This window comes from Aythya fuligula, chromosome 6, assembly GCF_009819795.1.
Source record: "Aythya fuligula isolate bAytFul2 chromosome 6, bAytFul2.pri, whole genome shotgun sequence".
In the NCBI taxonomy this organism is placed as follows: domain Eukaryota; kingdom Metazoa; phylum Chordata; class Aves; order Anseriformes; family Anatidae; genus Aythya; species Aythya fuligula.
In genome coordinates this window covers 37,254,998-37,398,860 of record NC_045564.1, presented here as the reverse complement: position 1 = coordinate 37,398,860, position 143,863 = coordinate 37,254,998, and the positions used below count along the sequence as shown (strand labels likewise).

General features: G+C 45.0%; 3 protein-coding genes across 5 annotated transcripts; 1 reads left to right on the top strand and 2 right to left on the bottom strand.

Annotated features, from left to right (window-relative positions):
• The first annotated feature begins 43,404 nt into the window (after positions 1-43,404).
• Positions 43,405-55,611, top strand: MMADHC (metabolism of cobalamin associated D). Its single transcript, XM_032190238.1, has 7 exons — positions 43,405-43,613; positions 45,788-45,932; positions 46,168-46,385; positions 48,653-48,758; positions 49,841-49,971; positions 51,847-51,933; positions 53,291-55,611. Exons 1-7 carry the CDS (start codon positions 43,605-43,607, stop codon positions 53,483-53,485), a joined length of 891 nt encoding a protein of 296 aa, XP_032046129.1. The 5' UTR covers positions 43,405-43,604; the 3' UTR covers positions 53,486-55,611.
• An 8,248-nt stretch (positions 55,612-63,859) lies between these two features.
• Positions 63,860-89,626, bottom strand: LYPD6 (LY6/PLAUR domain containing 6). Of its 2 annotated transcripts, none has more exons than XM_032190241.1 (6): positions 89,343-89,626; positions 88,682-88,902; positions 69,128-69,307; positions 67,739-67,837; positions 65,229-65,359; positions 63,860-64,184 (listed from the first exon to the last, which is right to left on the bottom strand). In XM_032190241.1, exons 3-6 carry the CDS (start codon positions 69,243-69,245, stop codon positions 64,023-64,025), a joined length of 510 nt encoding a protein of 169 aa, XP_032046132.1. In that variant the 5' UTR covers positions 69,246-69,307; positions 88,682-88,902; positions 89,343-89,626; the 3' UTR covers positions 63,860-64,022. The 2 variants fall into 2 exon arrangements, with proteins under 2 accessions (XP_032046132.1, XP_032046131.1); XM_032190240.1 differs by having other exon boundaries at positions 88,682-88,906; positions 89,343-89,361.
• Positions 89,627-117,639: 28,013 nt separating this feature from the next.
• LYPD6B (LY6/PLAUR domain containing 6B) lies at positions 117,640-123,151 on the bottom strand. Of its 2 annotated transcripts, none has more exons than XM_032190326.1 (5): positions 123,131-123,151; positions 121,664-121,817; positions 120,415-120,513; positions 119,487-119,617; positions 117,640-118,014 (listed from the first exon to the last, which is right to left on the bottom strand). In XM_032190326.1, exons 2-5 carry the CDS (start codon positions 121,776-121,778, stop codon positions 117,850-117,852), a joined length of 510 nt encoding a protein of 169 aa, XP_032046217.1. In that variant the 5' UTR covers positions 121,779-121,817; positions 123,131-123,151; the 3' UTR covers positions 117,640-117,849. The 2 variants fall into 2 exon arrangements, with proteins under 2 accessions (XP_032046217.1, XP_032046216.1); XM_032190325.1 differs by lacking the exon at positions 123,131-123,151 and adding an exon at positions 121,895-121,927.
• Between the last annotated feature and the right edge of the window lie 20,712 nt (positions 123,152-143,863).

Sequence of the window (143,863 nt, the reverse complement as noted above, 5' to 3'; positions counted from 1 at the left end):
TATTTCAGAATGAAGCCATCGTGTGAGAATCCCTTTAATGATTGTGTATTTTGCTGGTTTTATAAAAAAAAAAAGAGGACAAAATCAGGAAAAGTGGAAATGCATTGCTTGCAAAATGAAATACATATGGGAAACATAAAAGAACAAGCCTGAATAACAAGCTGTGTACTTTAGGATTAGCCCTAATTGCACAGAGACACCAGCCATATGTGGCCAGAAATGAAGACCATATTTGATCAGAGCTCTTTGGTCTGTTCTGACTTTATGGGCTACTTCAACCATCACGAGCCACATAATTAACCGAGAAAATACAACCTACATTTTCAATTGTTTCATTGTCAGTTCATTTATGAGGTGAAACGGTGAATTTGCTAGAATTTACAAAATCCACTACCAATATTTACAAAAAGAAGACGAAAGACGTTCAGTCACTAAGCACAGAAGCCAACATTTTTTTTAGATGACTTAATTGCAAACACTTTCCTTTTGGGATCCACTTCAGAAGACACCTTAAAGGGGATTTGTTTCCTGAATGTGTTGAGCGTTTAATTTCTAAAATAACATTTCTCACCCTTGGCACTCAAAATGATGAGTCACTTGTCAAATCCTGGCCCACACTGCAAAACGCCGTAGGAAAAGTAACCTTCTAAGAGTGTTTGCAAAAGGGAAAAAAAAAAAGAAAAAAAAAAAAAAGGCAGAGGAAGCCAAGATTTAAAAGAATTCCTTTCTTGTGCAATGCAAGACATGGAGCTCCAATTCCCAGAGCACATTTCCGATAGAAAACAACCCAAATTTAACCCCAGATTTGCAATAACTCACAACGCCCCAGCACCAATTCAAGACAAGTGCATGTTGGCAGACTTTCTCCTTGCAGTGCTCGCTATTTCTAACTCCAGAGTCCAACTTCGGGTAGCAGTGACACGGCCCACAACATCCCACACCAACCCTGCCCTTTCACAGGTTGCAGTTTGAGATGTTTTGGAAGGTGTCTCCATGAGGCTTTTCCCACTGAGAGAAGCGTAGGTGATCCTTTTGACCTGCATCAAGAGAATTTTTCTTGAATTTGTAGCGATGGCTTTAATGAATAACACATGACTCCACCTTCAATGAACTTGAAACCATCACTGTAACTGATCAGTGCTTGGCTTGCTCTTCTGGAAGAAGCAGGGTGAACCCACTATTTGGCCTGGTTTTTATTTCTTTTTTAATAGGAAAATGCCAGCCGTGATTTTAGGAATAGGATTGCAATATTGCGTGGGAAAAGTTGAAAGTAATGTTTGCCTCAATTTCAGACACTGCCTCCCAGCCTTCAGTTTAAGCAACTTCAAGTGGAAATATCAGTCAGAACAATGACTTCCTGATATGTTTCAGGGGAGTTTTAAACTCTAAGAAATGGCGAGTCAAGGCAAACAGGCAGTTCAAAAGCATTTGGAAGCATTGCTTCAAAAAGCAGTGAAACAACACAGTAATGTTTGAAACTCATTATGCAAAATCGGACTTTTGGTAAGATGAAGAGAATGGAGGCTTGTTTCTCTTCGTTTTTTTTGAGGTGCTCCACTTGGTTTTGCTGGGGAACGATGGGCTTATATCCAGGTGCCAGCCACTTTTCCTAAGTGACATCAGGGAATTCATTTAGAGACTGATTTATTTAATAATAATAAATAAATAAATAAATAAATAAAATAATTAAAAAAAAAAAAAAAAAGAAATGAGCAAACACTCTAAGTACCTAATTCCCATTGCCTATTGGTTTTGGGGAATGGCAGAAGGTCCCTCTGTGATCATATTTACCCGTGTCCTCCGGAAATCTCTGCTGTGCTCTGTTTCCCCACTGAAAATGGCAATAACCAGCTATTTCCACCATTTGTGCTGGGGCGTTGACTGCCTGCAGAGGTGTCCAGAGGGAGAGGTTGGTCTGCAGGGTTGGGGTTTGTGCCCATGCAGCCCCATCCGAGCCCACCGCAGTCATTTGCTGCTGGTCCTGGGATATCAACAGCAGCACTGCAGCTCCGGGCTGGCTCTTATTGCACTCCTGTATTTATATCAAGTAATTCTGAATAGCAAGGCCTTCCCAGCTGGCCAGCGTTTCCTGGGGGTCTTTTTTATAAAAGGAGCGAGGCAGAAATGATTTCAGCAAGCATCTTGCAGTAAGAGTGGCTTTGCTCCAGGTTTTGTACTTTACGAGTTCTGCTTATAGCAGCAAGCGGTGCGGGAACGACCCAGCCCTTCGTGCAGAAATCCAAGCAGATAATCCCAATCAGGAGGCACTCATTAAACCCTGTTTAGCATCATAGGTTCTACGGGTAATTAATAATGCAATCAGCTGAAAGAACCCATACAAGGTATAAATGGTATAATATAAAAACTCTTCCACATGACTGGCTGAGAAAGGGTTTCAGTGAAAGCCATAAATGCCTCTTATGTATGCAGAAAGCAGACAGGCTGACAGCAATAAACAAGAAGCTCGAGTGGCTCATTAGGGGCCATAATATTCTGTAATCTGCACCCAGGAGAACCCCCCAAAAGGCACTGATACCGTGGGTGCCTGTGCACGTCTCTGCTAAGGACATCCCATCTCCGGTGTCCTGCAGCGGACACCTCCACGAGCCACGCAGCAGCATCCAGCAATTCATTAGCCTAAACCCAGGGAGGATAATGAAATGCACTGAAATATGGGACTAAAGGCCAAGGTTCAGTTTCCGTGGAAACCAAAGCATTGTGTTTGCTAACTTTTGTTAGGTGGAAGCGTTGCCTGAGCTGTTTCAGCCATGCCGGTGTGCCAAGGGACACCGGGTGGCCCGAGTGCTGCCCCAAAGCCTGGGCCAACATCTCCTGGGTCAGGATTTCTGCAGCTCCAGCACTAAAAAGATAATATATTTTTTTTTCTCTTTTCCCCGAAGCTTCCTTTTTATCTTAATAAAAACATGGTTATATATCCTCATAAAGACCTTGGCCCGTATATTATCTCCTTGGCTCTTGCTGAATGCTGGGAGAAAATAAGTGACCTCAGTGGAACTGTGCTGATAATGTTGGTATTTGTCAGGAGAAACTCCTCCGAGTCTTATTTTCATTTTTGCTGTGGTCTAGCCGGGGTATAAATCAAATCTGTATCGGGAGCGCTCATCCATCGTGGTGGCTGATGCTGCTGCTGTCAGGGGGGGAAGGAGAGCAGGTCCCCGTGTGTCTGTCTGCTCTGCCTTTGTGATCACAAAGGTTGTGTCATCGTGGATGGAAATGTTGGCAGTCAGTGGGGAGAGCTGGAAAAAAGGTTCTGCTCAAGGTAATGAATGACTGAGCCAGGCCATTCATACCGCCTGGTCGTGGTTTTCAGTCTTTTATCTCCATGTCTGAAATGGCTAGGGATTTTCAGGGCTTTTTACACACTCTTCTTTAAATAAGACAAACTATTTTTAGCGACCCAGCTTTACGAGGGGGAGCAGAGTGAAAACAAGCTGGGCTTCCCAGCACAGCACCCGCAGCGCTTTTAATGGACTCCTTGCTCCCACCGGCGGGTGCGCGGCACAGCCACGGGATGCCAGCCAGGGAAGGAGCCGCAGCAGCAGCCTCTGCTCGTCTTGGCTAGGCAGAAAAGAAAGGTGATTGTCACTGTATTGTGCAGATAAAGAACTGCCCGGGGCCCAGGGATGTGCTCAGGAGCTGCTCACGGGCACTAATGGGTCCCTGCTCCTCCCCAGCTGGATGCTGCTCCCGCCACGCGCGCGGTGCGAGACGCGGCTGTCTGCCAGGGAATGAAAAATGGAGATAAAGCTATGTCAACATTAAGCGACAGATTAAAATACTGCCATGTATTTAATCAGCCTTTTACGAGAATGCACATAAGCATCTCCCGAGCATTTCCCGAGTGGTTTGATTTTACGAGCTTTGTCTGCTGGCCGTGCCCCCGAGCACAAGGCGCTCAGCTGGCCGCAGCTGTAGGGCGGCCGCAGACGTGCTCGCTGCAGGGTGACCAGCTCCGTGGCCAGCCCTCAGCAGTGTGAGGAGTATTTAGCATTCCCCATCGACGCCTGTTGGCTCTCCATGTGAATTCCCCGCTCCTTCTTACGCTGCACGCCGTGGTGAGGGCACAGTAGGGAACGCACCACTCCCTTAAGAGCCAGCTGCAGCGTGTGGAAGCGCAGCAAACCGGAGGGGATGTGCCCAAATAGTACAAGCTGCCCTGAAATGTGAGGTCTGGGGCCTGTGCAGCTCTTATTGCCATTGTTGTTAATGGCAAGGAGCTATGAATGTGACCCCCTGTTGCTCTCAGCATCCTCGGTAGGAGCAGCGGGTGCTGCTGGAGGGACGGGGGCTGAGTGCTGCCTAAGTGCACATCGATCGCTGCCGGCACCGACGGAGGAGGGGGTCCTGTGAGACAGCATCCGCGGTTAATTGGCACTTTCCCTTTCTCTTGTCCCAGCCCATTTTTGCTTTCATGCTTCCCCTGCTTCTCGGTGCGCACCGTCCACCTTTCTCCTCGCTCCTCACATCTCCCCAGGCTCGCATCCCCTCTTCCTTTCATTGCCATTTCAAATGCTCCAGATTGTTTCATTTCCCGGTGCCTCCTGCTTCCCGCATGTCTTCCCCTGGGAATAAAGCCAGGGTCTCCTCTTTCATCCACATTGTCTCCTGAGCTTAGTTAAAAGGAGTCGGACGTTAAACCCGCACAAAGCCACCAGCACGTGCGTTTCATTTTGATCCCAACATCCACAAGCCGTAATGGAAGCAGAATCAAAACAGTCAAGAAATTTGGCACAGGGAGGGCTTGGAAGGAGCAGTTCAAAGGAAGATTTCCAGGATTTTTTTTTTTATTTTTCAAATCGAGGTTTTAGAGGAATGGTGCTCTGAAGCAAGGTCTTGTGTACAAATCACTTCCTGCCAAATGATTTCCAGTTTCTCGTGGTGAGAAAGCTGCGTACAGGGGAAAAAAAGTTAAGAAAATGCCCACAGCTATTCTCCTGGTGACCCCAGCAGCTCCCCAGATGCTGCTTGCACACACACACAGCTGGCAGGAGGACACAGAGGACTTTGGGGGGCCGCATCCTGCTGCAGCATCCTCCCCGTTGCTGCTCAGGCCCCTCAATGCCATCAGCTGGCGCTGTTCTTTCCAGCCCTGCTCCCCCTCCTTATCCACATTAAATTCCTTGCAGAAGAGGCTGCCTCTGCAGCCGTCTGCATAATGCGCCGATCTCGTTTAAAACAGTAATTACTGGGTGTTTCCTCAGCGCAATGAAGTATTTATTGGCAGTTGGTACCGAAAATTAGATATTAAAGGGCATTCAGTTACACAAATCAGCACACATTAAGTAACTTTTACTTCAAGCCTAAAAATGTGCTGCAACCCTACCTCCAGGACATGTATATTTAAGCGCGCACACCGCTCTAATTAGATCGCTGGTGTTATCAGTGGAGGGAAGGAGGCTATCTGGCGGAGTCCCTGGCAACCATTAACTTTTCATTTGCATTTACAGCTCTGCGAGGAGAGGATGAGAAGATGAGATAATGACCCAAAGCCCAGATCCAAGCCCAAGCCTGGCATACCGAGCGGAGCGGCTGCCTGCATCCCCACACCTCCTGCCCCTGCTCCCCTCACAGTGTGCCCTAACCCGGGTGTGCAGCGGGAAGGGGATGATCCCATAAGGAAATATCCTGGGAGATATTGAGGATTTCACTTGCATCACCCCAGGGCTGGCAGTGGAGGAGCTGACACGGGGCTGGGGCACAGCGGGGGCTGGGTGATGCTGGCACTGGCACGCTGCAGAGGCAGCAAAGCAGGACCTAAACGTTGACTGTGGTACAGCAATAAATACAGATATTTGTGGTTTTATACAAAAACAGATGTGTCACTTGTAGCTATTAGGCACACACCAGGCTGGAGGACTAATTTGTGTACAAACAGCTCCGCCACTCCTCTTTCACCCTTTGCCCTTGTGCTAACACTCGTTTGGGTCCGAGCAGCAGCTCTGCTCTCCACTGCCGTTTACAGATGAATAATTTCTTGTTCTTCATTCACATAAGGCAAAGCCTTGGCAGGAGGAACAGTGCAAAAAACAGTCCATGTGCCCAACATGAGCCCTGTGCCAGTCCTGCAGGCAGAGCCTGCCCATGCCAGTGGCCTTTTCCTTCCACAAAATCAAGCATTTCAAGCTTGTTCCCTACTTACCTATTTTAGCAAAGCTGCAATTCAGTTTTTTGAAGCTCGAGATATTTTTAATGCAGCAGCGGGAGCGGAGGGGTGCTGGGAAGAGTTTGCATGCCCTCCCTGCGGTGCCCTCGTTAGCCGTGCAATGGAAATGAAGCCCACAGACACACCAGGATGATGCCAGCGCCTTGGCTGCTGGCCACAAAGCAGCAAAGCCAACAAATGAGGCAGGCAGCCCCACTCCTGGGTGGGCAAGAGCTGTAGTGACGTGCTTTCCCCCCTTGCTGGACACAAGGCACGCTGCTGCTCCGGCCGCTTTGCTCTCAGACTGCATCATGCCCATCTCACAGCCCCAGGAGCTCACACAGGGTTTGTGTGCCCGGCTGTCCCGGCATATCCTGGCATTATCCCACCACTTTGGCAGCTGCTTTTCTTACAGCAGGTTAGCTCACTTGCGTGGCCATGGCTGATTTATTCATCAGGGGGCTGCTGCATCCAGGGAGAGCAAGAAGGAGCAGGCAGACGCTGACTAGTTGTATCTCATTAGACCGCTCGTAACTAATTTGATGCTTTTCCAGCTGTAACAACGGCCTCCAAATTATTGTCTGGTTGCAATGCGACTTCCAAAGCTTTCATCTCGTGTGCAGCTCCCTGCACTGCCAGAGAGATCTTGGACAGCTTTGGTGCTCGTGGGCAGATTTCGACCCTCAGGAAGGATTAAATAGAGGAAAACAACAGCAAGTCCATCCCTGAACATATATTTCTATGTGAATGACACATAAATACAGGAGAGACTGACAAATTAAAATAGTAGCAATAATAATTATATGTTAATTGCAATCTGCAGCTACAGCAGAGAGGGAGAACCACCCTCTGGCCTCCCTGCAGCCCCTGTCATGTTCCCCTGGGGGTCTCCAAATTGTTCCCCTGACACATGGCTGGCACAGTCCAAGTTTCTAGGAAAGCCTAAGCCCCATGGTCCTGGGACCCTTATACCCTAAGCCTGGGACCCTTGTCCTCTCTGACCACCTCACATGGCCAGGACAAAGCCATTCTCACGAGGTGTTTCATGGCTGGAACAAGCACGAGCCACTTGCCATTGACTCCTCCAGCTGTACATGTCCAGGCACCTTGGGGGAAAGCCGTGGTCTCAGCCACCAGACAACACATCTCGTCCCGTTCACTGTGTTTTCACAATGGAAGACCAAAGTGTGATTAACCAAAGACCAAAGGGTGATTAACTTCTCGCCGTCCCTGCCACAGCCATGCAGACTGATTGCAAGTGGCCTCTGCCGGGGAGCAGCTCTGCCAATTCCCATTATCGATCCCGCACCATGGGCCGGTTTAGTTTTCAGAGTGTCTCTTCATGTTTTCCCCCTCGCTGGGCTGGCAGGCACACATGGAAGTAACTCCGTGTCTGATCGCATTACGCTCTCAGACCACACTGCTCGTTAGCGAGCTGGGGTTGCAAATCTTATCCGTGGTGCGCGGGCCTGGAAGCCCCGTCCTGTAAAATGCAACTCAGCGGGCCCAGGCCTCAGCCCAATTCACTCCCCTGTCATCGCCAGGCACTGTCTCAGGAGATAGGTGATTCACAAGGGTGATTCTGCCACACAAAAAACTCCTTCAGAGCACCCTTGTGATCCTTTCGGGCTCCCCATGAGGACCTCCTGGGCTCACAGCTCCCCTGGGCCATGGAGGTGCCACAGGGTAGAGAAGGGACTTCAGAAGGCAGAGGGTTCACGGTGGCACGGTGAAAAAGGGACTGATATGGACAGGCAGTGCTTGTGAGCCTGTTAGCAGGGCTGTCTTGAAATCATCTGTGTATTGGTCTGCTGAGAGGCAATAAAAGGGATCGCCTTCGTGAACCGAGGCTGTTGTGCACTAGGCGGAAGAAGTGGTGGCTCTTTAGTTGTTTTGCTTGTACTGCTCTAGTTAAACGAGACAAAACCTTAGTAATAATAAAACCAGCAAAGACAATAAGCAGTAGCAGTGTTTTCTGGCATGAGAACTTCTCAGCGAGGGAAAAACGCTTCTGCAATGTGGACTGAGCGGGCCCCATCAGGAGGGCCCCTCATCAAGAAATCTTTCCTGGAGGACGTGGAGATGGGACCAGCTCTTTCCCTGGTGCCTTATAATCGAGTTTGGTAGCGAAATGAGTTCCTGCTCCTGCAGGCTGAATGTGTGTGTTCACAGCCATGAGGCAGCCCTCCTCACCTGCCGGCTCAGGGCCTGTCCCAGCACAGCCAGCTCACAGCTTGTCAGAGATACGATCTTCGCTAGGCACCAGAGGAAAAGCTGAGAATTTCTAGGCTCCTGGCGCAGATCCCCTGTGCTTTTCCCAAAACCACACGTCAGTTTGTTTAGTGAAAGGACGCTGTAATTGTGAGCGGGGAGGCGGCGGGGCCCCTCGCTCTCGATTAGACCCAGATGGCCTGCAGAGATGGGGAATAGCCTTTGCCGTCTTCATGATGAATGCACAAATCCGTTCTGCAGCGATCCGAGCTGTCGTGTCGGGAAATGTATGGTGATTGATTAGGAGAGTATTAACCTTGTCATTTGTAATAGGTCATCTGGTGATTTTATCACGTTTTAATCCATATTTTTTTCATACCGGGCTACTTTCTAAGGAAAACGTGTAGATGGGAGAGCTGGGGACGCATGGGGGTCATTGTTCAGAGAGTTTGATGATAATTTTTTTAATGCTTGCCTTTTCTGAGTCAATTTTTTTTGTGTGTCTCTTACGGTGGGGTGAGATGGCCGTTCTCCAAGATTTACGTGATCAAATCGGTAACGTATATTTACTGATGACCCTGTATTCTCTACGTCCTTGAGGTGCTGTTTAGACAGATTGGACAGGTTTAAGAGAACAGACCATAGGCAATAAGTTTTTAGGACCTTGCTCTACCCAAAGACATGAATGTCTCCGTGAAGTCACGGGGAGGTTGCTGTGCCTGTCTGAGGGTAAAATCTGGTGTAGATTTATTCCGTGTTCTCTGAGTATTTCTGTTTTATGCACTTTATTTTAACTGAGTGATGAGCTGTGAGCACCTAAGGTAGACAATTAATTAAGTAAAAAAAACCTTTCTTTTCTTTAGGACAGATATGTGAGCCAAAGCTTGCAGGCACCTTGTGAGACTTCTGAAAGCACCAAACACCAAACTTCCCAATCAGGGTACCCTCAAGGAAATCTGCCCTTCTCCCCTACGTCTTCACCTTGGGTCACCTTTGTCCTGCAGCTGCTGGGTTTCGGTGTCTTGTCAGACCTGAGGCTGAGCAGTTTTTGCCTGCTGAGCTTTCCTGGTCCTGGCTATCCTCCCTGACGTGGTGCTTGGGTGGAAGGAGGGATGGTTGGGAACTGATGCTGTGGATGCAGACCTGGCTGTGGATGAGACTTGCTCTGCTTAGCTGGAATGATTTAGGGGTGTTGTAAGAAGAGAGTGAACTAGGACAACATCCTGACCAAGTCCAGACTGCATTTCTGTGTCCCTTTAGTGATGAAATTAAGTCCAGGTCAGTGGCTTTCATGGCTGGAACTGCCACCCCAGTTGAGTATTTAGAAAGGGCTCGAGCATAATGATTGGGTTAAAAAACACAAAGAAATCCATTTTTGAGATAGAAGACCAACAAAAGAGGCAGTTTCCTAACCTAGCTGTGAGAAGAGAGGACCACCAAGCCCTGGGGCAAGGTGCCAGCTCCTGCCACACGGTCACATTTCTGTTCTACTGGATCAGGCTCTGCATGACGAGACCTGGACGGTCCTGCCCTTGGGTGGTGCTTTCTGGGTGCAGATCTCAAAACACAGTGCGATTGCTTTATGCTTTCAGAAAGGAAAGCAGGGCACATCCATCCCATGCCTCCACCCCTGGGAAGTCAGGACGTTTTGAGACCAACCGAATTTCTCAAGCCCAGTGATTAAGTGTGTTGGTGTGATGATGCACCTCCGTGCACTCGTGTGCTTCTAGCCTCAGGAGCCATCCCCCTGGGATTTAGAGCATCCCATCCCTGCAGCAGGGCACCGTGCACTGAACTGCAGGCTGCACAACGACTGCAGCTTCCTTCCATCCTGGAGAGAAAAGAGGATTTCACCCTTCTAGCAGAGAGACTGGGAGCTGAACTTACCTTCGGGGCTGAAGACAATACCAGCCTCTTCTCCCAGATGGGATTATCCTGGGTGCCACATTCAACCCAGGCTTTCACTTTGTTTCAATTCAAACAACACTGAGAAAAATATGTGTGTATGCATGAGAGGGATTTGCACATTGATTGTTTTAAATTAAAGCTTAATAAAGAAAAGGGAACAAACAAACAAAAGGGGAAAGTGTGGAAACGTATTTCTGAGATATGCCTGAAACTGCTGCACATCTTAATGCGATTTATAGAGATCAATATTCCAATACAATGTTCTCTGGCCTTGCCTGGAACAAATGTTCAGAGAAGAAAGTGGGGCAGGGGTGGCTGCAGGCTTTCCTTGTGCTGCAGAAAGAGCAAGAACCCACATTCCAAAAAATAATCACGCTTCGGCTTTCAGTGGATGAAAATTGGGCACACTGAGGAATTTCACATCCTTGATGGGATAATAAGCGTGTGATTCCCTCTCTGTTCACTCTTCCTATGGGATTATTCTCATTTTTATGGGTTTGAAGTGAGTGGGATCAGGAACAGGCTCGAACCTGTGCAAAGCTCTGACCAGCGCAAAGCTGTTCTGCCACTGCTGCAGCGACTGAAACGCCAGCTCAGCTCAGCAAGCCTACAATGGTCTTTGCCAAGCATATATACTTGGAAAATATTTCAAAAATATTTGCCTTCAAATCTGTTTAACTGTGCTATAGTATTTTGCAAAACAGATCAAGTTTACCCGTTTGTGGTTGTTTTGCAGTACAGACTGGCTCAGAGTTCGCCAGTGCAGTCTAAGTCTACGCTGTGGCAGGGCTGCATTTAAAGCAGACCTTGTGCTCCTTGTTAAGGTTGAAACGTTATTAGCTGTTTCTGATTATTTTTTTTAGCAAAAGCATTTCATTTCAATCAATCCATATACAGTAAAGAAGGTAACTTACATGAAATTCAAGTAAGAAACCATCACTATTAGAGTCTGGTAGAAGACAGAACTGAAGGAAGGGGTTTCTGCTCTTGCATATTTGTTTTTATTTTTGTTCCTTATGGAATGAATACTGAAAAACACGTTTTTAACTGGGAAAATAGACCTCACCCAGCTCAGCCCCTGTAATTCATGAGAGCCTACAGCTTCACCATCCCCAACCCCCTCTCTTTTTTCTTCTGACCTAGCTGAAATAGTTTCCCTTGCATGAGAATGTAGCAGCTCAGAAAGCATGCTGTAAAGTTTAGGACTGGAAAAGCTGGGGGAAAAAAATACATAATTTACTCTAATGTTGCTAGCTTTAATGCGGAGATGCGATAATTTGACCGATCACATCCATTTTGACAACGAATGCGTTTTGTCAAGCTAAAAGAAACAGTCATAAAAATACACCTGTCATTTTGCTGTCAGCCAAATATAGCCTGAAGAGTAGAGTTAAAAAAAATAAGAAAAAAAAAAAATAAGAGCAGCAGGAACGAGGTCCGAGGCACGAATTCTCTGCCAGCAGCAGGATGAAGCAGCACAGCGTGGATGCCTTGCCCTTGGGAAGCTGGGGCTGGTGGCTCACAGGGGGTGGTACCTGCCCATGCTCTGGGCCAAATGGACGTCTTAACGAAGACCTCACGTTGTACCAAAAGTGTGGTTCTTGCAGGTCAGGCTATCAAGATTTTCCCGTAAAAGCCTGGGAAAAATAGAACGAAAAGCCACTGATCCGCTATGATGAGCTATTTAAGTGTGGCTTCAGATATCGCATTTTTGCACAGTTTGGGACACCATCTGTGTGGGAATTAGTGGTAAAAACGGGCCATTTGTCACACAGAAGGTCTCTCTTCTTGCAACATATTCCTGCACGTGCTCGGTGCCTCTCTCCCTGGTGTGCAGCCTCCCGAATGCTGGCAGGACTGGCCCCCCCGTTCCCATGGGAGACCTGGGGTTTTAGGGACTGCCAAGAGAGACGTGCCCAAAATGGGGGCATAGGATGGTTCACAGCATCACAGGATGGTTTGGGTTGGAAGGGACCTTAAAGGTCATCTAATTCCAACGCCCTGCCACAGGACATGGCATCACCATGTCTCCTTCAGGGCCAAGAACGGAGGAGGTGACCTCACAAAGATCCTTCCTGGCCTTGTGCTTCTGTTTTTGCTGAGGAATTGGTGGGTGGAGTTGGTTTGGGACAGGCAGTGCACTTGTTGCAGCATTACTGGCACCTCTCTGGCAACACCATCACACTGGGCAAGGCCACAACCTGCACCAGCTCAGCCTCCTAGAAGAAAATTAGTGAAACCTCTCTTTTTCCCTTTTTTCTTTCTTTTTTCTTTTTTCCTTTTCTTTTTTCCTTTCTTTCTTTCTTTTTTTTCTTTTATTTTTCTTTTTTCTTTTTTCCTTTTTCCTTTTTTTTTTTGTTTTTGTTTTTGTTTTTGTTTTTGTTTTTTGGAACTAGAGCCCTAGCCTGCAAGTGATCAAAAGAGAACAGATATGCCCAGGCCGGGCATCCTGCCTAAAATGGAGATCTGAATCTCAACCTGTCTGAAGTCTGTGCCTTCGATCCTGCCATGTTTGCTGTAACAAAAAAAAAAAAAAAAAAAAATGTTTGAAATAAATAAATAAATGAACAAATGAACTCGTTAAGAGAGATGTCTGGGGTCGCTGCACGAGGCAGGGACAAGGGGCTTTGTGAGGAGTGGTGGATCCTTCATGATGGAGGGTGGAGGACAGCAGAGCAGAAACACAGCATTTCTCTAGTGCTCTCAAGTACCTTTTATGCAACTTTATGATGCTATTACTTTTTTTTTCCTTGATTTTCTCGTCTTGGTGAGCCCATGCCTCACCGCTGTTGCTGCCTCCAGCTGCCATCTGCGAGCAATCTACGTTCTCAGCCCCATCGTTAATTTGTGTCATTTCTTGAAGACAGCACAATCGTATACCCTTGGTAAGCATTTCATTCTGATTCAGGACTACTTCAAATGCCTCCCTGTGTGTGTGTCTGTGCTCGTGCACACATCCGAGCCCCACCAGACTGCAGCCCTGGCTTCGTGTAAGAGCCTCTGCCTCATCTGCTCGCTGTCTCCCACAGCAGCTTCACGCCACACAAGCCATGAGCCCCTTGCAAACTCCCAAGCTATGCCCAAATTATTATTTTTTTCTTTTTTCCACGCGTGGCAATTTTTTTTCATGAAAAAAATGGCAGACTTTTTGTACAGAAAAAAAAAAAAAATTGCTTTGGGAAGTTCCCTTTCTGGAAAGAAAACAATGCTTTTGAAACTTTTTTTTTTTTTTTTTAAACTTTCATTCCTCATGTAAGCTTGGAAATATTTGGCTTTATTTCAAATGCAATTAAAGCAGTTTTCAAAACATCCAGATCTGCAGCAAAACAGACATCCCAGCTTTCAAAGAGCTCTGGACCCAGAAGGTCCCTGGGAGTGCTTAGGACAGCCCAGCCTGGAGGCACTCAGCCACCGTTTTGCCATTTCGGTGGCAAACCAGGGACATTTCTTGCACACAGGGTTTTCTGTGCCCACGCAAACAACTGATGCATGGACCACAAAGCCCTCTGTGTGGCAGGATATTGGAAAAAGGCAACACAACCTGATGCACAGGGATGGTGTTGAAGGAGAAAACCCTCACTAGCAGGTACCGCTGGCTTACGTGCCTCCAGCTTAGAAAGTCACGTAAAGCAGAGACAAAGGGGTGTGACGCTGTCTTTGACACACATCCATCTGTGCCACATACCGCCTGTGCCGGCATAATTACCTTAATTTGACAAACTGCATCAAGCAACAGGCGCGGTTGTCTGGGAGCCCCGCGCTCGGCGCGGTGAGCGCTCCCCGAACCACCAGCGCCGCGTCTAATTAACGCTTCCTCGTACCTCAACAAATAACAGACCTGCTGGTGGGAAAAATGGCTTCACACTTCCTTATCAAATTAGGGCAAAATCGCTCCTAATGAGCGAAAATCAATTAGAGCGACACCGAAATGAGCGTGTTTGTGCTGTCAGCCAGAGCTATTTGCGTGGCGGTTCGCGAGGGCAGGGGAGGTGCGACAGCTTTTTAGTGCTGCTAATGAGGAGCTGCTGCGGAAAGGTGCTGCCGGAGGGAAAACTGAGGGATGCACACCGGTGGCAACCCCGTACTGCATCGGGGGTGAGGATTTTCCAAAAAAATCAGCCCATAAAAGCAGGAGGGCCCAGACAGCCAGGGTGAGACGAGCGCACAGTAAGGCAAAAAAGCTTGTACAAAAACCTCTTCATTTTTTTGCTGCTGTTAAAACCTTTAATTGAATTACAAGACTGGTTCATGGGTAGACTGAACCGAGAGAAACCGCTCTTGATTTTAATTATATTTGCGTCTTTCAGCATCCCGTCGCACTTCAGGTGTGTATGGATGTGTTCTTGACCTTGGGGCTCATCTCTCCAAAGCTGTGCTGGTGACTAACGCGTACGTGCCCACGTCGCCGAGCCTCTCAGTGCGTCCCAGAGCCATTATTGTCACACACGCATAAATAAGGATGTAAGAGGAGGAATGACACAACCTGGACTGAAACAACTGCGTGCAAGCTGGCGCAGCTGGAATCTGCACAGATAAAGCAAGGACTGCAAGGCACTTGGAGCAAATTATGTCATCTTTTTTTTTTTTTTTTTTTTTTTTTTTTTTTTCTGAATTTAGGGTTTTGTAAAGACAATAGTTACTTGGGTAAATAGCTTAGAATGTATTTATTTATTTATTTATTTATTTATCTATTTTTCACAAACAAAGCAGAAAAAGGCCTTAGCTGTGCCTTATTCCCTTCATAACAGGGAATGAAGGCAGGGTGGGCTTGCAAATCAGCCTCGTAGTCAGAGATCGAGCTAGCCAAACTCAGTCTGAGCAGAGGGCTGAAGAGCAAAGCAGGCAGGAAAGGCTAGGTCAACCCCACCAATAGGGAGAGAAATAAATAAATAAAAAGGACGGGAAGCCCTTTGTCCTCTTTGTTACGAATGACAACAGTGATAGGACATGAAAGGAGGGACAAGGACGGGAAGCCAGCGCTGGGGGACAAAAGGGACACCCGGGAGGCAGGGAGGCATCTCGGATGCACTGGAAGAGGAGAGGGAGAAAAGGGTGGGTAGAGGTGGCCAGCACCCTGCCACCAGCAGCAGGGGTGCAGGAGGGGAGCACGGGCAAAAATAAAGGCAAAGAGGGACAAACAAAGAGCCCCAGACCTTGGAGGTCCTTCAGCTCCAGCTGCAGGGCCTTGGGGAAGGATGCGGTGAGAGAGGGCGGTGAGGGAGGTCTGATGTGATGTGCCTTGAGGAGGAAGAACCAGGTTCATGGTGAGTTCTTAGTATGTGTGTGCAAACACTAACAGCAATGAGATTTAGGTATTTTTCCATGTATTTTCTTCATTAATATATATAAAATCTGGTCAATCCAAGAGAGGATGTTTTCCCTGTAAAATAAAAGCAAGTTTTCAAACATCATGAAGCTCTGTGACAATCCTGAGCTTTTCATATTTTGAGTACGTTTTCCTCGGACAGAAGTATCGGTGTTTATACAAACCCGCTGGGCACTGCATTTCTCACACTTGCCTAGAGTCGCTCTGCATTGCCAGCTTGCTTTTGTTTAGCCTATTAAAAGGTGTGTGTGTGCTGGGGCACATTTTAATTTCAAATTTCATTTAAACTCCTGATGTCAGGAAATTTTCCACAAAGCCTGAAATTTGGGTCCCTATGGAGCTGAGAGGCTGCTGGGAGGCTACACCTGTGCGGGTTGGCATTTCCAGATGGAAAATCCACAGTGGGCACGAGGAGCTTCCTCGAGAGCATGCCATCATTCCCATCCTTAAAGCTTTGTGCAAAGCTACCCCCACAGCACGCCAGCATCACCCGGCTGATTAACTGCTGATTAATTGGCATGGGGCTCAGTGACGTTAGTAACATCGGCAGCATCACCCCCCAAAGCACGCTGGAGGTTGAAACTGAGAAATTTCTCCAGGAATTTCTTCAGGAATCACTTATATCTTTGGGGAATGTGCTTTCTAGTCAATAGTTTCACAAATTTCCCAACAAGAACACCAAAGGGGCCGTGCCACCAGGGTGGCAAACCCTACAGCCCTTGCTTGGGGAGCACACGGGTAACGGGATGCACCATGGGGCCTGGGGCTCTCATCCATCAAACCCCACAGCAAAACTTTAATTCTTGAACTTTCCGTTCTCGGTACACCCTGCTGGTTTCTCAGCACTGGGTCTGCTTCTTATCTCTGCTTTTTATCTGGCTATCATGGGGAAGGCGCTCGCTAATGCAGCCGAGGCACTCGGGAAGAATTTAAGCAGCCTTTTGGGGAAAGCCGCGGCTCTGCCACGTGTCTCATCGGGGTCTGCGAGCATGTGTAGGGCTGTGGACGGGTATGTTTGGGTCGGCCAGGAAGCTATGGGCTGACATAAAAACCTTCAGAAATGATAGATTGCCAAGGGTAGCTATCATTAGAAATTTTGGGACAGAGAGGCCCATGTCTGGGGCTGGGATTTCTTAGCCAGAGCCGCAGGCACCAGAAAGCCCCGGCGGGGGAAGGCAGACACCCCTGCCCATGGCGTGTCTGGAGGCGCCTGCACAAGCGTAGGAGATTCCCCAAATCTTCACAGACAAAATTTCCAGATGAGAAAGTATACATTTTTTTTTCCCTTCTAAGAACACAGAAGTCTATGGTAGTCTATCTGGGAGTTTTTTACAAAATCAGGAAAATTTGATGGAAACAGATCTTTGCTCTCACGTCACGCCGTGGTTTGTGGAAAGCTATTTTCTACCATAAAAAATGTTCTTATATTGTATCTGGGCCTAACGTATAATTTTTACATTATGGCTGGGATCTTCGAGAGATCATGGGGAATAAGGTTGCAATGTAATCTCCTGGAAACGATGGGAGCCTGCAAGGTCGGTGAGTAAATGAGCTGGGAGCACATGAGCAGCTAATGAAGCAATCAGAGGGTAGTGAGAGATGGAAGAAAATAAATCCCGGAGTGAAGGAAAGCAGAGAGTGGTGCAGCTGTGGGGCTGAGAGCATGGGGGGCTCCATCTCTTGGGGCAGGCCAGGAAATCCCATCAGCTACTTCCCAGCTGGTTTTTAGACATTTTTGAGGTGATTTCGCTCTATAGACTGAAGAATCAGCACGAGGCAGCTCCTCAGCTCGTGTCAATTAGCGTGGGCCTACCTGGGGCAGGACCCTGTGATGGGGTGGCACCAAGCAGCTCTGTGGCAGAGGCATTGCTGGCCGTAACAATTAATGCAGGGCATTAATGGGAGAAGGAAAAACAAACAGTGCCACAACTCTACACCCAACGCTCTGTTGTAGGGGAAGAACGCCACATCCTGAAGTGGGAGGGTGTGGAGGGCCCAAACCAGGCCCCAAGCCATAATACCTCATGGATACTTATATTTAACACCACCCAGTGCCATCTACTTGCTGTCACTGTAGCCTCAGAGGTGTTTCATTCTTTATATTGACCCACGTTCAACAACAGGGTGAAACAAAATGTTATTTTGAGGCACTTTCTGCTCTCCTGAGCCCTCGGGAAAGGCGGCAACAAAGCTCCTTTAAGAAGCCACAACCTCGCATCGCGTCAAAACGCCCGTGGACGGCCACAAGACAAATATATCTTTTGTGCAATTTAAATGGCAATCAGGGAGCTATTTTTTCTGATTAATATAGGGGAAGTTGGCGGTCCCAGCAGGGGACTGATGAGGCTAATCCGTCAACGTCCCTGCCAGGGGCAGGCCTGATTGCTGCGAGCGCGCGCCCAGGAGGAAAGGCAGCGATCAGAAGCAGGGCACGCAGCCCCCGGCCTGCAAGTCATTTGGATGTTTGCACCTCATCGACCGCCATGTGGGGTGTTTGGATGGGCTCTCAAGAGGGCATTGCTAACAGAATCAGCAGGGAAGGAAGGGTATTTACGTTGGTGGGAATCCAGAAAAACGACGGAGGAAAATTAGGAGATAATGCGTAGCGAGTGATAACTATAGCGCAGCTGACGGCTATGTGGCTCAATCTCCTATTTCTTCAAAAATAAAGTAAAATAAAATAAAATAAAATGTTCCGGGATTCAGACATCAGTCCTGCTCTGGTGAGCACGTGGAGGGGTGTGAGGGTGCCCCAGTGTGTGACAGCGAGCCTGACGCCTGATACACGGCCTGGGTGTCATTTCCTGCTCATTTTCCAGTTCTGCAATGAAATCAGGCGATTTGACTCAGGTTTCCAGCACCCAGGTTGCCACAATTTTATGGTGCCCAGCACCTAGGGGGCACGCACCCCACACCAGGCTGGTCCAGGCTGCACAAGACCATTTGTCACCCACTCGCTTGGTCACTTAGACAAATTCAAAGGGAGCCACCAATTTGTAGCGCCCTGAATATTTCGATGCTGGCACATATCTAGTTAGAATGGGATGATTTGCTTTCAGATTTTTTTTTCCCTGTCCTGTAAACTCAGGCTGCTTTGCAAGACAAATCTACATTTTTCTGAAACACGTTTCTTCCCTTTGGACTGCAAACCAAGCAGCCTGCAGCAGGCTGCAACCCTGCCACCTTAAGATAGCTTCAGAAAACTGCAGGCTTCTGCTGGCAAGACCTCAAAAGCCTGCATGCACTCTGCATCCTCCATCCTCCCTCCACCCTTCTGGCTTTCCCAGAGCCCAGCACAGGAGCAAATCCACACAGACTGCTATTGCACATCCCAAAGACACCCTCCAGTACTTCCAGTGGGGCTCAGGTGTTGGGGATTCCTCCTGATGGGACCTGGTCCTTTTGGTGCCAGCCTGGTCCCAGCCGTGGATGACAACAGTGGTCCCACAGGAAAATGCGTGCCCTTTCCCACCCACTAACACCTCAATCCTACCCAGCCCCTCCTGCACAGACCACTTCGCCACTTTTTTTTGCTGTTTCTTCCCCATTTCCCTCTCTGTGGCTCTCAGCAGAGGCGCACATCGGCCGGTGAGCACGAGCCACCACAAAGCCAAGCCTCCATGGACGGCAGCATCCGCAGGGCTTACAGCTGTAACACAAGAAACAGCCATAAGAGCTCTGCAGACTATAAATACGATCCTACAGAGCCATAATTAAGCATCTGACTGATCAGAAAGTATTTAATGCTTGCAGCAGGTTTTCCTCCTCGGCCCCATTTGACGAAGCGATACTGGTGGGAAAGCCCAGGGAGGCCCTCACCAGAGGTCAGCAGGAGGGCTAGCGAGTCGGCAAACAATGTTCCTTTTAGGCCCCGGGCTCCGGGAGTCCCAAATTCCCAACATTAGAGCTAACACTTTTTAAATTACTTCCCAAGTCCCGGCGCTGAACTAGGGTTACATTTTGGAGAGCAGCCAAGAGGCAGCTCAAGGCGGGGAAGGGACCCAGGCTGCAGTGCCGCGCCGCCCCGCCAGCACTGCTCCATGGGCTCTCCTTGCACATGGGGAACACTCTCGGACCTGCCAGAGCCTGGATCCAACCCGTTTTTCTTCCCCGAGAGGGAAAAAAAGCAATGAGAGCCAAGCAGCCCACGCCCAGACGCGATGAAGCACTGGGACAGATGCTCCAGGAGGCCCTTTGGATCATGGTGTGCTGGGGGCAAGCAGGGGTAGAGAGGAGAAGAAAGTCTGCTCAGGAGAAACCCAAACCAACAAACAAAAGCAAGGAGAAAAGGGCTCCACACGTAGAGCTTAATAAGTGGGGTTCCTTCCGTTTTCTGCACCTTCCTGAAATTTTACTCCTTTTTACTGGCGTTTTGTCAGAATATGGATTTGGGTCTTTTGAATACTTACAGAAATGGCTTGTTTATTAAAACCATTTTTTTGTTGTTGTCGTGTTTTTTTTTTTTTGTTTGTTTGTTTGTTTGTTTGTTTGTTTTTTCCTGAAGGCTGAGTAACTGATAACTACATAACCAGGTAACTGATAACTAGATAAGCAGGTAACTGGGTAACTGATAACTAGATAACCAGATAGATGATAACTACAATCCTTCTCATCAAAATCCCAGCTCGGATAAGGACAAATACGCAGCAAAGGACACTTTCAATGACCGTTCAACCAAGGTAACACCATGTACAAAACAATCCAGCGACACATGGAGCCTAGCAGCCATCCAGGATTTTTTCTGTTTGTAGCCACGGGGCTGCTGTGGGACATCAGGGACTCACCTCCTTGGGATGCGTTGCAGCAAGGAGACTTCTTTAGCACAGAAAGTGGCAGCTCTGTGGGCACAACCAGGTTGTGGATGAGCCCTGGGACCCTTCCCATTAAGCACCTTCCTCCTGCTTGCCTAACGAAGGGGCAGCCCCGTCCTGGCTCGTTAGGTGGCTGGCAGCAGTGCTGCCATTCCCTGCAGGGTGGCGCTGGCTCCGACGGCTCGTGCTGGGGATGTGCTAAATATTTATTTATTCGCCTTTGTCAGGTGCTCTTGCCTCACTCGTTTTTCATCCATGTACACCAGCAGTAAATCCACTGAGCTGAGGCTGCTCTGAGTGTTTTAAGCTGTTTATAAATGAGGGGACTAAAAGGCTGATACATTTGTTGCTCAGGGTGCTTGTCGGAGATGTCAGGGTGCCTCCGCAGATGTATTTAGAAAAGATTCAGCATTTAGGAGGAACACAGGTGCATTTCCAGAGCCTCACAAGGGGCTTGGATGGGAAAACCTACCTGTGGGCAGCCAGACGGTGTGCTGAGGCTGGGCGGCTGGCAGAGAAGGGCTAGGGGAGGTTTGTACAAAATGAGTGCCCCAGGGCACGGAGGGGACGCAGCAGTCTGCAGCCCCCTACTTCAGAGAACCAGGTCCCCTAACCCACCCCTGCTGTCAGGGCAAAATCACTCCCTGTATATATCGAGAAGAAAGAGTGACCCTTCCTCACTTTTATTAATAGGAGACCAATTTCTGACCAGCAGAAGGAGAGCTGTCCCCCGTCCCCCCAGCTCACCATCAATGCACACGGACACCTCCCAGTTTACAGCTCCTAAATGAATTAATGCCACGGCTCATTTCAGATTCAAGGCTTCTTTCAGGACCAGATCCCGCAAGCAAGTAAAAGCTCCCTGTTGTGAGCCTTCCTGCCTGCATCGCTTTACAACCATCCTCCATGTCTGGGTGACCTCCAGTCTCTCTGCACTTTTCCCTGGGGTGCGAGATGAAGAGGCATTTGCATGCCCGACCCTTTTTTTCCTGACATTTGCTGGCGTGTATATAGAGCTTCGTTAGCTTGCCTGTGTTCATTTGATCTTACGATTTTTATCCCGGGCTTTGATTACCCAATAACACTGGAAATTATTTTGAAGGATACAAGGGGGCTCTTCACAAGTGAGAAGTCTGCCAGCCGACACTCATTATTCCCCGGCTCCTTCTGTGGGGCTCCTTTCTACACATGCAGAACACGAGTGTGAACATGAAGGGGAAAAAAACATGAGAGGCAGCGTCGTGCAGGCAAACACGCCTGCCTGGGCTTTCATGTGCAGGAGCCGTGTGGCTCTCAGATGTCTGCGGTGGCTCTGCCACCTCTGCGAGTCCTCCACAGGCTGGTTTCTCCTACAAATTCAGGGTGTGAAGATGAAGGCCCACTTGGGGATACAGCTGATAGCGTTGGGGAATGGCCAGGCAGGTCCCACTGGGTTTGGTTTGGGACAGGCACCCCTCAGCGAGTTCCCTGGGCTGGACCTGCACCGCTCAAACATTATTTCTGGGAAATAAAATAATTTGCAATGTGTTTAGATATTAAGCCGGTGAAATGGCTGTGGCCCACCGCCGTGGTGCTCCCCTAAAATGCCAGCAGTTTTTGCTCCAGAAATAAAGCACGGGCAGCAGATTAATGGGGTGCTGCAGGGACACCCCCTGCAGCCCCGGGTCGGTGCCAGGAGCGCAGCCCTGCCTGCAAATGCCAAGAGGAAAATCAAAGCAGGACACATCTTATCAGCACGGGCACAAATGAGAGATTATCACGGTCCCGCTGCAGTAACCTAAAGATAAAGGCAAAAATTAAAATCAGGCTCATGTTCTGCGCTGCTGCAGGAGAACCGGTGCTGAACAAATTCGTCTCCCATGACCTCCAGGCTATCCGAGTGCTCACAGCAACACAAGGACACTGATGAATTTGAAGCAGACATCACTTTGACATATGAGAAAATCCAAGGGATTCTGATTACAATATCCCGTGAAGCCGTAATTAAGGCCTTTATGGCAACAAAGAAAATTGGATTACATTATTTCCCTGCTAAACGGCCAGAAGATTGCAGGAAAGCCAAGCGCGTCGAGCGTAACCAGCCATAGACGTCTCCGACAGCAAACAAAGACTTTGGCAATTGCAGGATATTTTTAAGCAGTCGTCTGCGTTTTGAAACGATACAGGACAAACCTCCGAGCTGCAGCAGGGGAAAGCGTAGCTGAATTTTCTCATGGTCTCCTCACACCGCGTTTTTTGTTTGTGTAAATCAGAGCAGCCCTAAATGCGATCCATGTGGTGCTCCAGCCTCCTTCAGTGCCTCTGCATGGGAGCAAAGTTTTCCGTCGCTCCTTTATTTTAACAAAGATATCACCCGTATCCCAGCGCAGATGGGGAATGCTGAAAATCCCCAAACCACGCGAGCTCCCCATCCCTTAAAGCCCTAGAAGAAGCAGAATTGCCTGAATTAAAATAGCAGGAGGATCTGAGAGCCTGCCCACGTCTCCTCTCCGCCACATTTCTCCACCACCAAGCTGCAGCCGCTCCCTCCCCTGTTTTGAGGAAGATCTCGGTCAGCAGTGCTCACCTGGGGTTTGTGGTGGCCCCAAAGAGCAGTTATTTGGCTCCCATTTGTGAGCCCTTGCTCCGAACGCAAATCCTAAACTTGGAGCGAAGCTCAGCCAAAACCACTGGTTTTCGTTGTTTTTTTCACAGCCTTGTCAAACCTCACCAACGTTTTGTCAAAAACCCATCCCAAACCCTGTCAAAATGTTGGCTGATTTTAGCACAAAACATTAAATCACAAAACGATCTCAAAGTACGCAAAATGTGTAAAAACTGTTCCTGAGCACACATTTTCCCAACAAACCCACAGAGTAATAGCTCAAGCAGAGAAGCCTTTGCAGGGAATATTTTTAAGCTCTGCCAAATTTGGGTCTTTGCGAATTTAGGTTTTGAAGAAATGAGCGTTTTCCAGCTCGGAGCTGCTTGATAAGGCCCCAGGGTGCAGAAATCACTCCCTGTTCCCATGGGGGGACGGTGCCCACCCCGGGCACAGCAGGGACACCACGTCCCCCACCAGGCTCCAGCCACCTCCGCGCCAAAGCTGAGATACAAATACAGCTCCGCGTGCTCGAGCCCGAGAATAAAAATCACCCGACTGCTTGGCTATGGGATAGATTTGCCACGCACTTCATAAAACATGAATGTCATTTGTTTTAATAAAAGGCAACCCGCTGGAGAGCTGGCTTCGTCTCGGCTCTCGATTCATCGTTCGTGGTTCCCATTTTTCTGGGTTGCTCGGCTGATGGGGCATCAGTCACATCCCATCAGACCACAAACAAATGTGTCGGCGCTCCTCAATATTGTTCTTCCACTACTTGCCGTCTCTCACACTCCTTCCTAAGAAATATGAAGGTGTCAAAGGCTTCCCAGATTTATATTGATTTGTGACAGATCATAAACATTTCACATCCTTCACTTTACTGAGCAAGGGAAGCTGTGAAAAATTTCATTCCTGCCATGTTGTTTGTGTTTTTTTTTCAACAGAATTACTGAATACCCAGGTACCCAGCAAATATCCAGGCTGGAAATAACATCTGAAACACCTCATTAAAAAAATGCATGAATTTTATCAGATTATTTCACTGGATGGCCCCATCACCACCCGTCACTGCTGTGTTTTCCTTGCTTGCTTTTCTAAACAGGGCTCCGATGGAGCGAGAGCTTGTGCCAGGGTGGGTTTGGGAGTGTGCAGAGCACCCAGAGCAGCCAAAACAAAACCAGTGAAATATTTGGGATGGGGCAGGCCAGCGGGTGAGTCCCCAGGGGATGGATGCTTGTGGCGCTGTGACTCCTCTCATACTTTTGGCAGAGCTTTGTCGCTGCTCCACAGCAAGTCCTGGGGCTCCTGGGGCTCAGTAGGGATGGATGGATGGATACAAGTCCCTATTTTCTTCTCTGCTCCTTCTGTGCAGCACAAACTCGGCGATTAGTTAAACACTCGCAGAAGAACACTGTTCCGGGCGGAATTAAATGATGTACAAAGTCTGGCTGAATTTAGCAAATGTCAAAATCTTTCAGAAATGCCAGAATGTTTCCTTCTGACTCTTTTTAAAAATAGCAAAATTCACTCACTTCAAGAAGAAAAGAGGTTAAACAGCAAGATTGACTAATCCCAAAATATCCCCCTACACACATACACACGTGTTTCATCTGGGATATAACGAGATGGTTTGGGTTGACCCTAAAGAAATAAATATGTATTTGACTTCACTTGAGCCTACATTCTTTCAGTTTGGCTATTTTATTGAAATCAAATCCAGTATCCATCCCACTTTAATTACACCCTCTGCTTTCTGAGTTACCTGGAAATCTAATCTCTGTAAGCATTCACAAGCCATGAATTTTCATGGAAGAGCAAAACTTTGGGGGTGTAAACTCCCCCGAAACCCACCAGTGATAGGAAAACAAAGCATATCCAGCAGCGCTGATTTGGAAGTCAAATGGCTTTTAGAAAATTGCATAGGAAATTAAATCAGAAGTAATGTCAGGATATCAGATGCGTACCCCGAGCTATACTGGAGTCAATTATAAAAGAACTGCTCCGGGTTCATCGCATCCTTGAAAACTGCCACAGCGGAAGGTGCTGGATCCGTGCACGGCGCGTGTTAGAGCACGTTGAATAAAACAGCCTTGTGCGATATGGGGTATAAAAGTATCTCCTTTAATGCCTATCAAACAAAGGAAGGGCTGTTTTTCTCTTTCCCTGCTCCGCGTGCAGCTGGGAAAGCCCTGGCCCTGCTGACCCATAGCCCCTTGGGGTCACCCCGTGGCACGGTGCTGCACACCCGGACCCGATGGCTCCCCTCACGTTACCCAGCCCAGGTGTGCGCCAGCCCCGATCAGCTGTTCCCAGGGAGCAGGGAGGTAATTGCCAGTGCTTTATGAGTCATTTAATTACCTCGCGTTACGAGGATGATTATATTTGATTCATACAAAAGTGACTCAGATTGCACACAAAATGATTAAGTGATAAAAAGAGGAGATATCTGCCGTAATTAAACCTGTATTGCAAGGTTTTTTTTTCTGATATTTTTTTATTTTTTGTTTTGTTTTGTTTATTTTTTGGATGTTTATCAATATTCTGCTCTCAGGAGCTGGAGGTGACATTTCCTCCCACCCACCCTCCTCCTCCTGCCCTTTGTGCCCTCCTCACCCCCTGGCAGGGCTGGGGTTAGGGTTGGGGTTGGGGTTAGGGTTAGGGCTGCGGGGTGCATCTCGTGTAGCAGCTGCTGGAGCGGTGAATGCGGGACGTGTGCAGGCAGCAGGCTGCTGCTGGGTTTTCTGCTGTGTACACATTTATCAGAGGCGTACGTACACACTTCAAGAAGAAGAAACGATCAAGCGCGGCTCTGCTGGAGATGCTAAGCGTGTGCTACAGCCTGCAGCATCTGAGTCACTCGGAATAATGAGTAAATATTATTTCATTGCATCGCCTCAATTCCAAAATTGAAGAGGGCTTACGGACCGGGAGCCCATGTCAGTGGCATTCCTCGTGGGCTGTCAGCGGGACCGAGCTTATGCACGAGCACAAAGGAACGGCGCTGCCGGGGTTGGCAGCAGCTGTGCAAGGTGCCGGCTTTAATTTCATCAGGTCCGGACAATAGCCAGGGTTTTCTCATCCGCAGTTTAGCTCAAATTACTGCTGCCTGCCGCGGGAGTCAGTGCACAGAGCTGCTCCACGCAGTCCCCAGGCAGCGAGAGCTGGGGGTTTGCAGCTACGGGGAAAAGCTTGGCCGGCCCCGAGGAGAGCTCTCAGACCTGCTCCCCACCATGAATGACACGCGAGGGAATACAAAGGAGGGTATATTGCATGCTGAGAAGGCAGGAGATGATGTAAGCCGAGGCATTTTAGCCTTTTTATACCCCATCCCCAGTCCCACTGGCAGTGGCAGCAGCTGCTTCCATGGGCGAGCAGTGTTAGGAGAGCACCGATGCACATCAGCTGCTTGCACAACTTAGGCCCCAGGGAGAGATGTCGACAAGAGGAGAGCAGGAGCGATGCATCCACGTCCCACAGACCCTGGAAATCCCCTCTCATTAAGGGCAGGGGATTGCTGCAGATGTTCAGCCTTTAATTCCCACCTCAGCGCCAGCAACACATCCACGAGGATGGACCCAAAACGAGCGAGATGTGCCTCAGAGGTCACTGCGTGAACGAGGAAGTCCCACCAAGTCTTTTAAAATCCCACCAAGTCTTTAGTGGGATTTTCAAAGAGGTCACATACCTGTGGCAATGGAGGAAAACGAAGCAAAAAATTACCCTGTAGGTTTATGAAACCTCCCGGTGATTCAGAACCACAAAGCGAGCTGGGTTTGATTGAAGGAGAAAGCTGATAGCACTAACCAGCGGTACAAAGAACAGGATGGAGTTATCCTGCTTTACTCCCACCAAACATCTACCCCAAAACCTCACATTTGTCTTTCTTTCCCCAGTCCAAGCAGCGATTTCTGGGTCAAGCCGTATCGAGAGAGAGGCTGTAACGACAGCACAATCTCCATGCTTACTGAAAACACAATTAATTCCCCTGCCCAAAACCCCTGGGCAGGACCCCAGGGTCAGAGGGCTGCGGGTTTTCCCCAGCGAGCACCTACAAAGCCAAGGCAGCCGAGCGGGCTGTCTGCGGGGCTCCCGGCCCCGTACAAATTGAGGATCACTAATGGAATACCGTGCAGTTTGTTCATATTAGGAGCAGTCAAAAATCATACATAATGTAACAATGTACATGCAACAGCAGGCTCGCACGAGATAATTTAACCATGAGGAAATGGTCTTTGAAGTGGTCCCTGATGAGATTTTGCTTGTTCCTAAGAGAATCCAGATGTATTCCAGAACTGCGCTTTAAAACCACTTTCTAAAATTACACCCCCTCCCAGTCATTACGGTGCATTATCGTGACACTCCGCAGTTGGAATTTTACGGGGAAAATTACTTCCGAGTTGTGTTTCTGCATTAAATCTTCCCCTCCAGCATCCCAGCCCCGGCTCGGGCAAGGCGGGCGCCCCGCTGCCCGGCGCGCCCCTTCCACCTCCCGGTGTTTCGTGGGTGATTCGTGTGGGGCTCTGCCCCCCGCATTCGTTCCCTGTGAAACTCATTAAGGACCATTAATCTCAGCTCCTCTGGGGTTACGGTACGGTAACTGTGGGTAGGAGTTGGCACGAAGAGGCGTAATTCCAGCCCAAAATGTCAGCTCGTGGTTTGTGCAGCCGCAGAGCGCGCCGAGGGGAGCGCTCCGCTCTCGGCTGCTGCGGGAGCAGGGAAATGGAAAGGAAATGAAGTGTGGGATTAAAAGGGCTCCCCGCTTCTGCTCTTTGCTGGGTATTTGCCCGTGAAGCCACCGAGCAGACGGCTCAGGAGGCTGGAAGCAAGGCCCTTTGGAAGGGAAGTCACGGGCAGCAATAGCAGTGGGTTGCTTCCCATCGCTGGTGCGGGCGGGGGAAGCTATGAGCTAGAAAATTGATTCCTTCTCAGAGGCACAAACAGACCCGGAGAGGGGTTTTATTTCCCCGTAAAATTACCATCTTCGATGTTAACATTATTTAAGCCCCTCTGAATGGAGCTGCACTCTGCAACATCTCATTATGGAGCAAAAGCATCTTAACGGCCGTGCTCTGCCCAAACCCACCGCTTGTGAGGGATGTGTGCCTGTCACAGCAGCCTCGCGAGCAGGGGAGAGGAAAGGAGAACATCACAGCGGGATAATTGTCAGCACTCCTGCCTGCAAAACCCCCCGAGTTGTGAGGGTTCAGCCCCAGCGCGTGGGATTTTGCATTTTCATGCCGTGCTGTTTAGCACCGGAGGTCTTCAGAGCGTTTCATACATTAAACATAGGTGCCGTGTTTAATCTCTTTGCGGTGGTGTTCCCTTCCCTTACGGTACCTGTCAGGGCTGGAAAATAATCTGCACTGTGGTCATTTCCCTCCTCAGCACCTTGCGAAGTGCTTATCACCTGCTCACACACCTGCAGGACCGGCACCTCCGCGCCTGGGGAGCTCAGCACGCTTTGCACAAGTGAAGAACTAACACGGGCTCCTGCAGCTTCTCTCATGCTTGGCCAGGAAAGCGGTTCCCTTTTTTTATTTTATTTTTTTTCCCTTTATTCCCTGAAATGGTCTTCCAAGAAAATTAAATAACTTTGGGGTTTGCGGAAATACTGCCTGCGAATGTTTGCGTTTCCAGCAAGAACTCCAAAGGCGCTGCCCAAACAATGCAAACCACTGATATTTAAGGGACTGGAAAGAAATGCTTTGACGCAATGCTTTTATGCGAAAAGCACACACTTTGCAAAGCAGCGTTGGACCAAAAGTCTTTTTTTTTTTCTTGTTAAAAATGATCCCAGTGGGAAATACTTGGCAGCAGAGGCAGGGGCTCTGGCAGAGGGGCAGGGACCTCGGGGGCTCTGCAAGGGCAAGAGGTCTCTGCACAGAGGGAGGGCTGGGCACGCGTTGCTGCCTTGCTTCAGCACAGAATATTTTGCTGGGTTCCTCCTTCCCCCCGAGCTCAGTGCTCGGCAGGCCAGAGGCCAGATCCACGCAACCCCTGGTGTAACCCCTGGACGTGTGCTGAGGATCCTTGCCAGGCCTGCAGATGAGAAGAGCAGCAGGGGGCTGATGGAGAGCAGGAAGGTGTGAAGGGGCATTAGTTTTACTCCTGCGCTTCGTAAAATTGTTAGAGGAAAAACTGCAGCCTGCTTCTGGAGGGAGGAACAGGAGGTGCTGGCACACTGAAAAGGCTCATTGTGCGCTCCAGGAACAATGCAAATTACGTTTTTATAGCAAAAGACTGAAGCTCAGTAGATTAATCTTCTCATCACGGAAAATGTTAGCAGGTGTCTTGGCCATAATCCCCGAGTACTTACACGGCGCTCTGAAATCTTGCAGAGAGCAGGCAAAGTTACCAGCAGTTACCATAGGGGGACGTCCACATTTAGCCTGCTACAGCTTAAATTAAACCGATTCCTTTCCAACCTCAAGTGCTCTTAATAAAGTGAGGAATTTACCCTTCCCCATCACTGCAAAACACCTCAATCCAGATTTTCTCGCCCAAGTATGCATGCCTTTTGTGGCAAACCCCAGGCAGGGGCATGTCCCAGGAAGGCCCTGGGAGAGCATCCCTCTGCCCTAGGGGTCCTGGCTTCGTCCCAGTAACCGAATCCTGGGGAATGTAACACGCCTGTATTTACAAGGAACAGGGGAAATATTTAAGGTATTAGAGGCGATGGTATTTTCTGCAAGCAGCTCTGCGTCGTGTTGCACTCATCGCTCCAAAGCAGCCCTAGCAGAGAGGTTTTGGAGCCCCCCAGGGGATGCCCCATCCCCTGCCCCATCCCCACAGCCCTCAGTATCCCCCCCTGCCTCGCATCCCAGCCGCAGGTGAGGGTGGAAGGAAGCAGCTCCGCTCCCAGCACGGCCTCGCAGGCGAATTTTAAAATGCTTTTTTTTTGCCCCAGCCTGCAATTAGTGTGATTAATGGGAGGAGGGGGGAGCTGGGCAGGGAGAGGAGAGGAGCCCTGCTCCCCCAAAAGGTGGCTGCCCTGCCAGCAGCAGATTGATGAGGCTGCGGCGTGCCTGCGAGAGGAGCCAGGCTGAAATCCCATCCCAACCCCACGCTTAATATTTGTAGCTGGGCTGCAGCACCAGGAGGCTCGATCACACACGGGTTTTGAATTACTTGAGAGTTTTCCCCACCCTGTCCTCTTCACCTCAATCAGCAGCAGCAGTGCCTCCATATGGAAACATCCCAGCCCGTCACCCAGCCGGAGCTGCAGACAGAAAGCAATTTGCCAGTCAACATATGCATTAACGAGAAAATCCCCCCGGGCAAAATTCCTACATGAGACTCAATGAGCTGCAGATACCATAACAGAGTCCCCAAGCTCTCCAACGACTGCGTTTTAATAACTTTAATAACCCCAATGCTATGAGCTAAGGTTAAAGATTAGTTTTGCAGTTTTTATTGTACTTATTTGGGTGCCAGAGCGTTTTGCATAGCTCGCGAGCAGCTTTAGTGCTTTTCATTGTCGGGATGCCAGCCCTGGGCTCACAGGTCAAGGCTCATCTCAGTTGCTTCAGCTTAACGATTTTTCATTTTCTTAACTGCTTCAGTTTTTGAAATAGCCTTAAATTGCAAACTGGAAAAGAAAGAAACATTTTTTTTAGTGGGTATTTAAAGTCCTCCAGGAGGGAGGACTCCCCGACAAGGACGGTCCAGGCAAGAGCAGACGGACCGAGGACTTTCCAGCCACCTCAGTCCCTTTGTGGCTTCCACCAGTCTAGTGGATTTCTCCAAAAGCTGTACAAAGGATGAAAACAAGAAGGCAGGTGGTCTCCCATCCCCTGGCAGACTCCAAACAGATCGCCTGGGATTCCCTGATCCCCTGTCTGCAGGGTGAAGGTTGTAGCATGCGGTCCCTTGGGGCAGGAAGGGGCAAAGCAGGAGTGAAGCCGTAAATTCTCTCTTTTCTAACAGCAGCATGTTGAGTCACAAGTTAATTAATGTTAATCTACATGAGAAAACTCCACAATGAGTCTCTGAAGCCATCCATCAGTCACCCACAGGGTGGAGGAGGGATGCACAGGGAGGGCAGCCTGGAGGGGGAAGCCCTGAGGAGCAGGGCCTGGGGCGAGCGGCCACCCACTTGTGAGAAAGAGCTACATGGAGCACGATCAGAGACGTCAGTGCTTATGAATACATAGAAAAATAAAAACCCCAGAACTCTACAACCAACAGTTTGCCAGATAAGGCAGAACAGCTGAGAGCGAGTAGTCTGATCCACGTTCTTTCTCACTTTCTTCATTAATTTTAAATACCAAGACTTATATGAAGACAAGCTCTAAAAGAAAAAAAAAAAAAATAATAAAGAAGGAAAGGAAGAAAAAAGAGATTAACTCTTTCTTTTCTACATGAACAAAGAAGCACAGATTTTTCTAGAGCTGTCTCCCCTTCATCTGAGGGGACCAGACTGGTACAAACAGACCCCAGTGACAGGGGTCTGAGAGCCGTGCCACCCTCGGTCAGATCAGGGTCCCTCACCCAACACAGGGACATGCCTCTGGTTAGGGCAACTCAGGAAAAACCTCAAATCGCCAGGCAGCTCTGCTTTTCTTCAGAGGGCAATGGGAAGCTTTTTCCTCGCATCCCAGATATCAGTACCAGGTGGTCTTTCCGAGAGCCGTGCTTAGCCCCCAGATGCCACAGAAATGAGTAATCTCTGAAAAAGTGATTTATTCACCAGTGAACCCAAGACAGACTCTGGGGTGTGATGTATCCCTGTGTGGTTTGGGGACTGAGTGCACAACCTGCTCCTCATCCACTCTCCACGCTCCTTTCCTTTTTCCTATTTATTCTGTACTCACAGCCAGAGTCGCAGCAGTTGGATCAGTAACATCCTGATTTATTGGGGTTTGTTCCACTCTGCACCTCCCACAGGTGCTGGAAGAGCTGCTCCCAAAGGATTTGCCACCTTTGGCAGGAGCAGAGCGGTGTGAGATGTGCCACCCATTAGTGGACACACCTAGCAGCCATGATGAGGACAGGTGGAGCAGTGCCACCCTGCTGGCACCGAGTGACAGTGATCTCGGGTATGGGACATGTCTCAGAAGTGCCAAGTCGGATGGGTTGAGATCACCGATGTGAAAATTGGATTTCCCTCACCCAGTCAATGCTGCGAGATTCACCGGCAACTTGTCGAGGCGCTTCTCTTCCCTGCCTTGACCCCAATACACACTGCCTGGCCCCATGCTGCTCGGACAGCAGGATCAGCATGAAGATGAGACCCAAATATCCCCAGACAATAGGAAGCACCTGGATTTCATCTCCCCCACAAGCATCAGGCTGGCCTGTAAGTCCCCAAGCTGTTTTCATGCAAATTCTCTTTGAGTGACTTAGTGTATTTCATTTTTTTATATATATCTTTTTTAAATTCACGTTGGTGGCAATGCTATGACCAAGGCCATGGTCACAGAAGTCACTTTTGGCTTCAAAGCGAGAAATGATGAAAACTGAGGCTTTCTGAGTTTCTATTTCTGGGTCCCCAGATTTGATGGGAGTGAGCCGTGAGGACCCGCTCTCGCCAAAACACGCACTCCTGGGTGCTCTGGCTTTCATCTGGACTTTCACTTTTTCCCACCAACAAAAGCACGATGAGAAAGAGAGAAAGGCAGGAAAGAACAATTCCTCTTCAGTATCTGTTTCCATAGAAACACAGAAATTAAGAGAAAGAAAAGACTTTTAACATACTCCTGTCCGTACACCTGTGAGCACAGCAGTGAGCAGCAGCCCCGGAGTTTTCTTCAGCACCTCTTTTCCATTAAGGTTTATATTTAGCCAGCTCTCCAAAGCCCACAAGGCCACTGCTCTGCTTTCTCTCATACGCAAAGAAGTTATTTATTTCTGCCAGTGAAATCACTGTGGAGTTTGGATCTGCATGCAAGGAGCGCCAAATCAAAAGCTTCCCATGGCCTGTCTACCTCCTTCCCTTGTACTGTGATTACTTCTTGGCATTTTGTCACCAGGACGTCTCGTTAAGAAATCTTTAAACTTAAAAAGTGAGGCTCTTCTAGAAGTTGAGGAGAGCTGTGTACAGCCTGCATTAATTTCTCCTCCCCGTTTGCATTGTGTAGGGTGACGGATGGTTAGGCACTGACAGGACAAAAACCCCACGGGGCCATGACAGGGACGGGCAGTGACCCTGGAGGCCCCTTCACCCTGGAGCTGGCACAGCTGACCCCAAACGTGGATCTTTTCCAGCAAATCTCCTCCGGTGCCCCATAAATTGGAATTAAGCCATTCCCTGTCCCATCCCCTGCTGACCGCAGCCCTGGCCCTGGCCCCATCCATGACTGGTTTCATGTTGACTGTGGTCTGACTGAGAAGGGGAAGACGATGTGATCTCACGTCCATCTCCATCTTACGTTCTCTCAAAGCGAGAGACAGGGACTTAAAAAGATTAAATACGTGCACAAATCGCTGCAGATTAACCCCACAGTAACTTTACAACAATCGCAAGGAGGCCTTGAGGCCTACCCCACCCAGCGGCCTGCCCTGCCATGGTTTCAGCAGGGAGGACACGCTTCGTGCGACCCTTCCTCGAGGACGCTCCTCCGGCTGGCAGCCAGCAGCAATGGGCACGAGGCACCCTCACACGCTGCTCTTGCCGTAGGAGCTTGTATGTATATTTAGCTGACAAAACACATAAAAATCACTCAGCAAGCAACGTGAACATGGGATTTGTTTGGACAGGGTTAGCAGGTTTGCAGGATCCAGATGGAGCACGCAGCTCCCCCAAGAATGTGAATATCTTCTCTTTTTTTTTTTCCTTCTTTTTGGAGCAAATTAATACGGGCCATGAGCCAAGCTGTGTCAACAGGAATACTCACATAAGGGAAGCAATCACGTTGCAGCCTTTGTCCTAATATACCATCACGGTATTTCCCATTGCTGCTGGTTCTGGAGCTAGAGCAAAGTGAAAAAGGAGCTCACCAGGTGGCTACCTGACACCACGGATCCCCGCGGTTATGACAAGACATACACTCCACTGGTGGCTGGGAAGGAGGAATTTCATATTTTCTCCTCTGCCTCTTCTGCGAACGCTTGGAAACGAAAACATATGCACCAAGAAATCCCCAGCGCATTAATGAAAACTGGATGCTACTTCTTGTTGCTTTCTAAATGTGATATGTAACAGGAACACTGAAAAATGTGCAAAGGAATGTTCTTCCCCCCTCCGCTCAACGGCAACAAGCTTTCCTCGACTAGTTTGCAACGCCGGCTCTGTTCCATAAAAACACAATAAAAGTCGCAGTGAGAAGCACTAGAAGATTTTTCAGAGTAAAATAAGAACAAAGTATAAAAGTGAGAGCAAGAGGGTAAGCTCTTAAGTCTCTTCTTCCTAATCTGCCCCATGATCTTCTCCACCACTCTGTTTTATAGCCTCTCAGAAGGGTTTTAGCTTTAATATATATTGGAATTACTGGAGAAAGGAAACATTTTAAACATTTAAACACCCCAACTCTTTCAAGAGAGCTTTCTTAACCTTTAATTCCCATTCCTCCGCCCACAGGCCTTGCAATATGCATGGCAAAAGGTCAGTAATGTGGACATTACTCAGCAACAGGCTGAGCCTAACCCACATTTCTTTGATCCGAGCTATCTGGGCACAAAACACACCCCTGATTTCTATTACTGATAAGGGCTGGTGTGCTCAGCTCCAAACCCTGGCAATATTTAAGTATCTGAGGGCACACCTGGCTGGGTTGTAGGAGCAGCACCACGGGCAGGCTGTGGGGCTGGGTCCTCTCCCCAGCAGCTCACAGCTCACAAAATGGGTCCTCAGGTGCCGTGAGATGGTTCTGCCCCTCCACCTGCATCTGGGGTCTCTGTGGGTGTGATCAGTTTGTTCCTCATCAGCTCTGCCCTGAGGCCTCCAGCCCCGGCACTGCTGCCAGGCTCATTAGGGGCAGGAGCTGCTGCCAACATAATGAGAGCGACGGGGTCTCTGCTAGGACGTCTGCCGTGGCACCCTGTCACTGCCGTGCACTGACATGTTTCATCTGTGGGTTTGGATGTAGCCTGTCACGCATTTCGAAAGTAAACATCGGCAGCAAAATCAGATCCAGACCCTTACGGCTGGGCAGCTTGGTAGAAACGCTTAGCACTGCCACGATAAATATTCACGAGGTGCTCCAGGGAACAGTGCTTTCATTTCCTCTGCCCTCTCGCTCAGGGGATGACAGCCCTGGTCATGAAGTGCTGCCCTGCACAAGCTATGGACACCTTCTGTACATCATCGGGAAAGCCAGAGGGACAGGCAAGCCTGAAACGGGGCTGCCAGGCAGTAATGTGGCACAACGAGGGGTGCACACACTGCAGCCACTCGTTCTCCCTGACCTTTCAAACTAAATTCCCTTCATCCATTCCATAAGGTCACCTACCAGTGTCCTACCAAGCTGAATGTTTCGCCCCAAAGCAATTCTCCCTTCCCCTTTCTCCCAAGCTCTACGCTGCGGTGGAGGTTGCTCAGAGCAGGCTGAGGGTAGCGGTGCTGGGTTTGCTCCCCGGGGACGCTGCAGATTCCTGTCAGCATCACGAAGTGATGATCTCACCATGACCTAACGGGAGCTCTTTGTCCGTCTAGGGAGAAGCTTTTCATGAGCTCACAGCTCCGGGAGTTTATCACCATAGTTGGTGATGAGCAACTTTGGAAGCATTGTAGGAAGATGAAAAAGATGCGAGTCTGCATATTCAAATGCACAAAGATATGCTTGATGATGCCTTTTGTTAAGCACCCCAGTCACTGATTTATACTCGCTGTCAGGAGGAAGCTAAAGATAGCGTTTAGGAGACAGAAAAACACGTTGGGTCTGCACTATGGATCTTAAAAAAAAAAAAAAAAACAAAAAAAAAACACCACTATATATTTGAAAAAATGGTATGCATGTTGCTGTTCCTTGGGGTCTCACACTAGCAGGTTTTGTACAAATGGTCAGCCCCAGCTTCTACACCTTCACCAGACGAAGCTGGGGCTGTCCGTGTTGTGCACTGACAGTGGCCTTGGCCTCCTTGTGAAGTGATGGCAGATGCCACTGAAGGCTGAGCAGGGAGCCAGCAAACACGCCCCAGGGATGATGATTCCCGAGGTGACTCTGCAGTTTTGTCCCCACTAGATCCATTTCTTCTGATCAATATTTGTCCAGGAGGAAAACAGAATCAACTGACCACCTACTCCATTGATTATTTTTTTTCAGTAGTTTTAAAGATACTGACAAATAAAACTGCAAAAAAAAAAAAAAAAAAAAAAAAAAAATGTAATAAGGAAGAGTTAAGCTCTTCTATGCAAGTTTAACTTTGAAATGCAGCATGTGAATCCATAGCATTTTATGGTTTTCATCATATGAGCAGAGCATTTTCAGCTACCTTTAGTCTTCCTTTGATCATCTCATGTGTCTCATCTGTTCATATCTTAACTTTTGAAGAAGATGTCTGATGTTTTCTTCTGAAGTTCGTGTAGGAGAATGAAGAGCCTTTATTTTAGGTTACCTTTAAACAGGAGGAGGGCTGACACATGCAAAATGTAGTTTTCTGGCATTTGTTTTAGTCATTTCAGCTAGAGAAAAGGAATCTGTCAGTGACAAATTGGTAAGTTTTTTGTTATTCCTAAACAGGTAAAAGAGGATATTAAACCCACCAGCAATGTGATATGGAAATTAAACAATTTTATTCCTTTTTTTTTTTTTTTTTTTTTTTTTCTAAAGCATAAATAGATGTCGTGTCATGGAGCTAGGCCAAAAATACATTAGCAAACTAGCAAAGTAGGAGCAAGAGGTTGGTGACAGAAATATGGAACAGCACCGCAGCAGGTTTGTCAGCAGAAGCATTTTGCTCTGAACAATAAAGATGCTCTCCAAGTTAATAGGTTTAGCTCTAGTTGCATTACAAGGCAAAATGTAATAGCTGGAATGATTATTACTTCATTTTATTGTCTCTACCCAAGGCTATTCTACAGAAACGATTTTACCCACTCAGCACCAGACTGCCTGTGGGAGAGCCTGGACAGAGACTTCACAGTGGGTGACTCACGATAGGAAATATCTGGGGAAATGCTAATATATGGCAAATCTTATTTTTCATTCTCATTTTCACTGAAGTCTTCGGAAGGTCTTCTATTGATTTCAGTAGGCTCTGAAAGTGGGTAACAAAACCTTTGCAAGCAGGTTCCAGGGACGGATCCCTGGAATTCCAGGCACCACTCACCTCGCTAGGGGTTTGCTCGGAAAGCCCAGGATGAGAGAGGCCAGGCTTTTACACATTCCTGCTATCGCATGGCAGCAGCATGCTTCGCTGTGACTGATTTCCTCACGCTTCCAGCCAGGAGGTTTGGTTAAGCTCAGTAAATTTCATAGAAAGGGCCTCCAACTGTCCTGTCAGAGGAGCTGCTTTATCACAGCATCCATCACGCACCCCATCCCCTCCACGTGGGAAGTTTGGCGGTATCAGTTTTACCTACTGCCAGATGCCGGGCTCTTTCATTCCCTGCCAGACAGGAACGGAGTCGAGTAACTCACAGGCAACGCACGATGCCATAAGCCTTTCTGCGAGAGATACTTCATAACCACGAGGGTTAAAAAGTATGGCCCCATATATTTAAAAAGCGATAAAGGAGGAATCCCACGGAGTAAGTAGTCCATTAGGGATGGCACTAGGTTTAAGCATGAATTTTCACTTCGCAGATTTTCTAAGAGAACACTTTCCAGATGGAAAAATAAAGATCTACCAAAGTAGAAATGCCCTATAAAAACACCGGTTTTGATATAGTTCTGATGGGAACCTGTCTGTCTCCCTACCTGCCACCCAGCACATCTGGCATGAAGGCACCGAGCCAAGTGCCTGGAAGACAACATTTCGGAGCAGATGCATGGATGAAGACCACTGCAGCCAAGGACCTGGAGCATTTCCAGCCTGCTCTTTTTCCCACCAGGAGACCCACCAGGACAGCTCCACCACCTCCTCCTGCTCCTTGCAGATCTCTCTGTCCAAGACCTGGACAGCTGAACCTCAGGCAAGCAGAACAGCAGCACTCTGGCGTAGTCCTGATTGGAAACTGTTCATTTTCAAGTTCAGTGCGGAACAAATTCAGGTTACACCAAGGCTACTGCAGGCTACTTCTGGCCCCCAACCTCGGTGGTAGCATGAGCACTGAAGGTTTGATACCTGCACTCCCTATTTGCCTCCACAGAGAAGGAGCAGCACCTCCAGTTGTAAATGTAAATGCAAATGCAAATGTAAATGCAAATATAAATGTAAATACCTCCTGAAACACCCAACCTGCAGGCATCCCCTGGGCCAGCTTTCCAGGCAGCCCAGCTGTGCTGGCTGTGGCCGTGTCCCAGGGATGGAGGCGATACCCAGGGGGAAAGGAGATAGGAATGCCTCGCTCCCCATGTGCGTGTGGGGACAGCTGGTAGCTCACACACAGGGGAAGGTTTGCTGGGCCATACAGATTTCCAGCAAAGCCCCCTGAGCTCCAGCTGAGTTAGACCCAAGTCATTTATTAGGGAAACGCTCACTTCCTCCGTCTGTTCTCTCTGGAGGTGCAATGCCCAGAGATAAAGGAGGAAATCCCTTTCAGGTTCATGCAAATAAATCCTGGGGGTGTCTTTCCAAAAAGAAAACAATCCATGCAAAGACTTATCTCATGCATTTGCACCACTTACTTAAAAGTCTGTTTTCCCAGTGGTAATGAACAAATCTCCCAGCCTAGTATCTGGAAATGCCAGAAGAAAAGAGATTGTTCGTATAAACACACATATTTCCAGGGGAAGTTTATTCTTCCTATAGCCAGAGGATGTTTACTTTTCTAGAAAAAGAGTATGTTAAAACCTTTCTTCCCGTCTACTTCATCACAATTTCACTGGCACTTAGGAACAGACACTCCTCATTTCAAACACAAGGCTTAGCAGGGCAAGTGAAGGGCGAGCCGCGGTTGTATATTCAAGAAAAAATAAATACAGGGAATTAAACGAATAAACAAAGCGGCTGAATCAGAGCTTGAAGATTAGAAGCTCTCCACGGGGGCGGTGACACACGCAGGCGATGCGAAGGGATGGCTGAAGTCTGTCACCTCAAAAAAAAAGGAGCAGGGGGCTCAATTCGGGACGTCAGACCCATGGTACTCCTCGGTGTCACGGGGCCACCGGGGGGGCTCTCCTCCTGCCCTCTCCCCTGGCTTTTGAAGCATGCAGGAGCCACGGGGAATGGCGAGGGGATGAACCAGGCTGGGCTGGCTGTTGGTGTGCTCAGGTGCTGTGAGCAGGTTTCAGAGATCAAAACTCGATGTCGGTGACCTGAACTGTGGCTTAACAAAGTCCTAATGAAGTTTAATGGATGCCATTAGGTAAATGGCGAGTGCCAGCACCATCCGTCACTGCACAGAAACGGAGATACTTTAAAACACATTTTCAAGTTTCTTGCAATAGGAATAAAGGATATCTCATTATTTTTATGACCACTTAACGAGCTTCTGCAGTATTAAGATAAGCACCTACAGATGAAACACCACCACCCTCACGATCAGGCACAACTCCGCCGTCTTCAGATGAATTACACCCAATTAACCACAGGGTAAGTCAGGCCATATAAGCAGCAAAGACCTACACTACAGAGGAATCCCTGGCTGTAGGAAAACAAGCAAAGGCTGCAAGTTCAATGCTTATGGAAAAAATCCAAAAGCCTCTATTTAGACAGGCTTAAAAATATTTTACCTCTCAGCTAATGAATAAAGATGAAAACAAAGAGGTTTTCGTTACGGTCTTGTTCCTCCAAAAACCGAAGAGAACTCAAGATCGTCCTCACAGCTGGGCTTTATATAGCAATGTACACACTTCAGAAAGAGTAAAACATCCTCAGCAGACAGGCAAGCTGTGCTGAGCGAGACAGAAATCCAGGACCACCACCAAGTAATGGGTGATGGCAGGGGTGCTATGATGCTGAGCAGATACTGAAGACACCACATTTAATCATAGGTGCCCGGGAACATTTGGTGGTTGTGTGAGAAGAGTCTGTTGATCTTCATGAAAACAGAAGCACCTGATGACAGGAAAAGATACATTTCATTTCTGGATGTCTGGAGGTGTTCAGTCCAACCCCAGGGCCTCATCCCATTGAGTTTTGAAGATCTCCAAGCATGATGTTTCCACGGCTTCTCTGAGCCCCTGGAGGAGCAGAGTGGGGAAGGGCTGAAGATTCACCTTTGCTTGTCTCAGGCACCAGAAATGCTTTTGAGAGGCATCTCTGACTCCTCTGCTTGCAGACCAAGGAATCCAGCAAGTCTGGAGATGCTGAAGGAGAACAACCACGGGGGTTTGGAGCTGGGTTTTGGGGCAGAGGGGAGTGCTGGCTGGGAAGGCTCCCCTCCACGTCCCTCCTGCTCTGGTGTTGCTGCAGCTGCTCAGACTCCTTCCTGCACCGCATCCTGTTCGAACCGCTGAGAGGAAGCCACGGACACCAGACAGGCGCCTGGTAAGGGAAAAGAGCATCCAGTAACTCAACGGGGACAGCCAGGTTGTGCACTGCAGGGTTCAGCGTTAAAATCACTACAGGTTCCTGGACAGAGACTGAGTTTCTTCCATCTTCATGGAAAGAATAATCTCAGTTAACTGAACCTACACGTATTTTCCAGGAAAGATTTTAAAATGAGGAATTACATACCCGTGTGTATTCCTTTCTCTCTCCCGAACTGAGAAAAGTGATCTCCGAGGGAAGAATTTAATCAAAGCCAGCTGCTAATTACTTTCCTGACACCAGGGGAGAAGAATGTAGGCATCGGAAAGATCTGGAAGATTTTAATGATTAATATTTGATAAATCTGTAATTGGATCATTTTATTTTGCAGTCTCCTTTGAATAGAGGTAGAAACTTTATTGAAATTAATGTTTATGAATTCAGGCCACAAACTTCAGGGGTTGATAACTCATTGATTGATTTGAGTATCTTGAAGTGCTAACCCCAGAGAGAGGATAAATTGGGATTGCTTAAGGACAAGTCAATACAGACTGAATGTAATCCAGAGTGCTTTCCTATCAGAGGAAATAAATTGCATTCTGAAAAGAGTTAAAGTTGCATTTCTTTAGCCTTTTTTTTACTGAAGTTGAGATTCAACATGAATATTTAATTTAAAAGCAAATGAGAACTAAGTGTGCTAGCATTAAATTAATAAAATAGTTGAGTAGCAAGCACTAGTGAGCAAATGTTCTCATGAACAATCCAAAAATGAAAATTGTGATATTGCATTTATCTAATGTATCATATTGTTTAGAACTGAATACAAGAATTTTGTCTTGCTCCTAATAAAATTAGCAGAAATTTATTAAAGTAAGAACATCGTAGGGCTGAATATTATTACTATCAACACTGAAAATAATTTTATTATTTTTATTATTTATGTATTCCAACCTTTAGAATTGGTTTACACCAACAACCCAGCAGCAAAGCAAAATCAAAATTGCCCAGAAATATGTTTTATAATGTAAGTAAATTAAGCTGCACATTCACTGAGGGATTTGAACACCCAATCTTTTTTATTTTGAAGGCAAGAGATTAAATTTCTCTTCCCTTAACCAACATCACTGCTTTGAACAGACAGCAAAGAAGTGGCAAAAAAATAAGAAAGAAGGATCTTAATCCTAGTATTCCAACATGGCTTGTGTGTTTCCCCTCTGCTGCAGAAGCAAACAGCAATACAACCCTTTTATATTAGCTTTAAAGATTTGGTTTGGGGCACCTCTCCCCTGACATTTTTAATTCAGCATTTAAATTGTTCCATTAGTATGCACAGCAGTTTCCACGTATGCAAGTAGGGAGGTTTTTGCCTCAAAGAACTCATGATCTAAATTAAATCGCATTATTGGAAAAAGGATAAAAAAGCTACCTGAAAACAAAATGCTAAGTCTTAAGCTAGCTACAAAGCTCTCTCCTTTCCCCTTTCCATTCCTGCCAAGATTTATGAGAAGGTAAGACACAGAGGGTGATCGCCGTGCTAGGCAAACAAAACAGAGTGAACTTGTAGACAAAGACAATGAGGTTGTTCAGTACAGTGCCTCTGGAAGGCTATTCCAGGCTCCAAATTAGAAAATTGATCATTAGAGCTTTCTTAGAGAAGCTGGGAAGATGCAGCATACAAGCCATAGTGGAGTTGGTAGAGGATCATGGAATATCCTGAGTTGGAAGGGACCCATGAGGATCATTGAGTCCAACTCCAACTGGTGGATATAGTGTGATGGACAAAGTGTTTGGATGTGGAAAAAAAAAAAAAAAAAAAGTATAAAACATTTTGAAGATGTGAAAGAAAACCAGCCTGATTCTGTGAATGAAGAGGGAATGTGTAGGCATTTGTCATGTGTGTGGAGATGGCTTTGGAATCAGAACCCTGAGCCATACCAATGTCGAATATGTTCAACACACATCCTGTGGATAGTGATTTACCTACCGAATAGAATACATATGGTTAGTAGGGATGAAATAATAAATATTAACTATCTTTGAGTTTCTGTTTTTCTCTGGGAGCAACAAGGCTGTGCCCCCAAACACAGCTCGTTGCAGTGCGGGGCTGCCAGTGTGCGCTAATAACTTCTGCAGTTAATTAATTTCACGTAGCAGCAAGTAGATATATAAAAATTAAGACTTCAAACCAGGGAACTACCTCAGCACAAATACAGTTTGTAATGTCAAAGTTTATTGTAAGTGAAGGCTTGCTTGCAAACACACGCCACTGCAGACCCCAACAGGACTGGCGGGGGGAAGGCAGCTTATAAACATGAAGTGAGGGAAAAAAATAAACTTTGGTCTGTTGAAGGGAAGTTTATTGAAGGGAGCTACGGATCGTCCTTCGAGGACCTGTTTGGTGAGCAGAAATGGCATTTTTCCTCCCAGTTTTGCCTTCCAAGGCACCAAGTGACCTGCGGGGGGGCTCGACGCCTCCCGGTTCATCCCCCCTCGGTAATCGCCTCAGAGCACGCAGCGCTGCTGACCCCTGGTGCTCCGGGTGGGCACTGCACCACCGCCCCGGTCCCCCCCGGCCCGTGAGGGACCCCACAGCGGGGTCTGCGCCCAGGGCTGCCCGAGATGAGGGCGGCCATGAGGGAAGGAGGCAGAGGGAGCCGGCGGGCTCTGAGGGGACAACAACATGGCGGCGGCGGCCGCCCTGAGGAGAACCCCTCCGCCGCCACCGCCACCCCGAGGAGAACCCCACCGCCGCCATCACCGCCCCGTGTAGCCTAAAGCAAACGATTCCCGGCTTTCGGATCTTTTCGGATCTTTTTAGATCTCCGCCTGCTCAAGCCGGGGTGTGCGAGCGATGTGGCGGCGGGGCAACGGGCCGGGCCTGGCGGCGGGCGGGGAGGCGGCTGAGGGGGAGCGGCGCGGGGCGGGGGCGGCCGCCATTTTGTAGGAAGAGGGGAGCGCAGCCGGGCGGGCGGCTCTCGGTCCCCTTTATCGGTCTTTATCGGTTTTTATCGGTCCTTATCGGTCCCTGCCGCTGTCAGGGGGACTTAGCCGTGAAGGGGGAGCGGGGCCGGGCGCTTCAGGGCCGTCTGCGTTCGCTTCTCTTGCAGGGGGAGCCGGGCCGGGGGCTGAGGCAGCCGGGCGGCGGCGATGGCCAAGGTGAGCAACTGAGGCGGAATGGGGGCACCCCCGCCTTCCTCCCACCTTTAAAATCCTCCCCCCTTATAAAACAGACTTTAAATATATATATATTCTCAGGAAGAGGTCGTTGGGAGTGTCAGCCTTCTTCCCTCTAAGCACCTGAAGTGTATCATGTGTTAAGGTGAAGCCTTTAAGTTCGCTGGGGGGCTTTCTGACTGAAAGATAAAACGTACTTTACTGATCTAGCTTGTTTTGTCACCGAGACGGGAATGTGTTTTGGTTTCAGCGGGATTTTTTTTACTGGGGTGACGCCAGGTATGTAAATATTTGCACTGTTGGGCTAAATCAACTTATCGATTAATAGTGGTAACATCTCTGCATTATATTAACCTGCTGATAAGAAAAAATGTTTCTCTTATAATTATATGTCATCAATAATTACTTTTGTATACTTTAATCTGCAATATATGTGATTATTGCACAATAATTTATTTCAGTAGTGCTTTTACATGGTAGGGAAAAGGTTCAAGGGGATCAGCAGGGTTTGTTGTTGTTACACGAATCTCTTAAACCTCTTGCTGTTTTAGACCCAAACAACTTAAGACCTTAACTGTAAAAACTTTATGATATTAGTAAATTAACTGCGTTAATGTGTTTGAGTCATGGTGGTGTTAGTCAAATGCATTAGACGCTGTATGTTTGTGTAGAGGTAGCGTGGAAGAAGCAGGTGCCACTGGGTTAGGTCATGGCACTTCAAATAGAGCCTTTATCCAAACATGTGAGTAGTACGGTTTTTAAGGAAGAACCCCTTATTTCAGCTTAATTTCTTTCTCTCAGCTGGAAATGAAGCATTATAAAAGCATGTACGCTGTGGCAGGGGGCTTAAGTTTTCCAGGAATATGTGGTTTTGTGAAACTAGTCAAAAGTTTTAGTAGCTTTGTGCTAGATTTAACATCTTTTAAATTATGCTTTACCTTTTGAGTGTATGATGGATTACTTTTGTTGCGTGTGTGGAACTGTGTCATGAAAGTAATCCATCTGTTTTTAAAGCATAACAAATAGATTGTACCGTTCTGTTTAATTGGGTCACCTGGATGTTTTATTTTATTTTTTGCAAAAAAGCTGAGTGACAGTTGCTCGTGCTGCTGTTTGGGATACACACCACCACTGGGCTTCACAGTTAATCCTTATGGTGAGGAGCCAAGAGCTTTTCGGAGCCCTTTGCTGAGGCCGTTTGCGTGCTGAGGGAGGTAGCATCGCATCGCTTGCTGTTTGCTGCGTGGCTGAATCAGCCTCTGATAGAGTCCTCTTCAGCGCCTGAAAGTTATGTTGACAGTGGAGTTCTGTGGCGTGAAGCAGATTTTCTGGTGTATTCCAAGACCGCAGCGTTCATAAAGGTTTTGTGGCTTGCTGGCAGCTTGCCCAGGGTACTGATCCGAGCTGTTTGCAGTAATGCTTGTTTATAAATATGTGAATGTGCTGAGTTTGCAAATCTAAATACCGTTGGTTGTACTAGCTGAAGTTTTGCACGTGTTAAATATTTATGGATTTCAAGAGCAAAATACAGAAGCAGAAATTACCATACCCACCTGTTTTGGTATGCATGGCCCCCTGTATGGCTCAGAGCTGTTGGTATGCGTGCTTTGCTGGCGGAGAAATGTGTGTATGCACATATGTATGCGTGCTTCGAGATGAAAGCTGCAAGATGTATCTGTAGGGATGCTATCCTGCGTCTCCCTCAAGTCTTCTAGGAAGTGGGACCATAAGTTAGCTAGTGTTTGGGCTAGTTTTCAGGGCAGAGGTTTTGGATATTGGTGCTTACTTGATATTTCTGGTAACAAATGACATGATTGAATTGTAATCATGGAAAAAATGCATATTTTTTTCACATCTATAACTTAATTTAGGTTATGGGGTCTCAGTGATGCTATTTAAACTTTTAAGTTCTGTTTTCCTAAAGTGAGGAGGCCTATCACTAAGTGCTTTTAAGGCTTTTCCTTTATGTAGAATACTCTTACTAATACAAAAATGATAATGATGTGTTCTTAAATACTGATTTTGCAAAAACAAGTGATGATAAATTACAATTTTAATCGTGGAGGGAGGTTTTCTCTTGTGATCTACAAAACTGTACTTAAACTAGTAAATTTGCCAGCAGTATATAATACTTGCTTTTGTTTTTGTCTTCTCAGGTGCTCTGTAACAGAGCAAGATTGGTCACCTACCTACCAGGGTTTTATTCCTTAGTCAAAAGAGTTGTAAATCCCAAGGCTTTTTCTACAGCAGGTTCCTCTGGCTCAGATGAGCCTCATGTTGCTGCTACACCTCCTGATTTATGTAAGAAAAAGCAAATTCATTTTCTTTGAATTCGTGTGCTATAGAACTGTCCACCCCGTTTAAAGCTGGGAATTCTGAAGGGTGTTTTTTTGCAGGACCCTTCTGTGTTGTGGTTGCCTTGGTTGTATATGATTGTGATGAAATGCAGATATTTGAATGGGAGAGGGTTTTTTTTGTCTTTTTTGTTTTCTTTTTAAATAACGTGATGACTAAAGCAAGGCCTTGACTTTTACAGGTCCAAGAACTGTATGGCCGGATGAAGTAATGGGTCCATTTGGCCCTCAAGACCAGAGATTCCAGTTGCCTGGTAATATTGGTTTTGACTGTCACCTAAATGGTACTGCTGCTCAGAAGAAAAGCCAAATTTCAAAACCTCTGCCTGATATATTAGCAGAGCCTTCACCGAGTGAAAGGCATGAATTTGTAATGGCACAATACATAAATGAATTTCAGGTAAGAACGGGCTTCCTCTGTGAGGCTGATACTTCTTGCTTGGAAGAAACATAATTATTCTCTCTTCCTCCTGAAAAAATATACTGATGATATTCTAGATTATGTTTAAGGATGAATTTCAGGTAGGGTGAGGGGGAACTTCAGGTTCAAAATGTACTGTTTACCAAGTCCCAACACCTCTTACCAAATAGGACTGGTAGTTTCTTAACTCGAGCCTTTCATGTAATGGATCTGGGCTTGCACAGTTCAGGCAGTGTCCTTAGACCTGCCTGTTTAGGTCTAAACACCACTGAATTCAGATGTGAGAAGCAGACCAGCACAGCTCAACCTCATGTCTCAAAATGAGACGGCATTTTGGCAATTACAGAACTCGCAGCGAGTCAGATGCTTTATTAACAACAGGCAGCTTGCTAATTGCTAGCTTGACTTGCATGATCAGAGCGTTTCAACAAATGTTCATTGCTACTAGCTGCTGATTCAACTTTCCCATCTCTGAGTTTGTGGCATGCTCAGACATCAGAAGTCAGCTAATGAATCTCTGCTGTAAAAATGCTGTGTATGTTTTTTGTAGATGTAATATTATATTCCACAGTGTTTAGAAAACAAGTTTCTAGTGAGCTCACAGAATTGTTTTCAGCTTTTGTGGATCATAACTTTGGTCAAAAGACCAAAAAAATTCTAGTCTTTAATGCAAACCAGGTGTGCTGAGGGCATGTTTGCTTTCTAGAAAGATTACTTGTATAATGAAGTTCTCAGTGCAGCTGCTGCTGATCCAAATCGAATGGGGAAACTGGGAAGAGCAGAGGGGGGGGGTTGCATCTGGTACCCAGAATGCAGTTAACAAGAATCAGCTCTGGTTAATACTGCTGTTGTTCAGGAATCCATGAGCAGCATTCAGCTGGTGAAAATGCTAAACCGGTCACTTCTGGAGGAGACCCAGATTTGGGTGATGGCATCACCCAAAGTACAAGGGCCTCCTGCCACAGGTTGCTGCAGCAAGCAGGAAAAAAGCTCAGTGCCACTGAAGCTCAGGCACCTGTCCTTGAAGCAGGCAGAGGAATGGTAAACCCCTCTGGCCTCCTTATTCCTCAGACTATAAATTAGTTGATGTGAGCACAATAAATGAACTTACCAGCCCATTAGTATGAAAAGTGGTGTTTGTCTCAGGAAAATGGCCATCGTCTCTTGATGATGGCATGCATGGGAAGTGGATGTGCTGTGTAGGTGGAGATCAGCTGGATGGAATGGGAGCAGCAGAAAATCAGGGTCAGCCATCACCTTACCTTCCGTAGTAAGAGAAGCACCCTGTGATTAGGAAGAACAGGAAGGGTGCACCAGCATAACTGCATGATTTGGGAGGCTTCAAGTACCAGCTGAGCTGACTTTTACAGTTATAATGCAAGGTACACGTAGAAACGTGTACTGAAAGTGCAGTTGTTGTTTGTCTACATGATTTTTGTACTTTTTTTTCTACTATTCTTGATTTTAAATTCTAGAACAGAAATGCAAAACCTTGCGTTGTGTTTGGTGTAATAGTTTTCTCTAGGGAGAACTTGCAAATATAACTGTGTGTTAGGTAGGACACAACGTACTCTACGTTGTAATTTCAGTCTTAAACTCCTTGTAAATTATGGCAAAATTAAAGTTAGAAAAGATGTGTTTAGGCATTCTGTGCTGATGTTACCTAGCAGTTGCTATGCCAAAGGAGGCAGCTGTTCTAACTTCCCTGTTAAGGACATTGTGAGCTTAAATGTTACACATCTGACTTCACAGTGCTGGATTTGTAACATTCACGCAAGAATCTGTGTTGTGTTCTTTTAAGAAACTGTAGAACAAAACCATAGAGAACAAAAATAGTTTTATTGGAAAATGCTTCTGATTTTTAGAATGCTAAAGCTGAAATTGCTGGCAGTTCAGAACTCTAGAGCTGTTTTATTCCAGTTCAGGGAATATATGTATGTCTGCAATCTATCAGTTGATGTTGGATTAAATACTTGCAGGCCATTATTTCAAAGGAGTGTTTTTCAAAAAGTTCTCTATTGCTTAAACTTTAACTGTGTTAACCAAAACCTTAAATTTCTGTTTATGTAATAGGTTATATATATCTGTTCTAATTTTAATACTTGAAAAACAAGTTTTAAATCACAGCAAATCAACTTTCCGAGAAACTACTTGGGTATATCAGTGGGCACGTAGTTGCAAAATTACAGTCTGGTGTGCACTGTTATTCCTGTTAATAGAAAAGTTAATTTTTTTATTTTTCTCAGGGTGCTGATGTTCCACAGAAACAGCAAATAAATAATGCTGAAACATACTTTGAAAATGCAAAGGTAGAATGTGCAGTACAAGCTTGTCCTCAACTGTTACAAAAAGGTATGCATTTTCTTGACAGTTAAAAAATACATTTTTTAAAAAAAGTACAATATGTAAATAAAGGCTCTGATAAAATTGATGTGACGGGATGTGTAATGAAATAAGGTAATCCAAAGTCAGTGTTCTACAAACAAAAAACGCACTGGAGAAAGAAGAATTCTCCGTTAAACTTAAGATCAGCTTGGGAGGAGAATTAACTTCTGTCTGCTTATATAGGGTCAAGAGACCCTATAAACCAAGTTGTGACAAAATCAAGTGTTTGGGCACTACTTCTTAGTAAAAGAGTGAATTGAAATCATATTACTCCTGAAGGCATTGGTTTTGTATTTTTCTTTTTATTCTAAAAGACAGTGATTGGAATTAAATTGGAGTAAAAGCTTCTGATTTTAGAAGTGATATGCTGACAAGAGAGACTGAATTCCTAGGTTAGATACTGAAGAGGGCAGGCTTCTCAGACAGCAAGAAATTGAACCTTTGGACTTTTAATTCTGGAAGGTGCTGCCTTCACCCCCAATGCAAACAAGGCTCTAAGAAGCCTATTTGTCACCTGGTGGGTTCCTGTTTGTACTCCAAAAGGCACTATAGAGAGGGAATTGTGACAGGCTTGGGCCCTTTTCTGCCCCAGGAGAAAAGCTGTCACAACCAGCAGCATGCTGTGAGTTTACTCTCATGTCCTAGGAGCAGTGTTTGAAGTGGATCTGAGACATTTTTATTGTGAGATTTACTGTAAAAATGTGTGAAGTAATGCAGTGTAGCCAGAAAATACAGATCTGTGCATGTTGGGTACAGAGACCTGTGGTGGTCTTAGCTTCAAAATACTAAACTGTTACCATACTTAGTGTTATATTTCTGCAAGGAAAGTTACTTGTTTGCATATTCTGAAATGTACAGAATGGAGGAGCTTTTGTCATCTTGCAATTAAATAGGAGATCTTGGAATAGCAAACTCCAGCCCAAGAGTAACCTTTAGCAGGGCCTTACCAATGTGTGTTATCACAAAAGTAGGATTGATACTTTGTCTAAAACTGAAAAGTCCTAAATAAAGTAAGAGAACTCATAAAATACTGGTTTCCTTTTCTTTAGACTTCGAGTTAATGTTTCCAGATGTGAATGCCAGCCGTTTAACCGTGTTAACAGTTACCCAGAAGACTAAAAATGATATGACTGCGTGGAGTCAAGAAGTTGAGGATGAGAGAGAAATGCTGTTAGAAAACGTAAGTAGCTGACGTGAGCATCAGCTTTATCTTTGTAGATCAGTCTGATTTGTATGTTCAGACCATTTCTGGCTCTGGCAGTAATATTCTGTACTGCATGTTGGAGCTAGTGCTGTGGTCTCTTTCAGACAAGATGGAGACAACTTTTTAGAGCTTTGTCACCTTTATTAGAGGTTGTCCAGTTGCAGCTAAAGGGCAGCAAGTATTTTCTTGCCTTATTTCACCTTCAGTACAACTCATTTTGTAGGATTTTGCTGCTGTGTGTTTTTTTGTGATGCAATTGAAATTCCAACATGTGCTCTGTCAGTGAGTGCATCCTCACCTTCTGATAATAGGATCCGGTTATCAGTGATCATAGCAACATGCTAACCGGCCTCATGAGCTTTGTCTTCTCTTGCCACTAGAGGTCTCTCCGATAATAGCTTTTTCTCATTCTTCAGAGTTTTGACTGCTCCAGCAGGTGTCGATGTTCACCACTGCTGGTGGGTTTTTCTTCGTACCTTAAAATACAACGGCTTTATATATTGTAGTTTTTCTAAAATCAGTAAAAGTTATCCTATGGGATTTTCATCTTTGCAGTGAAGGTTAGATTTATGTTTGAAAATAAGCCTGCTACTGTCCTTTTCAGTCTTGGAAAGTAGATTCTGAGGTTGGATGTGGTCTGTGTAGAGCAACGTAAGGGTCACCACAAAAAAGGAGGAAGCAATCTGAAGGATCAACATAAAAATTACACCCAAATTAAAATTCCCTTCGTTTTAGTATGTTCTTCTCTTTGAATTATTTACGGTCTGTTGGTCTTTGGCATTGTAATCTGGTCTAATTATATGTTAATTGGCATCTTTCTTCCTTGTGCACCTCCCTGTCAAGTCTAATATAGTCATTGCAGGGGTGTTAGGATGTTAGCTGTAACCTCCCAGCCTAAAGGTTACTAACAGCAAACTCACCAGAAAATGGTCTGTTTGTTTGCTTCATAAATGGTTAGAAGTAACATTAAAAATACTAATTTAATGTGAGAGGCTTGTGCTGAAGTAATGAGGGTTATTTACAGTCAAATCTAAGTGTTTACAGTGGTTAATCTAAGGCATTTATTAATGTCACTCTAAGAGGTTGCTGTGGAGCTGTTACACTGCACCTTTTGATCCAGTGTTGTACCAGAAATGTAATGCTTTAAATGATGCCTTCAGATGGCTTGCTTACATTTGTGACTTAGAGTTGGAAGATGGTTGATCTTCAGAGCCAGCAAGCTTCAAAATACAGAACTGATCACTGTCAAGGATAAACTTCCCTTATTTGGGACCATTCAGCCTCAGTCTTAATAAATGTAATCATCCTTGTACCTTGAACTGCTCAGGACACTAATTCCAGAAAACAGTCCAGTTTTATTTAATTGAAAATAAATAGAATATAAACTTAATTTAAGTTTTCTTTTTCATGAGATTAGGGCAATTCGTTCATGTTTCAAGGGAGCTACGTCAATTCAGTGCATAGATGGTTTTAGAATCAATGCATATCTCGAGATTTTTTGGGGGGAGGGTCCTCACTCACGTTTGTGGACTTCTTCAGGAGTTTTCTGTGAACTCCTGTTACCTTCCTAATTTAGGATGAAAACTGCCGATCTACATGATTTAAAAACATAACTGAGGTCTCCTGTTCTCACTTATTTATCTGTGCAGAAATGTGCTGTCATCTGTAGGTCATGTAATTTTCTTGTGCCATGTTGGGACGTCAGCTTTAAATCTGACGTCTTTTTTTTTGTCTGGCAAACAGGTAAGTCTTAGATGTACAGAAAGTTACTTTTGGAAAACTTTATTTGCTTTCTGATCTATTTATATTTTCAAAAAATGTTTTGATACCTTTTTTTTCCTTCTCTTTAAGTTCATTAATGGTGCTAAGGAAATTTGCTATGCAATCTGTTCTGAAGGCTATTGGGCCGACTTCATTGATCCATCCTCAGGACTGGCTGTAAGTTCTGTGCTGTGCGGAACCCTGTTGTCCTAACTAGCAGTGGTATTTGCATTCTTCTATATGGGTTAAATCCAACTTCTTCGTATTAAACAAAAGCTGTTACCATAGGGTAATTCTTTCCTAAATTTAGAAGTGGCCCCCAGCCACTTCATTTGCTCTGTCAGCTGTTGTTGCAGTTGTCCTTCCTGAGAGCATCGTTCAGCAATGAAGTTGAATTTTAGCTAACTAGAAATTTGATGCCCAAAAAATTCTCCATCCCTACATGGTTGACTGCTTGTGCCCTCCCAAAAGGTCTTTTGGTAGTGCACACACCTACCTGTCTAGATGGGTGTTCTTTAAAAAACCTCTTTGCACGAGTTAATTATATTTGTTACATAGAAAAAATGAATGGCTTGTTATGTTTAAACAGCATTGGCATTCACTGCCAGATTACACCAATTCTCAGGAGAGCTGACAGTTTCTTACCAAGACATCTACAAAATGCAACAGTGGCTTAACCTACAAGGCAGCACTGAGGATTTCTATTAAAACATGTGTTCACATGCAGTTTTGTCTGAGAACTAATCGTTAAAACCATATCATAGTTGAACATAATCATGGCAAAGCTCATTTTAGTGGGGTTTTTATTTAAAAATACCATGAAAGGCCATGATTTACTGTGTCATCAGAGGCAAATCGGTTTAACAGGGATTGTTGATAAGCTAAACAAGCAATTGAAGGTGTTTATAGTACTTAAAAGCTTCCCTGGGAATTCCATGCATTTAAAGAATAGTGACAGGTTAATAAAAGTAAGATGATGTCTTTGGGCTCCAGTTTGGTAGTAACATCCTTACCCATAACCTGCTCAGCAGCAGTAGGCTTTTGTCAGAAGCTTTCTCTTCTGAGATAAAGCAACTGAAATAAGTTTTCTGTTATTATATAACATTTTACTACTGAAAGCATTTTCTTTATAGGGGGCTCATTGAAAAGATACACTTTAATTTTGCTATTTTACAGGTGGTTTCTCTTCTAAACAATTTTTTTAAAAAATTCTACTTTTTCAAGGCATTTAGGGGTTTTTGTATATGATTGATTGGATATTCGGACATGCTGATACGCCCTCAGACCTCTGTCAGCAGTAAGAGGAAACCTTTTGAAATACGGGCTACCAGTACAATCAGAGGTGCTCTGCATGTAGATTGCACAAACAAATCTTCATACAATTTCTTCCTAGAAATATAGCTGGTACTGTTGGGCTTAGGTTTTGTTTTGAAAAGGGGTAATAGTGACAGTTTTAAAACTTAAATGTGTTGTTACTGGGCTTAGTCTGGAATATTTGTGGAAATATTAAGTGAAATTCTCTTTTTCCATGTAGTTTTTTGGACCTTACACAAACAACACGCTGTTTGAAACAGATGAACGCTACCGCCACTTTGGATTCTCCGTTGATGATCTTGGCTGCTGCAAAGTTATTCGTCATAACATCTGGGGTACTCACGTCGTGGTAGGAAGCATCTTCACCAACGCTGAACCTGACAGCCCCATCATGAGAAAACTAAGTGGAAACTAGGAACTGCCAGGGCTTCACTCATCGTCTTACTTGATGATTCTGTACGAGCATTGTCAGAATACCACAATCTGAAGTATTCCCAGATAATAAACTATCTGTTATTTATTCTAGTCTTGTGAATATTTGCTCACCACATGTGACTTAGAATATTCTTTGACAACATTTTATCAGATACCTATATGTGACACATGAATTTTAAGCTGTGAGTTTCCTTCATCCTCAATGAATTTAAACTCACTTGAATGCATATGTAGCTATCTGCATAGCCTCTTTTAGTATTACCAACTGTTCTGACTTTTGATATCTGACAAATCTGTGATCTTTACATTAAAAAACCCTGTTGCCACTGAATTTCGTGGGAATTTCACCACTTACTGCAGTAAGTGGCAAAAGTTGTACAAGTTACACTTCAGGGAGGAAGTGTTCATGTGGTTGCTACATCCTGCGACTGTAAAAAGTCATAAACTACTCTAGAATCAGTCATCTCTTCATGTTTTTTGTCTCCGTGTTGCTTGGGATTTTATTTTCTCAGTGTTATATATGTAAATGTAATTTAGAGTTACTTTTGTAACTTTTATAGGTCATTAAATACATTGATATGGAAAAAAGATAATAGGGCAATACTTGGATATTGTCATTGGTTTTTTTCTTGGATGCAATTGAGATTTGTCTCTGGAATTTTGAAATGCCTGAGCAAAGGGCAATTATGATTAGTTACTTTAATTTTCATCAATTGTAAAGATATTTCAAGGGAGGATTGAAATATCTTCAGGTGGCATAGAAACAATCAAGTCAATTGAAGTTACTTGAGAAAGAGTAATGAGGAAAATTAAGGGTATCTGAAATCCCGAAAATGTCAGCTGCCTCCCTACAGAGGCTACCTAACTAGATTTTAATGTCACTGCAGTCACTTTTTAGGGCCATTTGTTAACGCACCACAGCTGTAGCTGTGCCAGTTCATGCAACAATGGCAACTCTTCAGTCTTGACTCAGACAAAACTTAATGCAACTTTTGTCTGGATAATGACTGCCAAGAAGGTGCTTTGAGAGGTTTAGCATCCTTTCAAGTAGCTAGGGCTTCTCATGTCTCTTTCCAATACTAGCAATTACAGATTTAAACCTTTTCTAAGTTTGTATGCTGTTTCTATTCCCTACTCAGCCTCTAAGCCAGTTATCACCAAAGATTTTTTTGTTGGCCCTAATTTGTTTAGAACCAGACCCTTTTACAAGTGCCTGTATCTTTCCTTGTTAATGATCACCAGGTCACAGAGGTGCAGCTGAGGAAGGCCCTGCTGGAGAAGCGAGTGCTGCTTTCTCTCATTCAGGGCTTGCCTTGCCATCTTGTCATCACTTTTGGCTCTGGCCTGTACACGTTTCGAGCAGAGTGTATGGCTGTTGAGGCAAGATTGTTGATCGCTTTTTTGTGGAATCTGCCACGTTTCCAGAGCACAAGTTTTTTTGTTCTTTGACCTCGTTCTTGTCAAAAGGATTAAAAAATAAGAAGCTGCAGCGTGTCTTCTTTGTACAAAACCACCTGAAACACAGTTGTTTTGCAGAATGCCAATTACCTCACTTGAAAAAAAGAGGATAAGAGGATTAGTGTCTAGGTGTACGTAACTGTAGAGAAATAAATATTAGAAAAATAAACTCTGTGAACTGGTTCACATATATTTTATCTATCTCAAAGGCTTTTGATACTTTTTTTTTTTTTTCCTAAAGTAGCTTTGCTGTACTTGCCTTTCTATGTTTTATAAAGTGGGGTGGACTTTCAGGCAGCTATCCAAATTAAACTTGGGGCAGTAGTTTTCCAGCATGATACTTCACAGTATGAACTCAAAAAAATAATTTTTTAACACTGTCTTTATAAATGGCTCTAACCCACGGCAAAAATCTCACTGAAGGCAGTGGGAGTTTTTACCTTGACATCTCTGTTACTAGTATTTCATGCCAGAATTTGAGGGGAAGTAGCGTTTTGGGGTATTTTTCTAAATAACATTTTCTTGTACGTACAAGCTTGTCGAAACCCTCGAAAGAGGCTAGAACTGTTCCCGTTCTACTTCTTTCACAGCAGAAGAGCTATGATGTATATTAACTTGCTATTATGAAATAAAAGTTCTTGAATGCAGTGTGATTAAATGTATTTCTGATAATTAAAAAGCAGTGTTACAAAACGAGTTCCTTTCTATGCTGAAGAAATAAACGTGAAAAGAGATGCTGCATGTAAGGTCACATCTGTCTCTTTAGCAAAGATTAATGTTCGGGGGGAAGCTCTTAATTTGGAGAGGCTATGAGTTTCTAACGGCTTGGCATATTTACTAAAAAATGAATGAGTTCATTAAAAATACAGCAAAGCGATGCTGAGCATCACAGGAGGAGCGCTGTGACTGTGTAGTTAGATTTGCCAGCACATCAGTATACACAGTGAATATGCTTAAAGTGCTGCAAGTCTAGAAATCATTCATATTAGTCAAAAGGCTAAAGAAACATTAGAGGTGAAGCGTTTGTCACTTGGGGGCCTTAAGATAAGAAGAACTGGGCTAAATCTCTTTTCAAAGATTTTTTTTTTTCAAAGAATTCCTACTAAAGGTGAAGAGCGAAGTTACAGAGCTGTCCTAAATAGCTGATGGCACCGCTACTGAGGACAGTAGTGGGAACGGGATTTTAATTTTGAGTTTCAAAACTAAATCTTTAACCAGGCTAAAAGTTGAACCCAGGAGAAGACACTGAGGGAAATGGGCAGTCTGCAGCTGGACGGAGATGGGTTTCGGTCCTGTGGAAGGTGAAAGCCCTCACTGCGTGTCTGAGCTGAGGATGAATTGAGGTGATGCCTGGTCAGGTGAATGAGCACAGGGAAATATCTCAAGGTCCTCAGTTCTTTTCAGAAGAAGTGATCACTTTCCTGCAGAAGTGATCCTGTGATGAGGATCTTTCTCTTTCCACCTGAAGGCTCCTGAAGTTGAGACTCAGTGGAGGCTTTTACCTGGGCTCGGGTAGAAATGTGGAAGTAGCACGTACCAAAGAAGTTTCTGCTCTCAGTAAACAACACACAAGCTGTTTTCAGGGCTGTGAACGTTCGAATTTACTGTGCTACACTGAGCTAATTGTAGGAGTCGTGCTGTTACCCAAATAACCCTAAATGATTCTGTGGTGGGTTGGACGGGTCGATAGTATTTAGCAGAACGAGGACTGTGTAAAGAGCTAGAGTCAACTCAAAATCTAATCAACCACCGTGACCATTCATTTATTCTTGATACATCCTGCTGTAACAATGCACCCTGCAGAACTTAGCTTCATATTCAACTATGCTTATTTGTGAGGGAGCAAAGAAACCAGCTCGCTGGGTTTAAAATTACCTCTGTGTAGTCCATCCCGTGGAGGGAGGGAGGGAAAATCCTGTTGGGGTGATGTAGAGCTGAAATGTAATAGCGACATCATTGCACTGCCTGCCTTGTGCTCGGCTCTTTTAAAGCCTCTTTTTATTAAGGATCACTTCTTCTGAATTCAGCATCCTCAAAATTGGCAATCAGGCTCGTGGCCTGTGTGCACACATTTGTAGAGCACAGGAAAAATAAGCCAGGTAATCAAACGACTCTTGTTTATAAGAGCTTAAACAGTAAAGAACTCCTATTCTCCTTCCACCAGCAGCCAGCTGGCTGGAAAAAAGAACACCTCAAAATAATCTTCAAGGTCAAAGGTGTCTCTTGCAGGAGAAGGCCCCTTTTCTTTGACGTGCTCTCTTGTCCACAGGCTCGCTGCCCTTTCCTGCTAATTGCAGCATCATTCAACGAGCGACACGCTGGTTCGTAAACCTGCAGGGAAGCGCAGCTGTAACTTCAGACAGCTCCAGCAAGGGGAGGCTGCAGGATGTGAGCTGCTTTGTCACAGCAACACGCAGAGAATTTGGTCTGTGAGCTCCTCTGGCTCTGAGAGGTTCTGCCCAGGCTTTTTCCTCCACTCTCATCACAGAGCAGCTCTCCATGCGGTTTGCCTCCTGGGCTGAAAGAAACATGAAGGCTGATGGTTCAAAATATGCCTTTTCGGGGATGCATGGCCAAATTGAAGCTTCTAAAACATCTGATAGGTATAGATGATATAGTCTGACAGATATAGATGAGGACGTTATTACTATTACATTAGAATATACCCAGTAAGTACTTCTGAAATCATCCATTTAAGAAATCAGGTAACTTGTTAAACCATAGCGTTAACACTTCAAATCTGCCCGTGTGGCCCTGTTTATTAAATTAATTCCTTCTCTTGCTCTCAAGCTCGTATTTAGTGGACACCGGTATCAGGTCTTGCGTCTGGGACCACGTGAGTGATGGAGAAGCCTTGCTAGCATTGCAGCAGAGATGAAGAAGATGAATAAATATTCACACTTTCCTGGTGAAGGAGCATAAATGCTGCGTGAAATAATTGGCAGGTGAATACTTGGGGGCTGAAATACCTTGTGTGACCCAAAATGAAGCTTTTAATGCATGGGTATGTTTATATATCCATCTTTCTAGCAAAACAGGTCATTTTCACACAAATTTTTCTTTATTTTTTTTTTCCAATTTTTTTTAACACAAAGTCAAAAACCATAAACAACCGCTGACATTCTCTCTGAATAGCTGTTTTTTACCACAGATATGCATTTTAGCATAAATACTTCATTGTATGTTATGGTGTGTTCCAGGGGGCTGTGGGCTGTTCTCGAACTCAGCTTGGAGAAGCGTCAGAGGGGCTGGTGCTGTGTGTAAATGGGGTGCTGTGACAGTGCACATGAGCTTTTTGGAAAAATTAATTATAAATAAAAATACGGAGTGAAAGTCCTGCAGTTTAAGTGATTACCTTTTGTCTTGGAGCACAGCTTAAGCTGGGCTAATTGCCTTTAATTGCAGCTGGTTGTGAAGCACTGAAGTTTGCCCCTGTTACCGAGGCTGTTGGCCAAAGACCTCCGAGCAGCAATCACCAACATCAGCTGCACCTGAGCCCGAGCTGCTGCCTCTGGCGTGACCTGGGCCTCTTGTGTTTGAAATCAGTTTGCTGAAGCCAGCTGAGCTGCTCTGATTTCCACCGAATAAAGGTGCAGCTCAGCAGGCTTTCAGGCTCCCTGTTGCAGGAAGGTTGGAGCTTTCGCAGCCCAGCTCTTCGTGCGGGCAGGCACTCGCTCGGGGAAATGTTTCGTGCAGCTGGGAGGTGCCCAGGAGCTACATGCACACACGCACAGCCATGTGCTCGAGGCTTGCAGCAGCTGCTTGAGGACAACAACAGCAAGTTGTATCAGCTGCAATAACAGTGATGTGTTGGCTTTTTCACAGGGTCCCCCTCTGTTATAATTCTCTTTGTTTCCCAAGGGCTAACGGCATCTGACAATGTTCTTTGTCAGGAGCACGTCTTTGCTGTGGGATGCACGCAGTGAGGCCACGTGTCCCCCTCCAGCTGCTCCAGGGGTGCCACTTTGCCTTGGGCACATGAAGGTTTTCTCACCTGGGGTCTAAGCTCGGTGTGCGTATGCTAACACTTGTCTCAAGCAGGTGACTATAACTGAAGTGTTTGCAAGATCACACCCTAAACATTACACCCAAACACAAAAGCTCTTAAATTAAGGAGAAAAACCTCTCCCTCACCCACCTGCTGCTGGGGAAAGCAGCGATCCCACAGGTGGTTAACGGGCTCTGAGCTCCAGCTGGGTCCCACTGCTCTGTCCTGCAGCACAGACCTCACCGAGCTGCCCCACTGATCCTGGCTGTCCTGGGACTGGCTGGCAATCCTTGGAGCTGGTAAGTTGTGTCCTGAGAGAGGCTCTTGGCTCTGAAAATAATCAAACAGTTGGAGGAAGGCGACCCAAGCTTGAAATCTGATGCAGTATTTGCCGAGAAACTGTCATGGTGAGTGGAGAAATGCCTCGACATTTAATGAGATCTTGTGTTGCCGTACCCATGTGGTTTTGTCCCAGCTGGGGCTTCCCAAGGGCTGGCTTTGCTGCTGGTCAGCCACGTGCCACGCAGCCCATGCCCTGTAGTGGTGTCCCAGCTTGGAAAACCTGAAGCTAAAATAATCTTGACACGAGTTATTCACTAACTTGAATGGGACTTAAGTGCTGGAGTGGAGCTGGCAAGCTGGAGGTGTGGGTAGTTTGTTAGTATTTTCAGAGCTACTGTGTTCACCTGCAGCAGTTACATGCCTGGGGTTTGGGTTGGGTTGGTTGTTTTTAGAGATTTCTGCTCTTCCTAGCAGAGTGTTGAGACGAGTGTTTTTGATCCAGAGCACAGAAGGGAGCCTGGTGCGAGGGATGAGCACGGCATCACTGCTGGCTCAGCATTTGTGGTGCCTGGGAGAGGTGAGGAAGAGGAGATGGGGGAAGTTTGGGGTTCAGAGACCTATAAAAGCACACTCGGTAACACCAGTAATTCCCGCAGCAGGAGCCACGGTTTGGGTGGGAAGCACAGGAGGGCCGGGGCACAAACGCCAGCCTGGTGCTGTGAAGTGGCTCGGAGCCACCCTTTGAAACAAAGCCACGATTATCATGGGCTGATTCTGACACAAATGTAATGCCCTTAGGAAAAAAAAACAACTGGGGGGGACTGGGTGGGAGCTCACACCGTCCGTGTGCCAGCACAGCAGGGAGGGCCGGCAGCGTGCTGCAGATCCAGCCCTGCCCAGGCCGTGCCGCGTGTCGCTCTGATCAGATTTTAGGCTTTTTTTACCTGATGATTCACCCTATTAAGTTCTTTCTGTGTGCTCAGCCTATTGCTTAACGGTAAGCAACACATAAAAACCCACTAGCTATGCAGCTAGCCGTCCTGTTTGGGAAATTATTTACCAGGCGTTGAGGTGCGGGGCTCCTGGGTGGCTGGGACCGCAGCCTTCAGCACCCACTGTGCGTATTCAAGAGCTATTTGTGCTCAGCTCATGCTTCCCCGTGCACACCCTGCTCTTATTTTTCCCAAAAGATGTGCCTTTAGATGTGTGGTCGAAGTAAAATGTAGGATATTTACAGACAGATGGGTGCTAGCGTGCCTGCCCGCCTCATGCACAGGGTGAGATTTATGTGTGAGATTTATGCTTTGGGGACTGAAAAGTGGTCTTTGAAGGTGGGAGTCCTTCGTGAGGGAGGATTTCCACAGCTGGTTTCCCCAGGGAAGTGGTGGATGGGGCCTGGCATGGAGGTGCACCTAGGCCGCTCGGCCCGTGCTGGTTTTCCAGCGGGGCTCAGGGCCGCTCTCACAGGAGCTGCAGGAACACAAAGCTCTGCTCGGGGGAAGTTTTCATTAGTTTTCATTTGCTGGATGGTCTCAGTAAAGCCGGTCAGGCTGTAATTAATGCCATGTTGTTTTATACCTAGCATATTTATGTTAAGCTACAAGGGGAGGGTTTATTTTTTGGGGTGAATGTAACGTGACTGCTTGGAGCAGGGCTACTCTAGGTTGGGTTTTGGAAGGCTGCAGGTGTCAGCCAGAGGTACATGGCATGTCCTTGGCTTTAAGCTCAGTGCTAGGACTCAGTTATTGGTAAAATAAGGCATTGAACTGGAATTTAAGGCATGGACAGGGGCTGGGCTGGGGTGGCAGCTTCAGGCGAAAGCGATTCACTGTGCCCTTCTGCTTTGGGTTTGACCAATGCCATTATTTTTTAGCTGAAAAAACAAAATAACATCTTGTTCAGGAGTTTACCCCTCTGTTTTGCAAGCTGTTGAAGCTCGCACGTAAGGTGCCGTCGCATCTTTTGTTACGACGTGAGACCTGCCAACGTCTTGACACTAACCCCTCTTAAAGCCTCCTGCTGCTGCTTTAGGCACGTAGCATTAATTGCACGATGTGCTCACCCATTGTTCCTAGTTTCTTGCTGTTGTGCCCTTGCAAGCTTTGATGTGTTACTTTCCCATCCTTCTGGGGCCAGGAGAGCCTCAACACAGCCAGGAAATTAGGAAAAAAAACATGGAAATTCACTTCTGTGTCAGGGAGGAACAGGGACTGTCAGCGTCTCCCCTACTGCAGATATAATCTCATATCTTTAATTTATAAAAACATAAGTAAGGTTTTTGTTTTTCATTACTATTATTGTGGAGCGTATAGCTCAAAGCTTACCTTGTCAGAATCCTTCAGCTAGTTTACAACCAAATAAGTGTTGGATTCAGGAGTACAAATTGGAAATAACTGCATGAAAACCACCAGAAGGCACTGGGACTAAATGAGTGGCAACAGAGTTACGGAAAACTCCAAGCTTTTTAAGAGGAGTTGAAGGAAAGGAGGCTCCATGGGTCACAAACAAGTCTGGGGACATTACTGCTTTGTTTTATTAAATGCTTACTATAAAACAATTTGCAGCAAATCCATGGGAGACTGATAGGAGGAAAGGTTCATCAGAGGGAGCAGAAATTAAAGCAGCAGCAGTGACAGTGCTCTAAATACGGCTCCTCTCTGGACCTTGGGGAAGGAAGAAGGGTTGCAACGAGGCACATCACCAGAAGATTTAAAACATTTATTTATACAAATGTACAGCATTTACAATAGTTAAAAAAAAAAAATAAAAAAAATTAGACATTTAAAAAGAATATCACCTATCTAGCGCCTGACAATAAATATGGTGCAGCTCAGCAATAAATGCTCTAAGAGACCCCCGACGGGGGGAGAGTCATGTGCAGGGTCTCAGCTTCTTCTCCATCCCCTGGACTTGCTCTTTTCAGTCCCATCGTGTGCCGCAGCTGAGACAATTTGCCCCCACCTTAGCATATGAAGAAGGCCACCTTATCCTTCACTGACTGCAAGGGGAGCTGAAGTCAAAATGTCTCTGGTCTGCCTGAGGACAGAATGAAGGCAGCTTTCCACCAGATGCTCTGGGTAGTAGGTGGCTACGTGCCTCTCATCACGCAGCTGGCAGTGGCACACGTGTCACCTCCCTGCTGGCACCTCCTCGTGTGGTGGCAGTGCTCCTCCAGCTCCCTGGGAAGGAAAGTGCCTCTCTTGCAGCGTGGTCCGCGTGGTTACAGGCAGCAGATTTGGAGTCACCATAGCACAGGTTAGGTTGGAAGAGTTAGGTTACAAATCCTGCTGCTGAACAGCCAGCACCTGCACAAGATGGGGCAAACACCACACACCACAACAGCTGAAGCGCATTCCCAACTTCAGCTCCAGTTCTGCAGGATAATAGTAATTAATAAATATTTAAATCTCAGCAGGAGAACTCGTCCCCTGTGTCCTCCTCCCAAGGCACACGCAGCAAGCAGCTCTGCTCCAGAGAGCTGGCACAGGAGGGCACAGCAGGGCTTATTTTTTCTTTTCAGGGTCTCCAAGGTAGGTCTGACTGGCATAAAATAGCAGATTGCAACTACCCCCTTAACACTAGAGAGCTGTGAGCGAGTCACAGGAGCACTGAAAGGACTTCAAAATGCAAGGATTTGAGTGCCAGCAGCTAGGCTGGCCTCGAAAGATTAGTTTTTATATGCAAAAGGTTAAAAAAAAAAAAAAAAAAAAAAAAAGGAAGAACCAGTGCTCAAAGTTCAATTTTGACAATAAGTATGCATGGAAATTTTAAAAATACTTACCTCGCATCAAAATGCCCAAGTTACCTTGGAGCACAACTAGCCAAAATTAGCCCAAAGAAAAATTTATGATTATGGTGTTGTTCTTTAAATTAAAAAAATAATAATAATTGTTTAGCTTTAAAAGAAGTCCACAGACACCCTGTTTTTATAACTGACCTTGCAAAACAAAGTCGATTCTTTTTCAACAGTGATGCAAAACATTATATATATTTATATATATATATATATTTATGATAATTTATATACTACAGGCTTACCCACTTGCAAAACAACCTTTTTTTTTCCTGGCAATAACTGTGTTAAGTATTGTTTAAACACTTAGAGCCTACTCAACATACAAAAATAAATATTGCATACACGATGTCCAGACAAAAGCAGAAGCACAGGTCACCGACACAGAGCTGCAGCCAGTGCTATCCCACACTCTGCAGTGGCAGCGTGTCCACAAAAAGAGACAAACTGTTCAGGATCCAGCCTCTCCCACGCAGTAACCATGTGTCCCCTTGTCCAGACTGCCCCTTGCAGCACATGGCTTGTCCCCCCTCCAAGGGGAGGAGAAGAGTTGGAGCCTGCAGAGGCAGAGCAGCTCTACGTGATTTACTGCCTGTTCTCAAAACGGGCTAACTGGAGCCATTGCTGCGCCAAATGATGAAAACGAGAACGTTTCAACTGAGGAAGTGGTGACAACAGGAGGTGGCAGCGATGGAGTACTTCTAAATGAAAATAATCATCTTGGAGAAAAGACAGACATTTAGAAAAGTGGTATGCGTCAGTCTAAGCCCTAATTCTGGACAGGTTTTACATGAGTTTCTTCAGCAAACGGTAAAGAAACGTGTTTTGTTTTGTTTTTTTTTTACCTCCTTCAAATTCATCTACATACCAGGATCACCAGTTCACTGTTAACAAAAGTCAGTTTTTCAAAGATAGCTCCAGAAAACAGATCCTGAGCACGTGTGAGGAGGCTGGATCCTCATGCTTGTGTGCCACGTGGAGCAGCGCAAGGCGATGCTACGACAGGAGCCCCAACAAGAGGCACGCGGCTGTCAGCGTTACGGGACAGGAAAGTCCTTTTGTGCTGCTGAGGGGGGACAGGGTCGTGAACACGGCGTCGGTTGTGTTCCTTGGGAGAGGCAAATTGCAGATGCTGCCTTCGCAGCAGGAAGTGCATACCTGAAAGAAAAGAGGTGTCAACTTGGTTATTTGGAAAATACCACTGCCACTGAATAAAGACAGAGAGGAAATTGTGACATTTGCAAATCAGCATGGTCTCCATAATGATTTTTTGTTTGTTTGTTTGTTTCTTTTAAGCCCATCAACTTTGAGAACAATTCAACAAGCTCTTCCACCTGTGCAGGAACAATGCAGGGCGTTCTCTGCCCTAGCCAGTGAAGAGCTTATTTTTCTTTTCTCCCCACTAAAATAATAATAATAATAATTAATTCGATGGAAAAAGCAATGCTGTTTTGCAGAAGCAGAGTCAGAACTCAAAGAAATGGGCAACTATTCCCATATTCTCAGATTTTTTTGTTGTTGCCTTCACCTTTTATGCAGGCACTGGGCTGAGACTCTTCTCGTGGCGGTCCACGAGCACTGCCCACCTGCAGCTCTGCTCCCTGGGGACAGGAAAGCCCAGCTACAATATTTTCCTGATGGAGAACATAGATTCAGAGCAAGAAGGCCACTAACGCACTGCACCAGAGGCTGAGAGCACCAAGATGAGTACGTGCAAAGCACAGAAGGGACTGCAGAGTGCCTGAGCATCCAGAAAGCTTTTGATTTTAACCCGCTGGAGAAGTTTGGGAAGGTTGAATATCAACCTTCAGAAACATCTTTCATGCATAACCGTTCTGTTCAGACAAAAACCCCTGCTGCTGAGGGCTGGGGGCTTTCCCCTGCCCGTGTCAGGCAGAAGGCCGGGGAGGGTCACGGAGCAGAGGCTGCAGCACCACACAAAGCACTTCCCACTTCCCGGCAGAGGGGAGCGGTTTTCTCCTCTGAGCTGCTGCCAGGACACTTATTTACAGAGATTATGCTTTTGTTCTGGGAGAGGCTATTCCTTTGTCTCCCTAACAAATGGAAGTGAGCTGGAGCTCGTTAAGAACAGAAACTCCATCTCTGACGAGGCTGAGTTACCCACCCAACCAGTCGGACTCCCGACAGGGGCCAGGCAGATTCTGCCCAGCATTTATACAAGGAAAAGGCAATTCTCCTCACCTTGTATTCCTCGTGCTTCACGTATGTGCATCCAGTAGACAGACAGTCCTCCAGTGGCACACAGCGCTTGGTGACGGATACGCTTTCCCCGGTAACTTTCATCATGTGTTGGCTGAAGCAGTACCTCGTACCTAGAAAGCACAGAAAAATGTGTTTACCTGACAAATTCGAGGCTTTTGATAGTCTACGTGTAAGAAGAAACAGGAAAGAAACCTTAGCATTTCAAAGAAGAGAATGTTGTTGTATTTATTACAATACATAGATGTCACTGAATGCACACTGCGAGCTCTGACCCAAACCCAAAGCACCCTGGAACTCAAAGATTTGTTCCCAACAGCAATGTGGGTCTGTACGTTACAGACAAACTAAAGCAACACACACATATTGGATAATCACAGTAACAGCTCTCACTTCTCTGATGAATTCTCAGGGCCCAGATGGAACAAATAAAGCTTCTAGCAACCTGTAACTCTTTCAAGGTGGCTTCTTTCTTGTTTCCAAGCATGTCAAGGTTAACAGATACCGTGTATTTTAGCAAATATAGTGCAACCATCTCGGAGATGTGTCTGTTCCCCTGCACAACACCTAACCCACAGGTACTGCTCTGGGGTTGAGGACAAAGGGGGACCCCATGGGCCCAACTCCTATACATTTTTATTACCTAAAAGAACAGAAATTCAGAGCAATTCAACCAAGATATCGCAGCATAAAAGGTGATGCTCTTAAGCACCGTAGTGCTGCAGGCAGCTTGCTCCAAAAAGGTGAGTCAGGTCCCAGACAGCAAGGCTAAATTTAAGCAAGCCAGCAGGGTTGGGATGTGCCCAGCGAGAGAAGTTTGCCCTTTCTGCTTTAAGCTGGGTACAGAAACACCAGACCTGGTACTCCACGTGGCCCAGAGCAGCACGTTTGCTTGTGGGAGCCAGCTTCCCAAACTGCCACTTCTGACAGCATTTTTGGCTGCTGCATTCGGTGGCTGGAGCATCAGCACCGCTGCAGGGGTGATCACCCATTGCACAAGTTGCTGGCCCGCCCACAGGACATCCAAAGATAGAGGACTGGGAGCACTAAGTGCAGTATTCCCATACAAATTAGATCACTAACAGTTTCTGCTTGAGCTGAAGCTAAGAAATGCCAGCAAACAAGGCTAATGCACAGCAGGAGGCCTGTCTTCTAGGAAGCGCTTCTCCCAGTCTCTGCTCAGTACAGGGATTCATGCTTTAACTTTCCATTGTAATAAATTTTTGTCGTACCTAAAATGTGGTACCCTTCGTGTCCTACACATGGTTTCAGGAGATAAGCAGCCCTCTGACCTGGAGCCCACAGGTAGCCCCAGGTTCGCAGCTCGCCCGTTCCCATCTCTAACATCCCACACCAAAGCAGGGTGTTCCCCTCCCCTGACAGCTATTAAGCACGAACTTCTCTTTCCAGATTAACAGTTTTTGGTCAAGTCAGTTCTGCTGGTTATTGCTAAACGCAGGCCTCGGAGTCACGCCTGTCTCCTTACACAAGCTACAGGCTTGTGTGCGGGTAACATCGTCATTAATCACCCCAAATACCACCTACTGTTGTCAAAACAGGGAGTGTCCGGGAATATTGGTCTCATCTGGTGCCAACCAGCCCGATCGTTTTATTATTGTTGATGTTGTACCAATTTGAGCTCTTTAAGCAAATAAATTCTCAAGCAGATAAAGCTCTCTGACACAGGCTGCAAACACAGCTGGTTAGTCTGGAATTCAAGCTACTGTCTTTTTTCTTTCCAAGATAAATATTGTTTGTGAGGACACTCGTAATATCCCCCAAGAGACCAGAGAGGTGCCAGATAGAGGCAGAGCAGTGGTGCTGAGCCTGTAGAAGGCACCAGCAGAGGGGTGACCCAGGCAGCATCCCGCTGCCATGGGGACAGCTGTGTCCCCAGCACAGTTCCCATGTCCTTGGTTGTGAAGGGGCTTTCTCAGGGGCTGGGGAAAACCTTAATGTCTCGTGAGGGTCTCAGCAAGGTGAGGGAGCTTGCTGATACCTGGTTGTTGAGTACAGGCACCCAACGCCCTGAGACGTCCTCACCTTCAGAGTGATGGGAGTTAATAACCCAAAACACTGCAAAGATCTCGATGACAACCAAAAAGAGGCGGTTTCAGCTGCCCTGAGGTGTGTCAGTGAGGTGGGGCCTGGTGCCATAAGGGAGGGAACTGAACAAAGCAGTTCCCATACACACACCAGCAAAAGAAATACAACCCTTAAACAAACGTCAGCCTGATTTAATGTGTAACCGAGCTGGAGGAGGACGGGGGGTGGATGAAAGTCCTAAACTTCACCCACTGCAACGGGACAGAAAAGCTTAAGGGATTATTTGTATCACTTACACGTCTTTCACCTAGAGGAGGCTCACAAACAGGAGCAGCGACCGCCGGCGTTGCAGTATGCAGAGGGAAGAACAGCTCAGCGCTGTCCCCACGGCCAGGGCATCGAGCAGGTGCTGCAAGGTAGGGTAACACCAGCGTGTGGCTGCTTACCTCTTGGACAATAGACGTCTGGAGCCCAGCGGTTGCATTCGTAATTATCTGCTGCCTTTTCGCAGGTGAAGCATTTAAATCCGTGAGGAAATGGCGTGGCTGAAAGGAATAAAGTATATTCAGTTAAAATGACCCAATTAATCTGGTTCTGCTTTTCAAAGGCACACGGCAACATTCCTTCTTTTTGGATAAATCTTACTACCAATATAGCTGTCAACTTCGCCAGGAGCTGGTCCTGATTTGTAAGAGCCCTGCCACCACCGGCAGCATCAGGAGGGCACGTACGCCTGCAATAAGGACTCTGTTCAGCCGTGTTTACCCAGGAAAAATGCCTACTACCCACTTCAAAGGGTACTAATGAGAGCAAGGAGTGTTTGTTCTCTTGGTTTCAGAGCTCTCATCCAGTACTGTTACTCTACCAGTGCTGATAACATGGTATCAGATGGATTAAACACTCCTGGACACTGTCCCACCGAGGAAATGAATGACCACTTTTGAAGGCAGGCTGATGTCCCCAAAGGGAAAAAATATCAATCTGCTGAACCTCCAGTCATTAACAGCAGCCTCCATCCTTGATTATCTCACCTAACGAAGAGCCCAGCTTCTTAAGTGGTCTCCTGGCAGGGTTTCTGTAGCACATTCAATACGTCTTCAAGACGCTGCCACCATCTCAGAAGCCAAATGGTGACTGGGTCACATTTATCTTCACGAGGCGAAGCAAGCTGAGCCTCTGAGGCTTCGTGAGCCACATCTCACTCCTCACTGCCTTCCCTTGCCCACCGCTGGAGCACAGGGGTGTGGGCCGGACCCCATTTGGGTACCAGAGGTGGCCTTTGCCATGCAGAAGGACTCGCTGCTTGTCAGCTGTCCTTTCCCCAGTCTCCTCAGGTGGGTTGCTGCTGCCCTAAAGGAATAGCCCGGGGTGGGACAAGAGTACAGCACTGATTAAACTCACCCGTCTCACCCTGGACAGTTAGCAGGTCATGGTTATGGGCGTAACTGTATAAGCATTTCATTTTGCCTGTATAGAGTATAAAATTTCCAGCCAAATTCTGAAAGGACAAGTTTTCTCTGGGAACAGATGGCAGGCATAGCTCTGCTAGCACTCTCGTAGAATTAAATCGAAGCTTGTACATGAACAAACCAACTATTAAAAGGACAGTCCATGGAAGACCTGAGGATGCCTAACACTGCCATATCATTATTTCAGGCAGTCACAGAAATAAAGTTGTGAACAGTTTGTGCCACAGCTGTGCATGGCCACATTTGACTCTTGCTCACAACTATCGGTGTGCCTGGACAAACCGGGTGACCGAGGTGGCCAGAAACCCTTGAAGCAAAAAAACACAGCAAACCAGGAGCCCTTGGGAAGCAAAGGTCCGTGCTTACTGGAGGGGTGGAGGTAGACGATGTCCTTCACCGTGAAGTCCCGGGGCTGCGCGGCCCTCAGCCAGCCGGCCACGAGGCCGAGCAGCAGGACGCGGGCCAGCCTGGGCTGCGAGGCCATCGCCCGCCGAGGCCGTGCTCATGCGGTGGCCCTGGGAGTGCGGCGGCAGGCAGAAAGCTCACCTAGGGACAGCAAAACACAAAGTGAGGAGATGGCGTGGACGGAGCAACCCCACCGCGCCAAAACCAGGCTGCTCCCACCAGCCCCCGGCCTGCAAGAGAGGCTCAGCAGCCATCTGGACGTGGTCCTGCTGTAGGTGGCCCTGCTTGAGCAGGATGGATGGACCCACTGGTTGGCCTGATGGACCCAGTAGTGCCTTCAGCCTCAGCCATCCTGCGATTACCTCGGCTCCTCTTCAGCACCATGCCCTGCCCAGCCCTCTCCTCACCAGGGGAAGCTGTGAAGGGCAGGTCTTCAGTGAGCCCAGGGGACGTTATTTATGTACTAATTACTTAATGTTATTTCATAAATCAAACATTTTTTGGGGGGAGAGGAGATTCAGTGGCCTTGAAACCTCCCACTGCTGCCTCCAGGCCTTTGTCTGGTGGTGGAGGATTTGCTTCTTGCTCGAGGCCCGTGTGGGACCAGCAGCACGATGGCTACTGGGGGCCTGTCGTTGGGCTTGGCTCTTCTCTGCAAACAGCCCCATTATTAAAACACCATGAAATCCATAAAAATACTGACGGAAGCAGATAGCACTTAGTGCGGTGCGTTAACTGCTGTTGTTTTAACCTTTCAGAGGAGGAAATGCCCGTTTCCATCGGGTCTACTCCACAGATGTGCATCAGCCGGGGGAAAATGAAATCCTGATTAGAAACAGAAAGGAAATATAACGAGCCTCTCCCAGCCACATGAAAGCAAAGAGAACGAGGACGGGTGGCTGCCTGTGTGGTCTCAGAAAGAGCCCCAGCAAAGCCAGCCGGAGCCCACCCCAGCAAGGCAGGGGACTACCTGCCTGTATTTAGGGCTAGTTGTGTTTCTGAGCTCCTCGTGCCCAAATACACCCTGACCTGGAGCTAAATCACCACATGTCCTGATGGCTCTGAGCCGAAAGCAACGGGAGGAGATGGAGCATCAAGTGCACAAGCGATGGCATCAAGTGGGCACGCTCCACTCTGCCTGGTTTTGCTTTCGGGGCACATATCTACGTGTAATACAAGTCACACGCCACATAGCACAAGCAAACAAGCTGTGTTTAGGCTCCATAGCTGAGTCCTCCCACATATAATACAAAAAACAATTTATTTGGTTTCCCCAGCATGGTCACAAAAGGTGTCTGTACCCATAGCACTGCTCAAAGTCTGCCAGTTGAGGACACCAGTTGTCCCTCCATCACACACGCTCCTTATTTTCTGGAACCAGTTGCTTATTCAGCCAAATTTCCATGTAGCTGTTGGAACTTGCCTAGCTGTCAGAACCAGGGGACAAGTGGTTGTTAGTCCTGTGTGAAAGGGAGGCAGAAATCCTCCAGCTGCACGCTAAAAATACCCCAGCCGTGCCTCTTGTAATCAAATAGCTTAATTGCCAGCACCACTTCCGAGGAGCTGCGAGAACCACAAATAAATAGAGAGAATTCATTTACCCACCTCCATTCTGCATGTTTGAAACAGATTTAATTATAGGTAAGGAATTTTAAAAAAATAAATACAAAAATTCCTGAGCAGAGCAGAAGAGTTGCTGAAGTTGATATTGGTTATTTAACAAAACACCTGCCACTGTTGCAGACACAGCAAGCATTTTATAGCGGGTTGTTGCACAAATACACACACACATAGCGTGAAGGGAGATACCCAGGCATAGATAGAAGTACCTGTTGTCAGAAATCTGAATACTCAATATTTTACCAATACTTTGGGTACATAGACATAGATAAAAGTTCTGTCCTTTGGGCAAAATGTACATATGAATATGCTACGTCTGGCTGAGGAAATGTTTGTTGATATTTAAGGTAATGCTGATATTTCATGGAGAGTGGAATACCAAAAATAATTTCAAATAAAATCAGTGGATCAGTAATTACTGCTCACACTCATTCCCTCTGTTTTTACACACGCATGAATAAGAAGTATCATTTTCTTTTCATTTTTAAAGGAAAGATATGAGTCATTATGGATGCAACTCTTTTACTTAAAACCTGCAAACTTTGGACCCAAACCAGTTTTCAGTTATCCTTTCTTACCCCCTCTAAACTGATATTTTCTCTAGAAAGATGGCTTCTATTTGTAAAGCCTGCAAGCCCTACGAAGTTCCATATTAAGGACATGAAGACAGTTTCCCTCTCCAACAAGACCCTCTTAGTTCATGGCTTCCAGCCAAAAATCACCAAATGTTGGACAAAAATATTTTCCCAAATGGCTTTAGCTGCTGCACCAGCCATCGCTGAGCTGCCTCCTTGCTCTTCAGCACACGGTGCCACATTTTTTCTGCCGAATTAACTCCGCTCCCCTCCAGATTTAGCAGCGTGCACGCAGCAGCCTAACAGCAAATGGCATGGGCCTGGTCTGAATTTGATACCGGGCCGTAGTTAGGGGAAATAGTCGCATGGCATTTAGATCATACAGTCTGTTTACAAAAGGCCCGGGGCACTGACACAGAAGCCCCAGTTAACTCAATCTTTCCAGCTTCAGCAGCACCTTTCAGACGGAAAGGCATCCTCGGCCTGCTCTGCAGCAGGATTACTTCTTCCTGCCCTCTGCCCTGACACGCTGCTGGGGAAATTACCCGCTGGATTCCCTAAGCAGCAGCCCGATGGCCCTGTGTGTCAGGTCTCATTAGGGAGGCGGCATGTCGGCCTCGCCGGCACCTCGCCGCAGACAATGGGAGGTCCCCGGCCCCAAAACCCAGCGCCAGGCCTCCGGCTCTGGGGCAGACACGTTGTCAGAGGCAGCGGCTGATTGCGAGGACGTCTTTGTCCTCACAGGTTAGATATCCAGGTAGCTAGAGGTAGATATCTCCTAACTAACAGCAAGGCACTGCTGCAGCTCCTTATAAACACCAAATCTCCCCACACAAGTACTCAGGCATGAAGGAATCCCCGATTTGTGGGCATTTCTGGGGTTTTCCTCCATGGTCAGGTCCCCCCCAGGTGGGTGTCTGGTGCAGATGGAGGCTGCCTGGTCTTACAGGAGGCTGATGCTCAGGATAACTTCTGCTGACATCTCGGCTCCACCTTCCTCCTACATCCCCTCCTTGCTCTCCAGGCCCCATCTCCAAATTTCTCTGATCTTACACTTATCTTTTTGCGCGGAAGATCCTCCATCTCAGTGCCCCGAAGCAGTATTTTTGCCTCCAGATAAATAGAAAAGCAGGAGCAAATGAAAACTCCCTCTCAGTGGCGAGATGTGTCAGCCCCGAGGTACAAAGCACAGCGTGCCAAAGCAGCAACATCTGCGAGAAATTGCAGAAACCACAGCACAAGCACCGCACGTGCAAGGGCAGCTGTGGCAACCCACACCACGCCGTGCTAGGACGATTATTTATGGGCAGTATGCGAAGCTGAAGGAGCTACATGCAGAGTGATGCTGTAAGATCTGCTCCTGGGTGCAGGCAAGTAATTAATTGCTCCTTGGGCACGTTACCTGAGTGAGTTTCCAGCTCCTGCAAGAGTTATCTCTCCACACCTCCAAAAACTAAACCCAGGCCTCTATCCATGCAATGTTACTGTCCAAAGACAAACGTGAGCTGAAGCTTCAGCAGCCGTGCGGGATCCTGGGCAGCCATTCCAGAGGCTCCACTGGCTGTGGTCTTCCCACCACACACAAGTCTGCACCAGCACCTCGGTTAAGCTTCTTTCCACCTGCATTTTAGAGATTTTCTTTCCAGCTCAGCCCTGGGAATGGCTGAATCCACGCCAACCTCCCGATGCTCCGGGATGCAGCGAGGCACACGCAACCTCTGTCTGAAGAACCCATAGGAGCTCTTGTGAAGAGTTCACCGCCTCTCCTCCATCCCAGTAAGCAAGAGTAATTAAACAATCAAACACAATTAGTGCTCAAATTACTCCCAGAAACATGGACAATCTAATCTCCTTGCTGCTAATTACAAAGCCTGCCGTTCATTGAGCTAAAAGCCCGCGTCCTGGGGCAGTGCAGGGGGTGCAATATGTTCCCTCTCCCACCCTCTTCCCTGATGCAATCCCATCTTTAACGAGACACGGTAGCAAGACATCTTCGTTAGACGACCCTCACTGCTTCCACTTTCAGTCTGACAACAAGTCTGGCGTTTTCTTTGGACCTGTACAAACACCTGACCTAGGTGCAGCTGTTTTAATGAGCTGTAGTAAAACTTTGCTTATATTCACACATCCCCAGAGGATAGCTTGGCTTCAGGTAAATGCAGAAGAAAACTGAAGTAGATACATTTTACTTGCATATTTCATACTCAGTATTGGGCACAGAAGGAAAAAAAAAAAATAGATTAAAATTCAGGCAGGCCATAATCTTCATAAGAGAAAACGCAATTTATGGAAATTAAAATCTGTCAAACTGAGGAGGTGAGAAATGCAAAGCGAGACATAATTCACTCCCATTTCGCTCCACCACATACACCACCCAGTGGCGCAGGGCCACGGCTATTTTATTTTTAATTAGATGTAATATTCAAGCCTGTGACTATCACACCAGTCCTGAATTAGAAAGACGGGCAGAGAAGATCCAATAAATCACTGTGAGACCTATGCTGCATTTTTTTGCAGGGTATGCCACAGAGGCAGGAGGGGCAGCAGACCCTGAAATCAATGGATTTGGCCCAATTTGGGGCAGCCCCGCTGCTCTGTGATGGGTTACGGCGTGGGGACATCCGCTGCAGTGGTGGCAGCGAGCAGGGGCTGACCTCGACGCACGCAAGCCCCAGACAGCCCGGCTCCACACAGGCGGAGGAGAAGGAAACCATGCATGAGCACAGAAATCCTGGGATTTTCCCACTAATAATAAAGGAAAGTGAGTGAGACAAGTGAAATAACAATGGCCAATGAAGTTTACAATATTAAGGCATTTTTCTGAAGCATATGCCTAATGAGACACACGAGAAGAGCAAAGTTTCTCATAAGTCTGCTAAATGATAAAATTATAAGAGGGGAAACCAAACCAAAGAGGAGCGTGCATCCCACACAACAGAGCTGGTAATGATCTAATCCGCAACCCAGACATGAAACTCTTCACTAAAACAGTTTTCCAGGTACCTGGCTAGCATATAGACACAGGAGTTTTAAAAGGATCAGCTTATCCCGCTGGGCTCTTCAGGTTACATTTTTATTAAGTCTGGGGAATCGGGACAATCTAGGGACCAGGAAAACCGTCAGCACAAGCTCAGTGTTTTTAAAAGATCAAAGGCAGGACGGCTTAGCCTGAGGCCAGTCCTGGATAAACTCACAGAGCAGTTTGTTTGTGCTCCAGCCACAGAAAATTCAGGCTGTAAAAAAATTGCAAGAGAATGGCTGGGAGGATTTGGGGGAAAACGGGTCCCAAACAAGGCCGTCGGTTTCGGATGGGTGGGATTACAGATCTGGCTGCGAGAGGAGATGGTGACATGGAATAATTGGGGAGAGACCAGAGCGGAGAGCCAAGGCACCAAAACCCGATCAACAAAATGAGCTCTGCCCAATTAACCGAGCATGCTCAGGCAGAATTAAAAAAAAAAAACAAAAAAAACAGCTTAGTGGCATCTCAAAATCTAATTGGGAAAAAAAAAAAAAAAAGAGAGAGAGATCTTCAAAGAAAAGACACTTATTTTTTTCTGCTCTCTGGCAGGGTTAGGTGCAGCAGTTTTGTACTGACAGTGCCGACAACAAGTCACAACTTTTGCTGATAAAAGCTGCCAAGGACAGGGGCATCAGCGCGGGATTAACCACTGCAGAAGACATTGCTGCTGCAGAATGAGCTGAAATGCCTGTCCGTAGTGCAACAAACTGTGCTTTAATAAAGCCATACATCAATCTGCACCATTGTGTCCTCGGTCCGCTCCTGCCCTCGCCCTCAGATCTTCAGAGCTGCGTGTGACAGCTCTTATCGCGCATCACCCCGCACATTTGACATGCTAGATTAGGCACTGAACCACAGGCTGCCCAGCATCCCCCCAACGCGGGGTCTGTACAAGCCGGGAGAACAGCCCCAAAAAAACACAGCTGGGAAGAGAAGATGGTTTTATTATGAAATAATTGAGAAGTTGAAGCTTTCCCCCCATGGATAGGAAAGGAGAGCTTTGTCACCGACAGCATCAGCCCGCTCCTGCTCCTCATGATGGGTGAGATGTTCCCTAACATATTTACCTTGCCCATTCACACCACAGCACCATGTTTTTTTTTTGTTTGTTTGTTTTTTGTTTTTTTGGCAGACCAAGGATGCTGTGCTTCTCCTGCTAATGAACCCCGGGCAGTTTTCCACCAGCCCAGCCCGCGTGCAGACGGTCCCGGCGGTTCACCCAGAGTTCATGCCAGGCCCGGGTTGCCGACCCACACACAAATCCTGGCACAAAAAGGGTCAGGACGCCGTGGGGACCCGCTTCTGCTCGCTTCCAAAGAGCAAGCCTGAAGCCGGGCTGCTGGTGTCGGCAGCCAGCCCTCAAGGCAACTGGAAATAATTGGAAACGGGCGATTTCCAGCAACACGCTGCCAGCGCCCGCATCGGGGTTAGTAAACAACGAGCCCAGCCTCATCCATGCTTTACAGGAAGCATCCCAGCCCCGCTTTCCTCGTGATAGAAAAATAGTTCACCTTTGTGCTCGTCCCCATCACAACGAGTCAAGAGCTGGCATCCGAAACCCGGGCTGTGCATCAAAATAAACAAGATCATCCTCTTGCACTGCTCTGCTGTTAGCACTGCCACCCCCTTTGCTCCATAGGGGCTGCAACAGACATCACAGGAAACCTGCCTTTGCAGAAATTCCCATCATTAGTCATTTAAAAAAAAAAATAAAAAATTAAACTGATTCCATATCTTCTATCATGTGAAACTGAAATCGAAGTACTTTTCTCACAAAGCTCTACGCAACTATTCTACTGTCATCCCAAGATATTAGAGCACATTTTATTTGGTATAAGCATTAGAAAAGCTACGTTTCATTAAAGTTACGCAAAAGAAACCCAAATTAGAACTGACCAATTAGTGCTCTCTCAGCTGTCTGGTTAATCCACAGAGTAAACAACCTCTACCATCCAGCATCATTAATTCATTAAGGTTTTCAATAGCTTCTCCAAAAAACAAAACCCAGCGCAACCCAAAACAAACAACTCCCCCTTTGCTCCGTAAGGCTTGCAAGAGTTATTTGAATTCAATTAATTATTTGGCTCCTGTCCCCGGGGTGGGGTGGGGGACACGCTGCGTTGAATTCCTTTTTTTTTCTAACTTGTGGGTGAAAAGGGATGACTGAAAAGCTTCAAAATCACCTTCACAACGGGAAGCTGTAACGTGGTGTCCTTGGCTTAGCCTGTGAGACCTCGGTGTGCTTCCCACCTGCAGACACTGCTCCAGCAAACCCCCACCTCCTCGGGAGCCCTCCTCGCTGCAGACTTCTCTGCTCCTTCTTTTCTCCCTTCGTCTGCCCTGCCTAGATCCAAACATCTCATCATCTTGGCATTACAAAGTCCAGTTTCCCAAGGCACTGCGTGTTTACGGAGTATCATCGGTAATTCCAGCGTCTGCCAACGGAGAGATGTTATCTGCAGCATAGCTGAAGAATACCTCAAAATCATGCTCCGACTCATCTGCCTTCAACGCTCACCTCCCGAGCATGCTCAAGCGCTTGTCGTTCCCAAAACGCGTCCCCCCCCAATTTACCCACTTGCTTCACTTTCGCACATGAATCATCCGGCGTTCCTCGGGCCACGATGCGCAGCTTTCATTGTGTCACAGCTGACATTTTCGCTGCTGGATCGCCGTGATTTACAGGTTTTCATTAGAGCCGATCGCTGCTCTCAGTCCCACCCCCACCTCGTCGAGGAGCACGGGTCTGATCCGTGAGGCGCTGCTCTGCCTTGGAGATGCACGGCTCCTCGTCTACTAATTTCTCTAAAAATTGGCCTTTTCTGGCAATTGCCATCTATGAGGCTCCCAAATCCAGAGCACAACCTCACATTTAAACTCTCCCCAGTTTCTTCAACATACACATTCACAACTGCACGATTCCATCACGATTCCCAACAGCCTGCCAAAAATCACCTGCCGACTGTAGCCGCAGGGGTGCTGCCTGGCTCCAGCAACTGCACCTTCCTCCATCATCCTGTTTGCAGCCAAGCAGCTCCTCCAATTTCCTTATCTGCAAATGATAGCGAGATAAACTGCGGGCATAAATGTTCCTGAGCACTAAAAAATTACATCTCCAAGTCCTCCCGAAGCCCTCAGAAGCTGCCCCAAAAGGCTGCGGGCTCCTTTGCACCCTGCAGCATCTACAGCTGGGTCCACACCGTTAGCTGAGAAGAAAGAAGACTCCAAGTCAAGCACTAATAAGACCTGAATCTTTGAAAGATTTTACAGATCACTAAAAAATAAAGTATTTCCATCAGCCTAGAAGAATATATGATAATCTCACTCCCTAGAGCCAGCAGAGAAGCTAGCCAGCAGATGGACTGAACGCTCAAAAATCTTGCTGGACATTAGAATACGTTTGATGAGGGCAATTCCAAATTGCTTTCCATGGCACTATTTTAATTACCCTCTCTTTTATATGGTATTGAGACCCTGGAAAAAAATAAATCAGGCCAAGGTGCTTACAGAGAATGGTGGCCTCTCCCAGAATATCAGATCTCCAACACGGATGACAGCATCTACGATCATCCCCACCACTCTCACCAACAGATACATATTCTGGCACTGAAAGACTGATTGAATTTCTGTAATTTCTAGGTATGCCACAAGTCACTGGCTGTAAAACCAGCTACTAGGATATACACAAGGGATTCTAACTAAAGAAAAATGGGAGAAGGAATTTCTATTTTCCTTTTAGGAAAACGTGCACCAGCTCTTAATAGCTCAAACTACCAATGCAAGAAGGACATTTTAAAAAACGATGTTAAAAATTGAGAGTATAATACAAAGCAAGTCAACACGAGCTCCCCAACAGATTTGTCTGATTTTTTTTTTTTTTTTTAATTACAGCTCAGTAAATAATATCACCGAAATCCTCTTGCTGTCATGGGAACAAATTCTGTCCTTCTTTGCATTATCGTAATTCCTAGGTACCTCTACCAGCTCCTCGGGGCTGGGGGGGATTTCAGATTACGTGACCGGAGGCCGTGCACACGAGCACCTTCAATATTTTCATTGAATTCTTGAAATATCATCCCACCACCCTGTCCCCTTTCCTATTTTTGCCTCCGAAAATTACCTTTGTGCAGGGAAGGACAGGTAACCGAAGGGATCTCGGTCTGCCAAGATGCGCTGGGTAAGGCAGGCAGTAACCAAGGCTCCTAGGCAATGGGATCTTTCTGAACGCCTTATAAAGTTGTGCAGCCACGTGAGAGGCAGCAGGAATTAATTAGAAGACAGGTTTCCGTGTCCGATCAGGTGTCGCTCCTCCTGCCACTGCCTTGTTTATGAGGAAGACGGGCACTGGGGCAGACTCCTCCAGAACAACCTGGCACCTATTACTCTGCTTACACTTGTAGGGGAAAAAAATGCATTGATCAAGATAAGAACGGTCCAGAAATGAAAGAAAAAAATTACTAGATAGCAGCATAGAGTCTGCTCTTCTATTTATTTCCTGTGTGTCTCTGAAGCCTTCCAGTATAACCACCAGGAAAGCAAAAAAAAGCTCTCACGCCTTCACAAGGGATTTGTTTCTTCCACACTCACCCACTACAAAAACCCAAACGTTGCACACACCGCAGCCGTGGAAATCATTCACCTGAGAGAACAGAACACTCAGTGGTTTAGGTGCTTGCTTTATACTCTTTCAACTAACGAATAAAAATAAAAATCAGGTTAAAACCAGAAGAAAAGTAGCCACAAGTCCTGAAAGCTAAGGCTGCACAGGATCTTCTGCTGGTGAAGATTTATGGTTTGGTTTTACACCCCCCAGCCTTTGGGGCCACGCCACGAGCCCTCCTGCAGCGGCGATACAGCACCGCGGGATCCCCATCATCCTGACCCCTCAGAAATTTTTCCCTTTCTTCTGCAAACGGAAGAGAAGAAATTAAAAATGTGACAAACAGCCGCCTTGTGCTATGACAGAATGGCACAGATATTTCGGCGCTTGATTTATGATCGGAGGGGTTTGGCTTCTGAGAGAAGCTCCGAGCCATGCTGCTGTGCCAGAGATATGATGTCATGTACCTAACTTTCTGACTCTCTGCCAAGCTGAGCAGTGGTGTTAAACGAAGCCAAAACGAGCTTCCTGCGCTGCGCTGGAAAACAAAAGAGCATTTTTACAACTTTCCCCTCGGGGTTAATAGAAATCTATACGTTTAATTCAAGACGCCGCCACCATCTTATCGTATTATCGGCTTCGAGGTGCACAGAACAAAACTACAACGTGGGGTACCACATAGTGTGCCTGGCGTTAAGCACGGGCAGGCACAGAGCAGGCAGCAAACCCCGCTTCCAAATTCAGAGCACATGGCACAGGGCTGGAAGGGGTAACCTAAAACCCCAGCTGGAGACGGGAGAATTATTACGGGGTTTGAATTACAAGAAATGGTTCGGGCCTTAATGCAATCCTGAGGACCGTAGGCACCCAGGGGTTTAACCACCTTAAAGAGTACGATTACGGGTCAGAATGGGAGGCAATCTGCAGTTCTTACCACTCTGCTCAAGGCAGGCAGTGGCTGCGTAACCTTAAAAGCATTTTGCATGCACGAGTGCACTCCGTTATCACCTCCCTGAGCATCGCCCGTGGAGGATGCCACCCCTGGAGGCACAGGCTTGGTAAAAGCAGCATCCTTCACCAAAAGATCGCCAGGCATAGGGTGGTGATGCTTGTTTTAGGCAGTCCTAGTGCTTCGTGTTGAGTGTCAGAGCAGCAAAGCTTTTCAGGTGATGCAGAAGGTGCTGTACCATACAGCCAAGTCTCACATCATGCGTGGTCTGCCCACGGGACATGAATTTCTGGTGTTTCAGAAGCAGCTGCTGCATACACGATCACACACAGACCACGGCGATGTCCCACGTTGGGCAAATCCAACAAGATGGACCCAAATCCCAGGAGATGGGGAGACCTAGGACTGCCCAAAGACACTCAGACCTCCTGGAGGCTGCAGCTACAGCCTCGGCCCTGAGTAATGAACCCATTTTTATGGGCAGGTTGGGGATGTGGTGCCCTGAGAAATACAAAACTGGCACAGGTCTGCAGGTACTTAGGATTGTTAAAGTCTTACTTGAAATGCTTGAGAATAACATGAAAAATCCAACAAATGAGGGGCGATCAGACAGATCTAAGACTGCTAACTGGTGGTCCTGCCCTGCCAGATGCTGCTGACAGCTGCTGAAAGCACACGCAATCATTTCAAGACAAATCACCTTGAAAGTAATCCCCCCTCCAGAAAGCCTATGATACCCAACACATGTAAACCGTTTTCAGACATCCATGGAAAGAAGAGGATTGTGAAGATCTCAGCAAAGCAATTACGTAGTCAGGACGCTGATCAGAGAGGAAAGCAGAGTAAAGACAAAGCCTGGCCTCCTCGAGTGGAGGCACTAAAGGCAATGGCCTGGCCTCCATGACCAACAGCCAGGAGTAAGGCAGGGATGTGCTGGGGTCCCCGGGTCTGGGCAGCCCTCCTCAGCTCTGTGCAAGAGCTGTACAGATGCGTTTAATCAAAGACACTTTCTCGTTCCTGATAGCAACACGGAAGGGCTGCTGCGAGACCTCAGAGCTTCTTCCCATCACGTGTCCTGGGACTGGACACCAGAGACAAGCCCACACACATGATGGTGTTGGGTCCGACCTCAAGTCAGAACCACGGCAGCTGTAGCAGCATCACTCTAAGAAAGTGGTGGTTACCATCTTGGTCCTAGTTTCTGGAACCTCAATATAATTTCCATTCACTGGCGTCACAGCCAGAGCCTTGCACATTTATTTTGACTGCCAAGCACCCTCACAGTACAAGAATTAAAAGAACAAAAGGTGCCAGGCTCACAGCACTGCACACCTTGCCTGGCAAGCAATTTGGTGCAGGGTCCAAAGCACCAAGACCTGTCCTAATCGCCTCGAGCTCATTAATTTACAGAGCTTTGGGCCAACTCTAGCGGCTGGCAGATGATCAAGCTCTTAGTTGATGTGATCCAAACTAATCCACTAAAAGGCATTTAAAAGCTAGCCAGAAAATAAGCATTTTTATATCCTCAGAAGTGCTAAAAAGTTTTAACGGCACCAGACAGTCAAGGTGAGGGAAACAAATTTGTTATTTAACTTTTCATTCGTTTGACAGCTTCATACACAGGGATTTCCCACCTCCAGTCCCACCAGCAGGCAGTGCACCGAGCCACCCCAGGGTCACCTGGCATTTCTGCACCTTTTTTGCACTGGAGACAGGCAGAAGAGCAGCCTGATGCAAGAGCAAGGAGGGAAAAGATTCAATTACAAACCACGGGAAGACCCAAACCACAGGAGAACAGGTCTCACCAGGCATGGGGCTCACGGTCTGCTTGAGGCAACGCACGCTGCCGGCTGTTTTGCTGTCAAACTGGCTCATGCTGAAATATTTTTATTTCATCAGCTCCAGAGAGCCAGAGGTCTGCTGTCCTTGTAAGCCTAACACCAAACTACACACAGCATCATTCCCAGCTGAAGTGTTTTAGTGTAGATAAAAGTTTCCTGTGGTTAAGGGGGTAGAAATCTGATGGTTTAGCAGTGCTCAGAGCTGCCTCACCTGAAATGTGCTCAATAAAGCAGAAGAACAATGAGAAAGATCTAGGACTGAGGCATACTGACATACAAAAACTACAGATATTTAAAACCTCTTTTTATCTGGGAACGAGTTAAGATTAAGAAAATTACAGGAAGGATTTTTAAAACATTTTAAAGACACAAACCTCTGTACTAAGTCACGTGCTAAAGCACTGTACAGTTTGGAGCAAGCAAGCTAAACTCTTGTTGAGAAGAACGATATAAAGCAACAAAAACTTTCACACTTACATAGCAGCTTGCCAAGCACTTATAAAACAACTTCTAAATCTTTCCAGTCTTTAAAGACCAACTAACAGATCCACTTCCATGCACTCATCATTTAGCGGAGGAAGTAAAAGGAGGGGGACGAGGACACTTGATCATCTTCTGCGCTGGCGGTAATCATTAGAGCTTTTCCCTCCACCACAAAATGCTGTTTCCAGCTGACTGCCTCGGATGCTCTCCCTCTGAAATGCAGCAGCAGCAATTCCCCAGCTGGACGTGCCTGGAAGCTGCGTGGAGCTGCCCCAGTGACAGCCGCCGTCGCTGCCCCGCGCTCACCTGGCCAAGGGAAGCATCCTCAAGGGCTTGAGGGCGTCTGGAGAGATATTAGCTCCTGGTGTCTGCAGGCTGGCATCTGCTTCCTCTGCAGTTTAGCCCCAAATGTTTGTCTGGAAAGAATGCTCTTAAACCAGCAGGGATTTCTGCGAAATCCAGCCCCCTACTTGGTTAGCTTTAGACTCTCTTAACCCAAGAATCCTAGGAAAAGAAACTTCCCCAGCTGAATGCTCAAGGTTAGGAGAGTTTGAGAATGCTTTTAACACCTCTTTCTCATCAGCCTACACAAAAACAAAGCTCTTGGTAGATGTAGAAAAACAAAGTACATAAAGATAATTTAAACTCCTTTAAATATTTAGACACTTGCAATACCACAATAGCAGCATTAGCCAAACTGGGCGTGAAAACCCACTGGCACCCATATCAAAACCACCTTTGCATGAAGGTTTGCCTTGTTTATGAAGAGTCAAACAGCCTGTTTTATCTCATTCACTTAGACCTACAGAAGTGCCATAAACCCCTTCCGACAGCACTCAGGCAAACACCACCAAAGGTGGGTATTTATACAATGCGTACGGCTCCAGCCCAAACCAGCTGCATTTGCACTTCAGAGCTATCAGGCCGATTATCCTGCCCAAACACACTTGGCTGATCAATTCAAACAAAGTGAGCACTGCTGTAGCTTTCCCAAAAGAAGCCCAAACACCCTACGTCTCACCCCTGACCACTCACCGACACATCACAGCATCTCTGCTGCGTCTCCTTATCGCATCCAGACGAAGCCACGTACTCTCCAGGAAGGAGGATGCCAGCCAAAAAGGTTCGAGTTATTTGGGGTGCTGAGACCAAGCTGCTGCTCCTTGGGATTTTGCAACCAAGCTGCTGGAAGCCAACGAGACCGTATGACTTTAGCAACAGATGCGCGCACCGACGTCTTAAGAGGCTAAAATTTTATAAAGGACTCCCATTATTTGAGAGACAAGAGCCATTGTTTCTGCTCGCATCAGCGCTATTTTGGGAAACGGGCTGTACAAGCAATTGCCCAAATCAGCTTAAAAACAAGATTGTTCAGAAATAACATCTGAGAAGTACCACAGCTGAATCTACATCTTTTACTTCAAAAATCATACATGCCAATGCAGAGCAACAAACAGATGAAAATGTGGAACTGGCAGACATGAAGAAAAGCAGCTGTTCAAGCGAAGAACATTTTTGGGTTGGTTTCCCTTCTCCTCCCCACCATACCTATTTTCAGACACCTTTATGGCACGCCCTCACCTCAGCTCCCACAGCAAAACTGCAGACACAAGCTATTTAGGTAAAAACAGACATCCCACAACCCTACCGCCGATGTAACTCCCAAAATGAGCGTCTCCGGTGTCTCCCTCCACAGCCAGGCAGAGAAGCACTGCCTTCAGCAGCAGCAGCAAGCCGAACACCGTGGCATCAAGGGACGAGGAGCAGCAGCCAGCCCTGGCCACGCTTCAGTGCGAGTCCTGGAAAGCAGCACGGAGCCGCCCCGGGAAGCGGTTTCATCTGAAAGGCTCTGCACGAGCAGCGGGACAATGACCCCGAAAGGGAGCCGGGGCTGGAGCTAGCAATTTCCTACTACTGAAGGGGGAAAATACACAGACTGCTGCTGTGCTAGCGTTTGAAAGTTCCTGCAATAAATCAGAGGCTAATGACCAAACTTGGGCATGCAAGTTTAATTTTTTTTCTTTTTTTTTTTCTTTTGAGGAATTTTTATAATGTCCTTGGGCACTTAATAGCCATATCTAATAAGCTCTAAATTAGGCAAGGTCATGGGTATGCAGCTTTCAGCATTTCTGGGTATAAAACACCAGCAAAATACCAGGTTTAGATGACTTCCAGTCTTCCAGAATATTTTCTTCACCGCACCATAAAACGATTTCTAAACCCCAGCAGTGCGGTTCATTAACCTGTTGCACAGCGCAGACCTTAGGAAGGAAACGCCCCTGTCGGTATAAACCCAAGTAATTCTGTAATGTGCCTAATGCTGAAATATTTACAGTAATGTTTTGCTGGCCAAATACCTCTGGTACACAGGGAGTCAGCTGGCAGGCAGGCAGTCAGCTACCTACAAGCCACAATTTGTCTGCACGACAGCTAATGAGATGAAAGTAGGTAGACACAAAAGCAGAACGTTTGCTGATATAAAGGAACTGCTGACAGAGTTTGATGACAGAAATTTATGTAATTCTGGTAAAGAAAGGCAGTTGTATAGAAAAAGAACCATAAAACCTGAAACAACCCCCCCAGAATCTGAATATAATTGATTATATTCAGGCATATATGAACAGGAAAAAGGAGGTAATAAAACTTTTACTTATATTTGACTCTATTCTTCCCACCCCATTCTATCTAGTGCAATCCCTGTTTAATATAAAAACCAGGCAAAGCACCAAGGCAAGCCCTTGCCACAGCTCACTCAGAAATACACACCGGTGGAGGAGCAAGCAGGACAATTCACATCTTCATTCAAACTACAACCCAGTATTTAACTCCCGTGAAGAATTTTCCACGTATTACAGCCAGCTAAATGCCTGGCAGCTCCTGCTGCGTGCACCTGCAGTATCCCTTCCAACACAGACATGGCCTCGGCTCTGCGGCGATCCAAATAAATAGCAGCGCTGTGGACTGCGACCAGATCACACCCAGCTGCACTGAAGAAGAATATTAACCATGGGTCACGTAGGCATGAAGCTGCACAGCGTCCAAACGGCAGCACCATTTACAGGGAACTTCTCTCTTTTTAACACACGCCAGGCAATTAGTCATGATTTTATTTGGTACACATTTGTCAGCAGTATTTCAGCAGTTAACAGTGATATATGGTCCGTGATGAAACTGTTCCTCCTCTATGCATACATCTCACAGTTCCACACCAGTGTTATAAGAGTTGTACTAGACACAACGAAGCACTGCATAGGTACAAGAGAACAAATACTGGCACTTACGGAAAGCGGTGTTCATTGCTGGAGCATATGGTGACTGCGGGATAAGAGCCACGCTCTTCTGTGAGTAGGTCAACCCCACAACAAAGAACATGGGAAATTCAACAGGGGGGGAAGAACAGCACAGAAGAACTGATACAACCATTCTAATACTCAGCAAAAAGGGAAAACTGAAGGACTTTTAGCTTTTTAAGAGAAAGAAGGCTTTCCAACCATCAAGCAGCCTTGTCATTCAAACTAACCTACCTGCCCAAAGAAATAATCAAATCCAAAATGAAGAAAACGATGAAATAAGCATGGAATATATTAGTGTTCACGTCATTCTTTTCTAATTATATCACAAGAAGGTATTGTCTAATGTAGAAATCTACCTACAGCGCCAAAGAAGTAACAGCAATTCTACCTTACCACCTACTTTGCGCTATTCTCACTTAGTAAATAGCTTCTTACAAAAGGAAGATGCCTATCAGCAATCTAGATACGCCACATTTTATCCAGCCACCCTAGGATTAAAATAAGCATTTGGTTTCAAGGAAAATGAGCTCATTTTCACTAAATACGTCTTGCTGGGTTTTATCGAACTGACCGATCAGGCGTGTCAATACACACTCCACTCTCTCCTGCACAGTTCACCATCGCCCGAGCTCTGCCGTTGGCTCGGTTGACCTCTGCGAGCTGCTCTGCCTTTTCCATCACATCAATTTGACAGACGCTAGATGCGACGTGGGGGCCAGGAAAAGGGGTGGGTGGGTGTGTTACAGTTTACCAAGGCCAGGTTCATCAAACAATGTCTTGAAGGAAGTACAGCAAGTATGTTAATGCACTTTAAACCACCTGCTAGCCTTGCTGACCAGTTTCTAACAGTAGTGAGAATCTTGGACAAATCTAGAAATTCAGATTTGGGTTTCCACTGGAAAATCCCAACCCTACTCATGAGCAGGGACTGAAAACAAACAAAAAGAACTGTTTCTAAACTACACGGTAACTTCTTTGCCTTTTACTCCAGAGAGTCCAAGGAAATCAGGGTCAAGATCAAACGTGCGAATGGCAGATAATTAAACAAGCGGATCACTGACACATAAATAAAGTTTTAGATTTACAGCAAACAAGTCCTCTTCTGTATCCCAACCAGGCCGATGTTTCAGAGCTTTTTATGTTGGCATTGGCCTAAAAAAAACAGTGGAAACTTAAGGGGTCGGGTTCCCTCCCCACTGGCACATCCCTGGCCCTACACACCAGAGGAGAAGGCCGGCTGAGGGCCTGTCCTTGGTGTCTGTGTAACGAACTGGCGGCGGGTTAGGAATCGCTCTGAGCAGCACTAATGAGCCAAATGGCTGTTATTCCTGCAGTGATCACCCACCCACGATTACCCCGCTTTATTTTTTACTTCATTTGGCAGTGATGCAAAGGCAGATCCAGTGAGGAAACCCCCTCACGACACCTCTGTGGCGACACAAGGAGGGTGCGAGTTCATGGCTTCCTGAGGCAGAAACACCCACGTTTTCACTTCTGCTGCCCTCCCTGAGTGCCTGTGCCCGTTATGTGGTGGATGGCATCGCTGTGCTGTCGCCCAGAAGGCCAAACACCAACATGGGAAGCCCTTGTGGCCCCAAAGCCCTAGGAGCAGAGCAAGCAGGCAGGGCCCGTCCAGCCTCCCAACACCACAGCGGCCACGGGCTCTGCTGCGACCTGGGGCTCCTGTGGTGAGAGAAGTGAAAAACTCAACAACAATCCTGCTGAAAGTACATTGGTGGGGATTTCTGCCCAGTTCGTACTGAAACCTTTATTATTTGCCATTAATTTCCACAGAACGAGCTCTCTGAGGCGACATAATCATTTTTTGCGAGAATATATCTATTGAGCCAGCTCTGCCCTTTAGAAGTTCAGTCTACGATAACAAATCAACCTGTCCTTACAACAAATAGCAATCTTGTCCTGGCCTTATAACCAATCTTGCATAGGCAAAACTGACAAAGCACAGCACCCCTGCATGCCTTGGGCATCCAGTGCTGCAAAATCAACAAATACAGACCTAAAAACATACCAGGCAGCATAGATATTCCTGCAGGTACTGTTGCTATTTGTGTAGGTTTTTATCTCTATCAGTACCCATTACTAAGGGAGAGTTTCCAAGATGTAAAAGAAATCACACAGCTGTGTGAAAGAACAATATAGCATTATATTGTGTTATGATAAGGGCAAGTGATGTACTTTTCATCTCACTATAGAATGCAACCATCATTAAGAAGTTGTCAATATCGTCTCCAAATAAAGCATATTTTAGCAGAAAAGAAAGCATGCCCTTGCTACAACTGGAAACACAATTATTTCTCTAAAAACCTAATTTTTTTTACATAGTGATATGGTGTTCATTTGCTTTTAATAACAGTAAAGAATAGGAATTTCTTCTGCATCAGCAACACAGCTCTCTTGTGCAGAATCATACCATATATAATTATTACATTTGCTTTTACTTCAAAAACAATTTGTGAGGAACCACGATTTCACAGACACTCAGAAATCACAGCCCCACTTCGTAACACCTGCCACATCCAAAATAACCGCGCTGGGGAGCAGGGCAGTCCATGCCAGACACGTAACTGCGCATCCACACACTCCATCACCCAACCAGCACCAAATGGCACAAAGCACCCAGACAAAGCGCCCCCGGAGCTGGGCACACACATCTCCCGGGTTCAGTTCTCAGCATCACAGAGCTGAGCCCTGCAGGCTGGCACATCCACGCTGCAGAGAAGCCTCTGAGAGCAGTGTAAAGCTGCTGCAGCCCCATGGGATGGGGCTGTGCTGCCAGCCTCACTCCGCAGCCTGCTCCTCAGCACCAGGGTCCACCCGTGGCGGTGGAAACTTCTACTTGGTTGTAGCAAAACCCCGTGCGTGGGCAGGAGGGGCTCGCCCCACTGCTCCACCTTTAGTGGAGCTGCTAGTAAATAACCCGAATTTAAATAGTCTGGCTGGTGTTTGTTATGCACACAGTGCTGAAAACATTTACATTTAAATTAAAACACATTTTTTCTAAGCGTAGGTCAACCGAACAAACTTCTACGCTTAAGAGATCGCTCTTTTACTATAATTAAAAAGAAAAAAAAAAAGGTTAGAAAAGGGAGATTACAACAAAAAGAGACGTACCTTTGCACCATGTGTTTTCAGCCCCACGGGTCAGGGGGCTCCCATCGCACCCTCAGCAGAGTGGGGACCCCGGGAACATCCTCCCGGTGCGCTCCGACGGACGGTTCCTGGCTCCCCGCAGTGGGAGCTCTGGTTGTGTGCTCCACAAGTGCCCCGGCTCCGTCCTGCGGCAGCCAGGCTGCTCCGTCATGGAGCAAACGTGCCCGCTGCACGTCTGGCCGCTGCCTGGCAGAGGGGGAAGATTAGGATCTTAGCAGGGCAGAGATTGTGCTGAGCCCGAGGTTCCTTTCAGGCGTCGTTAGAAATGAGATGCAAAACTATTTCAAGCGCACGTATATGTATGCACATATATAAATCAACCGATCGTTTCGCTGCTCTGCTCCCTCGCACAAGCCTCCCTTGCTTTACGAGGAAGATCTGCAGATGGCAAAGTGTAAATTCAAAAGCAGGAGCGGAGCCCCGTGGTCGCGCAAATGCAAGCAGGAGACAGCCCTGAGCGCACACGCAGACGAGTCGCTGCACAGGGGGGTTACAGAGAGGCAAGCAGAGAGGCTCCCCCCTCCCCAGCTCCCCGCAGGTCTGGGAGAGCAGCCAAAAGGGAGAGGAATGGCATCCCACCCTGCATGGGCATCGCAGAGCCTCCCAAAACGCGATTCCTTACCCCGCTGCTTCTCCTCTCCTCCAAGGGGCCGATGCCAGCGCTCAGGAGGGTCAATGGCGAATGATTTCTAACTATCTGCTCCAGATGGGAGTGTCCTTCCAGCGATGAATCACGCCGTTTTATCCCAGCATAATGTTACAGAACGCTTTACTCAAGCAAAATTCCATATACGAGGCTGCAGGTTTTCATCTCTTGCCAATTTCGAGTGGGTTTTGTTATCATTAGAAGAATGCAATTACGTGCATCTCGCTGTATTCCAGCCTGTTTCTCAACAGACTGAGCACAAATACCTGCAGATATTTAGGGACGCATGACATCACGTTTTCACGCAGTTAAGTGGCTTTTAGATAACAAGCAGTGCCCCGTCCTTGAGAGCACGAAGATTAGATAAAATATCGGGCGAGAGCCGTGGCTACCAGCCGCCTGCTTGTACATCCCAGCGTAAAGTTTAACAGGGCGACTTAATTTATTTCAGTACCTCAATTAGTCACGCAGAAAGTATTCAAAACAGACTTAGGAGACAATTCATCAAGAAAGCATTAGTATTAAATCAGCGTTGGCCGCCGGCTGGAGGCTGCTCGTGAAGGCAGGGAGGCTCCTGCTGATGCTGAAGCTGCGCAGCCCGTCCCCGATCCCCATCTCCTGCTCCCTGTGCACGAACCAGGGGCACGGGCTCCGGCTCCCGGCACGGCAGCACCGGTATTTCCTGCTCCTGCTTCCTCTCTGCGTGTTTACGGGAACATAATCTGCAAGTGCAAGCTCTCCCAAGCACTTCTCTGACACAGCCAAAGGTATTTTTGTCCTCTGGGGGGTTTTGAGCCTGTTTCTATGTGTAAATATCATTTTTAAAGAGTTGCTGTGTCGACACAAGTGAGGTTTGCTCATTGGAAAGGCTGCAGAGCTTTAGCCTGATTGTTTAGGATTTATGTGCACGGAAACATGAGGTCCATGTCCTCCTTTAGGGTAGCTGTAGTACTAGTATTAATTTTAAAGATTCTGTAGTTCCACGTGAAAAATACTGTGTAACAGATCACTGATTTGTTAAGGTCAAAAAAAAAAAATAAACCAGGGGCTGGGCTGACCTCCATGGACCATCACATCCCACAGGTCAGCTGAAGGAGGACTTAAAGAAGTGTTTGGGAATGAGAGGATACATCTAGCAGAAGGGGCAATAAATACAGAGGTCTGCTAAAGGGACAGGGGACCAAAGCTCTGCACGGGTAGGACACAATGCCCTTCCTCACCCTGCTCCAAGGTACCAAGCATTTTGGGATCCGGGGCAGAACCGGGACGCTGAGTGCTGCGGCAGGTGATTTGAAAGGCAGATGGCAGCCCCGGGAGAAAGGCCTTAGTCAGGGCTGGGTGTGGAGGAGAGCTGGGTGCTGAGCAGGCAACGCTTGGATGGAGAGGGCAGGAGCCTGAAAGCCCACTGGAGAAGGAAGTTACGGCACCCCAGCTAAATACCGGGCACTGCTTTGGCCAGAGGAGAGCATCTCGTGGGGATTACCAGCAAGTCCCATCAGGTGGTGGCCGTAAAACTGGCTGGGGAACCTCGAGCACATGGTGCTAACACGGCCCTCTCTGTGGGCTGAGGTGCTAGCCAGCCTGGCCCCCAGGTAAGGAAAAATCCCCTCTTTGGGGGAGTAACAGGAAAACAAGGTTAAAAGAGTGAAATAGATGCTGAATACTGCTAGCAGTGGGCCAAGCACCCAAGGACCAAGCTCCTGAATCAGGTCACTGTTAAACCCTTTAGAATGAAAAAGCCAACTCTGATACATGATATATATGATAGGACTTAACAAACAGAGGTAATTATTTTCATATCTATTCCCACAAATACCATTAATAGGGATCAGCTCATCTGGCTCTAGCTCCCAGTGTTTATGAATCATCCCAAGGAATCAACCGTAACAATAGAGGCGATGAGTTTAGCGAACAGAAGACAAAAGGAGCAGCAAGGCACAGCACCAGGAAGATAAAAGGCTTAAAAGGACAGAAATCCCACAAGAGCATGGGGATTATAAAAGCTGTACATCTCAAGAGGGTTACAAAAGCTTTGTGTTTCTGCAGGTCAAAATGTGTAATTGAAAAGGGTTTTACACTGATCGATACACACCAATTCACACCTCCATCAGTAGAAATGTACCTACCTGACTGTGTGCATACATAAAACAGTAATTTCTGACAGCCCAGAACTTTGTGTATAAAGCTGTTTTTAAGGTAACTTGTAAAATTATGTAAGTTATGAAGTAAATCGTAAGGCGTTTTAAGAGTCCCTTACAGCTTTGAGGATTAAAGAAATAATTGACGTTAACCACAAAAACGCTGGGTAGCTCATTGTGAGAGTCACATATTCCTTCTCCCGAGGAGGACTGCGCACAGCAGCCGAGCACCACAGGCACCCCTTTGCTGAGAGCTGTAGCATTGACACCAGATATCAAAGGCAGGCCCATGAGCAGCAGTGAACCAGGACATCCAAGTATCCCAGACCATCAAAAGGCAGCTATCAGTAGCTATTAGCAATTCATTAATTTAAAAGCTTACATAAAATAGTTAAAAAATAAAAAATAAATAGACAAAACTGGCTGGCAGCATTAGTTCTCTTGATAGCGAATCCCGTTTTGTCTTTAGGGTGCATGAATCGTGAACATCTGTTCCTTCAGAAATGGTTTGGGCCTTTTTTCTGGGTCTTAAATACTGTGACTCTGCCTTTGTGCACTGTGTAAAAATAGATCTCCATTTTCATACATCTTCAGACACTTTCTAATTGACCAGGCATGAAAAGACATTACTATTTAACAGTATCTTCAGCGCGGGCCTTGGTGGCAGCGCTATGTTCAATGCAGTTTATTCATCGCTTGCTTGTGATGGTTTATGAATGTCCACAGCTGGGGAACACGAAGCCATTTCTCTGGCTGGGTATCTTTATGTGAGCAGCAGCATGCATCCATGGCTCAGCTCTGCTGGATCTGATCCCTCACGTTCCCTGCAAACACTGGAAAACAGCTAAGCCAGGACTATTATCTTCTCATTCTCTGTGTCCATCGTGGCCTGGTCTAGTTTGGGTGCAGGGCTGGACTTCTTTGCATCCGTGCCTCAGAACAGAAACTTGGTGGATGGTGGAGGTTGCTGGATGTAGGGCTGGACGTCCATGGTCTGGCTGCACAAAAAACAGGGCACGGAGATGCTCACAAAGCACACCTCGCAGTCCACCTTCTGGTTGTTCACCAAAAAGAGATGGCAAAGCACTACTGTGCTTCCCAGCACCCCGAATCTATGTATGTTATAGCTGTGGTATCGCTTGTTGATGGGAACTGAGCACCCACAGCTTCAGAGGTACAGGAGAGGGCTCGGACACAGATGTGCCCAGCTGCCACCCTTTTCCTACAAACCTCAGGAAACCCAGGTGTTTGCGTGCTGGCCCCACAGAACCCTGTTTTTAGAAAAGGGTGGCCTCGGCAAGAAAAAGTTCGAGATCAGCAGCGAGGGTATTAAATTTTGTGCCACAGGAACAAGACTGACAGTGCTGCATTGCCAAACTTTATGCGAGATTAATTGTGCTCATCTTGTTTGGTGGAAGATTCAAGGACAATAGCTTGGAGACATATTCTAAGCTATCGGTATTTTATAGTCATGTTTAAAATATAAGGCTTAGGCTCCTGCATGCCCAAACAGTCCTTGATTTCACATGCAATTAGTGACATAATTAACAGCATTTAATAATGCTCACCAGCTATCCAGAGCCAAGACTGAATGAGCAGTCACGGGCGCCTTTCTGTGATAACAGCAAGACCAAGTTCTCCAGTCCTATGGAGGAAATTGAGGTTAAGATCTATGGTGTGACTGGTCTCTGCTGGTTAGAAATTACTTTATTGGTATTAAAACCAGGAACACACTATTAAACTGAAGCATTTTATGGAGAGCAAGGCACATTGGGCACTCCCGTGTCTTCCATGGGACTTGGTTTAAATATCACTTGAAGAGAGAGGAAAACGTGGTCCATTATTGGATCTAAGTGCACCCAATCTTGTACCCCAACCTGTGAAGGAATCTCAAAAAGAACAGGAGTTCACAGCAGCTCAGCGTCCCTTCATTTTCCATGGCAGCTCTCGAATACGATTGCTTTTGGGCATCCCTTTGAGAGACCATGACTTAATAGAACCAAACATACCACCTGTCTGGTTTAATAAAAAACAATACTTAAAAAAAGTGCAAGAAAGAAGGAGGTCAGGTTTACAGGAAGATGGGCATGTAAAGAACAATTGGATGGAAAAGAAGGGCTGCTTCAAGGACAAGGGATAACGTGGAGAAAAATGTGCATGGGAAAGGGAAAAGATTGAAGAAAATCTATTGTTAAGTGACAGAAAATCCCTATATCCTCAAGCAGCTGCCATCCTCTGCCTGGCTAGAAACCACATTACTTAGCCAGTACATACTTAAAAGCATAAGCATACCCAAAAAACTTCTTTTCAGGTTTCAGGCCATGAACAATGCAAGTTAGATATAATTTAAAAAATAAATAGATAAAAAAAAGCCAATTCACTACGAAATACCACACAGAAGCTCTAGCCAAACAGTAAGCACCACAGCACTCACACGCAGCTACCTAAGCTCGTACTTCCTAGCAGAAGGTGTGTGGCATGTTTTAACAACGTGCTCCTCGTTTTATCAGCCACGGTCTAAGCGTGCCCGCTGTACCCACCAAGAACAACATTTCAGCAGACGACTTACGGCGTGTTTAAGTTGGCTGCTGGGTGTTGGCACCGGGAGGAGATTTCTGGCAGCATCCATCGATCCCAGGGCTGGTGCACAGCATCCTGCCTGCCCCAGTGTGCTCCGTGCACAGAGCCCTTCTGCATCACTGGCAGCCCTGCAGAGCACAGCACCATGAAATAAAGGATTAAAAAAAATAATAATGAGGGGAATGAAAAGGTAATTTTTTTTTTCCACGCAGTGCCTTTTCTGCAAAGAGCAAGGAGAAAAGTGGCAGCCGTGAAAGAGACCCTGATTGCCTATTATTAACTGCCAGTTGCACCATTGGTTTATTTACCAGAGTGAAAACTAATGGGGAGGCTAATGAGAGGTTTGGTTTGACGCATCGTGGCATTTCATTACAGTCTGGTGGAAAATTGGAAATGAACCTGATAGCCTGAACTCTGTTAACTCTTTCTCAGGGATCCCTGTAAGGAAGCAGTAATACCCCTGCGACCTGCTCGGTGAAGGTAAATGCCACATCCCTCCCAGAGGACAGGGAGAAAGCAGAAAGCAAAATGCAGCATCTCCTGGGACTGGGTAAGGAAATTAAATTCAGCACCTTTACTTGATAGTATCTTGGGAAGTCCGGAGTTTCTGAGTACAGAAATAACACCGCACAAAGAAATTAAAGCATTCTGAAAACCTTTTATGGATATGTTATAAAAACAAGCAGCAAGCAGGTAAGATTTCCTATGGTTTTGGGTGACGCAAACAGATCTGTTTCCACCAGTTGGATACTACTAAGGCCATTTCCTCTGCACAAAGCCACGCGCTTCCAGAAGACAGCCACGCCACCTACCTCCTTCCCACATGCTCGTGCCCATGCTTCTGTGCACGTATTACCTCCAGTAGTGCTGCCAGAGCTTGTGTCTGCTTGATGCTTTTTGGTGGATTTTGGTAAATTACAAAAACCACTTTATGGAAAAAACAGCAGCTCCCTATTCCCCCAACCCATGCATCTCTGTTTCTTCCCTGAATCTTAAAAAAGAGTGGAGGGGCTACAGTTACTCGTTGCTGATATATAATTTGTGTGTACGTATACACCATGCCCTAGGGAACATTAAAGTTGTGTGATAAATAACCCAGCTTTTCACAAAATGAACAAATAATCCTTTTACTTTTTTCCCCACCCTTCCTACCAGAGGAGCAAGCAAAACCAGGAAATTGCCTCTGACACCAAGTGGAGCCTCTCTGGGTAAAAGCCACACCAGGAGCACCTCTCCATTTGCCAACGCACCAAAATATTCAGATACAAAACATCTGAGCTTCCTGGTTGTTTCGTTGGGGATTTTTTAGGAAGGGAAAAAATCATTGGAAGATTCCCAATAAATTCCGATATTCGTAGCTGATTATGAATGAGACTTGGATCCTCATTAATTATAAGGAAAATACCTGTATGCAAGTACTCAGCTCTCCGACAGAACTAGGTAGAGAGCATAACCAAGACAGAATGAAAAAAAAAAATATATAAAGAAAATATGACAAAACACCAAAAGGGACTAAAACATCAAGCTTATCTCAGGAAAAAAAAATCTTTAAATGCAGAGACAAGCAGCAGAAGTCACAAGGGAGTAGTGCCAACGTGATGTGGAAGAAATAGCCCAAATCACACCCAAATAGGCTGACACCCCCTTCCACGGAAATGGTGTCAGGCTGCACGAACGAGCTGGGCAGAGAAAGCAGCTCTGTGGCAGCACAAATGACAGCACGTTGAACTCCAGCCTCTGCCCGCTTGTCCGTGAGACTGAAAAATACCATTATGTCACTTCTCTGGTGCCTGTTCAGAAAGCTGCTCAAGCAGCACATGGACTTTTGCCATGTTTCCTCTCCGACTCCAAGACCAGGAAGAGACTGATGTGCAATTTCTCCGTTACAGATTTTACCAGATTCTGGGAATGGCAGAAATATCCTGAGACCTTTGCCAGCATCACACACACAATCTTTTGGTTCAGAGACAGCTCTGGCCTTCCTTAGGACCATTTGGGCTGCTCAGTGCCCCAGAGTAGAGAGCCCTTGTTTGGCTTGAAGCTCAACATCTGGTGCTATTAAGCACCTGATCCAATGCCCACTGAAGCTGAATTAATGCCAGGCTCCCACCAACTTAAGTCTTTCTTGTTTTATTGGGCTGAAAAATATGCAAATTATTTATTTATTTTGCCTCTCTTGCTTTTACATCAAAACTACTGTGATGGGTTGAGGATATCTACTATCAGCAACCTAACCATAGCACCTGCTGCCTGCACTGTACAGATGGAGTTGCTTTTCAGCAAGGTGTCTTCTTTGGCTTTATACATTAAGGAGATACAGTGAGAAATGTGGGAAGGACAAACTGATTAAAAAAAAAAAAAAAAAAAAAGATTCTGCAGAGGGAAAAAGTAATTGTTCATGTTAAGTGGCAGTTTGGCAGAACTGTGGTGTGATGTTGCCATATGTTTTATACACAAGGTTAAAAAAAAAAAGCTTTTAGTTTTATAAAATAAGAAAAATAAACAAAAGAAGGGGGGAAGAAGCCAGTGGGGAATACTTTACATGTCTTTATAGTTAAGATGTTAATGGTCCAAAATAACATCCGTATTCTTCCTACATTCCTGAGGGGGGAAAAAAAGAGAAAGAAAAAAAAAAAGAAAAATCACTTGATGATTATGTTAGCTTGCTTTGAAAGCCCACAGCAGATTTATCATTTCCTTTGGAAAAACTGTACTTTGTTCTTCCTACAATATCATTCCCATCAACTGTAGCATGCCAAAAGAAGCTGCTTTGGGAATAAGCCAAAAAGATTTAGACAATGTGGTATATTCTAAGCACAGACTATTTATGGGCTATGAGAGAAAATCCTTTTGTAATTTTGAAGTCTGCATTCGGTGCAAGTTAATGAGAAAGTTCGGAGAGACTGAAAGGTCTCATTATGATATGTCACTCCACGATTCCATCTTTGTTTTCTTAATTTTCTTTTAAGCTGCTCCCAAGCTGGCTAAAAGGAATCCTTATGAGAGAGGATGAGATAAACTTTGAGGATTTGAATGTAGAGATGGCCAGTCCAGATCTGATCCAGTTATTTTGCTCTCATGGTGAGCTGGAATGAAAGAGCCTAGGAGCTGCTGAGCTACAAAATCCCAGCTGTGTTTCTCTCCTGCTCTGCTGGCATCTCTGGGCTGAGAAGAGCATTTCTGGTTATTTTCATTACTGTTATTAACTATAAGCAAAGGAAATGGAAAACCATCCAGGAATGCTACCACGTATCATCAAGTAACTTTGCTTTTTTTGTACTAAATTAGTAATAGCAATTTCTAGGGAAACTTTAGATTAGATCATAATATTAGAACTGTACCTATGATTCTTCTTATCTAACGGGGGAAGAAGCAATATTTTTGAAGGATTTATTACAAACCTGAGAAACGACCACAACTTCTATTTGTTTACCTCTCCACAAGCAGTTTATGCTAACAGCCGTGGAGCCAAGCAGTCTGGTTCCCTGCAGGAATGAGAAGAGAGCTGTAAAATTGCATCAGCATGAAGACAAATGCCCTCACCTGGGGGAGGCAGGGATCCAGAGCAAGTGGCAAATACATGATGAGATCTACCACGAACAACACAACCACAGGAACCGGGCAGCCAATGCTCCCCAAGCTGCAGAACTGGGGAATGCCCTCATCCTAGGGCTGCACGGTGTGCTGGAAGCAGGCCACTAAATGCTGCTTCCCAAAGGCTTTCATATTGCTCAAATATAGGAGTATCTTTTAAAATATAAAATGATCTTGTGCGTTTTTCCCTAGAGTATTGAATATTTTTTTTTCTTTCTTCAAATCTCTGTTATATCACATATTGAGTAAGATATATTGCTCCAGTGGGAGAGAAATCAATGGGAGGTGCACGCTTTATTTTCATCATATAATTCAAGTTCATTAGATATCACTTAAAAGAGTCTGTTCTTAAAATAGCATAGCGACAACTGATCATCTTTGGTCTATTTTCATTACAGAAGTTTTCATCATGGAGATTACGTAGTTTCACACAGCATACAGCAGAGACAAATGCGCTGTTCAGGGATAATTAATGCTCCGACAGCCAGCAGCAGCTATGGCTCACGCTGCTGGGAAAGCCAAGCACATTCATCAAAAGAGTATCGCAACAAGGACGTGAATGCCTCATTCACCACCACAAAGCTCTCCAGCTCTTCTACCATGGCCCAGTCCCCAAAAGTGAATTGAATTCAAGTGGGGCTACTCACATGCTTAAATATACACGTACGCTTAAAATAGTTTCAGATTGGGATCCAGTCCAGCTGGCACCAGGAGCAGACTCATTAGTGGGTTATCTGGACGTGCAGCTGGAGGGGGAGAAAGGCTCCCGTTGTGGTTCTGAGAAACCAAGGACCTGGTTACCCATGCTGCGAGGTCAGGAGGTGCTGAGGGACACAGAGACAGCCAGCGGGGCTGGTCGGCCTCACACCCCAGGCAACGACGACAAAAGCAACGCTCACAGTTAGTGCTTCTGCATTACGAGGTTAACCACAAAATAAAGTGGAAGGATTTTGCGAAGGAAAAGAACCAAGCTACGGATTAAACACTGGAAATGACACAAAGCCATAGGCTGTCACGGAACCAACGCGCCAGGTGGCCGGGCAGGACTGTGGTAGAAGCGGTCGCCCCAGCGCCATTTTGAGCGGTGAGGAGATGAGGCCACCGCGGCCGCCATTTTGTGAGGAAGAAGGGCTGGGCATGGGCTCCCTTGGGCATGAGGCACCTCAGAAGCAGACACACTCACAGCTTGGCCCAGATGGCCCAAAACCTACGTGGGGTCCCCACAGCACGACCACAAGATGCCATCGGCTCTGCTCAGAGCAGCCAGATATCATGGCTAAACCAGCTGGTGTGGTTTCTTGAAGGAAACCTGTGAAATGCGTTACACAGAATAGAGCATGTCCCTGCAGAGCGTAGGAACGGAGGTCTAAAACCCATGACCTACTGAGGAAGATCAAATGAACGGGAGCTATTTGACCTAAGGACATCTTCTGACAGAATGAAAGGCCAAGTTCAAAGATCACCCAGCAATGATCTGTTCAGCCAGCTCATGGTAGCTGGGTTGAGCATTAAAACACTTCCACCACAGCAAAAGCTACTCAAGTCAGACAGGAGCAAAAATCTAACAGAGAAGTGAAGCATAGGCAAAGCTTTCCTTATCCTAAGTGGATAAGGAAAAAAGTGGAGTCCTGCAGTCCAGGTTAGATGAGAACCCCTGAGGAACACAAGGAGCGGAGTTGCCTTCGCACCCATCCAGCTGAAACTTCTCAAGGTCCCCAATATACCAAACAGCAACGTGCAATAATAGCAAACATTCACAAAATGCAAAACATAAAGAGAACGGGCTGAAATAATTACGTCTCTCTAAAAGAGTCACCTGGAGATGGGAGTTGGAAGGCTGAGGTACTCCTTTCATCCAGCTCACGTGAAGCAAAGGCTGCAAAAAAAAAAAAAAATGGTTTAGGTCTTTATTGTGATAGCATGGCAGTGACACCTGCTAGGGGGAGACTGAAGCTGTGCCCTGCTGCATGGACACCAGGATGTCATGGGAGCATCCTCTGCAAATGGCACTTCTCTGCATGCCATGAGGAACATCTGCTCCTCTCACTGCTGGGACACAGCTAAGCTTTGCAATGATCAGTCTGTCCCCTTTCCATAGGTGTGGGAGCCTCCAAGTAGTGCTTGAGAGCTCCAACTCGTTTTTGCAATTCATCAGCAAATACTTTATCTTGTTAATCTGAAAAGCTGGAAAGAGCATAACTGTCTTTAAGATTTATTTATAGCAGAAATTTTGGGGAGAGGGGAAATGTAAAACAAAATTCCTTCAAGTCAAGAGCATACTTTGCTAATGTGACATGATTAATGACAAGGATGAAATTATATTAATGGAGAAATTTATTAACGTATACTTAGAAAATTTCATAATTAATCCAATTCTCCTGGGCTAAAAGCTAATGGGCATTTTCCCAGACTTCAACAAGAGCAAAGCATAAATCCTCAAGACAAGGACAGGCTGCCCCACAACCAAATGCATCACTGCAGAAGTGCCACACTGACCTCAACCCTACAGACCAACGCATGTATTTGTACATGCAAATCGAAAATCTTTGTCAACCTCCTGGTGTCTGAGCTGGTACCTGCTGATCTCCAGCTGGAGATTTTTGATGAGTGCTGAAATGGCTAAGCTCCAGAAGCCTGCTGTAAAAGATTATTGCCTGTGGACTTTCAAAGAGGGTTTTTTTTTTTTTTTTTTTTTTTTCCCTTCCATTTTTGTTATAAATTAGGCTATGACAAAAGCATGTTTCTGTAAAGCTAGATGCTGCCCAAATCTGGTCTTAAAACACAAACCCACTGGCTCCTATGGCAAGGTGTTATACGGGGAAGATGTTCATGGCCTCCCTGTCCCCAGCTGACCTTCCTTTTTCCAGATGTTAGAGCCCAAAAGCTGTGTATAGAAGGAAAAAGGCGTTCCCAGGAAACCGTATTTCATCTCATCCCATTATCAGATTTTTTTCCCTCCCACACCTCACTGTGGGTCGCTTTCTCTATACAAAAGCTCCGGTTTCTGCTACAAGCAGCAGTGAGCTTACACCCCAGCCCCTATGTTGCATGCTGACAGCTATCCTGGGCTGCGCCAAAAGCCAGACGCATTGATCACACAGAGATGGAATCTCTGAAAACAGCTCGAGGCAAAGCAGGAGACCTCTCCTGCCCAAGCACGGCCAGCTTTTCCATGCACAATGAACCTCCTTACACAGCACCAGCTTAGGAGAAGGTATTTTCATCATAGCTGCAGGGATGCTTTGTTCAGATACAGAGATTCCCCAGGAAACAGGAACATCCCTCTGCTGCTGGCAGGCTGTCTCCTCTTGTACATCGTCCTCAACTGTTCTGAACCACCCAAGGATTTGGCAACCTGTGCAAGACTGATATAACCAAGGCATCTAACCTGCTCAGTATAGCGTCCTCTCCACTGGGCCGTATGCATGGATCAGTTTGGGTCCTTGTTTTCCAAGCAGTGTGGTAAAGAAAAGAAGGTTCACCACAATTTCTCAACAGCAATGAGATATACACCAATACCTCGCCCATACTTAAACCACAGCATTGATGGAAAATCTCATCTCCTTAAAAGGGGTCATATTTTACCCCTCTGCCCCACATGGCATCTTGGGGGGCGGAACTAGGTGATCATTAAGGTCCCTTCCAACCTAAACTGTTCTACAATTCTGTGATCTTTTCTCCTCCAGCCCCTCGTGATTCAGAAGCTGCAGCTCCCAGCTGTGCTGGCTCCGTGCTGGGGAGCCGTGCGACAGCCCCGTGCTCTCCAGCAGCGAGCCAAGAATGCAGCTGTCAGCTTGGGCCCTTTGCGCTCCTGCAGCTCCATACATAGGTTTTCTGACACTTCTGAATGCACCTGTGCCCTGCTTTTGCCTCCCCAAGTCAAACTTCTCTCATGGGGGCTACGCTGTTGGATGCGGTACCCAGACCTACCTGGGTGGTGAATACAGCAACCTGCAACAGGGTTCCTCAGAAAACAAGGAGGATTTGGGGGCACTGGGCAGGAAACAAGAGGGAAACCAAGGGCATAGAACAGGAGATATACAGCTTCTTATAGACACGTCCTACTTCACCCTGCCTGTAAAACTGGGAACCCTTCTTTGCCCAGTTCAGTGTTTTGAAGGGGGATGATTTTAAACCCCAGATTCTCAGGAAAAGAATATCAGAAAGGGGAATTTTTCCTTCCTTATATGTGAAGTTGTAGCGTTAGCTGATAAGTTAATGCAAACAGGAGCAAAGTGAAAGAAGGTGAAGCTAAACCCATCAGGTGTGTAGACATAGGCCTGGGCAGGTACTTGCTCTGTGAGGAACAAGGGAAAACTATGCATGAAGAGCAGAGTCTGAAGGCATGATGAGCAAACACCAGACAGGACTGAACCAAACAGAACATGCTGAACACTGTTTGAGATGGCTCAAAGCCACACCGAATCGGGGATTGAGCTTTTAGCCCTAGAAAGACAGATGCAAAGGATAAACTATAAATATAAACCTCGTTGCGTTCAGTGAGGGCTTTCCTACGGTACCAGCTCCAAAATGCTTCTCCAAAAGCTGCCTGTTGCTGTGGATGCTGACTTTGACCATCTCTCTCTCTAGTATTTTACTGAATACACACACACGCACACATATATATAAAATTTAAAAGATTAACACCAATAGGCAGCTTAGATGAGGTCAGCAGAAACAACATTTTGGTCCAGCATACTGCTAGGTACATCTGTGCCTGATTTTCAGAACTCCCAGTGCTTATGAAGCAGTCTGCCAGCCAGCAATGGACAAAACTTCTCTGCCTGGGGGTGAAAAAAAAAACACAATTTTATTTTTTCCCCCAATATCTTTCCCTATATAGATGGGGAAAAGAGCATAGTCCACCTTTCTGGGTCTGAGAAAATCAGGACTATTTAACTGCTCGTTTCCAATCTCCAAAGCCCAGCATGAATACCACCATTGTTACATACATATCAGTTCCCAACGCTAGAGTTACATTACTTCTGGAAATAAGCAGTCTTTGCATTGCCCCCTCCTAGCAAGTATCAAGTTTATTTTTTTAAAGCATAACCACATACCAAAAACGCTCTAGAAAATTAGCGTTGCTTCGCTTTAGCTTTTATTCAGAACCAAAAATACCAATTTTGACCAGCGTTCTGCTGCCTTTGCTAGCTATTTCTCCTTCAGATAAACGAAATACCCCAGCCTTCCATTTGCATTATCTCCTTGCATTTATCAAGTGCACATTAACAATGGGAATACTGAGGAAATCCAGCGAGGAAACACAGAGCTATTGAGCGGCTGCGCCTATCGAGGGCTCCATCAACCCGCACGTCCAACGCCACATTCTTCGTCGCTTAGATTTCAGCGGGTACAAGAAAGAGTTGAGCAAATTTTATGTAATTGCTGTGCACTTAAGAGCTTCAGAGGAGACTGCATCTCGCATTTAGTTACCTCATAAGGCACAAAACATCAGTACAGCGTGCTGGCAGTCACCTTATCTAGCCATCGGGACAATCCCAGTGCCCCCATATTAGTCGTGCAGCATCATTTGACCTTTAGTTATGAAATAAAAAAAAAAAAAAGACTGGCCACAGAGATGCTTAGCACCACATTTTACTGGGTCTTCAGGCCGACCTGATGCTTCTGTATTAGGGCTGGTGACAAGCAGCTCGGCAGAGGGAGGGGTACAAACACCACCAAGACCCCGCGTTTCACGTGAGACAAATTACCCTGTCTGTATTCGCACCGTGAGCTGCATGTTCATGCTAGTTCGCCGATTTGAATTCAGCCAGGATTAGCCTCGTGATTAAAACGCTCAAAAATCCGTTCCTTAATGCATTTCTGGCAGCCAGAGCAATAAAACCGCAGGGGTTTATTAGCAATAGAAATGATTACGATTCTTATTGTTGGTGGATAATATTTTAAAAGTGCGCTTACTGACTTCACAACCCCTTGCCCAGGCTAAAAAAAAAAAAATCGGCTTTGATATTTTTGGCAAGGTCTCGTAGGTGCATTTTGAAATTCCTGAGGAATGTAGATGTTCTTAAAAGCTCTGCTAAGGAGCGACTTTAAAACCCTTCTAACACGAGGTGCCTTCGAACATAACCTCGTAACACCTCTGGCATATGCTGGGTACTTTATAGAGGAGGATAGAAAGGAAAAATACTGAGCAGTTGCAGAAGGAGAATTGGAATAACCCAAGCATCGAGAAGGCTCAGTGCGGTGTTTTTCCCCCCAGTGCTTTATGCTGTGCAAACCTTTCCCTGTTTGGCCTTATTAGCTGTGCCAGAGGTGCAATTACTGGTTAATCCCAGGGAGTAGCAGGGTTTTGAACAGCGCTGGATGGTATCAGGGCAAGACGTGGCTACGTACAGCCAGCTCCGGTGCACATGCACTGGGTGATCTGGTTAAGAGCGACTAATAAATAATTAATAAGGTCTCGTAAAAGCCAGCGACACAAAACAAGGCTGTGGCTTGCAGTCGGGAGAAACAAACGGGACACAGGGATTGTTCCTGCTCCTCTCCTTCAGGAGACCACACACACGTACACGTGCCATAGGGGAACTTCCCAGTTAAAAAATAAAAGCGAGTCACGAGCATAACACAGAAACGGAGGGGTTTCTGCAGAGGGATTTTCCTGCGTGACAGCTCATTTTCTGGAGGAGGTTTGTTTTTGTCAGGGTCCTTCTGCTTCGCTCTGCATCTGACAGGGAAACCTGAGCGTTTCTAGCCTCAGGCCCCACGCGGATTCTTCCCTCTGTGATAGATGTTTACCTCCAGCTTTTGGACAGGGGGGAGAAAAAACAAACCCGAACCACGGAATGAAGTCCTTGTGTCCATCACAACTCGTCAGCGTGGCCCATGATGCAGATGCCATGGAAATAGTGCCCACGGAGCCTAACAATGACATCCTACAGAGACTTCTGGTGGGTTTGGGGTAAAATTTAAGCAGACAGAGGCCACAGAATCCCTCAAGGAATAAACAAATAAAAGTAGATGGGAGCAAAGAGCCATGGCTGCTCCTGTAGCCCAGATGATGGCTCCATCCCACTGCTGCCCAGGCAGAGATGTGGAGGAAGGTACAGCAAGAGTCTGGGGTGGTGCCTGGCCCATGCATCACCCAGAGGCTGTCTGGCTGTTAATGGGGGCTGCTTCTCCCAGAGGAGACTGGTATCACCTCTCAGAAACACCTCGGGCAAGTTATGGTGGAGTAAAACTCTGCTTGGAGCTGATGAAAAGCAAGATACGTTGGGGGAGACGTTAGAGGCGTGCTTTCAACACAGAGCCTTCAGTCTGAGAAGGTTTCCAAAATGTTAATATAAATTATTACTCAATTAACACCTAGACGTCCTCCGTAAGATTGAAACCCAAAGGGAGAACATCCTCTGTGGTCAGAGCCCCCACGTTTTGTCCCCAAGATCTGGGCAGGGCAAAGCAGAGGCATGAAGAGGAGAGCACATCCCCACCTTGCACACCTCACCCATGCCCTTCTTCCTTAAGCTCTGGGGCTGTGCCTAGGCATAAACCTTTTGTGTTCTCTACAGGGAGCATGAAAACATTTTGTACCTTCATTTTCTGAGTCTTATTGGTGACTGCTTTATCTAACCTAAACATCAGAAGCTTTTCATCACAACGGTAACAATTCCCCAATGAATTACTTTTTTTCTGCACTATTTTACTGAGTGTATTAGCTTCTGAATCCATCAAGCACTTTAAGCTACCAGATTATTCTTTTAACCATATCGCTAACAATTATCTTCCTCCAGAGGTCCAATCCCTCAATTTTTTATTTATTTTCAGTTAAAAAAAAGCGTAATTCAGTCAACTTTCCTATCTCCAGCCATCTACCTGCACTGGATTCATACCAGAGAGATTTACAGGAGTTAATGGCAGCAAGGGTTGGAGGTCAGCTGAGGAAGCTCTGAAATTACTTGCCTTAGGACAGCAAATTCCACAGCAGCTGCAGCGAAGCGCAGGCATAATGACTGCTGAGATTGCGCTGCTGACAGATGGAAAAAAGGCTCAGTTACCCACGCAGCCCCAAAATCCTCACACATGGTGTGGCTTTGCTCTCGACATCCATCCCTCTCGAGTCAGGGCATCTCAGGAGGCATCCCCGTAACACCAAGTCCAGAGGCACCACAGGCATCAGCTCAGCCACGAGGGTTTTGGGTTTCACATCCCATTCACACCCCGCAGTTAGGTGATGAATTGCTGAGCTGCCCCGCTTTCAGTATCCCAGATTGCTTTCATCCTCTGTAGGTGTCCCTAAGTCAAGCTGCCTCACGCTGCTGCTGCTTCTCACCTTCTCCACGCCAATCTTTTGGGGAAGCTTCTACTATCAGATGGCCAGCATGACAAATTGGGATGTCCTCTTTCATTTGCTTTTGGCTCCTACAAGCAAAGAGTTCAACCTTTCCAGCAGTACTTTATCCTCGGGGGCCCTGCTTTGCCCACAGCCACCTATAAATTCTCAGCAACTTTTATTTTTAAGGCTGGTGGTTAAACGTGGCAGGCTAAACAGGCAGAATGGAGACGACGGCATGAAGTGTGACACGAGGAAATGAAAAAGGCACGTTACGCTCACAAGGCAATGTGCAGGAGGGAAAGGGAGAAGGGGAGACCTCCGCGCTGCTGGAATTAATCAGGAGCTCCCTCGGACGGGGCCATGGGAAAGATAAAGGTGATAAATGAATGAAATGCCACTTCTTAAGCAGAGCAGATAGAAACGCTCTCACTTACTAAAGAAAGAAAAAAATAAGATAGCAATCTCTTTCTCAAAGAGCTTTCAAATAGGAGCTAAAGGATTTTATCCAGAGTTTAAAGAGGGGACTTGTATAAAGGCGCTCTACCTCAGCACGCAGAGCTGGGCAGTATCGCTTCCAGGGCGTCTGTCATCCGAGGATCCAGAACTGCTTTAAAACCTGGATGAGTTAAAGTCTTCTGGGGTACACGTGGGATTTGGGAGGATCACCGTGACTGCACTCAAACACTCAGAGGTGCAAGACAAACGCTCTTGTTTTACACAGACTGCTGGACACAATGCAAGTACACACTATTCAATTGTAAGAGCAAGAAATTGCAAAAAGGTAACCTTTGAAGGGTGAGGGTAGATTGAAAGTGTGAAAACTCTGTTTTTACCCAGCATCTTTAATGATTATTTAGATATTATTCTGCTGCTAATCCAAGGAGAGACATCTTCAAACATCAGCTCCTTTCCCAAGTGCTGGAACACAAACTGGTGGAGAAGAGGAGCAAAAAGGGGGAGCAAGGGAAACTTCAGAGGGTACACAGGTCAGAAAAGAGAGAACAGCTCCAGATCTAATTAGAGCCCATGAAAACCAGCTTTCCCTTCCCTCCTCCCCATTAAGAGAAGTTGTCTTTCCATGGAGAACACCCAGACCCTCAAAGTCTGGTTAGCAGCCACAGGCAGAAAGCATCCACGGCTCCCAAGGTGTTGATCCAACATCCCTCTGGAGAACCTCTCCTGAAGATTCATTTCCTAGCTGACCGCAAAGAACTTCAGTACAAATTTATCAGGAAAACTGGTTATAGGAAAAGACAGATTTTGAATCAGGAAAAAAAAAAAATAATAAATAAAGCCCAGGAAATGAAGTTCCAAAAGCCCTTGATCGTGACATTTCAGATGAACTCAAAACTTTTCATCGACGTTCACGGAGCTCAGAAGCACCCTCACCACGGGGCAGTCCCACGAGCTCTCTCAAACCTCCGTGAGTTCAAATAAAGCTGAAACATCGCTGCTGCCAGGCATCGGCACGGAAACCTGACGGGCCGACTTTCATGCAAGCTGTACTAGGAAAAAAAAAATAAATTAAATTCCTTCATGTAATGCATTTGCTTATAATTATGTCCATGAGGGATATATAAACATATGTTAAAGACGACATAAATCTTAATCAATGGTTTAGAGTTGCCAAGTGTTTCAAGGCATGCATGTCTGCTTGTGCATATTTCTGCAGCATGCCAGCCAAGTGGGAAACAGCACAAGGTCTTGGCCAGTCCTCAAGTGCCTTAATGCCCATTTAAATTAAACTTTTAAAACGCAATTTAGCGGGGAGGCAGCATTTCAGCTGCTGAAAATCGGAGTCCTACAAATGTGATTTAGAGCCTTTGCTCATTAGTAAACTATTAATAGTCTACGTGAAGAAAAGTAGAGTGGCTGCATGTCAAGACCAAGTCTAGGATTTCTTGACAGGTCTTACATGTATAAATGGAATATTTATTTATAGCTGCAATAACAGAAAAAAGCTAGTTCTGGAAATGATTCACAATCAGAAAGGAATAAATCGTGAGTTGCATGTCATCCCGCTAAAGCCCCTAGCACTGCTGATGTTTGACAGGTATGGCAGGAGCTGTATTAGATTTATATTACTTTGAAAGAGAAGCTTATAAACTTTGGCTTGTCAAAGCATTTTCTAAGTGAATAGAAGCAAGTTTCAGAGAGCTGGAGAACCCTCTCGGTGAGGGATGAAGTTCACCTGTGTGGCAGTGTCACCAAAAGCAAAATATTTGGGGATCAGAGAAGCCAACACCCCCAGCAACCCCAGCCACACAGCGGCATCCACCACAAACACTGCTTTGACATTTTAATTCCCACAAGTGGCTCTGTGCCTTGGTCAGCACGCAATTAAACAAATAAACACAACTGTCAGCAAAAAAAAAAAAAAAAAAAAAAAAAAAAACCAAGTCTTGCACCTCTGCTGCAGTTACTGACAGATTTTCCATGCCAAATGTCACATACAGACTCTCCCCAAAAAAAGTTTGAGTCAGTTATTCACCAGAATCTCTATTTTTGGTACTTTTACTTGTACCAACTTTTCAAGTCTGGAGTTAAAGTAATTTTAAAGTCACCTTAAATTCATAAACACCAGATAATTCACTTTAGGTAGCATCCAGCCATCCCAACATAGCATGGAAGTGTAAAGAGCACGTACACAATGCACACAAGCAGGACTCTGGTGTAAAATACCAAATAAAACAGAAAAAGTGATGGAAGACAGCCCACCCAAAATATCTGTACATCATAAGTGAAGCAAGGTAGAAAAAAAATGTTTTAAATTATTCCTATTAAACCTGACTGCACTAATGCATCCCATTAAAACACAGACCAGAAAAAATAAATTATTTTAAAAGAGAAAAAATCACACATAACAGAACTTGGTGTTCTCTTATTTCACAGAGGAATAGACAGGTTCCCTACAGAGCCTGCTGGGCTCTTTCTATACGGGACCAGTGGCTAAGGTGCTGTCCTACAAGGCATTAAGGACCAGAAATACCAATGCACGAAACTCAGAGTTACAAGGTCATGTAACACCCGCAAGGAGTTTAACCTATAATTAACACTCCACGGCAGGAATGATTTAGAGCCCGGTGCTTACCTCTGTCAGCCACAGTAATAATCAACTTCCCAACAGGATTTCATGTCGCTGTAGCCCTTTACAGTCACCCTACAAAGGGGAGTGTTTCCCCAGACTTTCCTCCTCCAGGATTACAGGTGGAGAACAACAAACGTTCCCCAAACCAACGTCCCATGGCCCCTGAGCCCCACGTGGGTTGGAAGGGACCCCCCCAGAAAACACAGAAGGCAAACAAAAATTAATTTGAAGTGAACCCTATAAACTGGCTTGCAAACGCACAAATAAACTTAGTATTATATAATATAGGATTATAATAAAATAATGATAAGGAGCCAGCTCTCCTTTGAGCTGCCACCACTTGTAGTTCTGAGCAATTCGGGATGAAATTCCCGTAAGGAGCTGAAGGACAGTGAGTAGAGAAGGATGCTCTGGTTTTAAGAAAGTAACGATCATCATCAGTTCTTGACAACCTGATGTGGTTTTCTGAATTGTCCCATTTTCCCCCCTCCGGTTCAGTCGGTCCTATCGACGCTGGGGCACAGCAGCAGTTAATTTCCTCACGGGGATCAAGAGATATTACACCAAGACTAAAGAAAAGCTGGTGAGAAGTAATGAGTAACAGCACAATAGAAGAGCTCATTAATAAAATATGGTTTCCAGGAGAAGGATTTTTAGATTTTTTTTAAACAAATTTGAGCCAGTGCCAACCTGCAGACACTAACCAGGCACGGCAACTGCCCCTTGAACCAAGGGATGCTCCCCGGATGAGCGGGTGTATTTGGATGTGTGTTGTCCCTGTGGGTCAGGCAGCTGAAGTCCTAAGGCACCACTTAAGGGGTCCCTAAATCCCAACCTGAAAACTCCAAAAGGTTGAAAGTGATTTCACTGGCCTACAGCTTTATGGAAAGTATTAGCTGTGGAGGAGATATGGAGCATAACTCGCTTCCTACTTTAGCATTTTATCAAGAATGATATCCAAATCTTTTTCATACTATTTTTTTTTGAAAAAAAAAAAAAAAAATTTCATTCTCAGCACTACTTCTTGTCACTGACAAATCCCACCACCACCACCTAACACTACGCAAGTGAACCACGAACAGCAGCAGGCTTTGCAACAATTTCTCTAGCACCTCCCCACCTCTCCCCCTAAATTCAGGTCCCACACTTTGCACCAAGGCCAAGTCATTTTCTTTCCAAAAAAAATCCAAAGTCACTTTTGTAGAGGATCTGTTTTGCTCTGACCCAAGAAAAAAAATTCCAGGAATTACTTCTTGCTGACAACTTTCACCAGACCAGAGGAATACGTCTCACTTTGGGGGGCTCTGCAGGGAAAGCTCATTAATGAACTGTTCTCCATGAGGCATTTCTGAAAAATTTGGTTTGCTGCCAACATGAGCAGACCAACTCTGCATGGCGACTGCCCCCTCAAACAGAGGGAAAGCATTCGCACTCAGCACAGCTCTTAATCAGTTATCAGCGCGGTCTCTCTTCATCAGGAGATAATAGGCAAAGTAAATGAACAGGCAGTGTTATGGGATTGCAGTGCTAAATATTTGAAACGTGGAGTGGATTCGGTAATAGAGGAAATGCATCCCATGCTTAAAAAATGCTCGCCTCTAGTATCTTGGAGGTATTTTCCAACCTAAACGATTCTAAGATAACATTTAATATTCACCCTTTATAGAACAAATAATGATAAATACAAATTGCCATTTCATTTCTGGATTTTACTCATCTGTGCATTTTTGGGGTCCTTGGGTGTGAACCATCTCACCATTGCATAGGCACCACAAAGCCTTATATTAAAAATTCATCTCATACAACTTAGGTGGCAAAGCATGAAAGCAGCAGAGATACTTGGAGAGGCCCCAGGCCCAAAGAAAGCACAAGCTATCCCACGTGGCCCTCAGAAGGGACTGCTCTGGGCAGCAGCAGCATTTACAAGGTGCTTATGGGGAGAAGATAGAATATAATCATGTTCTCTTGATCTTCAGAACCTGTACAGAATGACAAAGCCTTAAAAAGAAAAAAGTACCTTTAAGAAACGCATCACCAGAGGACACTTTCCTCACGCAGTAACTGGGAAGCATTCCCAGTGAAGCTCCAGGCTTTGCCTACGCAGCTGCTTATCACCAGTCACTGCTGATAGAGATCAGGTGGGGGCACGCTGCATTATTTGGTAGAATTGACCCATATCTAATAAAAGGGCTACATTAACCAAGCTCACCACAAGATTTTTTGGGTAGAGCAGTTGTGTTTTACCTTTACCAGCATCAGTTTTCAAATAACTCCTGATACAGAGCACAGCACGAGCACAGGGTCTGAGCACACGGGCAGTGACCACACTGGACTGCTCTAGGCCACCAGGGGCTAACAGCAGGCAGGGGACCCTGCGAGATATCTTACACAGCACCCGTGACCTCCTTTAGTTTAAAAGTATGTACACAACATTAGTTTAAAAGTCCCAGGCCAGCCTGTGAAAATGCCGTGCATATTGGTATGGAATAAGGATAACATGAAAACAATGACCAAAAAAAAAAAAAATCAGCATTGCTTTTAACCTTTTTTTTTTTTTTTTTTAATTAAAAATAAATCTTTCCATATCACTTTTACACTTTATCTTACATCTTACTCTGATCTTCAAAAGGGGATTGTGAGCACTTGGTCTTTTAACGCCCTACCCAAGAGCTCATGAGTTTGCAGTAGGTGCATTTACCCACCCCACGGTGTAACCTTACCTACCTCATCTCTCTGATGACCCCCAGCTGCAGACTGAACTTCTAACAAAAACATCTGCAAGCCCAAAAGACTCATATATGCTATTCCTTTCAACAGAGATTTTGTCTTTCGACTGCCCGAGCTGTTTACATTTTGATGGCCTAGCCCCCTAAAACAGCTCTGACAGGCTGAGGCACCCGCTGCTTTTCACAGCTGCCTTCACCCTAAAACGAGTTCAAAACCAACCAGCCAAAACCAGTAACAAACAAACCAAAACGAAAATCCCAGGCCTTTTCTCTGTTTTCCTCCAAGAAGACCACTCTGAAAGGCAAAGGGGAGGAGGGACAGCTTGGCACAGCACGGAAATGAAGACCCCGGAGCAGCAAAGGGGCAGATGTCTGACAAGTTTGGGAAGGCTGGGAGGTGGTAAGCACGAATCCCCACATGCTCCATGGGAACTAAAATCCTCGTTACACTATTTCCCTTCCAGAAGGATCACAGAGCACACCCAGAGAACACACTTCAAAAAAAGGCCTCTGCAGAGCCACAGGGATGCCAGAGCCCAAGCTCTGGAGAACTTGGGGGGACAACAAGGATGTGGCAAGAAGAGAGCTGGCCTTTCCTCCAGCAGGAGTCATGGTCTGCAAGGTGACAGCTACAAGCTACAGATGATGAGGAAATCTTTGAATTAACCCCCAAGAACAGCGTCATTTCTGTCACATTTTCTGGACTTTTCAGCTTTCAGGTTACTCCATTTTCTGTCCTGAAATCCAGCCAGCTTTTGAACTGCTAAGCTTTTCCTGCAGCATTAATCTCATCAATGTTAGAGTAATCCTTACAGCTAACTCTTGTTATTTCTTAAAGCCATGTCAGATCCATGCAAAAGGCTGCAGTGTTTCATCAGGGATGACATTTAGGCTTTTATTTAGAACAAGCAGACAGCCCACCACCACGCCAATCTACATATTTCTGTTATTTACTCAAAAAATACAAGTTACCTAAGTGCACAGCAACACCCCCATGTGAGCAATGGCCATAAACACCCTGGTTCAGCTCCCAGTGCTAACTGGATACCATGGTAAAATTCCCACCAGCTTCGATGGACCAGCACCCCACTCTAAATTCCTTCCACCTCATGAAAAATGAGGCTTTACCAACCACACCTCACAAAGCCATTTATGTATCATAGGGTTCTTTGGCAGCGTTTTCTTTTTTTTTCCCCCCTCATCATTAAACAGAAAGGAACAAACTGCACATCAGGCTGGAAATACTAGTCCATCACAGAAAAATATGAACCCAAAGAAATGTGTTTGATGACTGATTTCCTAGTGACCTGCACGCTGCCTGCATTCAGCAAGGGAAAAAGAAAGAAAAATCAAAAGTATCACAAAAGTATCAATCAAAAGTATACGTTCAGAAATACCTATTTATACATCTATCTAAATATAGGTATTTAGATATCTACTGCTCGAGAAAATAGCGGCTTACATCATCCCTTCATCCAACAGGCATCTGTGAACCCCAAAATCTACAGTGAGCAACAACAGCACCCCTACCTTCTTCTGCTCTGCACCTCACAGAAAAAAGCTGAAAGTGGAAGAGATGTAAGGACCAGGAGGATCCTCAGGCAAATCCTCAGGTGCTCTACAAACTGCTTCTGCTCCAGGTTATCCTGCTGCAGTTCAAGAGGTACAAGGCAGGAACGGCATCCCCAGGTGAAGAGGGGCAGGAAACGTGCTCCTCCTGCTCCTGCAGCTGCTGGCCATTTCCTCAACCTGAAACACCTGCAAACAGCACGTGCTGCAACACCCGGTGCTTCTTCCAGCATCAAGGCAAACAGAGAGGCTCTGTGGGAACAGCTAGAATGGGGTTTTGTAGTTCTTTTTCTTTGAAGTTTTAAATTTCTTTTACGTTACTTGCTATAAAATCCCAAATCAACATTTTATCCTGTTTAAAGAGCTGGCTCTGTGCTGTTTGTTGCCTTGATTTGGAATTTTAACCTGTAGCTAGACCTCAGAGCTCTTCTGATAAGTTAAGAGGCTAGTGTAAATGTTTAATTCTTTGGCACTCTTCTAATTAAATAGTAAAAAATTATTTTCACAAGGGTCGAAGAACCTTCCTCATACCTGGTCTAGTTTGTCTTAAGCAGCAAATGGATTTTTTTCTTCTGCCACAAAGTTTTTCCACCAGCAAATATTTCAGTACTTTTAATTTAAGTGGCACTTCTGGAGAAGAGTTAAAACAGCAGCAGAGAGTAAGAAAGTACTGTACAAACCAACACTGAATAAAGAAGGTTTTCCGTATTTAAACTTTTAAAAATAAGTCTTCCATAGACTGTCCAGTGCAATGTAAAAAATAAAAAATAAAAAATTATACATATACATCACAAAACAACATTTATCTTTCCTCAACTGCATAAATTGATTTACAAACCATTATTCATGAACAAAAATAAGATTCTTATCGGTTCTAAGGGCACTATAAAGGGATCCTTTTGCCCACGAATGCCCATGAGTTTGGCACCCACGGTTTTTACCCAGTGCCTGCTGTCTTTAGAGACAACCCCCTGCCCTGTTACTGAGCAGAATGCACCATTTGCACCCTGCTGCTGGAGGCTGGGAGTACACAGCAGTGTTAGCAAACTTTTCTGCTCTGCATGTAGTTATGGACATGCATTTACACAAATAGCACTTCTAAAGCTGCGTGGCAAATTTAGGCATTAACAAGTAATACACATATTAATCAAAACTGAGATGCATGACATACATACATTGTGGAGCCCCTAGAGATTATTTTTCTTGAATAATATTCTTGACAGTTCCTAAATGATAGATGTCTGAAGAGAAGATATGGGTGATACTTCAATCTATTTAATAAAATATACAAATTCTACCATAAATTAAGATTGCCTACATAGCCGAGCATTAGGAGTGTCAAAAATTTGTGCTGTGATGAATTTTAGCACTATTTTCTCTAATCATTAATGCACATTGCTTATCCTACAAAGTCAGAAACATGAATCAGAAACATAATCAGAAATATAAAGATTTTTACATAGATAAAAAGCAGCAAAGGTTAAATGTGATAGTGTCAAATTCCATATTCCTTCAGCCTACCTGTGCAGCGCTAACAGCTTTTGCATGTTTGTTTTTCTAGAAACAATAGACCTGAGCTTTGCAATAACCAAGGTAGTGATGTATCAAGACGACTGGAATTGATCTTGAATATCCTGCACTTCTGGAATTCTGTTACATTAAAAAATAAACCTTTGGCAACACCACTTCCTCTCATAAACCCAGGTTGCTGCCTTTATTCTTAGTTTCTTTAAAAAAGGATAATTAAAATCAAGCATTCTATTTTGGCACGTCAGTGGAATTCTTAATTTTATTTTTATCCTAGGCAATTCTTCAGCAAATAAGTAAAAGCATTTAAATTATAAGCAAGTTTCTTAACTTTTCAGTTTGGCAAACAGAAAAACCAATCAGTTCAACCAAGAGAAATGCCGACTGATCCACACAGCCCCCAAAGGTCTCCCGGCTGTTGCAGAGAACCTGCAACCCATTTCCTCTGTGCCTGAGCCCACCCTCTGCGCTGCCTTCCAGGGTCTTCCTGGCACTCCCAAATGCTCTGAAATGGCATTTGCAGTGTAAACAAGTGTCAGTGCTTAGATTATTGTAAGTTATTTACTGTAAACTCAGATAAGACTCTAGGGCACTTTAAGGCCTTGTTAAGATTGCCGTAATTATTCCCAGAAACTGAATTATGGAAGCACCTAGTGCTTAGAGGCAAAAACGGGAAAAATAGCATGGCCCAAAACATCCTGTTCAACTCAGGGACTCCCCGTTGAGCACAGAGAAAACGTGGTGTGATTTTCCCTAAGAGAAAAGCTCCAGAAACCTGTAGATCATGTAGCGAAAAGATGACATCTAACGATGAAAAGTAAAAAACAATCTTAATTATGTCTGTAGCTACGTCTGACACCAAGATTAATGCTATGGATGTGTTACCCAGCATTGATCTTTGAACAAAAGAAATATTTCCACAGAACATCCTTGGCAGCTTGGCGTGTTGGGTGGCACAACATTGATCATCAGAACCCACAGCCTGAAAAACCTTGACTTAGACAGCAAGAATTATTTTGCATTGGCAAGGAAAAAGTGTTTCCATCCAACCTCTGTAACTCCGCAACTGCCTGTCAACAATCACAGACTGGTTTTTAAACATATTTATAAGACTTAAAAAGCGTTGCCATTTTACAACATACACAAAACAGAAAACATTACAAAAACTGTTTTTTCAATTGTTAGCTTACACACATTTGGTGACTTAAAAGAGCTAGTACGTAAGCCAATATTAATGCTTAAAAATCCCAGTTTCTAGGGTTACTTGAATTTACTTGAATTTTTCATAGAGCAATTTTGCATCTCTTTGTAAAACTAAGTTTTTACAGTCCCTCCTCTCTGAAAAATGCTTCAACAGTTTATTGCAATATTAACCATCTCATTTAAGAGGAGAAAAAAGTTGCTAGAAAATATCAGAATAATCATACCGGTATAGTCATAAATGAATAACAATTTTATTTACAAAATTAAAAAAGAATGAAATGTAATTTTGCAACCTTGTTAGGTCAAATCCTTAGTTGTGCTGCCATATATTAGGGTTGTCAGAGGAAATGTGTGAAAATGGTGGGGATTTGGAAGAAACACCATTAGGCCAACAGGAGCAGCCAAAATGTGTTAGGATTTAGGATCGTATAAAACCACACTGAGAGGAATCATCTAAAATCTGTACCTGCTGGTCTGTACAATAGCTAGTTTGCAGTGCAAATAACATAAGAATATAAGGTAGAGTATTAAGGTTTAATACATCCAGCTGTAACCTAAACTCTGTTATTTGCCATCTTTGCAGCCATTTATCCAACCGACGAACAGTCATCTAAATGATCAGGATTCAAATAATCAAGCTACGCAAGTATGCAGCATTAAACACCACAATATTGTAATGAAAAAACAAAATCTTGGCCCAAACTTTTCAAATGTGGGTGGCAATGCTAGATAAAAGGGATGTCCAGAGGCCTGGGTTATCCAGTGTTGACTTCTTACCAGCTGATCCAGCAAGGAAACAGCATTTCTGGGAGGATCTTCAGAAAACGGAGACCAAACATAGCAGAGTCCTCTCCTTATTTATAACAAGTGCACACTTAAAATTTTAATGAAAAAGTTATTGCTTGACCATAGCTGCAATTTGAAATCCACGGCATGATTGCTGCATTAATATAAAAAAAAAGACAAGCATTCAGAAGCTGAGGTGAGCAGCTGAGGTGGGTGGGACTCTACTGCAAGAAAATAATCCCATTGAGGGAAGATGAAAATTCCATTTTAGGTGCTCAACTAGCTTGTGATTTTGGGACAGAAACTCTACACAATTTCACATTGTTTTATAATTCAAGTGTGAGCCATTGTATAGAAAAGAGACAAAGTATTATTTTGCATTTCTTCCCATAGAAATTATAGCTCTGGTCAAAATAGAAAAAATTCCCTTGTGTATGTTTTCTCTGAAAACCATAACTAAAGATAAGCTTACACACACCTGTGGATCAAGACAAGACAGTCCATGTTATTTATGCACTGTGAAAAGTTTAAAACCAATTTCCATTAAGATATAGGTTGGCACAGAGTCCATTGAGAGTTCCCTTTTATCTCACCAAGGAAAGGGATTGTCTACAGACACTTTTCACTGTTCAAGAAACACACCAACCATACATGCTTTTTCAACATAAAATAGTGAATTATAACAACTTGATTTCACCCCATTGCCTAGTCACCGGTGGGTTTGCTGTTGGTTGTGTTGTGTTTTGTTTTTTTTTGTATTTGTGTCTATTTTTTTTTTAAATACTGCAGACCATTTGAAGTATCTTCATTAAAATATCCCAGGACTTCACGATGTACACGTCTTCCCACTGTCCTCTTACATTTTATGTAGTTGAGAAGTATCAGTGGCTTCTCCTGGCACGTACTGAATCTTCTTACCATTTCTGCCAGCCCTCGGAAAGGCAAACCCTCTCGAGCACAGGTACAGGAGGATGCTGCATCATGACAAGGCAATCATCACGACTGACACAAGCACTGCGATGTTCACTGTCCACCTGGTGCCATCCGACGTTCTCCGCGCGTGCAAGACAGCAAATACTGCATTTGTGTGGTTGGTTGGTATCTCTACGTTGCAAATCATGCCTTCACAGCAAGAAACACATTCCTGTTGAGAAAAAGGAGATCACTGGACATGGGGCAATTTGGCATGGATGCTGTCTGCTTCGTCTTTGGAGTCTGAAATCTTTCACGTTAAAAATAGCTCCTATCCAAAGATTTTAGGAAAACACTGATATTTAAAAACTGTCTCAAAACTGCATAAAATTCAATAACTACTTTATGATATAGTTCCTTTGCAAAAACATACAAAAGGTTAGACTATCACCAATATTTTAGCAGTACATATTAAAATTAAAAAATAAAAAATTCTAAAATGACTGAAGAAAAAGGAGCTTGCACCTATGTCCACAGTTGTGAGAAATTCTAAGTGAGATTATCAAAATATATACACTTATCAAAATACGTGTTTTGTTTTCAGATCGTGCCAGTGCCACTGAAAGTCTCACAGGGCAAGAAGGAAATTGGACAAACCAAGAGTTTTATGAAGTGAGACAAGGAATACAGTAGTAGCAGAAAGACTCAAGACTGCAACCTCCTTTATAAAAATGAGGCAGCAGTGTTACAATCCTTAATCATAGTGAAGGCACCAGGACGGTGTCGGCCTAGTGACAGTGCCTTTTTTTTCAAGAAAATTTTCCAATGATGTTGGTTTAATAGGTCTGTAAATAGGATTTTTTTTCTTTTATAATTTCAGCAGGTTTTATGCTACAGAAAATCACTTTTTATCTCTTTTAGATTTCTGCCATCAATCTTAAGTAACAAATTAGAGTTTTCTTTATAGTACTTTATGGGCTCCCGTTTGGAAATTATTCTTCTGATAAATGTCACAAAGCATTTGGCTTCTGTCTTCCACAGTTTATTTGGCACAGCTCTTTGTATCTTATATTTTCCTTTAGCACAGGAGTTTTTTTGGCATGGCTGCAGAACAAAACAGAGTATGTTTCAAGCCTCTTGCTAGTCTTACTCTATTTTTGATGACTTTCCACTGTGGAAATTAATTCCCTGAGTAAGGTAGCCAAGCATGGCTGTTCAGAGCCACCAAAGTCTTTTCAGAGTCACTGCACAAAAGGAAACTCCACTGTTCCTACAAGCAGGCTTGTGGAGACAACCAACATGGAATGTGAATCCCAGTATTTTAGCAGGTAGAGCATCAGATAGGAGATCAGATTTACTTCTAAAAATCCTGAATACCCGCAGCATCGCAGGTGCATCAATGCAGGCTGCATAGCCTCCTTGGGTGCCTTACTCAGAAACCAAGGTGCACGCATTGGATGCACCCTGTCAGTGCACCAGAAAGCTCAGGTGCTTTTCTGGAAGTGGTTATTACGTGCTGTCACGCACAAAGAGGAAAGGAGGAAGGAGGGGGTAGTTACGCTTCAGGTGGTAAAATTTAATTTCTGTTGCTAAGTACTGGAGAATACATCTTGGCACATCATCATCAGCTCAGAGGAAAATACAAGAAGTGAAATGGAAACCTCAAAACCAATGTGCTGCTCCTACAGCAAGAGCAGTGCTTACTGTGTGACCGCTTTCTCTGTGATGATGGCAGCCTACAAAATGGCACTCCTCTCCAGTAGCACATTTTTTGGTGACTGACGTACTCTTCCCATGGTCTGTGAAGAGATGAACTGTCAGACAGTACTGAGTACCTACAAAATAAATTTTAAAATGTTAATTTTTTACAGGATGCAGTTTTTTACAGGGTTAAAACTCTTCACACGGTTTAGCAAAACGTTCCCATAAAAATGACGTATTTGGGTTGTCTAAAGCCATTTTTCAACTTGATCAAAACACCATTTTGCAAGAAATTAATTACTGATGAAATCTTAAGCTTAACTGATCCTTCAAACCTCCAGAAATGCTGCTATCACTTAATTAGCACAGTAATCTACACATTTATCTTCCTTTCTCTACTCTTTTTTTGTTTCAGACATGCTTCCTCATTCCGATAGTTCATTTCTTCCCCTTTCCCACTGTTACTATGAATAGCACTGCGAAGAAAAATGAGGAAGCTTATTTCCATTCATTTCTTGGTATCCATCATCCCCTCATACAAGTATGATCCCTGGACATTCAGGTCTTGCTTATCACACGCAAGCCTACAGTGACAATCAGATCTCGGGATGGAAACCAAAAAGGAAGGCAATTCTTAAATGTTTTAATAACATCCTTAAAAGTAATTCCTAGAAAGCGCATGGCCATATATATCTATATACATATACATACATATATATATCTATATAAAATAATATTTGCACTGTTGCTTTGCACTCTGAAATGGTCAGAATATTCCCCTCAGCAAAAATCTTATGACTCATTATTACTAATAAGGGCATCACTGTGTTGGTATGTTAATCCTTTTCACTTAGGCTTCTACAAGAGGGCTGAGGCAGGGAGAAACAAATTCAACTATCGTGGAGAATCCCCTTCGTGCAGAAACACTTACTTTCGGGACACCATCTATCTTCAGCCCATCTGTTACAGTTGTAGTTGTCCACCGCATTATCGCAGGTAAAGCACTTAAAACTGTTTGGAAATGGAGTGGCTTTGAAAGTATTAAAATATAGTAAGTCGGCAAATTAAAACAAAAAGAAAACAAATATTTAAAATAGTATTGTGTTTGCACACACACACACAGACATATTACATGCATGTACATATTTTTAATGGCCACAATCACCTACATATTCATCATTGCTAGATAAATAAAACCTATGAAACAAGTTTTGTTGAAAGCTTCCGTATCTTTAGCTGCTTTTGCCATGCCTGATCATTAAAACACCTCCTCCTCTTTCCATTCTCTCACAGTCAAGAACACCGTTTAAACATTGGTGGGAAAAGCAGGAAAGAGGGAGCATCTTATATGTATGTACACGATAACACATCTGCATGTATGTTTGTACAGACACACAAACACAATCTGCATTGAAATGGCTTTTGATTCTTTTGATGAAAAAACTACATCTTCAAAAGCAGCTTTAGATCTTGGTCTCCAGCTTTGGAAATTTCATTCCCTTTGACAAAGGGATCAAGAGGACTACTTTAAAAGCTTATTTACATGACATACATATACAGATGAACTTGAGATGCAGTTTCCTAGATGCACATATGTACCTAGCATATCTAGCTGTCCAGAGTGTTTGAGATCTATATCAAGAAAGTGTTCTCCCTTAAGTGAAGGTATAGGGAATACTTCTGATGTTAGATAAGAGGCAAAAATATGATGCTATTAGTGACAACTGGCTTCACAGGTCTCACAACATTTTTAATTACCTTCAGCTTGAATTAATTGCAGACTGCATACCTATTCTTTCCCTTACAAAAACCCCAACAAGATAAAGGACAAAGACACCTGTTCTGTATTATTTAGAAGAAATCCATTGCATAATGTTTTCTGTAGGAAGTCATTTCAGAGACAGAAAGTATAACAAAAGCATATAAAATGTGAAAACTACTGCTCTGGTGCATTCTTTAGTTTAGCAATGCATGCAACAGTTTGTTTTCATTCAGTCCACATAAAATCTTGGAAATAAAATAAACCACTACGGATTAAAAAGCAATAGTTTTATTTTTAAAATCTAACATTTCATGTCTGAAGAAGAAAATCCTGTAAGAAACAAAGGATTGAAAGAATATGGCAACTAAAACATTAAGCTATGATTGCACACACAAGAAAAGCATAACTGTCTACTTACGGTCTACTGGAGGCCTCACATTGTAGAAGTTGATGTTCTTTGCTGAAACCCAGTTCCCTGAAAGGACGAAGAATGGAAGAAAAGCTCCAACCAGCGCGTGACAGAATAACAACATGCTGAACGTTGTTGTTCATGAAAAACAAAACTCGTAGGCCTAGGACAGAAAGGGAACACGTTGTTTAGGGGGAATCATAAACAACTAAGCACATGAACAACAAACTTCCTACGAACCAAGTCTGAAACCTTAAAAATTCAGTCTGCAAATCATTACTGGGAAGATGGCTAATGCAAGCTACCTCATTAACAATGATGAACAATCCAAAGCTGAGCAGTTACTGCCTTCTGCTGGCCAAGATCCTGTACAAAGTAGTTAAGTTTCCACAAATTTAAGAACATTATTTCTTTAATCTATTTGCCCTTGCAAGCTATGTCAGTCTCACGGATAGATGCCTTGTAAGCATTCCTAAAAATCAACATCAGGACATGGATCCTTTATATCCTCCTTGAATCAGACAGAATTACATACCATTAAACAAAGTAAAATGCGGATTGTGGGAATATATATATAAATTTTTTTTTTTTTTTTTTTTTGAACACGAACAGCCTAGAACCCAAGATTTAACTGATCCAATTCCTTAAGTGAAATAGATCAGTGTATGCCTGTTGACTTCAGTTAAGCGACACCAACTGAATTAATTCTAAGTGCATTTATCAGTGGCACGGCATTAAAAATCATGAGTGTAAATTAGGTTTATTCCCTTTGCATATCAAGGAAATGTCAAGCAAGATGCTTGGTGGTGATACACACATTTTGGAGAACTGTAAATAGAACATTCAGAGAGATGAGACAAACATTTTGAGTGTGCTTTGTGCATTTCTTCAGGCCCTTTTTGCTCCTTGGCAAGGTTTTTCCGGGAAGAAGAACAATCCCATTAAATTTTTGGTCAGTTTTATATTTAGATGTATACACACACACACACAGACAGACGTGTTTGTATGGTGAAATGTAGCGATACTGGACCTAGTTCAGATATTAAAAAGTAGAATCATATTAAATGGCACTCAGCCCATGCAAATTCCTAGCAGGATAAACAAGCTCGAGAGGAGGCTCCCGCTAAACCTGAGACGTTGCTTTGCGGTGCCAGGTGAATTCATTCAGAAATCTCTCTGCATCCCCCTGCACCATGTTGATGTACACTAGGCCATGCAGGAAGCTCTGAACGGTTCCCAACACTGAAATGAAAATGTTCCTGACAAGACACAGCAGAGAAATCACAGGACTTCCTTCTTTTTCCTGTTTTTCAATTGACGCATACAGGAATTACTTGAAAGACTTTTGCCTATGAAGCAATCAAGAGAAAGTTCAGCTTTATGCCTTGGGAGCTCACCCGTCCTGTTTAGGATCTGTTTTTTAAATCATGGCTTTCTGGATAGATTTCAGTAGATACTGAGAACATCACAGCTTACCTCTACTTACAGTGCACCTCCAGGATTATTTTACGGGGATGCTCCAGACTTCTTCTGACTACAGCCCAGGATCTAGAGCAGAATTAAGAGAAAGAACCTGTGGAAAACAAACAGCAACTGATCATCAAAATTCTGTCCTGAAGGAAATAATCAGCTTACTTACTGTTTGTCCTATTCATATTAAAAACGAGGATACAAAAACTACCATATTTCAGAGTTTCTAACAAAAGACCCAAAGAAGTACCTGAATGAGCTCTGTCCTAGTACAGACGCACAGATTGCCTCCTTCCTGTGACCCCAGTCTTATAAAAGACAATGAGAAACAATGGGACTACTGAGTCCTTCCATGAGGAAGTGTACTTTTCATTTACCTTTCTTTTTTTTTTTTTTTTTTTTGCAAGGGAAAAATATTTTTCAGGCAATTAGCTGGGTGGGACCAGACGAACATATATTTCGTAATCTAGAGATATCTATCAAATCTTTCAACACACGCTGTGACCAAAATAGAAGCACTAAGCAGCAGCAGAGTAATATAAAGGAGTGAAGACGACCATCAGACTCCAGACTGAGGTTATTAGCAAGCTATGTAGTAAACAGGTCCCCCACAGTTCAGTCCTTACTGAAATAGGAACACAAAAATGACAGCCCAAACCCTACCAACACCACAAAATCCAAAAATAGATGTAAAACATAGGTACAGTTCTGTCCAGCTAAGCATGAGTGTTTGGACAGTGATATTTTACAGGACTGAGGATGGTTTATAACCCCCTTGACTTGCCTCACCACCATTACAAGTGTACACTTACTCTTAATGCTGCTTTGAATTTGTTGAGACCCAAACCCGTGCATCATGACTTGATGTTTTTCCACTGTCCCAGAGAATTCCCATTCCAAGTTCCACAGACAACATCATTTTAGACAGTAATTCTCCATATTACCAGTCCCACACTTCCACTTTAACCTATTTTTTATTAGGAGTCAATGCTCTGACCAAGAGAACGAATCACTGTGGCACACCAAACCCCTTTAATACTCCAACTATTATTCCAGATGAGTTGAGGTGCTAAAGTTGATGTAATCACAAAATTAAATAGGTACCAGAAGCAAACTACACCATTAGCATATTTCTATAAAATTATTCCTGCCATGAAAACAGCCAGCCTTAGGAAAACATAACATCTAAAGATGCACAAAGGCTAGCTCAAGGGATCTTCATTTCCCACACGGGGGAGACCCCTCGCGGGGTGAACCAAAACCAAAAACACCTCAATCATACAATACAAAACACAGTTACACACCACTGAATTGGCCAGCTCTTGCAGTGCCTCCTTTTCCACAGAAGTGGAGGACATCCTTGCAGCCATACCCCACATCGAGGTTTTCCTAATCCTGCCTATCGATTTTTCATGATTGGCACCCAAACAAAACGGTGAGGTGCTTGGTGTGACCCCGTACAGCCATTCACTTTCACATTAATCCCATTTATTGATTCATTTTTTCAGGTTTTCTCTGTAAGAAGATAGGGTATCAAATCATCTCAATGCACAGTAGTTGCAAAGTTCATCCCCTTCACTACATTTTCCGTAGTTTCTACTCGATTGAGGAAAAAAATGGCCTTTATGGGGAGACTGGGCTGTAACCCTACCTGATGCACCTGGGTAGCACATAAAAGGCACAAGGACACGTGTGCCAGATTTCTGCAGACTCAGGCTCTCTCTTGCCCTCTCCCCCACGTTCCCATTGCTTTCCCTAGGGCCGCTCATGCCAAATGGAAAATTTTAGAGGAGATAAATACAGAAAAGCCAGTCTTCAGGTGGTGGGAGGCACAGCAAATTGACCTCACGGTTTGCTGTAGTCAAAGGTGTCCTTGTTTGCTAAGCAGGCCAATAAATAATGGATGTCCTTTGAAGTAGCCGTAGTTACACAGCTGCACCAGGAGCCATTTTCAAATAAAATGGGAAAATATTGGCCAAAAAAATAAAATAAAATATAGCTTTCATATCATCCAAAATCTTTAAAATGCTTATTTTCTTCACAGCCTCTTATCTCGGCTCTGCTTTCACACAACATTATCTCGGAGTATGAGCAAACAGTTCATTAGGCACAATTAGGAACTCTCGTTAATGAAGGAAAAACCTGTCACTATATGGAAGATTAACTTATGTAAACAAGACAAAACGTGGAGACAGCATTCAGGGGGTGAGGGAGGAAGACCTGAGAGGGACGGGCTGTTAGCATAGGCTCTGTAAATAGCCTGCAACCGAGACACATTTCAAGAAATCCACGAAGACAACGGCAGCATCAACCGATGTGTTCTGCAAGGTTTGACACTTGATTTTTCAGCGTGTAAAGGAGGAGTAGGAAGCAGCATGCTTCATTTCTGATTTTAATAAAATTCAAGTCTGTCTACATTGTTTTTCCTGGCAGAGCCGATGGAGGATTAGCAGATTTAACATCAGATATGCAATGCAAATGAAACTTCCTCCTGTCATTTTGTAAGCAATCTTCAGGTGCTATTAGATAATTGTGAATGCTTACATAAAGCTTATTAAATAGCACTTCAGGACATAGGAGTTAGACATACATAGGCATAAAGGTATGTATGGTAAGGGCTGCAAAAGTTATAACACCTGACATCATCAGGTGTTCCCTACCTCAAGTCAGACAGGGTAAAACTGACACCCTGACTTACCTAAAAGGGGAAAAATAGCTCCTTGGCTCCCTCATGTCCTAGACGAACACTGCCGCTCTCATGTTTTCCTCTAGAGACCACTTAATTTGATCTGTATGCCAGCATTTACTACATTTCAAAACCCAGGGAGTGAATAAATAGGTGGAAAGACTGAGAGAAAAGCTTAATTTTCTGTGGGAAATAGGCAGAGCACACTTGAAATAAATTTATTTAAAGGAAAAAAAAAAAAAGAAATATTTTAAAGGATTAAAAAGCCCCAAATATTATTACAGATCTGCAAAATAAAACTGTTTGGTACACAAGTTCTACCTTTCCTTACCCAAGAAGCTGAAGTTTCCTTGTAGCACGTTACCATTAGAACAGAATAACACAGCAAAACAGTTTTTGTGTTACCCTGACACATATCTGCAACTAATAACACTGACAAAAGAGAATTTATGCCATCAAGATCATTTTAAACCCACTTCTTTACCTTCACCCACAGCACGCTTCACCATGTCTGGCATTAAATTTGGTCTTAATTACAAAAAATGATAGAGTTCTTTATCTGAGGTCTTACACAAATAAAACACATACAGGTCTGGTAACGTCAACACCATTTAGCTTGGGGTATAATGCTGGCACGGGAAGCTGTGATGCACACAAATTCTGAGACACGTAGGTGTCTGAGTACTGACACAAGGTGTGCAACAGCAATGGGTTTGAAAAAATTGATGTCTAATTAACGTGATAAATCTCAGCAATACCACTCAAGTGAAGGATTTGCAAGGATAAAGCAGGTGTTTGTTTTTAGGCTCACACTGAGGAGATCCATGGAATGAACGCTGCATTACAATTCATGTTACGTATCGTTGCTTTTATAGACAAAACTGCTCAGCAAAGACAAGTTGTGAGCTCTGACATTTATTTTAAAATTCAGAATCCTCAATCATCCTTGAAAAGCAATTTATGCTATCTAAAAATCCATTAACGAGACATAAATTTCCTATTCCCTTCTGCAAATATAGGATTTCCTCAAACAACTGCACTTTGTTAAGCTATGCATTTCACACTCGAGCTTGTGACAACTTCTATGTATCACATCTGAAATGGTTTTAAATCCCTCTCTCCCACCTGTGCAAGACTGGAAATGGGAACTTAATACTACTCTAGAGAAAAGAGATTAGAGGAATAAGCAGTGCTTTTACTTTCCTTGCAGTAAAATCAGATGAAAGGACTGATCTACACTTGTTTTAAAACTGCTGCCATCTTGTACACATACAATTTGCCTACCTATGACAACACACTTTTGCATTTCTCCTTCCCCTTCCTTCTCCTTAACAAAGCTTAAAATACTGACAGAATTATGCTTTTCTCACAGTTCATCCATTTTATTATAACCAGCAGCGCAGGAACCACAAGCATCAGTAGATATTGAAGCTGACCTAACATTTTAGACTTTTTGCTGAGCTCCTCGTAGCACTTTTGCAAATATTCGTTTAACAACATTAATTTTGCAGAATCTTTGGTACAGCACCGTAGTGTATTAAATGGAGAATGCAGGTCTTCACCGAGTTAAATTCAACCTCAGAGATATGCTTTTTTGCTTTTCCAGGGGAAATCCTATTTTAACACAAACTATGCCCAATATTCACAATTACGTATGTCAAAAAGTTACAGATGCCCTTCTAGACTGTAAAACATAAAACACACCAGGCAGTAAAAACGAGAACCTACTTGATTTCCACGTGGGAAATAAATGCTACTTTCCCTTTCAAATTAAAAATCAAAATTTGCACAGAAAATATTTAGCTAGGAGAAAAGCTAGTTAGGGGTTTACATGCAGCCCTATTTCAGATCTTAAATTCCTCATAATCTGTTTGAACCTAAGAAGGCACGGGGGAAGCAGACAAATAGAAGGTACAACACTTTCTGCATCACAAAGGCCATTTTTCACGAGCTTCATGCTCAGCTGTATCTTAAAGCTAAGATTTAAGCTACGCACCAGCTGAGTTTATAAACCTGGGAAGAATGCCTAAAGCTTTTTTTAACTCAGCACTGATGTACGGGGTAGATTCACTGACATCAGCCTTCCCTTCTTGACTCCTGGTCATCACCTCACTGCTGTTGGTCTTCAGCTGTTTGGGAAGAGTAACAAGGACAAAAAGGTCAGCCCGTGCCCTCTCCTCCAGTCTCAGCTGCACCATTCTCCCAGGTTACAAAGGGTTTGGTGTCGCATATATACTAACACAAATTCTGAGCTGAAGAACACGCAGAAAAGGCGCAGGAGCTCTGTGTAGCTGTACCACACTGATCACCAGGGTCCGTGCTCAGGGCACAGCGTTCCTTACCTTCTTACAGCAGGACACCTCAGGAAAAGCTCAGGTGCTCTCCTCTGCAATAACCCAACTCCAGAGGGGCTGTTTTGCCTCCACTTCTCAGCAGTGGGGGTACGGGGAGCAGTGCCCTTCCACCATGGGCTTGCACCTGTGTAAAAGAGCAGCACCAACTGCTCCGCGCTGCAGCTGGGGAACCCACGCAGCCGCAGAGTCAACCACGGGTTTATGTTGGCAGGCTTAATGTGTGAAATTTATAGTGCTGCTACTTGTCTGATGCTATCTTTGTCTCACGTTCACATAAGCTTCCTGGTGCTGTGCGATCCCTGAGACTGGAAACTTTCTGATCTCCTCGGACCTCTCCTCTTGCAGCACGCAGCACGTTCAACTCCTTACTGAAAAAAAATAGAACTTTGAAACCAGAAATCTTTTCCAAGGTTTCTTTCCATGGCCTACATGGTGCTTATGTCTAAAAAAAGAGTTGACTTTCATTGCAGGCATGCTGGAGTTAGGGAAAGAATGAAATTCTGATTACTGTCAGGTCAATGCAGTATCTACTATTGAGTAGCTATCTGGTTAATGTATGAAATACCATGCTTGAAATTGTATTGCTTACAAAGCTGCACTGCAGCCCAGTGTCATACATCACATCTAACACGAGCAGCATTGCAACATAACTAGTTCTGAGCAGGGAATTAATCATAGTGTCACTGATAACACTTCTGAAAAATGTTTGGGGCCCAAAATCCCCTCTCCTCCACGTTACTCTTCCACATTACTAAGGCAGACGCTTGCAGTTGCTAAAAACCCATCAAGAATTTGAGCAATTCCCATTATTCTGCCCTACACAAGCTGACACAACGATCTCATCTTGCAGACGTAGTTCTCAGTAGGTGAGCTCTAATTGTGCTCACAATCTCCACCCAGTTTTCTCTTTGAAGGTTAAGACCACACCACTCCGAAGGAATGGATGCTTCAAATATGGCTTGAATACCTCTTGACAGAAGGTGAGGATTTTTTTTTTTTCTTGGTAATTTGGTATTTTCTACTTGAGATACAGCCACTAATGGAGAAGACATGACGAAAACCCCACTTGTCTGTTGGTGGTACCCTGGTTTCTGCAGCTCCTTCTACCTGGGCTCTTCACTTTTTGGTATCCACCAAAGAGTGAGCTGACGGGTTGGCACTGAGGAGAGTGCTTTTGGTGATGCCTTTTAGTAAACTATTAATATATACGACAGAACATTATCTACACATGTTTTACAGCTTTGTCTTATCTAAAGATTAACTTGGAAGATACGTCCAGGGTACGTGAACTCTGCAAAGCAAGAGATGAAAGGGGGTCAAGAGAAAAAGGCGTTATTTTCCTCAGAGGACTAACACAGTATGTTTTAATTCCTAACCCAGCTTCAATTAATAAAAGGCTTAAGAGCCATTTGTTTGTTTTGAAATGCTTTAAACAAACGATATTCAGAACACTATTTAAACGAACAATATTCAGCAATTAAACAATAAATTGCTGACCGATCCGATCTGACCTAGCGTAAGGCGGCATTTGCATCCCATCAGCACCTCTAATCCTGAGAAGAGCAAGAGGCAAATCCCAGTTCCTGGTAGCTGAGAGCTGTTACTTCCAGGCAGTGTTTGGCACGATTTGTTAGGTGAACAGCCTCAGCCAGCTTTCTGCTGCCGTGTGAGAGAAAAGTGATGTGCCCTCGTTTCGAGGGGAGGGGCAGTGCAAACACAAAAAGCTCCCTTTCATGGGCTCACAAAAGCCGTGTTGACATACACGCCGTATCTTCAGCTACCAAACCCAAGTGCTGCACTCTCCTCTTCCTCCAAGGCTCAGATTTCGGGAGGAGGAGCACCAACATTTCCACGTCTCTCAACGCAACTTGGTACTAAGCAATATTTAATTAGAATTAGTTGAAAACGATTCATTTTGTGGCGTTTCTCACATTTCCCTTCCTGCAAACACCCATGCACTAGAAGAGGAACCACATCGCTGCATGGAAGGCGATCTCTCTTCCACCATCCTGCAGCCCTAAATCCTAAACCCCACCACTTCTGGGCTCTGCATCATTCTGTAGGATGGATGCATAGCATTTCACAGCATTTTTTCATAGTATTTTTCCCAAAAGAGTCACTGGATTTTTGAGCTGGAACAGCGTGCAAGACAGAGCCATCCATTTCCAGTTCTGGTCATTTGTGTCAGGGCAGCACCAAACCAGGGCCACTTCTTGTTGCTTTACCTCCCACCTAACTCCCTAGGAAGCCAGTGAAATTGTCCCACTTGCTAGAGGAGATACCTAAGTTTCTAATTCACGTGACCGAACTGCTCCTGTTCTACAGCTCTTCTTCACACTCTCCAAGCACACAGTCAGGTTATTTCCCTTCAAATACGTCTTCCCCACCTTCACGTCTCTGAAGTCCTGCTCAGTGAGAAGAAATCCTCTTTAGCTTCTGGGTATTCCTGCAGAGCAGAGACAGGAATGTACATTTCAAAGCCTCGCTGCTTACTCCTTTCAGTCAAGTCAATGCGATAATAAATGCAATAATAAAACAACGTGGGAAGCAATTTATAGCCGGACCCAACAGAGAGTTTTCATCCAATTAGGAGAACAATAGAGACAAAGTGCTCTCTGCTTCTGCATTTATCTGCCCCAAAGATGACACACTCTTAAATAAACTGAAAGTGCAGAAACAAATAGCAATATGAACGCCTGTGGGTGGGGAGATTTATTTACTTTCCATATAGCTTGTAATGCGCAGGATTTAATTTGACAAATTAAAGTTGGCAAATCTTCTGTTTCCTTCATTTCCTGCTCGCAAATCAACAGTAATGCTAAACAGAAAGGCACATCAAGCAGACAAAATTCCCCCTTCGCTAAAAGCAATACATCCCTGGCAGCTATGGCAACCCCGAGTAAAAACATAAGAGTAGGAATTGTATTCTAGAAGCCAGTTCCTATACCTGAAATCCCATTAGTGGTTTTGCAGAAGAGTTTCTCCAGAGCTTTATGAGCTGGTAGGGGTGGACTAAACACCAACTCAGGAGACAAACATTCTGCCTTTTTTATTATTTTTTTTTCCTAAATTCAGATCCTCCCACCCATTTCCACATGGGCTGATACCTCTCCCTTTCAGAACGGAGCAGACAGCCAGTCCTGCACCCACTGCAGCAAACTGACTTCCCTGGTTATTGCTAAAGCCTGCCAGCTGGAACACATGTAGAATATGCGCACTGTCTGCAAACTGCATGCCAAACCAGATGCACAATTCAACGTAAAGGGTGAATAAATAGTTTATTGTAGCTGTTTCTCTTTATTGTGCTTCCCATACTGCATAGGCCAGTTCCAAGAACTATCCGATGCCATTTGAGCAAGCTATCCACACAAATGAATGCAGATGAAAACTTGCCTTACTACTATTCCCCTCCAAACAGAAAGCAATTCACTAGGGAAAGCAGAAATCTTACTCCTTTTGTGTACAGGAGCTTACATTCTAACTCTTCACAATCAAAGGCACCACGTGCTTTTTCATAAGGTCACTCAGAAAATCCTTTGTATAACCTTAAGTGTATTTTAGGCAGGCAAGTTGTTATCAAATCAGTCTGAGGATAAATTGGAAGTGAAGACGAAAGAAAAATAAATCACTAGTAATGAAAAAAAAGCAAACTATATAAAGGAAAAAAAAATAATAGCAAACTTTGGGGACTTTCTGGGGCAGTGACGGTGTAGTTGTCTTGGTGCCCGTCCACAGGTTAGTTAATTGACCAACCCAGGAGTTGTCCCTTTTGGAACCGATCTAGAGCTTTGGTAGTCACAACATCCTCTGGCAATAAATTGCAAACTAGAGCACGTACCTTTTGAAAAAGCACTTCCCTCCCTCTCTTTGAAATGAGCTGCCCGTTTCACCTGATGGCCTCTGGTCCCTGCACTGCGACAAACCACAGGTAACCATTAATAACCATTCTCTGTTTACTTTCCCTACGTTTTCCATGATTTATTGGTTGCCTGCCACACCTCTGATTCAGCTGGTGCTTTTTCTAAGCTGAAAAACATAAACCTTTTTCATAGAAACTGAAGACTTTTGTTTATCTTTATTGTCCCTTCCACATTTTTTGGTTCACAGTATGTGTTGTGCAATCAAGGGAAAGGCAACCTCTAAAATGAGCCTGGGTACATTACAAAGGGAGAGAGAGGCAAACAGACAGACTGACTTATGCCCTACACTGCAACCAAATCAGTTTTATACCTAAACTGAAGGAAAAATTAGATGTTCTTTACTGCTAATAGTATTCTAAATTTCCTTTTGTTAACTGTATTCGTTTTCATAATGTACGTCATGCAATACACTAATTATCCAGTGATGAGAAATGCATCTTTTTAGAGATGATTTCCAGAAATTGTGGGTTGAGATATGAAATATCCATATGAAATATCCTACTTGCACATCCAGCAACTCCTTAGAACGTATTCTGTGAACATCAGCAGCTGAATAAAGAGTTTGAGGGGGAACCTCGCAGCTTATCACTTCCATTCTGCCACTTCTAACGTAATACTTGCAGAAGTTGACACAAACAGAAAATTAATTCTCTACTTCAAGGACTTACAGCTGCATGTAAACAAAAAATAAGAACATAAATGAAACCTTTTCAACTCAGATCTTCTATTCCAAGTGTCAACCTGAAGCCACATTTTACATCTGAGCTCCATATATACAGTATTAAATCCCCCAAACATGGAAAGGCTCAAAAAGAACATCCTTTCAGTCTCTTAATTATTATTGCACTGAAAGCTAGAGGTTAGGCAGAAGGATGGAAAGCAGGGAAAAGAAATGCAGAACAGGCTGCATTAAGAAACCTTATTAAGACAATTAAATAAAAATATGGACAGAAGGGCCAGGACAAGTTAATTGGCTGGGAAGCTAGGAAGTGAGATGAACCAGCACATTTTAGAGTATAAGCTGAAGAATTTTACAGAACTAAATTACACAGCAGGTGGCAAGCTATCCTTTAGTACTAGCACGCAAACATATAGGAAGCAATAAACTTTACTACAGGAAAAAAAGAAGTTCAACAGTCTTTTGAAATAAGAGAACTTTCTTGCTGCAATTCTGTGCTCTCACTTCACCATCATGAATGGGCTTCAGGCATTCAAAAGCAGCAGCAGGAAAAAAGAGACACAACATTCCCAAATCACTCCTAGCTGATGCTTTAATCATTTTTATTATCAGTATAAAGGGATGTTGCATCAAAAGGATCTCAAATGTAGTGTTTTCAAGAGAAATCTGTGTACTTTACTGGAAAAACATAACAATGTCCATAGAAAACTGGATGCAGAAAGCAACAGAGCTTAGACCAAGAGGGAAATAGCTTTAACAAGGTAGAGCATGCTGCAAGAGACAGTGCTTTCCTCCCTCCCTGTCTGCCTCCTGCCACTCGCTCTTCAAACCCTTGGCTCCTGAAGGACAGGTAATCTAATAGCAAAACAAGCAGGGGAGTCATTTGGGTAATTATTGTGCTCGCTACTGATGATATTCCCCACGCACATTCCTTCAGTCGATAAATACTTAAGGCAAGCGTGCTTAAATCTAGTTTTTGTTGCAGTTCTGAGGGTCTGAGTCCCACGAATTGTGAAGGTGGCAGAGCAGCAGCAGCACCAGTAAGTGGCACAGGCAAAGACCCAGCACAATTCAGGTGCTCCTCCAGTCTGCCCCCAGATAGCACAGACCAGACAAAGAGACCGATTCCGATTCAATTCCTGCAAGCCAGGAAGAAGTTGCAATGAGCTTTGGTGCCACCTGGTTTTTGTTTGTTTGTTTTTTTCCTTTCAGAACCTCCTTCCACCAACTTACCAGGTTTTTAATGCAAAAGAAGATGAAGGATTAAATGCAACCACCGCCCCTCAGACAGCGTGTAAATGAGGAATGACCCCAGGTCCTCCCAGTCACAGCGAGGACTGCTGATCCGGTCGGGTCTGCTGATGTACAGCTGGGTGCAGGCAGAGGCTCCAACCCAAATGCCTAGGAGCACTATGCTAATTTGCAATTATTATCTGTATGTCACTTCCTGCACTTGCCACACCAGTGTGAAGTACCTCTTTGATGTTTCCTCGCTCTAAGTCTAGCCGTGCATCACCCCACTTGCTTCATCCTGTAATTCCACCGGGAGAAATGTGTGTGTCTGGGCCTGACCTTTAATTTGTCCCACCTCCTTCTGGCCTTGCAGGGTGGATTGCAGGTCTGAAATACACACAGATGACTTCAAGGGTGGGGTTAGGGAGCCACTGAGACAGATCTAACCAAACACAGATGCAGATGGCAGCCACAGGCCTGGGGGCAGAGCTCGGTGGGTTCCCTCAACCAGAGGCACAGCAAGGCCAATAGCAAGGCACAAAATCCAAAAACAAAGTTACAGCAATGATTTCCCTGTAGCAAGCAAAGCTCCAACTCAATATCCATCCAAAATTCCTCCAGCTCTTATCTGACACTGTGTAAGCACCACAAGCTGCGCTGGAAAGATAAAGTTCTCCAGCTGCTGATGGTTGCTACTGTTAGCCAAAATGGGGTCAAAAGTTAACTCACCAGCTTATGCACAAAGTTTTTATAGCTTAAGCCCTTAAGAATGAAGCCGCATTATTACCCGTTTGGAGAAAAAAAATAATTGGTACATAAAATACTCAGTCAGTCAAAGGCAAGAGATAAGGCAATGGAAAGGACCAGTTAGGCTGAACCAAACACAGATTACTGAAAGCAGTCTGAGTAATCAATAACTAGAAGCAAGAGAACTAATTAACTGTTGTACTAACCTCTCCAGAGTGGATTCCAAAGACAAAAAATAACAAGGAATTAATATTTTTAAAAGTTATTCACAGTAAAACCTAACTACCCTCAAAAAAATCAATTAACTGGGCATTTAGTTCTGTATCAAACAAGGAAAAATGAACATATTATTACTAGCCTAAGATTTGGAAAATACAGGCCCAATTTCCTGCTCTACTACAAATTTCTATCATCTCAGTCAAACCACAAGCCTTCTCCTCTTCCCATCATAAAAAGTTATACTGCATTCCTTAAATACATCAGCCCATGAAAGACTGGGATGTATTTGTTGACAGTCATAAATGTTTTAGTCTTACAGACATGAATTCAATTCTACACTTAACCACAAAGGAAGCAAGTTTGTTGAAACACACAGTCCAGCCTTAAATATTGTGCTGTATTGGAAAAGCTAATACACAAATCAGTGTAATTGTTTCTGCTCCTTAAAGAACAGAAATAGCTGGGATTTAATCAACCAGCTCAAACACCTATTGTAGAAAATGGTTTATTTTGCCCACAGTTGCAGAAAAATGCAGAAAAATTAAGTACTAATGGGTCTTCCTAGAGAATAGAAGAAAAAGCATCCAGCTGATGAACACAGGGACCCATACGCACTTCAATCCAGCTAGGGCTGGGTGCTCAGTGTTTATAGCTGGTCAGAGTTTAGCCGTGCATGGCTGCTCCGAATAAACAACTTTAAAAATAAGTGGGGTCTTCCTTAGCTTGCATCAGCTGTAACATACTGAGAGCATTTGACAGCTTCAATACAGCACCAAGAAAGTCGAAACACTTACCGTACGCTTCCATGCACATTCAAACAATACATCCACATTCCCACGTACACATCTGAGGAAGACAGCCCATCCCAGCAAATTTAGGTTCCATCTTCCAGCTTGGAGACTATATTTGTTTGTGTCTGCTTTATTCTGGTGACACGGAGAAGAGCAGAGATGCAAGCCCTTCTGCTGATATGATCACCTCATGGTCCCGTTTTGATAAAATTCTATAACCTGTCAGAAATCTCTGACACTGGAAGCACTCCAGAAATAGGAGAACTATGACAGACACGCCAGAAGGCTGGCCTCTCTTCAAAGGCTTGAAAGACTGGGGTGGGGAAAAGAGGGGTGGAGTGATAAAAAATAATCCCAACTTAATTATACATACAGCTTAAGAATCCCATCCACGTGAAAACTCTCCTGCTTTGTATCATGAATACCTCCAGGGCTCAGAAAGCTGCCTGGAACAGAGGTTGGAATGAGCCTCTTGTGAGTGCCTATTAAATGGGATATATGCATGAAGAGGACAAGGGAATAGAGGGCATGACTTATGAGGAGCAGCTGAGGATACTTGTTTGTTCAGCTTGGAGAAGAAAAGACTGAGGGGAGACCTCACTGCGGCCTACAGCTCCCTCATGGAGGGGAGGGAGGGAGGGAATGGCACGGAGCTGTGAGGAAGGGTTCAGGCTGGATGTTAGGAAAAGGTTCTTTACCAAGAGGGTGGTCGGGCACTGGCACAGGCTCCCCAGGGAAGTAGAGATGGCCTCAGGCCTGTTGGTGTTCAAGCAGCATTTGGACAACGCCCTTACATACGTGGTCTAAGTGTTCTGTTGTTCTGCATGCAGTCAGGAGTTGGCCCCGATGATCTGCATGGATCCCTTCCAACACAGAATCCCACAAAAATCACAGAATGTTTAAGGCTGGAAGTTGGACTCTGTAGCAAACAAGAGCTAAAGTTGCTGTACGGAGCTGTATTCACTAGAAAACAGAAGGAATTCATCCCTGAATTATCAACCACTAAGTCGCTGCCTTCAGTGAGTGCACTCCCCATCGGCATTCACAGGTGTACTTGGAAATATGTCCCAATATTCAGGATAAATAACCGTCTCTTTTGAAATTTTATTCTTCTCATTGAGACTTTCAGGACCATGCTCTCTCCCCCCTTTCCTGAAATACCCACTCCTATTACTTACGTTTTAATTTGAAGAAACACTTTGTGCCCCCTCCACAGTTATAACTTGGTTATGATCCTCACGGTTAGCTCTTCGAAGCTCCTCTTACAAAAGGCATCCTCTAGTTCGGTCTTTCGTGTTCATCTCCTGTGAACTCTATCCACATTACCTAAAACAAATAGAAAGGCACATGTCTGCATTTTCTGACTAATACGTCATCAGAACAACATTAAAAAAGATATAAATCAACAGAATTTTAATGAAATACCTGTGTTTAATACACATGAAACTGATTTTTCCACTCTGAAGTTAAATATTGCTGGAAACAGTCAAAGGTTAAACAGTTCCCAAAACAACATTTCAGCAAAACACTCTTCACCTTTTCCTGAACGTTTTTAAGACCAACAAGACTGAATTTGCAGGTTTAATGGACACATTTTCCTCCACAGGCATTTGTATTCGCTCTTGCATCCCATTACTGTGTCCATATTGCAAGCTAAGCAAGGTTGAACCTAGTCAGTGTTTGGTTAATTTTCTCTCGGAATACCAAGGCTTTGTGACACAAAATTGTACAGGGGATAAACTGAGCAGAAGTTTTGATTGTGGAATTTTCTAGATTATGGCATTAAGGACTCTAATACGTCCAAAGGAATGACACGAGTCAGGTACTTCACGTGTTTTCAGCAAATGCATTTTCCATGTCCAGAACATTAATGGAATTAAGAAATCAAAGATAATTTCTTTAAAAAATAGGTTAGCATTCTTACCTTGTGTTTTCAGAGTACTCTGGCTAAGTTTTAAGTTTGTATGAGATATAAATTATTATTTATCTTAACGAATCGACATAAGTTGATAAAGACTCAGTAGAGACATTGCTATACCAGCACAATAAAGAGAAAAAAAGCTTTTTGTCATTTCTATTTATTTCACCATTGAGAACTGTTATAAATAACACTAAGAACAGTCCTGCCACTACAAAGCCAGACTGCTGTGATATGTGTAAATGAACCCAAAGGGAAGTTGTATTAGAAATTTTTTCTTGAATTGACAGCAACTGCTACCCGAGCCAAGACAAGGTAACCTTCTCGGGAGCATCTGTACACCTCTGAATCACAAACACAAGGCTGAGAGATCTGTACAACTCACAAATTGGAAAAGAAAAAGATCACAAGCCTTGGAAACTATTTACTCCGTTTCTTCATCTTCCTTTCAACACTTGTCACTATAGAGGCATGCTACCAACATCAACCAACACATCTACTTAGGTGATAAGGGATAGTAAAAATGTCTGAAATAACTCCGCGCCACCCACACGGGTGGTAGAAGCTCTCAAGGCTTCCGAAGGGTTTATTACTTGCCAAGCATTAACATGCACAAGCAGAAGAATGTCATTAATTTTCACATCATCTTTTTAGCCTCGTTTTTGTAACTTCCGTGGAGACAGCAAATGCAAGACACCAAAATACGACACCACCAAAACCGAAGCAGTCCTGCACGTATCTCAGAATCACAGAATCATTAAGGTTGGAAAAGCCCTTCAAGACCCTCTGGTCCAACCATCCCCTACCACCAATGTCACCTCCAAACCATGTCCCCAGGCACCACGTCCAACCTTTCCTTGAACGCCCCCAGGGACAGTGACTCCACCACCTCCCTGGGCAACCCGTCCCAGTGCCTGACTGCTCTTTCTGAGCAGAAATGTCTCCTCATTTCCAACCTGAACCTCCCCTGGTGCAACTTGAGGCTATTCCCTCTGCTCCTATCTCCAGTTATCTGTGAAAAGAGGCCACCTGGGCACGCTGCTGGCTCATGGTCAGGCAGGCATCGAGCAGCACCTCCAGAACTGCATTGGGACTGCACCTCCAGAAAGGTCAGGAGGGACCACGCCACCCTTGCCTGTGCTGAACTTCTGTCCTGCATTGGCAAAACACATAAATGACATATTGTAAGGCCAAAATATTTTTTTTTCTTTCCTCCTTATACCATCAAAATATTATACACGACACAGGAACAGCTTCTTATTTTAGGGAGAGTGGATCTAATTCCTCTGACAACTCAGCGGTGTCAAAAGCTAGAAGTTTCTGCTTAGCTGCTGTTGAAAACCAGATGTTGTGAGGGTTTGTTAAAAACCTCTTTTCAGGAACATACCCTCCATACCGTGCATTCCGAAAGTCACCCTAAACTTACTCTTGCATCTAAAGTGTAAAAACCAATATAGCTCAAGAGTCTCTGCTTATTCAGGTTTGACAGACAACGTAAAAATCGGCATCCAGGCGCTTATGTTTCATAATCCCTTTACTTACAAAAGTATGACTGTTGGCAGAGTTGTCTACTTTAAGTCTAGGGTTTTGCTTGTAAAAATGCTGAACAGGGGTTTCACGGCTTTAGTTATCATGATAACTGTCACAGCTGCTAAGAAACTAACGCTGGGCTGTGTACCTTGTACGACTGTGACACGTTCTCCCATTATGTTGCTGACACGGTTTTTTCCAGTCTCCAGCACAGAAACCTTTGAGACATCCTCCACTTCTAAATAACCAGCCTGCAAATGTATTGACACTCTTCTAGGGTTTTTTTTTTTGCCCCCTTTTTTTTTAATCCTTGTGTTTTAATACAGAGTGGATCTAGTTTTGCGTAACCCAACAAAGCCAAATATAAAACCAGCGGGAAGAAAAATAAAGAATTCAAAATGGAAAAAAAAAGAGTTCAAAATGTTATTCTCTGTTTGTACGCCGCACTCTCAACACCATTTGTACAGCAGGGGGGGAAAAAATAAATCCTTTCTATCAGGAAATGTAAGACCCAAGTCTCCCACAGCTTTCCAAAGATGAACTCCACGAAGGCAGGCCGAACTCCCAACTGGACCCAGAGCTGCACGCAGCTAACCACACGTTATTTAATGTGCTAACCACAGATTATTTCAGCCATCCCACGGCCACTGCAGCCCCTGCAGCACCTGCTGCCGGGCTCAGCCCCGTGCCAGAGCCAGGATGGCCGCGGGGAGGAGCGGGGTCGCTGCACGGCCCATGGGATTGCTTTTTGCCTTACCTTTCCGGGCTGTTTGCTCTGCAGCTGTATAAATGCCTATGCAAACACAGCGCAGGAACAGACAACGTGGTTACTGTTGTATGCTGTCAAAAAGCTACCTGTGAACTTCACCCCCCAAGCAGTCTGCCTTAAAATAAACTCTGTGCTCTCCCTGCTGTTCCCAGCCGGTTCCTGGGTAGCCGGTTTGCATTCCTGGCATGCTTTGGTAATAGATCAATAAATGCTCAGCAGGTATGCCCGCCTTTAGACACCTAGGTGATATAAATGCTAGACACAGATGAATGCAAATTGCACTGTACAAAAGCCTACGGGGTGATGGCTGCAGATTTATGGAAGGCTGTGTGAGTAGGCCCAAATAAACAGTTCTGTGAGGCCCAGGCTTGTGATTTTGACCTGATTATACTGCAGAAATCGTTGCTGAGCGTGGTTATTGTCGTTAGTCCACATGCAAGGAAGTACTATGCAGCCAGGTAAGGCAAGAAGACAGAAACAAAGAATGGAGACAGGAGAGAAATGTTGGTTTAATAGCACAACAGTACCCCAAAGGTTTGGGGAAGCAGCCAACACAGACACACATTTCATACAGGGCGGATATCTGGAGCAACCATTTTTTTAGAACGGGGCTTGCCTATGAGGGCCATTCACAACAAGAACTGAAGGATTCACAGAGAAGTACAATGACTTCCAAGCAATTAGGAAAATTTCACCCGGCTCCCCAGGGATGCGTGCATGAAGAAGGCACGGGCAGAGTAGGCAGGCACACGCAGCGAGTCTGCTTCTCCCCAACGGGAAATATCCCTCCAAATGTTTCCTCTTACACCACAACTATTTTGAAGTGGTCTTAATTTGTCTGAAGATGCAATTGTTAACTCATGCTGCAGTGCCTGTTGCTAACTACTTCACCCTGAGTACCCTCAATTACCCTTGCACCATTCAAAAAAAATATAAACGCAGGGGAATTTACACAGAAACTACAAAGAAGGCAATAGTGAATCACCTCCTTGAAGGTGAACATTACACCTGTTAGCAGGTAGGGCTGAGCTGTTGTACATCGTCCCCTTTGTGCTCCCGTCCCACTTTTTCTTTCTGTTTTAGAACTGAAATGAACCTTGAACAGAAAAGGGTAAGAAATAAAACACAAAACATTAGGGAAAGGAGAAACTGGGGAAAAAAAAAATAAATCTTATTTTTACTCTAGAATAAGAACACAAATATGTGCAAAGTTAAAGGGTCTTTGACTCTTCTAATTCCCAGTCATTGAAACTAACAGTAAGATTCCCCATCAACCTCTATAGGGCCAGAATCTAACTTCAAATAAATAAATAAATAAAATTCTAGAACAGAATGTGTCTACCTAATTGCATAAAGAAGATAAGCCTGAATAAGTCATTCTAACCACTCCTTTATCCTGCTCTCATGTTAAAAATAATATTTTAAACTTCATTTCGCCTTATGTCAGTCAACAAAGAGCGTGAAAGACTTACTCCTACAATAGAGGAGGGAAGGCTGTAAAGTCACCATCAAAAAACGATTTAATGTACAAAGGTACTGATAAGCAGAGATAAAGTACTGAACAGGATTCTCACAGTTTAGCTTAAGGAACTTCAAATATCCAAGAATTCGAGAATGTAACAACCTTAGTTAAAAAAAAAAAAAAAAAAATGAAGTGGGAAAAAAAGCAAGCAAACAAAAAACCTGAAACTGTTCCCATCGACCAGATTAGCATCTGGGCACAGAAACACAGCTGAGGTTCCTTTTTGAGGATGTCAGCGGTTTTCCATAAATCTGGAGTCCAAAACAAAAGTGGAAGAAACAATAGGAATATTCTTAGGCACAGTGTTTAAGTACATGAAGATGACTCTCACTTGATATAAGGGAGATGATATAAGTCATCAACAACCCGTAACAATACGAAGGAAACAAATGGCAAGGAAACCCAGGCAGTGAGTGGCTATGAAAGCATGGCTGGAGGGAGCAAGTCAGAACAAAAACCAAGACAGTCTGTACTGAAAAATGATGCATTTATACGTGGGTGTACCACACCAGAATCTCTTAAATTTGATTATCCAAATGAAAAAATTTAAAGTGAAAAAAAAATTCACTTCTGGCCCTCTTACCACAGCAGCTGGTCTTCAGGTCTCTTGTAGGTTAGGACAGAACAGCACTGATGAAGCTGTGGCAGGATTTAGGAAAAGTACATGCTGGTCAAATAAATAGTTACCAGTGAAATATGCAGTGAAATATTTGAACTTCAATTATCCATTGGAGCCTGGCTCTCGTCCCATGAATCTTCCCTATCAGATGCTGCTTTACTGAGAAGGACTGAAGGCCAGCAGCAACACCAAAGACAATTTTTATCATGACAGATTTTCTTTGCTGTGCCCTTTCCCAAAAGGGCACAGAATGTACACCCTCCTAGGTTTATTATCTGTTTGCTTTGACTAAGTTCCCCTACCAAGTTCATAGCTACGGAGCTGGCACAGTGCTGTACCATGAGAGGGCACCACCAGTTCTGAAGCCAACATATCCCAAAACCACACCACACCTGGGAAATGTAATAGTGACAAATCTATACCTGCCACACACAAACATTTTAAGTGCCCGTGCCTGAAAAATCACATTTGACACATGTCCTCGGATACTCCAGATGAAACCATTAAAAAACACTTTAAAATAGAAAAAGCTTTTCTCACTTGCAATGACCACTATGAAATAAGAGTCAGTAGTTGTTGGTAGTTTCTTTACCATCCCAAAGCATCTCCAGAAGACAGGGGGGTCATTTTGGAGCACCTGATAAGTTTTTGGCAGAGTTTAATGATAGACACTGGGACTCTTCCTAAGAATCACCGTCCTGCTAACCTGCCGAGGAGACACAAACCAGTGATTTTGCAGTTTTCCCAGCAAGCTAAGGAAAGCAGGGTGGCTAATTTAATGAACTAAAGCCAAGTGGAATTACTGTGTATTCAACACCTGTAGGTCATACTCTCTGCACTTAAAACACGTCCCACAGGGACCCTCTTTTCCCAGAAACAGAACTTTGCTTTCATTTGAAGCCCACATTTTTATTGGTTATTATTTTAAGCAAGTGCTTCATTTTCTGAGCTGGAACCAGGCAGAAAATAATGAGAATTCAAGAGAAAATGTTCCCCTTTGTGCAATGAGAGAGGCAGCATACTCGCTTTATGCCCAGTAGGACAGGGTATCTAATGCTCGCTTAAGGCAAACAATTGTTCAGGCTTGGAGAAAAAGCCCACGCATTGTAACAAACAGCTTCTCGGCCTCTCTGCGACGAGTAAAATGAAGACGACGACACTAAACAAGCAGTGGCAGCAGCACAGGGTTTCACATCAACTCCTGGCACTTTGAGAGAGCAGAAACCACAGGCTGAAGCATGGTGAAAAGTCTTTGCAGGACAACTAATCCCTGGGGAATGACTGCTTTGTTTTCATAACCTGCAACCACATTTGGAAAAAAGCCTTCTTCTCCGAGGAGTACTGCTCTCAGTTACCTAGCAATAGGAATAAATACTTCTCTTTTTTTTTTTTTTTTTTTAAGTGATGAAAGCATAAAGTACATAAAATGTTGAGATCAACAGAAACCTAAAAGAAAACATCGCCGAGTACAAGCAGGATGCAACAACCCAGGTAAGCTGAAAATACAAAGACCTGCAAAATCCATTTCGGGACAAATCGGTCTTTTCATTCTCTCCCCACCACTCACATCCCAGAACACCTGCACATTTAGGCAAGGATTAAGGAGTCAATAACTAAAATACACACTTCATAAACTGAAAACACTTACTTGCAACACAGGAGCGTGATTATGGATGCAGAGAGCTCTGCAGCGCTGGTGGATCAGGAAAAGCTCGAGTTATGTGTCATTTGCCAGAAAAGAGAAAAATCTAC

Coding starts and splice junctions, on each gene's coding strand:
- LYPD6 (XM_032190241.1), bottom strand. CDS start 69,245: ATGGCCTCGCAGCCCAGGCTGGCCCGCGTCCTGCTGCTCGGCCTCGTG. Junction 67,838..69,127: donor CGTCTACCTCCACCCCTCCA/GTAAGCACGGAC, acceptor TATTCCTTTCAG/CCACGCCATTTCCTCACGGA. Junction 65,360..67,738: donor AGACGTCTATTGTCCAAGAG/GTAAGCAGCCAC, acceptor TGTGCTTTCTAG/GTACGAGGTACTGCTTCAGC.
- LYPD6B (XM_032190326.1), bottom strand. CDS start 121,778: ATGTTGTTATTCTGTCACGCGCTGGTTGGAGCTTTTCTTCCATTCTTC. Junction 120,514..121,663: donor TGTGAGGCCTCCAGTAGACC/GTAAGTAGACAG, acceptor ATACTTTCAAAG/CCACTCCATTTCCAAACAGT. Junction 118,015..119,486: donor ACAGAGAAAGCGGTCACACA/GTAAGCACTGCT, acceptor TTTTCTCAACAG/GAATGTGTTTCTTGCTGTGA.
- MMADHC (XM_032190238.1), top strand. Junction 49,972..51,846: donor GAGAAATGCTGTTAGAAAAC/GTAAGTAGCTGA, acceptor CTTCTCTTTAAG/TTCATTAATGGTGCTAAGGA. Junction 51,934..53,290: donor ATCCATCCTCAGGACTGGCT/GTAAGTTCTGTG, acceptor TTTTCCATGTAG/TTTTTTGGACCTTACACAAA.